The 144179-nt window shown below is 32.1% G+C and overlaps 3 protein-coding genes, 1 long non-coding RNA gene and 1 pseudogene across 7 annotated transcripts; 1 reads left to right on the forward strand and 4 right to left on the reverse strand.

Moving 5' to 3' along the window:
• Positions 1–1608: 1608 nt before the first annotated feature.
• On the reverse strand, positions 1609–20571 carry LOC143063316 (origin recognition complex subunit 4-like). Of its 2 annotated transcripts, none has more exons than XM_076235385.1 (13): positions 20418–20571; positions 18042–18206; positions 16562–16652; positions 14876–14951; positions 12959–13044; positions 12402–12450; positions 11432–11580; positions 10367–10540; positions 7646–7732; positions 5075–5183; positions 4060–4155; positions 2730–2794; positions 1609–2062 (listed from the first exon to the last, which is right to left on the reverse strand). In XM_076235385.1, the coding sequence occupies exons 2-13, from the start codon at positions 18188–18190 to the stop codon at positions 1880–1882; spliced, it is 1314 nt and encodes a 437-aa protein (XP_076091500.1). In that variant the 5' UTR covers positions 18191–18206; positions 20418–20571; the 3' UTR covers positions 1609–1879. The 2 variants fall into 2 exon arrangements, with proteins under 2 accessions (XP_076091500.1, XP_076091501.1); XM_076235386.1 differs by having other exon boundaries at positions 20446–20497.
• Positions 20522–77275, forward strand: LOC143063317 (protein LZIC-like). 2 transcript variants are annotated; one of them, XM_076235388.1, is made up of 6 exons: positions 20522–20644; positions 22976–23157; positions 24797–24932; positions 74625–74723; positions 75319–75496; positions 76485–77275. In XM_076235388.1, the coding sequence occupies exons 2-6, from the start codon at positions 23057–23059 to the stop codon at positions 76541–76543; spliced, it is 573 nt and encodes a 190-aa protein (XP_076091503.1). In that variant the 5' UTR covers positions 20522–20644; positions 22976–23056; the 3' UTR covers positions 76544–77275. The 2 variants fall into 2 exon arrangements, with proteins under 2 accessions (XP_076091503.1, XP_076091502.1); XM_076235387.1 differs by lacking the exons at positions 74625–74723; positions 75319–75496; positions 76485–77275 and adding exons at positions 26223–26321; positions 26896–27073; positions 28153–29900 and having other exon boundaries at positions 20523–20644.
• On the reverse strand, positions 49212–67046 carry LOC143061932 (uncharacterized; annotated as a pseudogene).
• Positions 77276–87297: 10022 nt separating the features above from the next.
• Positions 87298–103457, reverse strand: LOC143063319 (angiotensin-converting enzyme-like). Of its 2 annotated transcripts, none has more exons than XM_076235389.1 (12): positions 103281–103457; positions 95364–95509; positions 94617–94738; positions 93828–93982; positions 93313–93545; positions 92855–93064; positions 91824–92109; positions 90282–90520; positions 89007–89151; positions 88438–88536; positions 87913–88035; positions 87298–87497 (listed from the first exon to the last, which is right to left on the reverse strand). In XM_076235389.1, exons 2-12 carry the CDS (start codon positions 95497–95499, stop codon positions 87311–87313), a joined length of 1935 nt encoding a protein of 644 aa, XP_076091504.1. In that variant the 5' UTR covers positions 95500–95509; positions 103281–103457; the 3' UTR covers positions 87298–87310. The 2 variants fall into 2 exon arrangements, with proteins under 2 accessions (XP_076091504.1, XP_076091505.1); XM_076235390.1 differs by lacking the exon at positions 103281–103457 and adding an exon at positions 97336–97434.
• Positions 103458–118879: 15422 nt separating this feature from the next.
• LOC143062193 (uncharacterized) lies at positions 118880–127290 on the reverse strand. Its single transcript, XR_012974600.1, has 3 exons — positions 126995–127290; positions 123997–124043; positions 118880–118966 (listed from the first exon to the last, which is right to left on the reverse strand). It is a non-coding gene; the product is annotated as an uncharacterized LOC143062193 (long non-coding RNA).
• Positions 127291–144179: the final 16889 nt, after the last annotated feature.

Consider the following 144179-nt stretch of genomic DNA (forward strand, 5'->3'; position numbering starts at 1 on the left):
GGAAGACCGAGTCACCGGACACATTTTTTTAACTAGATACCCAAAAGATGATTGTGGCCAAGTTTGGATTAATTTGGCTCAGTAGTTTCAGAGAAGAAGATTTTTTTAAAAGATTACTAAGATTTACGAAACATGGTTAAAAATTGACTATAAAGGGCAATAACTCCTAAAGGGGTCAACTGACCATTTCGGTCATGTTGACTTGTTTGTAAATCTTACTTTGCTGAACATTATTGCTGTTTACAGTTTATCTCTATCTATAATAATGTTGAAGATAATAACCAAAAACAGCAAAATTTCCTTAAAATTACCAATTCAGGGGCAGCAACCCAACAACAGGTTGTCCGATTCATCTGAAAATTTCAGGGCAGATAGATCTTGACCTGATTAACAATTTTACCTCATGTCAGATTTGCTCTAAATGCTTTGGTTTTTGAGTTACAAGCAAAAAACTGCATTTTACCCCTATGTTCTATTTTTAGCCATGGCGGCCATCTTGGTTGGTTGGCGGGGTCACCGGACACATTTTTTAAACTAGATACCCCAATGATGATTGTGGCCAAGTTTGGTTTAATTTGGCCCAGTAGTTTCAGAGGAGAAGATTTTTGTAAAAGTTAACGACGCTGGACGCAGGACGATGATGGACAACGCCGGATGCCGGACGCAAAGTGATGGGAAAAGCTCACTTGGCCCTTCGGGCCAGGTGAGCTAAAAATGGACATATATTCATCTGTTTGAGTACAATTGGTATCCAAATCTAGGTTTTGATATTTCTGTGACAATTTAGCTAGTATCCTTGTTTAGCTTGGCAATGTTATATGTGAAAACTTGTCATTTTTCTCTTCCCCTGTATCAACCTGCATAGCAGGACTTCTCAGCCACATGAAAATCACTGAGGAAAAGTATCAAGTTTACTTACATTCATTGTAAAACTAATCAAGTGAAGGGAAATACAAAAGAAGTTAAGCACAATAAGCAGTTAATCAGATTTTCTGATGGGAATTGTTTTCGGGGGCACCTGATTTCACTTCAAGTTTTTGATGAGTTTGTGTTGTTTTTTTATTTATTCTGACTTGTTGTTGTGAATGCTCCTTGGTTTTATGAGTCTTTGTTTTCCCTTGGTTTTAACCGTTATTGTTATTCCATGTATAAAAATCATAAAAAAATACACACTCAACACCAGAAACATTCACATTGTGGTTCGAGCTGACATTTTACAATATAAATGTGTATAAACTTATTTAACAAGATGATGTTTGTTTTGGTATGCTGACTTTAATATGATGATATCTCCTGTAGAAATTAAAACAATGTCTCATTTACTTTTTAAAGACCAAACAGATGATTTGTCCTGCAATGTAGAAATTAAAACAATGTCTCATTTACTTTTTAAAGACGAAACAGATGATTTGTCCTGTAATGTAGAAATTAAAACAATGTCTCATTTATTTTATCAAAGATGAAACAGATGATTTGATCAACAATGAAAGCTCAAAACTTGTTAAAGGCGAATAAGAGGCCTAAAACGCAAACCAACATTTCTAAAAAAAAAAAAAAATAGTTGACCAAAATAATTTCAAGGAATGCAAGAAATTAGAAAAAAGTAAAACCAACTGAATGGATTTATTATTACAAAAATAAATATAACATTATTTGGTGAACATTTCTATAATATAATGTTTTCTGATGCATTGTCATTCATAGATGATGAACACATTTTTATATCAAGTTTTGATATTCAAATACAATGTCCCATAAAATTTGTCTCACATATATTTTAAGAACAAGCTCTATGTATTCAAATATTATTTGTATAAATCTCATTTTATGTTTTGTGCACGATTCTTCTTTCCATATCTTTTCCTACTGAATAACATAATCATATGACTGATGTAGATGCCCACTGTTTGACCTCAGTAGGGCATTGTGGGTATTTTTGTAATGCATCTGTGATCTGTGATGGATGAATGAGAAGTGACATCAGTCTATACTCTTTTTGAATACGAGTTCCTGAACCATCAGTTGACTTTACAAGTTCTAATGCTAATAAATGTTCAAATGCCTGCAAGAAAAATCAAAAGTTAATAACAGGAATATCTGTGTTCATTGGCAAGATATATGCCCAACATGTTAAAAGATTATTAAAGGTTTCCTGAAACCTAGGTTCTTGCCAGCTATTGTTGCTATCAGAGTAAATGTGAAATATTGACGACTAAAACTGATGTCCTTTATAGGTCAAATTACATAAAATATAAATGGGGACACAGAAGATGCCCGTGCTTGCTAACGTTTTAAAGAGACAAATCTCAAGAAGAGTAAAAGTGACACTACCCAAATTTGTACTGGATTTGAGTTTGATGGTGATAAGCATTGTATATAAGATTCATATCATTTGGTCGAGGTAAACTTGAGAAAGAAAACAAAAACGAAATTTCAGCAATTTTTCCATTTGTAAAGGGACATAACTCTAGAAAAGTAAAAGAGATGCTACCCAAATTCAAACTTGATCTGTATTTTGAGGTGATAAGCATTTTGATAAGGTTCTCTACATTTGGTTGAGAAAAAAGAAAAGTTGAGAGTGGCAACCAATTTTGGGCCATTCATAAGGATATACTGATGGACTAGGGTAAAACTTAGTCCCATCTGCTTTATGTTTTAATCAATTCTAACCACTGATATTCTACATTTGTAAATCTTCTAATTATTATGTTATAACTATTTTCACTCACCTTTAGTACCACTGCCTTTTCATACATCTGCATTGAAGATCTTTTCTGAGCAAACTTTGCATACTCTAAAGTATTGATATCAATTATATTCTTACTAGATTTAATTGCAATAATTCTTTAAGAAAGAAGAAGATATAATAAGGCTATATAAAGATGTTAATGTGGAAAAATATGTTTCACATTATAAAGGTTAATTTCACATACACTACATCTTATTGACTGCACAAGTCACATTATCACACAGAAAGTGTCATAGCTGCTGACCTCTTGGAATGACTAAAAGATGACGTCACATGTCATCCCAAAATTTGTGTAAAAATTTAGTGGCATGCTTTTTTTGTCAGAAAAATCATCCAATCAATTTCTAAATGCATTTAACTAAATACTATATACTTTAATTGTCATATTCAACAGCTGCCAGTTTGGTTACATAAAAACCAATAACATCAGATATTTCCTCTCATCAATCCAACTTCTTGACTCATATAAATATTTGTAAAAATTAAACATTGAAATGTCTTTTTATAGTTGTTTATGTTAGATAGGGTGTCTTCCTCCATCTTGGATTTTGAAATACCAGGAAACAAGGTCTAGATCTTTGATAGAATGTGCAAATTTTGAGTGTAGAAGGTAATTCATGTGTAAGAATTTTCATTTCAATATAGAATATGAGATGTTTTATCATCTTTCAAGTTGTATTTTAAAAGGAACAGAAATTTTTGTTTTGTTCAATTTTTTTTCAAACTTTGCCACATAAGGGGAGGCAACTCAAATGTAACGGCAGATAATTCAGATAAAGGTACTTTTACAATAGAATGTGTTAGGAATTTCTCTATTTTATTATGTAGCAAGAAAACGAGTCTGGTGACCTCATTTTTTCTTTTTCTTATCTGAAAGCATACTATTAAAGCTATCTTTTCATATTTTATCTCAAAATTCTATGGTACAGTTTTCGTTTTATGACAGAAAATTGGGTTTTCCATGCATAATCTATACAAAACTGTCAATTTTGAACAACCTTTAGCATGAAAATAAGCCCTGTGACCAATTCTTTTTTATAATTATTATTTTTAAAAGCATGATATAAACTACATTTTGGCAAATTTAAAAAAAAATCTATGGATTATAATTTAGACACCCCATCTACCTTAAGCAGATATTGTATTTTACACAGATTTCTTCCTTTCCTCTGTGTTTTGGTGCTTCTGTAATTTAGTAATTGGTATTTCTTTGACAATTAAATCTTCATTTACTTCTATATATACAAAATTTTTAGTTCCAAAAAAGGTTGATAATAAAATATCTAGACTTGTTTTTAAACATAACATACCACTGTAAACCATCTCAAAATTGAAAGGTTCCCCATCATAAATATCTGTCAGATGTTTCATAGCAATAATCAAACACAACTCAAGTATAGATATTCCTGTAAAACAAAAAACAAATAGTACAGCATGTATAAGACTAGAGTGGTAATATAGTGATCATAGCAATTAAGATATCATTTTTTTTAAATCCAATTTTTCCACTTATCAAGTACATGTACCAATACTCTGGAATGGTAGAAATCAGATAAGAGAAATCATCTTAACCTGTATTCAATGGTGTAAAACATTATATAACAAGAATGTGTCCCCAGTACATGGATGCCCCACTTGCACTATAATTTTCTGTGTTCAGTGTACCGTGAAATTGGGGTAAAAGCTTTAATTTGTCATTAAAATTAAAAAGATCATATCTTAGGGAACATGTGTACTCATGTTTCATGTTGATTAGACTTCAACTTCATCAAAAACTACCTCCACCAAAATATGTCTTAGTCTAGAAAAACTAAGCAAAAATTACAATTCATTGGGTATTGAAATCTCAGTGTATCACAATGTAACTTATCACTGCCTTTTATATTCTCTGGTGCAACATAACATGTACCACTAGTAAAGCAAAGCCTTAACACTTGTAAACATTTAGTTTTTGTTTGTGTTCCATTATCTTTAGTTTTCTATAAGAGTTGTCTTTTATAGAAAAAAACAACAGTGAACTCATATTTGATATGACTTGTGATTTACCTAGATGAATTAGAATTAATTCTTAGTTCTCATGAGGTTTGCTCAATCTGTAGTTTTTGTGTAAACTTTCTATTTTTCATTGTTTTTATTTCTCTATTAACAATGGTATTGTCTTCTCCAGTTCAACAATTGAAATTTTGAATCCCAACATAAAATATATCCTGCGAAAAGTACTTTAAAATTATATGATAAAATGTTGCTATGTAAGGAACACCAATTTATAATGAAGTTCAAGTAAATGTTTTTTATGTTCTATGTTGAGGTAATAAATTTCTATACCATGTAACATTGCTGATTTGCTGTCTGTCGATGTAACTTTCATTGCTTCTACAAAATCACTGGGTGTTGGGAAAGGGCGAGTCTCATTCAGTTGACAAACAACATACATCTGAAACAAATAGTTATCTCATTAAGTAACAGTTGTTAAAATATCTCTCGTATCCTTAATCAAATTCAATGATTGTGTCTTATTCATCAGACAGAAGATAAAATGAAATTTTATTGTTTATAAATATGAACTGTTTTATAACTTTTCTGCATAAATGTGATTCTTCCAGCAGGAGTAAAAATTATCCACTTTTCAGACCCACTTCTGTTCCTCCTATTTTAATTTCTAATTCTTCTGCTTTTTGAAAATTTCAACCTTGAAACATTTTTCAGTACACATTTATGTTCTTGTGGAAAAAAAATCCTCGAACTCTTTCACGATAGTAGTGCAATACAAATGCGATCCTTACGTTAAATTACCAAGGCAGTTGGAAAGCAAGACCTTAGAAACGACCTTTGTTGCTACTTTCTTAAGACAACAATGGGACTGAAATTAAAACCTGCCATTCTGAAATTGCGTTAATTTCGCGGAAAAATAAAATGGTGCCAATTTGTAAATTTTTCTTTTTTCTGTTTCTTACTTGCCATAAGGGTCAAAAATAGATTTCTTTCGATTTTTTAAGCATAGTTTTTATTATAATATTTATACAAAAAAAACATGTCAAATTGGCTGTCTTTCAAAGTTAACAATAACATAACGCCGTTGTCTCCTTGATCGTCATTTATAAATCATGCGAAATTGTGAAACAGATAAACAAAGATTATTATATACTATATAAAATCCATAATACATACCTGAAAGTTAAAAAAAGTCAACTTTAATACATCTGAAAACAATGTACACACATTTAGTGTGTTTGTTTGAAAAGGAATGGCGAGTTCAGCTGTGAATATTTGACTGGATTAATAATTCTCTTTAAGTCAGTGAAATGTTTGACTTAACTATTTAACTAAGGAAATCTTATACTGTCTTTGCACAACCTTAACCACTTTGTCAGAAATTTCGACACATCAAAGTGGCACATTTGTGTATTACAGCGTATTAAGTGGCACAAATTTGACATATCATAGTCCAAGTTATGTTACATAACATAATTAAAATTCAGCATAGCTTCCTGAGAAGTTAAGAAAGAAAATTACGATTTTAATTTCTTGTGACCACATTTTTTGGTCAACAACTGGACTTTAAAGACACATTTTAAGAGAAAAAATGATTTTAATCCTTAATTGAGTTGATAAATATATTCAAGAATTTTCACTTAAAAGCAAATTGGTTTTTAATTCATGCAAAAAACGGGCTTCACTTTTTTTGGGAAAAAAAATGCCCTTATATGGTAATCACATGACATCCATTGTTGCTTTAAGAAATGGTGTCCCCCCCCCCCCATGACCAAGAGGAATGAACAATGTATCTTAACACCAACCAACAGGAAGTCATTTCATAAAATACAAGAACGGACTGGAATATATCTAACTTATTTTATTCTAATTTACCACATCTAAAGGAATTGTTATTTTTAAAAACATTATAGTTGCTGGACAATTTGGAGGGGTTGGACAGGGTTAAGGGAACCTGGGAATGAGGGGGAGGAAAGAAATGAGATCAAACTTCATTGTGTTTTAAATCTTAAATATGAAAAATATAATTTGGTCATCTGGGTTTAAAACATTTCAAATCTTATAAAAATCACTGATGAAAATTAGAACTGTGGTCTATAGAACTGCAAATGGATTGTATTGTTAACTAAATGTTGGCCATGTTTCCTTCCAATTGGCTTTGTTGGCTCAGAGATGTTTGAAAAAAGTTTACAATGACGGACGGACAAAGGACAGGAAAATTGGGAAAAACGTAGGGTATTTGCCATTGCCAATAGGAATGGTGTCTGAATACTGGACCCTGTGGAATGCTAGAAAAATCCCTGGAGGGGTATACGATCTCAATAGTAATATGGCTTTAAAATGACCATACTGATAGTTAAAAAGGTCTGCAAAGTTAATTTTTATTTTCTTTCAAATTGAATGTTCGTTGGGCCTAGCTAGTAACCAAAACGAAAGTCTGAATGCAAAAGTGGAAGCTCGCAGACCACGGAACACCGCTAATTTGAACCTATGAATATTATTTTCAATAGAATTTGACATCGTCTGCCATTCCCATGTACTTGTCATTAAGGGGAGGTAACTCTTGCACTTCCGGAACTGGTACCATAGGTAGGATACAACATTGCGCCTACCACTGCGTAAGTCGCGGGAACAGTTATGTTTCTCTTATATCACGATAAGAGCAGGAGACAAAACAATCGGTTATATAAGTCCTTGCTAAAACAAATAATAATAAATAACAAAAAATAACACAATGAAACCGACATTCGAAAAAAGGAAGATCAACAACCAACAATACTTATTTTCCCTAAACGCTTCAACACATCCACAACCAACAGGAGTTTTTATAATTGCCGTCCGACCCTGGTACATTCTTTTTAATGGAATAGCCCTCAGCTTTTTAAGTAATAATACTACACTTACCAAAATGTGATGTAACGCTCTAATATCTTTATTGAAGTGGAATTGTTGCTGTAGTACATCTCTGACTGTGCCGTCTTTACTCAATTTCTAAAACAAAACAATTTTATCATGTTTATCTGTATAGAACTTGGGTTTTTCAAACTTTGATTATCATTGTTAAAGAAAGATAATCCAGGAAAGAAGAAATATCAATCTATAGCACTGGAGTGTTGGACATTTAACAGCAAATGTTAATTCTACAAGCTATGTATTAAAATGGCCTTTCGTTTTTTCAGGAATACTTTATAATTACCAGTAAAGCTATGAATAGCATGTGAACATTCAAAATCAACAATTTGAAAGTAAGACAGTCTCAATTGGCAAATTGTTCAAAATTGTTATATTCAATATGATTAATAGATGTTGAACATATGCATTGAGACTGCAACCAAACAATAAGAACAACTATAAGACACTCAAATGGCCAATCTGTAGTCTCTAACAATATACTGTTTTTACAATATGTCAAAATCTATTTTTGTCCCAAGTCAAACAAAGAAATAATTTGTCAACATTTAGTGGTTTTTGAACTGTTCAATAAAATGCCCATTATTATTTTACATTATGCAAATAACAATCACATAAAATTTCAAACAAATATATAAGTGATGTCCCCTAAATAAAGAATTGCAACTTACTTCTACTTGCTTATTCTACTCGTTGATGAAGGAGTAATCCCACCTGAATAATGAACTTACTTCTACTTACTTATTCTACTGGTTGATGAAGGAGTGGTCCTCCCTGAATAAAGAACTTACTTGTATTTATTTATTCTACTCCTTGATGAAGGAGTAATCACCCCTGAATAAAGAACTTACTTCTTATTTATTCTACTCGTTGATGAAGGAGTAATCCCCCCTGAATAAAGAACTTACTTCTACTTGTTTATTCTACTCTTTGATGAAGGAGTGGTCCCCCCCTGAACCAAGAACTTACTTCTACTTGTTTCTTCTACTCATTGATGAAGGAGTAATCCCCACTGAATAAAGAACTTACTTCTACTTGTTTATTCTACTCGTTTATGAAGGAGTGATCCCCACTGAATAAAGAACTTACTTCTACTTATTTATTCTACTCGTTGATGAAGGAGTAATCACCCCTGAATAAAGAACTTACTTCTTATTTATTCTACTCGTTGATGAAGGAGTAATCCCCCCTGAATAAAGAACTTACTTCTACTTATTTATTCTACTCTTTGATGAAGGAGTAATCCCCACTGAATAAAGAACTTACTTCTACTTGTTGATGAAGGAGTGGTCCTCCCTGAATAAAGAACTTACTTCTACTTGTTTATTCTACTCGTTGATGAAAGAGTAATCCCCCCTGAATAAAGAACTTACTTCTTATTTATTCTACTCTTTGATGAAGGAGTAATCCCCACTGAATAAAGAACTTACTTCTACTTGTTGATGAAGGAGTGGTCCTCCCTGAATAAAGAACTTACTTCTACTTATTTATTCTACTCTTTGATGAAGGAGTAATCCCCACTGAATAAAGAACTTACTTCTACTTGTTGATGAAGGAGTGGTCCTCCCTGAATAAAGAACTTACTTCTACTTGTTTATTCTACTCGTTGATGAAAGAGTAATCCCCACTGAATAAAGAACTTACTTCTACTTATTTATTCTACTCGTTGATGAAGGAGTGATCCCCCTGAATAAAGAACTTACTTCTACTTATTTATTCTACTCGTTGATGAAGGAGTAATCTTCCCTGAATAAAGAACTTACTTCTACTTATTTATTCTACTCGTTGATGAAGGAGTAATCACCCCTGAATAAAGAACTTACTTCTACTTATTTATTCTACTCGTTGATGAAGGAGTAATCACCCCTGAATAAAGAACTTACTTCTTATTTATTCTACTCGTTGATGAAGGAGTAATCCCCACTGAATAAAGAACTTACTTCTACTTATTTATTCTACTCATTGATGAAGGAGTAATCACCCCTGAATAAAGAACTTACTTCTTATTTATTCTACTCGTTGATGAAGGAGTAATCACCCCTGAATAAAGAACTTACTTCTTATTTATTCTACTCGTTGATGAAGGAGTAATCCTCCCTGAATAAAGAACTTACTTCTACTTATTTATTCTACTCGTTGATGAAAGAGTAATCACCCCTGAATAAAGAACTTACCTCTTATTTATTCTACTCGTTGATGAAGGAGTAATCCCCACTGAATAAAGAACTTACTTCTACTTATTTATTCTACTCGTTGATGAAGGAGTGGTTCTCCCTGAATAAAGAACTTACTTGTATTTATTTATTCTACTCCTTGATGAAGGAGTAATCACCCCTGAATAAAGAACTTACTTCTTATTTATTCTACTCGTTGATGAAGGAGTAATCCCCCCTGAATAAAGAACTTACTTCTACTTGTTTATTCTACTCTTTGATGAAGGAGTGGTCCCCCCCTGAACCAAGAACTTACTTCTACTTGTTTCTTCTACTCATTGATGAAGGAGTAATCCCCACTGAATAAAGAACTTACTTCTACTTGTTTATTCTACTCGTTTATGAAGGAGTGATCCCCATGAATAAAGAAATTACTTCTACTTGTTTATTCTACTCGTTGATGAAGGAGTGGTGAGTGGTCCTCCCTGAATAAAGAACTTACTTCTACTTGTTTATTCTACTCTTTGATAAAGGAGTGATGTCCCCTTTACAGATAACTTACTTCAACTTGTTTATTCCATTCTTTGATGAAATCACATCTCACAGGTTTTGATTCTATTTTTAAGTAAGACATACAGATGTCACAAAAATTCTCATAACTATAGTTGTTTAGGAAATACACTTGGCGATGTGAAAACCGTGACTTGACTCTCTTCTCAAGTAGTTCTATAACATCCTGTAAAATCAGAGAGAAGATTTACAAATAATTGTCATATAGAAGTGACACATTCTATTTTACGTACAAAATGTACTGGACGAATCAGACATATATGTTTAATGTACAGTATTTGTGATGTTGTATTAAATACATTTCTTTCAGTTGATTTTTTTTATAGATTTTTTTCAGTATATGGCAGATAATCCATGAACAAGAGTTTATATATTTTAATTCCAAAAAAAAATCCATAAAACAACAAATCTTAAATTAAGACATCAATTTCTTTTATAAATATGACTGCAATTTTTATTTCAAAAGTATTAAGTGTTTTAAACAAGACATCTGTTAAAGGCCAAAACTATATTATCAGATTCTACTCATCCTAGCAAAGTGTAGACATTTTCATTATAAATTAAATCCAATTTTTTATCCCTAGTCTCATTCCGATATTACAGGTTAAAATCTTGTCAATGATATTTTTATGCCCAATGTGATTTGATATTGAATGACATACAATTAATATTTCTTCTTCCTCTTCAAAGCGTAGAGAAAAACATTTTTTTTTTTCATATGTCATAACCAACCAAAATTCTTTCATATTCATATTTGAAAAGAAAATAAGTGTGTGTCACATTCACATTTCCTACTGCTCTAGATGTGACACTTAATGAGTTACTGTTAATTCAGAAATTATTGCGCATTTATTAATATTGTCATTTTGTCATTTTAGACTAAAATGCGATTTTAATTCTTGCAATATTCAGAAAAATATATAAAAAAACTCAAAATGCGAAATTTTAATAATTGCATGCGATAACCCTGTTGCATTTTACGCAATAATAAAATCATCGCAATAATTTCTGAATTTACAGTAGTTATCGTTCAGAAATTAAACATAAGTATACTTACAAGTCTACATGTAACACCCACTACACATATTGGTGCTTGATCAGATTGGGCAATATCAAACAGATTATATAGCAATGTCTGGTTTTTATGGTGGGCAAACATATCAAATTCTTCTAGGATAAACAAGATTGGCTTAGAACTCTGACTTCCTATAAAACACATTGAGCAAAATTCACTGAGAAATTAGTCATTTATCATGAGGTATGTATAATTTTTGTTTCAGGTACAGAGAAACATTTGTACTTTCTAAGTTTTTTTCTACTTTTTGTAAGTTGGAGATCTAACTTCTATAAACCCTTAAATGTTCACTTTTTAGTTGCTTTTTGTTTTTAGATTATTATATTAGTGTGAGATCCTATATTTTCTTCTATTCATATATTTTAAAACACAAAAAATCTCATGAGAAATAGTCATGATTGTGTCAGTATAACTCACCATCAATTCTAGTTTTAAGATATTTTGTGAATAAAGCAACAGTAAATTAAGTTATACAGCCATAGCAGTTTATCAACACAATCTTGTTCTTTTATAATAATATGGTGTACCTTATCGGCGTAAGTGTGAAGTGTTTTATCTAGTTAGGATACATTATTGTTTAGTGGCCAGCTGAAGCCCACCTCTGGGTACGTGATTTTCTCCCCAGGTTGAATACCCACTGTTGGCCTTAGACTGATTTCTGATTTTTGGGTCGAGTTGTTCTCTCTATGACAAATTCCCCGTTTCTATTCTCAATTTCATTATAACTTACTAACAGGTATAATATATTGCTCATTAATTAGTTTTTTGAATAGTTTTTAATGTTAGTCTTTTGTCTTTTACTTTTGGCCATAGTGGTGTCAATTTTGACTTCTACTTGGCAATTTCTTTATTTCTTAGTACTAGTAATCTCTCATTCTTATGAGTTTTAACATTTGTTTGCTCCTCTTGATATGGATAATACTTTGTCTGTCTGCTTTTGAAATTTTCTTACCACATTTCAATGCATCCAACAAGAACTGTAAAGTCTCTGCAAATGAACCCTGTAAAAGTATATCAATTGAAGCAGAATGTAAGAAAAATGTGCAAATTCTGTGATATTTTTAGAACAGATTTACGTATATCTTACTTGTTTTCTTTACCTTCCAAAGTAAGTCTATGAAGATAGTCAGTACATACAATGAGATATTTACCTCGGTTGCAACAAGACTTATACGTTGACCATTACTTGTTAACTTTTTATACATTGTGACTTGGATGGAGTTTTGTCTAATTGGCACTCATACCACATCTTCTTATTTATATTGAGACATTAAGGGGTCAGCAAGTGGCATAAGAAGAAGTCACAGGTAATTTTCAATGATACTAGTAATAAAGTAAATAATTGACAATGGGACTGTATCTAACAAACAGGAAGTAGATCACTTTCAACTTACCATTTTATCCATCAATCCTCGGAAAACTTAATACAAAAGGAATTATAAATAGTTTACATTATATTATTCTACAATTTTAATTCTTATGGAACAAATATAATTTTTAACCACTTACAAAAACTTTATCACCCAGTGTGTTCTCAAGCTGTAACTGACGTGTGATTTCTTTTAATGCAATTTTATCATCTGTTTGTAGAAGTCCTATATAAGAATAAACATAGAACATTTCAATGCATTTTGCACATCATCTGTATCATTAGGTTTCTTAGTAATTTTGACTTTTTGTAATAGAATAAAAATGTTCAGAGCTCCTGATATAATCCACGCACAGTAGAAAGTATAACAGTAAACTCCTTACAGATAATTCTGAGCTGTTTACAGCAATATATAATTTCAGTTACCCTTTGAAATTTTTATTGATTTATTGTTGTTGGCTTAATGTTCAGAGGCAAATATTTTATTGATGTTTAGGAAGAGAACAAATTAACATCAAACCCAACAGGAAGGTCCTGCAATAGGGGGTAGATTGGCTGGATTTTTTTTAGTGACAATTGAAAAACTAGAGGCTCTCAAGAGCCTGTGTCGCTCACCTGTTACTGTATTTACTGATGTCAGCCATCTTGATTGGCAGGCAGGGTCATTAGACACTTTTTTTAAAATAGATACCCTTGTAATGATTGTGGCCAAGTTTGGTTAAATTTGGCCCATAGTTTTAGAAAAGAAGATTTTTGTACAAGTTACAAAAATGACAAAAAGTTGTTCAATATTGACTATAAAGGACAATAACTCCTTAAGGAGTTCTCTGACAATTTTGGTCATGTTGACTTATTTGTAGATCTTACTTTGCTGAACATTATTGCTTTTTACAGTTTATCTCTATCTATAATAAAATTCAAGATAATAACCAAAAACTGCAAAATTTCCTTAAAATTACCAATTCAGGGCCAGCAACCCAACAACCAGTTGTCCGATCCATCTGAAAATTTCAGGGCAGATAGATCTTGACCTGAGAAACAATTAAACTTTGTCAGATTTGTTCTAAATGCTTTGGTTTTTGAGTTATTAAGTCAAAAACAGCATTTTACCCTTATGTTCTATTTTTAGCCGTGGCGGCCATCTTGGTTGGATGGCCGGGTCACCGGACACATTTTTTAAACTAGATACCCCAAAGATGATTGTTGCCATGTTTGGTTAAATTTGGCCCAGTAGTTTCAGAGGAGAAGATTTTTCTAAAAGATTACTAAGATTTACGAAAAATGGTTAAAAATTGACTATAAAGGGCAATAACTCCTAAAGGGGTCAACTAACCATTTCAGTCATGTTGACTTATTTGTAAATCTTACTTTGCTGAACATTATTGCTGTTTACAGTTTATCTCTATCTATAATAATATTCAAGATAATAACCAAAAACAGCAAAATTTCCTTAAAATTACCAATTCAGGGGCAGCAACCCAACAACGGGTTGTCCGATTCATCTGAAAATTTCAGGGCAGACAGATCTTCACCTGATAATCAATTTTACCCCATGTCAGATTTGCTCTAAATGCATTTTTTAAACTAGATACCCCAAGGATGATTGTGGTCAAGTTTGGTTAAATTTGGCCCAGTAGTTTCAGAGGAGAAGATTTTTGTAAAAGTTTACGGACGACGGACGCAAAGTGATGAGAAAAGCTCACTTGACCTTTCACGTCAGGTGAGCTAATGAGGGCACATTGGACAGGGGAAGATATTTAGTCTAGCAAAAGGTCTACTACAGACCCCTAGTAGAGTTGTCACAAGGATTTTAACTTGCAGAGAGTGTGGCATTCTCTTTACATGATGCATATGTCCTTTTGTAATAAGTTTGAAATTATTTAGACCCTTAATGATCTAGTGATTGGTAGACACATTTTTACTGTTAAAGGCCCTATGTATACCTCTCTCTCTATATATAAATATTCTTGTTTTTCTTGTATTGTGATGTTGCTGGCTTATCAAAATATTTACTAAATCTTCTCTCAGACATTATATTTCTATAAAATTACTGTTACCATTCAACTTGACTTGTAGTAAATTCTCTCGGACATTGTCATCCTCAATCAGTTCATTGTAAATACTGTTCAATGTCTATAAATAGAATAAATAAATATCATTCTCTGTACATATTTGTGTTTCAAGTTTATACAATAGTATTACACAAATGCAAAGATTGAGCATATATTTTTTTTATAATACTTTAAACAAGAATGTGTACCCAGTACATGAATGCCCAAACCACACTATCATTTTCTATGTTCAGTTGACTGTGAAAATGAGGTAAAATCTCTAATATGCTATTAAAATTAGAGAGATCATATCATAAAGAACATGTGTACTAAGTTTATAGGTGATTGAACTTCATCTTCATCAAAAACTACCTCAACCAAAAACTTAAACCTAAAGTGTGACATATGGACGAACGGACGAATGAATAAACGGACGGAGGAAGGAATGGACGGACAAACGAACAGACGCACAGACCAGAAAACATAATGCCCATAAATGGGGCATAATAAAAAGTCTTTTGAAGGTTACCAGTCCAATTGAAGTTATAAGTACAATTCACTGTTTTAGATTCTAATGCATTCTGTGTAATATTTTCAAAAGTGTACACAAAATGTAATGATTGAATTGAAATTCAACCTATGATCTCACTTTGTTTTCATTTTGGTGTACAAACATTGAAATTACCCATAGTCCTTTAGATTCTAAAACGGCTAATTCAAATGCTCATCCAAAGAGTAAAATTAAGTTATACATTTACAAATCAATAAATTAATACCAAATTTACCATCTTTTTACAATATTAAGATACCAGATCTGCTTACACTGGTGTACTAAAATCAAAGTGCTTGTAAGCACTGAAGTTAAAGATTGCTTCAATTTATCAGTGGGAAGTAAAATTAAGTATGGCTTTGGTTGAACATATGGTTGATTAAACAGCAATTCTAGACAAAGGAAGATAACTCCAATTTAATAGATGGGTTTAACAATGACTTCATTTATATTTTTAGAACACGTATTAGATTCCTCCAACTTTCAAAAGTTATGTAATTTTCTTGACAAGTGTATCATCATTTTATGCCTTTGAAAATCTGAGCATATATTACATCGATAAATTTCTGGAAATGTTCATGGATAAGGTGTATAGAATGTTTTGATCACTATATTTTGTGCATCAAAAAGGAAGTGATCAGCCTTGGAAGATTTAGATATCAAGTCAGTCCCGTAAGGTTTTGAATGCATATTACGCAATCTTTACCAAAAAAAAAAATCAACTACCATGATGTATTAACATAAAGGTAACTTTACACTTTCAACAGCAGTAATATCCTATTATACCAGTATATCCAACATGTGAACTCCAGAAATATTGATTATCTATCTTACATCTTTCAATTTTAAAGAAAACAACCTTTCTTTTAAACACTTTTATAATCATTCATTTATTCCTATTATTCAATATCGAGAAACAGCGGTGGTCAGCAGATTTAATATTCCCAGTAATATAAAATATAAAATGTGTTTGAATTGTCAATGAGATACATATTTACCAGAGACAAACAAGTGTGGATGTTAAATAATACCGGGCACTGCAGATTAAAATCTAATTTTTTTTTAAATATGAACTACTGGTTATCCCTTAAAAAGATCCATTTTTTTTTATTAAGAGTGTATATACAACTTTCAGACCTTACCATGGTTTTCCCACTTCCTCTAGGTCCTATCACCAGTACAGAGTTACTCTCACCAGTGGAAGCAGTTCTTTTGACTAAATCAAGCAATTGCCTGTAAAATAAGACCAATCATAATAGGTGCAAATAAGCTTACATAATAAATTCTTATATCGAGTTCTTGACACTTACCAATTTTTTCTCAAAACAATTTTTTGAAAATGTATCCAGCTTGGTCAGTTACACTTTTCAAGTCCACCTGTTCCTTTTAGGATGGATGTATACTTATATATACTAGATATCATTGAGATGGGAGCCATCTCTGTGGGCCCCGCTGTGAATAATGTCCATTAAAAAATTGTATCTTTACCATAGGACATGGGTTTGTCAACTGAAATCAAAGTTTTTGACCTTGACCTTTGACCTATGAAGTTGTAAATAAATTATGACACACCCTTTGGTGTTGGTTTGTATACATGTCAAGTATAAACTTTGAAATGATAACGGTTCTCAAGATATAGAGCGGACACGATCTTTACCATAGGACATGGGGTTGTCAACTGATACCAAAGTTTTTGACCTTTAACTTTGCCCTAGGCAGTCGTTCATAAATTATGACACACCCTCTGGTGTTGGTTCATATACATGTCAAGTATAAACTTTGAAATCATAATGGTTCTCAAGATATAGAGCGGACAAGATCTTCACCACAGGACACAGGGTTGTCAACTGAAACCAAAGTTTTTTTTACCTTGACCTTTGACCTAGAAAGTTGTACATACATCATGACACGCCCTCTGGTGGTGGTTAATAAACATGTAAAGTATAAAGTATGAAATCATAATGGTTCTCTAGATATGGAGCGGACACAAAGTTAAAGTGTTACGGACGGACGGACGGACAGACTGATCACTATAGGGCGACCCGCCTTTGACCTAGGAAGTTGTACATACATCATGACACGTCCTCTGGTGGTGATTAATAAACATGTAACGTATCAAGTATGAAATCATAATGGTTCTCTAGATTCGGACGGACGGACGGACGGACGGACGGACAGACTGATCACTATAGGGCGACCCGCCTAAAGGCGGAGCCCAAATAATTAGATGCAAATTCAGGACAACAACATGTTTATGCAGAATAAATATTAACATTGCTTTATGCTAAACAGAGACAGGAAGCCAGTTTTTAAATGCTAGTTCACAATGTGACAATACCCAATACCTTACTCAGAATTTTTTCAAACTCTAAGCTGACCAGTCTTTGCTCTTACTAATTTCCTTATTGAGGCTAACTTGACACTGGGAAGCAGTAAATACCAAATTGAGTCTTTGATTTGACTCTGTAAATGACAAAATGACCAAACCCACAACTTCCTGCACTAAAGCAAGCATTCTACCAAGAGACAACTATGGCAGTTCTTGTTCATTAGACCATCACTGGACTTAATGATGTAAAACTGTAATTTCTCCTTTGTAAATCAATTAAAAACAATGATTACCCTCTTTCTTTTTCATATCCATGTAATGATGGTGAAGGAGCATTCTGACTAAACCTTAGTCTTAGTTCATCCTGGATATTCTGAATACTAGTTGCTTCCCCTGCGTCTGTCTCTTTAGAACTTTTGCTTTTTCTTTTACTACTTTTCATTATTTAATGTTTAAATCTGAAAAAAAAATTAACAACTAAGCATGAAGTCTAGTTTAAGAGGAAGGAATACAGCCATTTATGTCCATGTTTTACAATGAACCTTAATCAGCCTAATACCTGATGAATGAATGTATGAATGCCAGTTTTCAAATGCTAATTTTCAGCTTACAGTACGCCCAGAGAGTTTGTAATCCCAAACTCCATACATCGAAATTATTCCTTGTGAGATACCAGGAAACGCCGACATCCCTCCCTAAATTCTCAGAGAAATTTGGGAGTATTCCCTCCGACTTCCGTGTAAATTCACTACCTTTTGTTTATTGTATTGGCGACATCTCTCCCAGTCTGGTGTGAAGCAGTGTCACACCAGGTAATTAATTGCCCTAATTCTTCTGATCTACGCCAGCACGCGACAGTCAAGGTATGTGAGATTTCTAATGTAATTAAACAATTGTATTTCCTGCCTAATGATAACAAGGTGGTATATCTGATTGCTTGATACAAATAAAAGATTAAAAAGAAAAAATTATTGTTAATTCTTTCAATTACAATGTACATTTAAAAAAAAATAGTTTTATTAAAAACATCTTCGTTTTTTTTTGTCAGTAAATAAATATTTGATTTACAAAAGAGGTATAATTGGGTAAAAATAAATGGAGACTAACGCTGAATAAATGTGTGCAGTTTAAAGAAAATTAAACATCTCAAATTAAAGTTAAGTATACAAGTAAAAAAGAAAATATTATTCACTATTCCTTATGCTAGTATAAGTCTACACCATTTTCATTTTATGATTACATAACAGCTTGAAACAAATAAAGATTTAAAAGCAAAATGTTGTTAATTCTTTCAATTGCATTAAAGTTTTATAAAAAAAAAAGCTATACTTGATTTTAACCCTGTTTTTTTTATCGGTAAATCACATTACTTACGAAAAAGAGACATACTTGCGTAAAATTAAACGGAAACTAACACTGAATATAAAATGTGAGCAGCTTCAAGAAAATTACGTGTCTCAAAACTTGTATAGTAAAAAATGTGTTGCACACTGTTAAATAACCTGCTACGCGCGTTATTCAGTGTGCACCAAATTTTTTATGTTATTTCTTCATAGACAGAAAAAATATTACAGTCATTCCTTAAATAAATTAAAGGACCAAAAACTCATCATAGATACCAGAAATGAAATTTTGTATTTGCGCCAGTCTCGCATGTCTTTTCCCAAAAATCCTTACCTTGTGTCTCTGAAATTTTATCTCAATCCGCCAAGGGTGAAGAGAACGGCAGTGGATCATAACCCTTGGCTAGCGAAGATGCATTACTTTAGGATAAATAATACATTTCAGCTACAACAGGAATATTTCTATAGCTACATCAAATCGTCGTCGCATAATATTCATTTACGCACAATGAACGTAAACTTGTGTTGTATTTAGGACAGTGATCTTCAAATATTTTTAAAGCAATTAATTGCCGTGGGAAGACGATGCACATCTCAGTGATCAACAGTGCGTGGTTAAACTTTAAACTTGACTTCGCTCACAATATTGAATGCTAAAAATAGTGACATCAATTATGACCACAAGATTTTTATTTGGCAGGAAATATCATCATGTAACAGTAAACTCTGGTGACCTTTCTAAATGATCTTGGGAAAATTCATTCAGGATTTAAATTTGCTTTGAAATGATTAACATTTGTGTGCGTTAAGATTGAGGCTCTAGAAGGTCCTTTTACAATTGATTAACTGGAATCTAAAATATAATCCTTTTCTAAATAAACGAACACCAGCCTTTTATTTTTAGGTTTCTCAGTGAACACAGAACGTAAATGTGGACATTATTTATACGTCCATGATCATAACCTTTATTTAAGGAAAAATCTAATATGATTTGTTAAAATCAACAGTTTTTTTAAATCTTTTAAAAGAAAGTTTACATTTTATTGTAATATAGTTGCAAATTGTAATCCAGGGAACAAATCGTAATTATTTTTACAATGCAGTGATCTATCATATGATAATATGCATCTTCTTTATAATAGACAGGTATATTTCGGGTAATCAATATTTTTGTTATTTTTACTTTTCATGAGAAATTATACATCATCCACACATACCTGACAGCTCTCTTGTCTGTATGAGTTTTTTTTTCATCTCTTGTTGCCATTTTCAGTGCTTATAATCATTGAATTTTAGTTATACATATATACGAACAAATTTACATACATGGAATTAGCAAATGATGCAAAATTACGTTTGTTTTGATCTGCAGATCTGTGACATGTGGAAATTTCCCGCTGTTATTTCAGAAAACAGCCTCCAACAGAGGAGAACTACACACCAATTGTTATCTCCCTTACAAAATTGGGCTGAACTATGGACCGTTGATGTGATTATTGATGTAGATGTTTTATGAAGCTTTTTCAGTCGGAGATATCGTTACCTTTAAACACGTAAGATATCAAAGAATGTCCGTCTTTTTCTAACTTGTTTTGTCTCAAAATTACAGTAGTGAACATATACAAGGATTTCTAGCTATAAAAATCCTTGACATATTAATATTATAAATAAATAAATAAAAGGTTTATCACAACAAATTCAAGAAATGAACATAAATTGCTGTATTTGCGCCCCCCCCCCCCCCCCACCGAGATTTGCGCTTCAAAACTACTCTGCAGTACAGACTAATACAAATAATTTTGACGCGTAGAAAGGCTATTTTAACTGTTTAATATTTTTCTGTGACACCTTCCTATAGCTATGACACAGGAACATATATATATTGACAGGACTTGACCAGTTGACACTACCTAATTGCTAGTCCAAATAATAATGACGTCAGGCAAGGCTATTTTTAAAAAAAAATTCTACATAGGAAGGCGTCCCAAAATTTTTTTAAAAAGCGCCTTGCCGGACGTCATAATTATTTTAACTACCTAATTGCAGCTGATTCCATCATTTGGGTATATAAATAGTTAATTAAGATACGATACGGAATGGGATTTGTGTTGAAAACTTAGTCACTATTATCCTAACAATTTCTGATGCATGTATACGTAATAATAATAAAATATCTTTTAAACTAGGTGTAACAGTGATGCCAGTGTATCGAAATTGTAATCTGCCACTTTAAATTTGTTATAATTGGCTTTGCATTCATTTTATCACAGAAAGGTATAGAATGCAAATTAGGTAAAAAAAAAAAAAAATGGTGCAAATTGGATTCACAAATTCCAGAACCATCATAAAACACATCACATCAAGTAAATCACTCATATTTTGGTCATTTTTCAAATGTTTTACATGACAAAATATGTCAACTGTATGATAAAACTTGTATTTATTAACGATTAGAATATTATGTGGTTAATCTATTTGTTATCAGGTCATTCCGTCCCCAAACCTATCCAGCCCCAAATCTATCTGTCCCAAGTCAATCCAGCCCAAAGTCAATTCGGCCCACATTAAAATATGAATAAACAATATTGACTTTCAAGGATTTTGTTACAAATTTTAACAGTATAAATGGAATTTGCAAAAAGTATTGATGATGGATGACAACAGGTATTAAACTTGTGAAATATTGGCGGAGTACCAGTCAAAGAATTAGTATAAATATCGGCAAATCAAACAACATTTCTCAATTTGAGAAGTTTAAGAACTTAAAAAAAAAACAAAGTTTGTATGTATCAGCTTGGGGATCATCTAAAGAAAATATTTGTCAAAGGCCTTTTTTTTACCGTACACCTTTTACATTATAATAAAATTCATAAACATTTATGAATTACAATTAACAATGATTAATATATATCTTTAATTTTATTCCTTATAAATATATATTTGTATTGGGGCGGGATCGATTTTGAATATGGGCCGGATCGACATGAAAGCATCTATTTAACAATTCCGGTAGTTTTTCAGTCAGACGCTTCTGAAATTCATAAATCTTGCTGTCTTGTAAAGTCCGAAATTTTATTAATTTTATACTGAAAAGTCTATCATATTCATTTCCTGTTAGATATACTATTCCCAGTTTGACGTCATAAAGTAGGAAGGCATCACAGAAAAAAAATTAAATTAACCTTTCAAGAATGCAAGACATTATAATAATTATGTGCATTTAGTACAGACTAACCTGTGTAGTTGGAAAAGTGTTGAGGCCTGGGATCCACTAGATATATAAAAGTTAAATGAATTTTATGTTTCAGAAAGATGAAATCTTTTTGGATTTTGATGGGCATTTTTGTTTTCCTTTCTGCAAAAGGTGTAAAAATAAACAAACACCCGATTTGCATTTGATACTGTTCACTCAATTAAACCGTTTAACTCACCTATAGTTGTGTTGATATCTATTGTCTTTTCATTGCCCAGGTCAATCATGGATAATCAAAGTAATACAAGAGAGGAAGCATCTCAGAGATGTATCATACCTTAGAAAAAAAACAAGTTTGTTATCCTCTGATTTGTTCTTAATCTTCTGATTTATACATTTGTAAACCTAACTTTATGAGTGTTTATGCATATATACGTGTGTAACTTTGCAGCTAAGTAAATTGTCATGCTTGTACATATATAGTCTTGGTTAAAAGGCAATTCATGTTTCAGTATTTTTTCAACTTTAAACAGTATCAGTTTCTCCATGAAAAGCAGAATGACCAGACAATATTTAAAATTGAACAGAGCAATTAATTAATGAAAGTTATTACTAATCATCATAATTTTATAAATGTTTCAAATTTTTTTTATTTGCTTTGACAAATAAACTGAGGTTTCATATGTTACAGGTTTTCTATCCAGAACAGAGGAATATATGAAAAGAAAAGAATTGTTTACTAGTATAAGTTTCTGTAAAAATCTAAAAAGGAATGGCTTCACGAGGTGCTCAAGAAAATACAAAATTACGTCAAAATTTAGAAGAACAGCTTGATAGATTAGTTCAGCAGTTAGCTGATTTAGAGGAATGCAGGTATGGTTACATATGTTATAGGAGATGTGTGTTTAGATCAATGAGGCTCTATCCAGGCACACAAATCAATAGCTACCACATGCACATACATGTACATGTATGAAAAAGTCTTCAAGACAGTTGACCAAAATACTTATAAGAAATTAGATACACCAAACATGCTAAACCTATCAAAATTTAAACTTCAAAACAATAACCATTTGCAGGTAATGAAAAAGTTAGCATGATGTGTATGTAGTAGATAAAGGATTTTTCAATCCATCAACACTATCACAAGTAAATAAATTGGAATCCTATGTCAAAAAGTCATTAGAACTGAGGACAGGGGACACAGGACTATTAACTGTAATTAGATGAGTGTGTATACAACATGTTTATCTATACTTGTATATATGTGAATTTCAGTTAAATTTAAATTGAGAAAGGAAATGGGGAATGTGTCAAAGCGACAACAACCCGACCATAGAGCAGACAACAGCCGAAGGCCACCAATGGGTCTTCAATGTAGTGAGAATTCCCACACCCGTAGGTGTCCTTCAGCTGGCCCCTAAAAATATGTATACTAGTACAGGGATAATGGACATCATACTCAACTCCGAATTATACACAAGAAACTAAAATTAAAAATCATACAAGACTAATAAAGGCCAGAGGCTCCTGACTTGGGACAGGCGCAAAATTGCGGCTGTGTTAAACATAATTATGAGATCTCAACCCTCCCCCTATACCTCTAGCCAATGTAGAAAAGTAAACACATAACAATACGCACATTAAAATTCAGTTCAAGAGAAGTCCGAGTCTGATGTCAAAAGATGTAACAAAAGAAAATAAATAAAATGACAATAATACATAAATAACAACAGACTACTAGCAGTTAACTGACATGCCAGCTCCAGACCTCAATTAAACTGATTATGTCTTCATCATATGAATATCAGGCACAATCCCTCCTGTTAGGGGTTTGATATCATACTATCATAAAATATATGAGAAGAACATAACCTGTGTCATGCCAATAACTGTTTTTAAAAAAAAAAAATAAATAAATGTGTTTAGTTCCGATGCAAAGACCCTATAAGTGAATCAATATTAAAGCCAAAATATGCAATCTTTAATGACCTGACAACAGTATCGTAACTATATCCCTTCTTAATAAGTCTGTTTAAAGGTTTTGTAAGCTTTTGAGGTGAATACTGACATTTTTGTGCTTTGTAAAGAATATTACCATAAAAGATTGGATGTGAAATACCTGAACGTATAAGATGTCTGCATGTTGAGTTATATTTACAAATTATTTCCTTATACCGGTGATAAAATTTAGTAAATGTTTTGACCAGTTTGTGATATCGAAAACCCTGGTGTAATAATTTTTTTGTAAATTGTCTACTTACATGACTTATTTGTATTTGTCCCAAACTTATTGTTTGTAGTTTATATGGCAATGAATATTAAAATTATATTGAATAGAATTGTAAAATGCAGAAAAAGGCTATTCATAAGAAAAGTAGTGAAAAAAAATCTATCATCAATTTTAGTGATTTGTTTGATCATTTCTAATTGCAAGATTTAATTTTTGCAACGAGTTATTGAATTATGGTTATATAAGATTATTATTTAATAAACTGATAATGATTTACAGAGAAGATTTAGAAGATGAAGAATACGAAGAAACAAAGAATGAAACAATTGACCAGTTAAAAGAATTTAAAGATTCATTAGACAAAATGACCAAAGGCAATGTCAGCCTTGTAGATGAACTAAATGGCATGCAGTTAGTAAGTAATTGTGAATTTAGGTTGATATTGTAATTTTATTGCTTTAATAGTAACCAAAGGAAACCACTGAAGTACAGGCATCTGGCTACAGACAATGCACAGAGAAAACGAATGTAGGACAGAAAGTCACAGGACAAAAAGTCACAGACAAAAAGTCACAGGACAAAAAGTCACAATTCATTTTTTCTGATTATTTTCTTAAAATAAAAAAACGCTTATTTCTACAAAAATATTTGTATTTTTTCTTGAACTATAAGATATAAACCAGCTTTGTAAACAAAATTTATCAAAAAAATATCAAAGATGATCAAATAGTTGTTAAAAAAACAAAATGTCAAAGTGGCTAGGCACTTAAATGGGTTCATGGTGCCCAGAAATCTTTCTTTTGCATGATTGAAATTAAACAAATCTTCATTTTTCAAGTATAATGACACATTTCCTAAACTTTAAAATGAATATATTTATTAAAAAGTAAATATTTCAAGATATTTCTCTTATATATTCAAACAATAGTCAACAGATTGTTTGTGACTTTTTGTCCTGTGACTTTTTGTCCTATCAAATTTGTGACTTTATGTTCTGTGACTTTTTGTCCTGTGACTTTCTGTCCGTTTACCGAGAAAACAACAGCCTCTGTGGTCGTGTGGTAGCCGAATTTGAAGATTTTACCCCCCGCCGTGTCAAACCAGTCTTAAAAATGTTCCTTCATTAAGGTTGTTTGGGATTCGTTCTTTGTGTAATTCTCATTACTAAAATGAATAAATTTATGTGATTTTATTTGATGATAACAAGCACCAATACAAAAAACTCTTTGCTTGTTTTAGATTTTGAAAACTATTCATTATGTACAAGGGGAGATAACTCAGGTAAAATCCAGTAAATTCAACTTTTTCTCTATGTTGAAAGAAAAGAAGTTTGATGACCCCATTTCCCTTTTTACTTTATCAAAGCTTTTTGCAAGAGCTATCTTTTTATTACTTGTATAAAAATTTCTTTTATTTAGTGTTTTCTTCTAATTTAAATGTGAATATTTTTTACATGAGTATGTGATTTTTACACAATCTGTATTTAGATAAAACTTACTATACTTCGTTCAATAATATTTTTGAAAAGTACATGCTATATAAACTTCCTTTTTTTTCATAAGACCTGAGTTTTTTTAAATCGATAATGGAATAAAACTCTTGGGCGAAGTAAAACTATATTTATAGAGAAAAACTTTTAAAAATAAAAATAAAAGAATGAGTTGACATATTCATTATTATTGAATTACTTTGTGTTTCATTGTAGGCAATTCAGGCAGCTATAAGTCAAGCTTTTAAAACTCCAGAAGTTATTCGTCTGTTTGCTAAAAAACAACCTGGACAACTGCGGCAAAGATTATCAGAGGTAGGTCATGGCAAATTTATGTGTTAAAATTTTTTTAAGCAAATTGGGAACTTTTATCAGTGTCGAAAAATTCTGACACTTTAATTTTTTTTCTCCAAATGAAATTTTAATACTTGAAGAGGTCAGCACTAACATCAAACGCCACATGAATTTGACACATAGCTCACACATGCAATGGAGAAATTTTATGTTTTGGACTAAACAAATATTAAATTCATATGAGAGAGTTTTAAATTTTCTTGCTTTAAATTGTACTTTCAATCGTTTGTTTGAACTCATTCCTTTCTAAATGTTTGCATCAGTAACCTAATGAAATAGAATGTATATGATGGTATTCTGCATTATAAGCTTTCTCATGCCTACATTTCTTGAAGGATATTTACAGGTATGAAAAAATAACAAAAACAAAATTATTGTAGTTATTGTCCTGGAACAAATTAAATCAGCAGGGGACGTTGGGATGCTGTTCTTTTATTTTTTTTTTTAATTAAAACAGGAAAGCTATATAGAAATAAATATAAAAGACCATATTTGTTAATCAAACTTTTATTTATTTATCTACTTTTAATTTAAGATTAAAAGAGATGAAAAAATTGGTAAATTACAAAGTGCAATGGCCACAGCTCAGTGTGTGGAGATATTAACAGCTTTAAAGAAACTGGGAGAAAGTTTGAGTCCTGAAGAGGAAATGTATCTACAGAATAATTCTAGTGCTAGTCTTAAACAGTTTGAACAAGTATCAGGTGACTTAGGTAAGTTACTTTAAGTTCTGTATGACTGGAACGATGTAAAGATAAGGAGATGTGGTATGCTTGCCAATTAGATAACTAGCCATAAGAAAACAAATGAAAAAAAATGTCTTTTATTTTTTTTTACATTTATATTATAACATTTAAAAACGAAACTTAGTATAGATTGAGTTAAATGAAAATAATTTTGAAATTTGTGTTATACATGTACCCCATGCAAACAACATTTAGGAGTGTATAGGAATGTGTATACTATGCAACTTAGATTAACCAGCTTGAAATGCTGATGCATTATGGCATGGTGAAGTGTCATATTTAAGTGTTGGGTCACCTTGTCTTTGACCTTAAACCTATGAAAGTAAAACATTGTCTGATTTGCATGATTTGTGGTGCATTACTTTTGTACTGTAGCACTTAGAGTGACAAAACAATGCTACTCAGAAGCTCTGTACTGACCTTGTCTTTGACACCTATAATGGTAAAACATTGCCAATTTTTTTTTCAATTTAGTGGATACCAATTTTCATGTTTTTTGCAAAATTGGATACTTTATTCCATGGATTTGTCACTTTATTCCATGGATTTGTCTTTATTCCATGGATTTGTCACTTTATTCCATGGATTTGTCACTTTATTCCATGGATTTGTCTTTATTCCATGGATTTGTCAATGCATACAAGTCTATATTAGTTTTCCCTTTGTTGAACATTGAAATTCATAGTAAATCTATACCAAAACCATGAAATCATTGAAACAACATAAATTGAACCAATTTTTCTGCATTAGATCAACATTTTGACACTCAATGTCTCTTCAGTGATGCTCAAGGCCAAAATGTTTGAAAATCCAAAGCTTATTAAAAAGCTGAAGAGCTATTTTCCAGAAAGGAAAAAAAAGTAATGCCAAAGACGGACAAGGAATCACAGCTTTGCACAAGGGAAACATATTCCTTAATTTTAAATAATTTCCAAAATTTTGTTTTAAACAGCAAATTGAAAATTAAAAATATTTACCCAATTCAATGAATAATAAACAAAGATATAACATGAAAGAATGTCATGAACTGTTTGTTTTATTTTCAGCTGCTGGAGACAAAGTTTTGGATGTAGCAGGTTCACAAGTTAAAGATGCAGACAGATAACACATTTTAATCAAAGATTGCATATATACATTGGTTGTTAGGATGGGAATTTATTATACTGTGTATTCATGAAATTTTCTTCTAGGTATCCATTTCTTTTAGATAAGTAAACATTGTATTTTAGTGGATGCTTGAATTCACTATTATAACAAGTTTTACATACAAGCCTATTTAAAGAAAATTTTGTTGCACACTTAAACTTCTAATTTACTGATAACTGTAGCTAGGAAATTCATATTTAAATAAGAACACCAAGAATACTGTAAATTCAGAAATTTTGCATTGTTTTTTCAATACGAAAATTAGGACCAAAAAGGTAGCATAAAAATGAAAACTAGCATTTAAATCATGATAGCAGTATTTGTATGCAGCATTTTGTGTATTTAGATCAATTGATGCCACATTTTGTGTATTTAGATCAATTGATGCCACATTTTGTGTATTTAGATCAATTGATGCCACATTTTGTGTATTTAGATCAATTGATGCCACATTTTCTGTATTTAAATCAATTGCTGCCACATTTTTAGCTCACCTGGCCCAAAGGGCCAAGTGAGCTTTTCTCAGCACTTGGCGTCCGGCGTCCGTCGTCCGTCGTCTGTCGTCCGTCGTCTGGCGTCGTTAACTTTTACAAAAATCTTCTCCTCTGAAACTACTGGGCCAAATTTAACCAAACTTGGCCACAATCATCATTGGGGTATCTAGTTTAAAAAATGTGTCTGGTGACCCGGTCAACCAACCAAGATGGCCGCCATGGCTAAAAATAGAACATAGGGGTAAAATGCAGTTTTTGGCTTATAACTCAAAAACCAAAGCATTTAGAGCAAATCTGACAGGGGTAAAATTGTTCATCAGGTCAAGATCTATCTGCCCTGAAATTTTCAGATGAATCGGACAACCCGTTGTTGGGTTGCTGCCCCTGAATTGGTAATTTTAAGGAAATTTTACTGTTTTTGGTTATTATCTTGAATATTATTATAGATAGAGATAAACTGTAAACAGCAATAATGTTCAGCAAAGTAAGATTTACAAATAAGTCAACCTGACCCAAATGGTCAGTTGACCCCTTTAGGAGTTATTGCCCTTTATAGTCAATTTTTAACCATTTTTCGTAAATCTTAGTTATCTTTTAGAAAAATCTTCTCCTCTGAAACTACTGGGCCAAATTAAACCAAACTTGGCCACAATCATCATTGGGGTATCTAGTTTAAAAAATGTGTCCGGTGACCCGGCCAACTAACCAAGATGGCCACCACGGCTAAAAATAGAACATAGGGGTAAAATGCAGTTTTTGGCTTATAACTCAAAAACTAAAGCATTTAGAGCAAATCTGACATGGGGGTAAAATTGTTTATAGGGTCAAGATCTATCTGCCCTGAAATTTTCAGATGAATCGGACAACCTGATGTTGGGTTGCTGCCCCTGAATTGGTAATTTTAAGGAAATTTTGCTGTTCTTGGTTATTATCTTGAACATTATTATAGATAGAGATAAACTGTAAACAGCAATAATGTTAAGCAAAGTAAGATTAACAAATAAGTCTACATGACCGAAATGGTCAGTTGACCCCTTTAGGAGTTATTGCCCTTTATAGTCAATTTTTAACCATTTTTCGTAAATCTTAGTAATCTTTTAGAAAAATCTTCTCCTCTGAAACTACTTGGCCAAATTTAACCAAACTTGGCCATAATCATCATTGGGGTATGTTGTTTAAAAAATGTGTCCGGTGACCCGGCCAACCAACCGAGATGGCCGCCATTGCTAAAAATAGAACATAGGGGTAAAATGCAGTTTTTGGCTTATAACTCAAAAACCAAAGCATTTAGAGCAAATCTGACGGGGTAAAATTGTTCATCAGGTCAAGATCTATCTGCCCTGAAATTTTCAGATGGATCGGACATTCCGTTGTTGGGTTGCTGCCTCTGAAATGGTAGTTTTAAGGAAATGTCGCTGTTTTTGGTTATTATCTTGAATATTATGATAGATAGAGATAAACTGTAAACAGCAATAATATTCAGCAAAGTAAGATCTACAAATAAGTCAACATAACTAAAATGGTCAGTTGACCACTTTAGGAGTTATTGCCCTTTATAGTCAATTTTTAACCATTTTTCGTAAATCTTAGTAATCTTTTAGAAAAATCTTCTCCTCTGAAACTACTGGGCCAAATTTAACCAAACTTAGCCATAATCATCATTGGGGTATCTAGTTAAAAAAATGTATCCGGTAACTCGGCCAACAAACCAAGATGGCCGCCATGGCTAAAAATAGAACATGGGGGTAAAATGCAGTTTTTGGCTTATAACTCAAAAACCAAAGCATGAAGAGTAAATCTGACAGGAAGTAAAATTGTTGATCAGGTCACGATCTATCTGCCCTGCAATTTTTAGATGAATCGGATAATCGGTTGTTAGGTTGCTGCCCCTGAATTGGTAATTTTGAGGAAATTTTGCTGTTTTTTTTTTATTGTCTTGAATATTATTATAGATAGAGATAAACTGTAAACAGCAATAATGTACAGCAAAGTAAGAACTAAAAATAAGTCTTTATGACCAAAATAGTCAATTGACCCCCTAAGGAGTTATTGCCCTTCACAGTCAATTTTTAACAATTTTCTTTAAATTTGAAGATTTTCAATAACTTTTTCCACAGAAAGTACTGTTATAGATAGAGATAATTGTAAGCAGCAAGAATGTTTAGTAAAGTAAGATCTACAAACACATCACCATCACCAAAACACAATTTTGTCATGAATCCATCTGTGTCCATTGTTTAATATTCACATAGACCAAGGTGAGCGACACAGGCTCTTTAGAGCCTCTAGTTTGTATTTAGATCAATTGATGCCACATTTTGTGTATTTAGATCAATTGATGCCACATTTTCTGTATTTAAATCAATTGCTGCCACATTTTTTGTTCACTCTTAATAAATACAAGAATAGATGCACAAGATAATTTCTTAATTTTCAGTTACAATGGATCCACAGTAAAACTGTTTTTAGGCCTTGATACAATTTTGGTTGAATTATGTTTAAGTTTTGAAACAATGTGAATAAAGTTTTTGTGTTCATTTCTACTTGTTGTGGTGTAAACAATGAACTTGTAGGTGGACAATAAATGTGTTTTCTTCTTTTAAATTGGAAAAAGTTCAAAATTAAAAAAACAAAACAATTGAAGTTCAGGATTTTTATGCAACTATAGCACTGCTGATTTGTAACCAGATACCTTGCATTGGTTGTTTTTGTTTTATATCGTTAAATATATGTTATAGTCGCCGTCAGCTGAAATTCGTAGCGGTTATCGGTAAAAATAATCTAAACTATCAATCGCGTTCACTCGAGATATAGTTTTTCACATTCCATTCATAAATCGCAAAAAGAAAACCCACTACTGACCTACCTTTTAAGTGATCACACTGTAATAATCCTGACCTTCACATTTTCCAGAATATTTTCCATTGTAATTCCGCCATCTTCGTTTCTATGAGGATCATTTGTTTACATATGACATTCGTCCTGTACGCAGTTTCTTGAAATGTTCCTTTCATTGATGTGATAAGGTTTCCCGCGCTTTATGCAAATTTTATGAAATTGAACTCCACGGAAACACTTCCGGTAAAAACAATGGCTGATTCCACCATTCAAAATCGTCTATGAAAAAGTGAAGGTCAGGATTATTACAGTGCGATCACTTAAAAGGTAGGTCAGTTGTGGTTTTTTTTTTTTGCGATTTATGAATGGAATGTGAAAAACTATATCTCGAGTGAACGCGATTGATAGTTTAGATTATTTTTACTGATAACCGCTACGAATTTCAGCGGACGGCGACTATAGTTTACCGGTAAATTTTAACTGCATAATAGCAGCTTTACTTTTGTGTATATGTATTATTCCTTCTTATACTATATTCATAATTTTAATTGATTATTAAAATATAATGAAACAGGTCAATTGTTAATTGGTTTCCCTCTGGTATTTACTGTTGATTTGTATGCTAAATTACCTCATATGCTGTAGGATGTTTGGTAATTCATGATAACATAATCTTTATTACTATACAAACAAAGGTTATTATAAAAAAGTTATGTGATACCACAAACTGTTGCAATATATATATATAAAAAATGCATTTATAAAGCTACATATTGTACATTTCATATTTTATTATCCATCTTAGATAATTGGGACATTATGTGCAATGATATGTGTGTCAATCTATTTTCCAATTCATATCCGGTTAAAGTTTTGGTGTAATGTAGTTTACCATGAAGTTGTGGTCAAATCAATTTCAAGTTAGTGCATATGTTCATTATGATAAAAAAAATGTACCGACAAAGATATTGGACTCCAAGAAAACTAAAAAATAGGAAGGTAAACATGACAAATAAAGGGAACAGAAGTATACTGCTTTTCAATAGTCATAATTCGGATAAGTGAAAACATATCCAGGTAATAAACTAAATTGAAGGAAACACATCAACTATAAGAGGGAAACAATAGAACAACAGAAATGCTAAACTGCAACAAAAACGAAGGCATAAATTAAAACAAACTATTTGATAACATTTGCCATTTTCCTGAGTTGATACAGGACATTTTTTCTTAAAATGGTGGGTTGAACGTTGTATATGGCTAGCCAAATCTCCTGTTATATGGCAATGTTAAAAATTTAGACGCTCTATAGTCCTTATCAACAATGTCCCTTGAATTGTGAAAAAAAATGTAGCAAATGTTGAAAACAAATTATTTGATAAATTGATAAATTAAATAGAGTTGCAAGATGAAATAGTATGTTCAAATGTTATAAATTAATATTAGATGGTTAAGTAATAAGAACAAGAATGAGAAGCTGAACAAACCTGTTTTTTTTTCTTGAGGATAAATGATTGTTTTTTTTTAATATTATATTTTGTTGTCCTGTCATATGATTTTGGACGAGCCTACAAGATATACATATTTTGGTCAACATATTATTTTGTACAAAATTATTAAGGCGATGTGCTTTGATTTGTGGTTTCAGACAAATATAGAAAATCGTCTGTGTATAAAACTTTGAAATTATTTAAGCTTTTATTGACCCAATCCTATATCAAGATTGACAAAATGTATGCATATCCGTCTATTGACATACATACATTTTGATACAATAGTTGTTATCCATTCGTTTGATGTGTTTGAGCTTTAGATTTTGCCATTTGATTAGGGACTTGCCGTTTTGAATTTCTCACAGAGTTCAGTATTTTTGTGATTTTACTTTTATTAAGGATCGGATTGGAAAAGGAACAAAAGACAAGATTGCTGAGCTTTTTCCTCTTCTGTTCTAAAGCATGTTAAACAGATTTCATATAAACAAATTATTAGCTAGAATAAATGTGAACACTTGACCAATCAATCAATCACTCTGATGGGCATTACGATGACACATTATAACTGAGTGCTGTCTAACTAAGTTCTTAAATACTTACTTGAAATCTTGGACTATTTATTTATCATTTTAATCATTGTTATGATATATCACAATTTGAAGAAATTATAAAGATTGTATTTGTTTTTGGAAAGATTAGAACTTGTTCTAAATCTTTACTAAGGCACCGGCCTCCCTAGCAACACGACAGGTTAGCTACTGTTACTTAATGTATTCACACTGAAATATAGTTCCCTATGGTTCTCGTGTATGTGCACATAGTACACATACAAACTGAAAGAAATTAGTATACTATTGGAGAAGTTCATTTAAGAATGTAGGTCATTAAGGTGTGTTGATGTGCAGGCTTTTTTGTCGAGCCTTCGACTTTAGTCAAAAAAGCGAGAACATAGCGATTCTCCATTCCGTCGGCGTCGGTGGCGTCCACAAATATTCACTCTGTGGTTAAAGTTTTTGAAATTTTAATAACTTTTTTGAAATATCCTGGATTTTTACCAAACTTGGACAGAAGCTTGTTTATGTTCATAAGATAGTATCCAGGAGTAAATTTTGTAAAAATAAAATTCCTTTTTTTCTGTATTATTACTTATAAATGGACTTAGTTTTTCGTCCAGGAACCAAAACGTTCACTCTGTGGTTAAAGTCTTAAAAATTTTAATAACTTTCTTAACTATCCTTGAATTGTAAGAAACTTGGCCAGAAGCTTCTTTATGATTAGAAGATAGTATCCAGAAGTAAATTTTCTCCATATTTGACTTATAAATGGACTTAGTTTTTAAGCAGTCTGCAGTTAAAGTATTTAAAACATTTTTAAGATACTTAAACTAGCCTGGATTTTTACCAAACTTGGACAGAAGCTTCTGACAATCAAAAGATAGTTTTGAGAGGAATAATTTTATTGATTTTTTTCATCATTTTTGTTGAGTGTGTTATTTACAGCAAAAGTAGGCGAGACATTGGGTTTTGCGGAGCCCTTACAAATTTTTAAAAACATTTTGATTAGGTAATTGGGTATTGATACAATACTAATATGATTGACAACTGTCATTATCACTAAACAATCAGAGACAAGGTAGACCTTTAATTACAATGCCCCACCTCCTAAACTGTCAATCAAATTGACCACATTAGTTATCAACCTCAGTTTTGTATATTGCAGGGTCTGTATAATTATGTAAGACTTAATATACAAATATTTGACCTTATAATTGAATACACAAATGTATATATAAGATGTTTGATATATATAAGGATGATATATTTATTTATTACCAATTACTTTTGATCTGCATTACATAAAGTGATTCTGTAAATTATATCTGAAAGATAAATGATTAATGGATTAACAAGATCTTCAAAAAAAAAAAAAATGAAATATGAATATAAATATGAATATATAAAAGGTATTCAAGTAAGGCCTATATATTACTTGATAAATTTCCAATAATCATCTGTAATTAATCAACAATTTCGATTAGTTCACTTTTTTTTTATAAGGAATAGGCTTGAAACAGTTTTAAAATTTTAAAACTTTTGATTTATATGACAAACCATTGTTTATCAGTTTATTCCCCATCAATCATTATGTCTTTTTAGTCATTTGAATTTTTATTAGAAGTGACTATATAGTTTTGCAATCAAGAAAGAATCCACATTTCAATAAAATAAGTTTTTTTAATTTGTTTACATTGAAAAAGTACATTTTCAATGCCCTGTGGTGAAAAATACTTTAAAAAATGATCAAAAGGCACTCTGCAACTTTTAATCTTCAATGTCATATAACCTCTGTTTCAACTTACAAAATGCCCCAATACAACATTTTTAGATTATTTATGTTGACACTGTAAAGTTTTTAGCTGTTGGTCTAGATTTTATGTCTTATAAGGATAATTGGTAACATTTACTAGAAGAATTTTTGATTTGCAATTTTTTGTTTTTTTGAAACATCTTCATAACAGGCAACAATATTTCGATAAAATATAAACTGCAGTTTAGATAAAATTGTGCAAATTTAGAGACACATATTATTTAATGTGAGCTCATTTTATCCTCATACTGGAAAACATATTTCCTTCTAAAGACCTGTTGTTAATGCAATTTTCAGCAATAGTGCTTTATTAATGTTCAGTTTTCCCCACCATACCGTAATATGAAATAATTCAAACTACTCTTCTAATCTTTTCATGAGTGATTTCCATCACTTTGATTATGCACCATTTATGGGCATTATGTTTTCTGGTCTGTGCGTCCGTTCGTTTGTCGATCCGTTCGTCCGTCTGTTTGTCCCGCTTCAGATTAAAGTTTTCAGGTTAAAGTTTTAGGTCATGGTCTTTTTTGATGCAGTTGAAGTACAATCAACTTGACACTTAGTACACATGTTCCGTATGATACGATCTATCTAATTTTACCACATTTTCACGGTCCACTTAACATAGAAAATGATAGTGTGGATGGGTCATCCGTGTACTATGGACATATTCTTGTTTTTATCTGTTCAACAGTCCTGCTGCAGCAAGAGTATGTACGCATGAAACCATGTGTGAGAAATGTACATACTCCTGTATTCAATCATATTGACCTAATTCTATAGATAGCTGCTTAAGTAAAATTCTTTCAATTTTACCTACTAAAGTAATGTTCATGATGAAAGATATAATGCATAACAACCTTGAATCTAAGTCTGGAAAGTCTGACAATGTAAAACCTTATCATATATGATTGATATCTTATATGATTGATTGCAATGCTTTTTAGTCTACATTGTTAATTGGGGTTCACTTTCATGTATTATAAGGGATAACCTGAATAATTGCAATGATGTTTAATTATGTAGAAACAAAATTAAGAAGGAATAATAAACAATAGGTTAATCAATTTTTTTTTTGAAATAATTCCTTTGTGTCCGAAATATTAATTTAATGTTACGTGCGAGCATTATATTTTTTGATATCTTTATACTGAGTGTTAGCCAGGTATAAAACATTTACAGGTATAATGTCTATTCATTTTAAAACATTATCAGCATGACACCAAAAAATTATTCTACCGGTATTTTAAATGAAATTAACAAAAATACCGAATTCTAAGGTATTGGTATCAAATGTCAAAATCCCTCATCAAATGGCAAAATCAAAAGATCAAAGTATCATATTCTTAACTTGGTATAGGAATTTTCTAATGTAGAAAATTGTGGATTAAACTGTTTGATAGCTAGCTAAACCTCTTACTCGTATGATAATCACATAATATTCCATTATATTGACAACAAAGTGTGAACAAAAATAAACCGGCATGGTAGTCAAAAAATTGGGGTACAGCAGTCATCATTTTGATCTATTTTATCACTATAAAAATAAAGTCATATGTAAACGAAGAATTTTTATTTTCATTCGAGGACGGCTATTAAGACACATTTGAAACTCAGTCATTTTGATTTGATGAAACAAAAAGGTTCTTAAACATTAGATGCTGACTTTCGAAAAGATTTTAATGAATTTGATGGTGAGCAACATCTACATAAATGTTTAATCTGAAATCACTCAAAATATGGCAGGTTGCAGATTCAATTATTATGTCAAGCATATACATGTTTAGACAAATATTTTTTTGAATTTAAACAGCAAGATAAGCATTGGGTTATATTTATTTGTATAGTATAATCAAACGGGTTTCAATCCAGTTTATAATACAAGCAGAAGTAACATAAACAAAATATGTTAACATGAGTAAGAGATTCTTTTACACGAACGATTCTTTTTATCTAATTTGGAATTTTAAATTTAGACATTTCTTGTTGGTCTCGAAAATTTTACTTTGGGGACATCCAAACTTACACACTGAAGATAATTTCATAGCAATACTTGATTTTTTTATCGAATCATATTTGCTGAGTTTGGAAGAATGGTATTTCCTCTGATTGGTGGTATTCCTATTAATACTTATTGTACATCCCCGATAGCCGATCTGTTTTCGCAACCACGAGACAGTAATTTTTGTGCATTTGTTCTTATGCTAGCGTGTTTATTAAGCTATGATGCCAGTTTGATTCTTGCTACTGTCATGAGGTTTAAACAAAATGTTTATTTGCTACAGTTACGGATGCAATGATACTATAAATCACATCTGAGACATCTATCACATGATACTATTTAGAACCATTTGAAATATAAAGTGGCGGTCAATTTTTGAATTCACGTATTGCCATATTTTAAAATGACAAATACATTCAGTTCAGACTTATCCCTTCTATCAAACACCAACATGAAGTTAGTAGAAATTGCATGTTTCACAAGAAATAGTTTTATTCAGATGGAATATTACAACCCTTTTAACTTCTATTTTTGGCTCTGAATGTTCCTGATGAAGGTAAATCCAGAATAGCAATTTGGATGCATTGGATTTATATTGTGTTGGTTTTTTTTGTTGTTTTTTTTTACAAATTTGAAGACTGGAAGCAGCAAAAAAGTTTGCTTTCATTAATATATGGCACTGGCTACGGTCACACAATGTTGACTGCTGTACACCTATTTAGACATTTTTACCTATTGTGCCTGTTTGTTTTGTTCACATATCGTTGTCAATATCATTGAATTTGATGCGACTGTCGTACAAGTGAGAGGTTTTAGCTAGCTATAAAACCAGGTTTAATCCACCATTTTAAGTAAGAAAAAATATCTTTTACCAAGTCAGAAATTTGACAATTGTTGTGTATTCGTATGATGAGTTTGAGCTTTTGATTTTGCCATTTGATTACGGACTTTCCGTTTTGAATTTTCATAAGAGTTCAGTATTTTTTAAATTGAAATGTAACAATAATAATAAAAAAGTTGTTACATTGGAGATTATATAATTGCCGGAATGCAAGGTTGGGTACAGAACCGATTGATTACGAATGTAATAATACTATTTGAAAGTCAAACCACCCGATTGTACTTCAATAAGCTTCGACATTAGTTTCTTCATAAAAGCTATAGTTTCCTGTGTAATTTCCAGTTTATTGGCTCAAAAGAAGATTACTCTTTATTTTTGCTGCATTTCACCGACCAATATACTGGATCATACTGGAATTTCTTTGATACTGACAGTGTCATTTGAAAGTGGACCAATAATACTATTTTTATAGGAACTTCTGAAATTTTCTGCACATTTACGCTTTGAATTTATACGCCCGTCAAAATTTTGACGGGACGTATTATGGTATACAAATGTCCGGCGTCAGTCTGTCCGTCCGTCCGCCCGTTTGTCCGTCTATCCGTCTATCTGTCCGGCGTAAACATGTCGCACCGTAACTTGAGAACGACTTATCCAAATTTCATGACACTTAATATAATTGTTTCTTATGATGGTCAAAGGATCTGCATACTTTTTGGTGAAAATAAAATTAAAACCTTTTGAGTTACGGGACTTTGTAACTAAAACAGTTTTTTTTTTCTTCACATGTCACGCCGTTTCTCAAAAATGATGTATGATTATTGATAATAACTTTACAGACTTCTGAGTTAAATTAATTTCAAGATCTGTATGGTTTTTGGTGATGATTAAAAATTTTATTTTTGAGTTATTGAATATTTTGTAAAAAAGGGGGAGGGGTTTTTTACATGTCGCGCTGTATCTCAAAAACGATTTATGATTATTGCTAAAAAATTTACACATTTCTTTTTTTTTTTATTTTCTAAAGATCTGAATACTTTATTTTTTTTTTTTTTTTTTTTTTTTTTAGAGATATTGAGTTTTAAAAAAAGGGGGGTATCACATGTCGCGCCGTTTCTCAAAACAATTTATGATTATTGCTTAAAACTTTACACACTTCTTTGTTATATTAATCTAAAGATCTGTATACTGTTTGGTTTTGATTCAAAATTTTATTTTAGAGTACTTGAGTTTTTTTGTTATAAAAGGTTTTTTTCACATGTCGCGCTGTATCTCAGAAACTATTGATGATTATTGCAAACTTACACACAAGACGACGGGCGTATCATGCACTCATTAGATAAATTAGACTAATTAGATAAATTAGCTGTTGATTAATTCTCATACAATGCATGTTGAACTTCTTTAAAAAAAAAGTCCGACAAAATGTCAAAGCAGTTGTAAAATACTTTCCCTCAGTAACTCGATTTACAGTGAGTGAGTGAGTGCTCCAATCCAGTTTATCTAGTAAACAAAGAATTAAAGATACTATATAAATAAAAGATCTGATTCAATATGTAGTTTTGAAGCAACAGCAGTTTCTGATGTTCAAACACATAAATCAATTAAACGAATCAAAATCAAGGCAAAAATCAAAAATCATTTTTGTAAATGACTGTTAAATTAAAGAAATATCTAATTCTGTCGTGTTTCATCTGACGAGTAGTTCTTCTGCCGTGTATATGTGTATAAACCATACGATAAGACATAGGACATGCTTTTACTGAAAAGAAAAGTAAAATCACAAAAATATTGAACTAAGAGGGAAATTTACAACGGAAAGTCTCTAATCAACATGAAAGTTGACAATTGGAGAGGTGAATTCACCACTTTGTCATAGATTATATTCCAAAAGTCGTCCATCCGTGTTAATAAAGTGTAAGGATCAGATCTTTTCGTTTCGATAACTATACAGGCAAGAAAGGAGTCTACAATATTTGTGTTAGCTAACTTCTTAAAAACTTTATATTTAAGAAGATGGAAGACCTGGATGCTTCATACTTTGTATATGGATGCCTCATGTTACGAAGTTTCCGTCAGCCACATGTCCAATGTACTTGACCTCATTTTCATGGTTCAGTGACTTCTTGAAAAAAAATTAAAAAAAATATTTTTTGTTATGTTAAATTCTCTTATTATACGTAATAGGATAACTATTTTTGGTATGTGTATACCTTGCAAGGTCCTCATGCCCGTCAGACAGTTTTCACTTAATCTCGACCTCATTTCATGGATCAGTGAACAAGGTTAAGTTTGGTGGTCAAGTCCATATCTCAGATACAATAGGTCTAGTATATTCGGTGTATGGAAGCACTGTAAGGTGTACATGTCCAACTGACATGTGTCATCTGACCTTGACCTCATTTTCATGGTTCAGTGGTTATAGTTAAATTTTTGTGTTTTGGTCTGTTTTTTCGTATACTGTATGCAATAGGTCTACTATATTTGGTGTATAGAATGATTGTAAAGTGTACATGTCTAGCTGGATGGTGTCATCTGACCGTGACCACATTTTCATATTTCAGTGGTCAAAGTCAAGAATTGAGTTTTGGTCTTTTTTCTAATACTATATGCAATAGGTCAACTATACTTGTTGTATATAAATATTTTATGATCTATTATCAGTCGCGCAGGTTTTATTCGACTTTGACCTCATTTTCACGGTTAATTGTTCAGTGTTAAGTTTTGGTGTTTTGGTCTGTTTTTCTTAAACTATAAACAATAAATCAACTATATTTGTTGTATGGAAGAATTTTTAGCTGTGCATGTCTGCCTGGTATGGTTCATCTGACCTTGACCTCATTTTCATGGTTCATTGATCAATGTTTAGTTTTCTTGGTTAATGTTAAGTTTGTGTGACATTTGTAATAATTAAAGCTTTATATTGAGGACTATCAACATAATATCAACGATTAGTAAAGATGGCGAAACATTTCAGCGTGTGCACTCTTGTTAAAATTGAACCGATTTATGTGAACAGTATTTAAGGAATTATGGTCAAGCTAATGTTGTTACTCCCTCAGACAATGATTTGCTCAAGATGCATGTATTGCTGATCTATGTACGTTTCTTTCAGCATTAATGCTGGTATCATTTTCATTTTTAGTCATGGCGTTGTAAGTTTATTTTCGATTTATGAGTTTGGCTATCCTTTGGTATCTTTCGTCCCTCTTTTAAATGATACACCCTAACATTTTACTTAATATATTAACTTATACTGAGGTTGGGCAACTCTAAGCCAGACCAGTAGTCAGCTCCTGTGCTTTGACATGAATTATCATTGATATGGTAATTTATAAAATAATTGTTTACAAAACTTAGAATTTTTCGAAGTATTAAGGATGTTCTACTCTAGGCATTTATTACCTTAGCTGTATTTGACAAAACATTTTGGAATGTATTTTCCTAAATGCTCTTCAACGTCGTACACTATGTATTTATAATTTCATCTTTTTTTATTCAGGTGAAACCGATGAGTCTTTGGTAAATGAAACTCAAGTAATATGATGGACAAAATTATAAGCAGGGTATCTTTGCTAAGTTTTTTTTACAGATAGACTTTAAGTTGATGTGAATGTCCTTTAGCTTTGATGGAATCTTACCGTAATGTTATTTTTTTTTCTCATTTTCAAACTAAAATTAAAAGTCAACGACAGAAAATGTTATTGTTTAAATGCAATAGTATATTGGTTAAATCCCTACCGGAATTCCTATTAAAGACGATAGAAATAATCTAACAGCCATGCTACATGATAATATAAATGTTGTTTATCTCAACATTTACTGGTATTAAAGGCAACAGTAATATACCGCTGTTTAATTTATGATCCATGCATTACATGTACAGTAATCATTTTGTTGCAGAAGAGTTTAAAGCTTTCAAATATTTTCAAAGAGACAGTTTTTGAGCCAGTTTAAATTGAAATTTATCTCATTTGGTATCGCAAAAAAATCCTACACATGCAAAAATTAAATGACTTGTGCATATTTTCCAGTTTGTCTATCTACTAGTATACCTTTAAACCTATGTATAATTTTTTTTGACATTTTAAGGAATTTCTACCCTAGGAATTGTTTATATCGCTGTCAATATAGTGGAATTTGGAATTGTGATTGTAATACAAGCGAGGGATTTAGGTAGCTTTAAAACCAGGTTTAATCCACCATTTTCTACCTAAGACAATGTATGTACCAAGTCAGGAATATGACAGTTACTATCCATTCGTTTGATGCTTTTAAGCTTTTAATTTTGCCATTTGATTAGGGGCTTTCTTTCTTCGTCATTTTCCTCGGAGTTCAGTATTTTGGTGATTTTTCATTTGACCTAAGATATAAGTTGCAAAACATTGCGGAATTATGGTCTTTAAGTTCTCCAACCTCGTACTTTGTTTGGCCCTTTTTTTTTATTCCAGCATCGATGGTGAGCCTATGTAGACAAAACAGGGGTCTTGCGTATACAGTTTCAATCCCGGTATCTAGAAGGAGTTTATATATGTTTAAGCTAATGTATATAACACAGTGTCATTAACTTTGTTCCCTTCCTATTTTAACATCCTGATGTTCAAAAAGAACAAAAAAAAAAAGTAAAATCACAAAAATACTGAACTCCCAGGAAAATTTCAAACGGAAAGTCCCTTATTAAATTGCAGAACCACTCACTTATATTAGACATAAGTTTTTCAGTTTAGTAACATTTTCTCTTCAAGCTATACTTATGCTTGCTTTACAATGAGAAACGTTTTGTATATGTGGCGCTGGCGCAACTATCATTATTGTGTTACTTTAAAACTGTAGGACAATAGACAATGTATATATTTATTCAAAATTAATTTTGGCTCCTTCCCATCCAATAGTTTAACCCTTTTCTTGTAATTCCTTATCCAACCATTCTGTCAGTGGATTGAAATATTCTGTTATAGCATCGGCTCTTATATTCATGCTGCCAGTCAGAACTTTCATTGCTTCACGCCAGGGTCTACTGTGCCCTAACTTCAAAAATGATCTGAATCTGGTTTTATAGTGTTAAACCTATCACTTGTATGACATCAAAAGATTTAAAAATCAAAAATCTAATAAAAACTTTATTTAGATTTTTTTTTTAAAATTTATAACTACTAAGATATCCTGCACAAGGCACGGGCTTATCTGTCATAGTCCGCGAAAATACTTTATTTAGAATTTTTTGTAATTCTAAAAATTCTGTTTGATTATAGGTTTATGCTGAATTGAGACATATATATAGATTTTTAAAAAATCTTGCATCTTATTGGGGATATCAATCCAGGAAAGTGGAAGGATATCATGTTTACTGGAAGTGTTGCGGCCCAGTAAAAACAGCAAACAGAAAGTAGAAAAAAAATGTTTTGACTTCAGGGTTAAGTAACTTTTATTCTTCGTGGCAAGACCCACTTTTTTTCGATTAAATCACAATTTCACATTAGTGCATACATGATATGAACATGAAAAACATTCTATGTAGCATTTTATTTTTTTATTTTCAAAGATCAGCTGTTTTGCATGTAAGCCTATGGAGCAGTCAATTACAAGACTGCAACCTGAAGATAAAATTTACAATATCGGATCCGATTCCGGAAGGAGATAAGGGTAATTCCGGGTATTGGCGATCATTTACAAAAAAATCTAGGCAGGTGACAAAATACATCTTTGCATGGTAAATGAATATAAACAATAGAATTGAAAACCAAAATATATGTAAAAGAAAGACAAAGCAAAAATATTTTATACACACACTCAAAATTATTTTTTGAAATTTTTTTATGTCAAAATCCAATACAATGTGACAGCTGGGAACAGTATATCTAACAAATTATATATATAAGTATAAATTTTCTTTATCAGTGATAAATGATGATAATGCATGTGAGATGCTTTTAAAGTGTAAACATCTTACTGCAATTTTGAAGGGGTATTTTTTCTCAATTTTGAAGGGTCAATTAAAGTAGCTGGAAGTTTCTTACTTTACTTTCACAAATAATGCAACTATATTATATAATACCTGAATGTAAGCAAATCATATGATATATAGGTGACGTCCTCTAGGCCACTCTACCTCCTCCTGTCTGATAACTTGGAAACGGTCGAGATCCCCAGCCTTGAACCATAGATTCAAGTATAGGACAATATAATAAATAATATAAAATATAAAGGGAGTCCCTGGAGTCACAAACCCCTCCTGTTTGAGAACTTGGAAACGGTCGAGATCCCCACCCCTTAACCATATATATTCATGTTTGTGACAATATGAAAAATCAATTGAAATATAGGGAGAGTCGCTGGGGGTCACCCCACCCCTCCTGTTTTATAATTTAAAAAGGGTCGAGATCCCCACCCCTAAACCATATATATTCATGTATAGGACAATATAACAATTCAAATGAAATATATGGGGAGTCCCTGGGGTCACCGTACTCCCTCTTGTTTGAGAACTTGGAAATGGTCAAGATCCTCACCCCTAAACCTTTAATACTTATGTATGGGACAATATAACAAATCAAATGAAATATAGGGGAATTATCTGTGGTCACCCAACCTCTCCTGTTTTAGAACTTGGTAACGGTTGAGATCCCCACACCGAAACAATATATATTCATGTATGGGCCAATATAACTAATCATGAAATATAGGGGGAGTCCCTGGAGTCACCCTACACCCTCCTGTTTGAGAACTTGGAAACCGATGAGATCCCCACCCTTTAACCATATATATTCATGTATGTGACAATATAACAAATCAAATGAAATGTAGAGGAAGTCCCTAGGGTCACCCTACCCCTTCCTATTTTAGAACTTGAAAACCATCGAGATCCCCACTCCTTTACCATATATATTCATGTATGGGACAAAATAACAAATCATTTACATTTACTTTCGGCAGGTCAGTCAGACCTCACCTTTGATCCCTGTAGTAGTGAACATTTGTCTGATTCGTGTCTCATAACTTTTGTACTATAGAACACAAACTCAGTTTTCTTTCCAGGGAAACCAGTCCATTCATACTATTACATGTTCGTACTAAGTCAACTTGTACTACTAGCAGTCAACTAAAACCAACGTTAACTACCAAGTAGAACAACTGCAATCATTGCAAACTTGTACCATAAAAAAATATGCATTGATATATGCATTGCTTTTGAAACCTTGATAACATATGAATCATTTGCCTTAATAATTAATTCATTAGATAAACATAAATGCACTATGTATGAATGTTTAATGTTGAAGCAACATTGCCACAGTTTTCATAATTACGTTTGCCTTGGTTTGGGTTTTTGGTTAACTACCTTCAGCGCTTACAGCGCTTTCATTTTGTTTGAGGACTGCCCTCAATGGAGTTATAACATTTAAACTGTCACAACCTTTGGAAATTTAGAGTTGTGCCAGTTCACATCGAAAATAACTATTTTCATTTCGCATATCTTTGTAATCTTTGCGCCGTGTTTGGAAATATTAAAATTGTATCAGCGTCTGTGGTGTTCGCTTAAATTGTAAAAATTTCGAGATTTAGAAAAAGTTTCTCAGTTTAAATATTTTGACATGATTCATTTGACATCGTGCTATTATTGAAGAAGGATATCTGTTATCCGAAATATCTAATATTTGTTCATTTTATAGTTCTGTTATTTAATGGTGATGTTGTACCCTTTTTGACTTGTTATATATTATATTTTGTAGTGTACAGAATCATATTACATGATCCTTCGCCCTGTAAGATTGATCGTTGACTTTTTAATCAGTCATTTTATATAATCGTAAGGATAAACATCCCCCAACAGACTGTCTGGTTCAGTTGCTGAGTCTAGTGCTTGAAAACAACAATTTTGTATTCAACGACCATCACTACTTGCAGGTAGACGGTACCAGTATGGGAACCAAAATGGCACCTTCTTTTGCCAACATTTTCATGGGGAGTCTTGAAGAACGCACCCTTTCGAATGTACCATACAAACCCTTGTCTTGGCTCCTTTATATTGATGACAATCGACATCAAATGGAACGAAACTGCAGAACGTCTGCAAGAATTTCTCGATTTCTGTAACAACTTTCATCAATCGATAAAGTTCACATCTGAAGTTTCAAATGCGAAAATTGCGTTTTTCGACACCACCATAACTTTAGAAAACGAAGTCATGACAACCGACCTTCACACCAAAAAAACTGATAAACACCAATTTCTCTCTCCGAAGAGTTGTCACCCAAAACACTGCTCCCGGAGCATTCCGTACAGCCAAGCCATCAGGTTAAAACAGATTTTTTCATCGGAATCAAAATTAAACCATCGTTTGGGGCAACTCAGACAGCAACTTAAATCAAGAGATTATAAGAACAAAAATAATTCAGAAGCTTTCGGTAGAGCAAAAGAAAAAGACCGAACAAACCTACTTGAATACAAAGAAAAGACGGCCATGACAAATAAAATCCCGTTTGTTGTTAGCTTTCATCCTCACCTGACAAATCTTTCATCAATTGTCCACAAACACTGGCGTCTTATTGAAAATGATCCTTCCTTAAAAGAGATTTTTCCATCACCTCCCGTTATGGCTTACCGCAAACCCAAAAACCTCAAAGATATTCTAGTAACATCCAAAGTATCTAAACAGGAGATATCAACAATCGGATGTTATAAACCATGCGGAAGGGACAATTGCAAGTGCTGCAAAGTCGCCAACATCGAAACCCAATTCGTCAGCACAGTCACAAAGAAAAAATACAACATATTTATAACATCAAATTGCAAAACGCAAAATTGCATTGATGTTCTAACGTGTGGAACTTGCAAATTACAATATGTTGGTGAAACAGAAACACCATTTAACATCCGACTAAATAACCATCGGTCGTTTTATACAAAAGAAAGGAACTGCCCAATTACAAGACACCTTTTAAGAGCAGGACATGATTTTAAAAACGTCACATTTTAAATCATTGAGAAAAATCAAAATTGGGATACACAAGGAAGACAAAAAAGAGAGAGATTTTGGATGCACCAGTTACGAACTCTTGAACCTGATGGACTCAATGAGAGACACGAAAAAAGATTTAAAAGCAAATCAAAACCATAATTATCTTGAAATCATACAAATTAATTTAAAGAAATTCATACAATTAATCGAACATCTATAAATGTGTTAAACTTTTATTCCAACTTTATGTAGTTGTAGCTACAAACATATTTTGCAACATCAATCAATATGTTACACTTTTCTTTAAATCTTGTATAGATTGAGCTACAAAAATATTTGTTTGTCATGCATCCGATTTCACCTTGAGAGATGCACACACCTGATGAAGCTAATTTGTTTAGCGAAATATTGCGTATTTCTATTTAAAATCTAATAAAACTTTTAATGTATTAATTAGCGTGTTTAAGTTATATTCTTAGACATATATATATATATATGCCTTATATATCATGTACTGTAGTATGCCGCTAGATTAAAACTGACGAGGAAAGGTAACACACGGCTACTGAAAGCTTTATTTTTGTAGAGCCCAGGTGGTCGTGTGGTCTAGCGGGACGGCTGCAGTGCAGGCGATTTGGTGTCACGATATCACAGTAGCATGGGTTCGAATCCCGGCGAGGGAAGAACAACAATTTGCGAAAGCAAATTTACAGATCTAACATTGTTGGGTTGATGTTTAGACGAGTTGTATATATATTTATATATATATGAGTCTGAAAGATTGTGTAACAATACCGATAAATAGATGGAAAACAAAACACTAAAAAGTGTTGAATATCATTGCACAAAGATGGAAAAACTGAACACATGATATAAATTATACAATAATTGCAAATATTTCGGCTCAACAAATCTGGTTGGTAGATTCTTATAGACTCTATTTTTATATATATATATATACAACTCGTTTAAAACGTCTGAATAATAGTCAACGATTTTTCCAACGTGGGAGCTGGATCGTTACAAGTAACGATACATGTACACAATAAAATAAATTATATAAACGCCTAAAAGTGTACATAACAACACCAATGATATAAAAAGGAACTATAAATGTAATTATTTATAAATATTTCGGATAACAGATATCCTTCGTCAGTCAGATTCTGATGTTAAATGAATCATCTTTAAGTCTTCTTAGATAAAACTTTTACTAAATCTTGAAATTTATACAATAAAAAAGGCAAACCGAACATCAGTTAAGACGCTTGCACCATTCTAAAGATTTGTTGAATATGACCTAGGTTATATGACTAATTACATCAAAGAGTTCACATATATGCTTTAAATAAAAAAAATAATGTGCGATGTGAACTAGCACAATTTGAAAGCTTTAACGGTGTCGATATAATGATGTTACAAGAAAGATTGCGTCAATAAGAATTCCAAATAAACAGCACTGAACGGTCTAAATTTCTAAAAATTTCAGATTTGACAACTGTAGTGTAGTTACATTAGAGTCTGCGAGGTTTAAAACAAACGGCCGTTAAAATATAATAACAAATTTTGACTAAAGTAAAATAGTTGGACGTGGCTTGGTACTTATACATCCCTCAAAAAATTAAGCAATTTAAATTGTTATATTCAACAGATTTATTTTAGAGATGAGTAAGGTAAAAAAATAGAAACGGAGACTGTAATAATGTATATATATATATAACAAGTCTAAATTGAAAACTACGTTCAAACCCAGATTGCGTTGGATAAATTTTTTATATTTTTATATTGGTAATATCTCGGATTAGTCTAATCTTAATGGAGGGTAATAACCCAACCTTATAATGACTTCACGGTTCAGCTTACAATTAATACAATTGAGAATCGAAATGGGAAATGTGTCAAAGAGACAACAACCCGACCATAGAGCTAGTCAAAATATAACTTTTATCTACACACTCAACATATTTTGCTGTAACATCAATAAATTATATTATTATTAATCTATAATCGTTTGGATATGCCATAGAATAAAATAAAACAAAAATGTGTCCCCAGTACACGGATGCCCCACTCGCATTATCATTTTCTATGTTAAGTGGACCGTGAAATTGGGTTAGAAACTATAACTTGGCATTATAATTTGAAAGATTATACCACAAGTAACATTTGTACTAAATTTCAAGTTGATTGGACTTCTACTTCATCAAAAACTACTTTGACCAAAAACCTTTATCTGAAGCGGGACAGACGGACGAACGAAGGAAATAACGAACGAACGAACGGACGAACACACAGACCAGAACACATAATGCCCCTCTACTATCGTAGGTGAGGCATAACAATGGGGACAACCCTAATCGTTAACTTTTAATTGTTGAACTTTTGATCAAAGATTTTTGATTATAATTTATTTTTCACAAATGAATTGATACTTCTGGTTACAATCTTCATCAGCCCATTTATATTCATTTAGTTTATAGTATGATAAGCAGTCTTGGTTGTTGTTATTGTTCGGTTGTCTACTGCCCCAGTAGAATTTTGTAATCGGTTTTTCTGGACTTGTCGAGTTATGCCATGTCCACTGTCCTTCAATTAAATCATCTTTTCCTCCTATCCATACGGGTTGTGTACCTGCAATAAGTAAAATGGTCACAATTATAGTACTTTATATTGTTTATTGTCATCAATAATAACGGCAACATTCGATTGGTCAATTTTTATTTTTCATATGTAAATTGAAAACTGCTTATGCATCTGTATCTCTATTTTCTAATAATTTCAAAATACAAAACACAACATAGTCGCTCTGTTTGAGCGTTATTGATGCAATTCACAGTAGGATAGCTTTGTCTTTAAGTGGTCTTAACAATGATAATGTAAAACACAAGAAAGTTTCTTTGTCTTAACAATGATAATGTAAAACACAAGAAAGTCGATTTGTCTTCACAATGATAATGTAAAACACAAGAAAGTTTCTTTGTCTTAACAATGATAATGTAAAACACAAGAAAGTCGATTTGTCTTCACAATGATAATGTTGTAAAACACATGAAAGTCGCTTTGTCTTAACAATGATAATGTAAAACACAAGAAAGTCGCTTTGTCTTTACAATGATAATGTAAAACACAAGAAAGTCGCTTTGTCTTGAAAATGATAATATAAAACACAAGAAGGTCGCTTTGTGTTAACAATAACAATGTAAAACACAAGAAAGTCGCTTAGTGTTAACAATGATAATGTAAAACACAAGAAAGTCGCTTTGTCTTAACAATGATTATGTAAAACACAAAGAAAGTCGCTTTGTCTCAACAAGGATAATATAAAACACAAGAAAGTCGCTTTGTCTTAACAATGATAATGTAAAACACAAGAAAGTCGCTTTGTCTTATTATAACAATGATAATGTTGTAAAACACAAGAAAGTCGCTTTGTCTTAACAATGATAATGTAAAACACAAGAAAGTCGCTTTGTCTTAACAATGATTATGTAAAACACAAAGAAAGTCGCTTTGTCTCAACAATGATAATGTAAAACACAAGAAAGTCGCTTTGTCTTAACAATGATAATGTAAAACACAAGATAGTCGCTTTGTCTTATTATAACAATGATAATGTTGTAAAACACAAGAAAGTCGCTTTGTCTTAACAATGATAATGTAAAACACAAGAAAGTCGCTTTGTCTTAACAATGATTATGTAAAACACAAGAAAGTCGCTTTGTCTCAACAATGATAATGTAAAACACAAGAAAGTCGCTTTGTCTTAACAATGATAATGTAAAACACAAGAAAGTCGCTTTGTCTTATTATAACAATGATAATGTTGTAAAACACAAGAAAGTCACTTTTTCTTAACAATGATAATGTAAAACACAAGAAAGTCACTTTTTCTTAACAATAATAATGTAAAACACAAGAAAGTCGCTTTTTCTTAACAATGATAATGTACAACACAAGAAAGTCGCTTTGTCTTATTATAACAATGATAATGTTGTAAAACACAAGAAAGTCGCTTTGTCTTAACAATGATAATGTAAAACACAAGAAAGTCGGTTTGTCTTAACAATGATTATGTAAAACACAAGAAAGTCGCTTTGTCTCAAAAATGATAATGTAAAACACAAGAAAGTCGCTTTGTCTTAACAATGATAATGTAAAACACAAGAAAGTCGCTTTGTCTTATTATAACAATGATAATGTTGTAAAACACAAGAAAGTCGCTTTGTCTTAACAATGATAATGTAAAACACAAGAAAGTCGCTTTGTCTTAACAATGATTATGTAAAACACAAGAAAGTCGCTTTGTCTCAACAATGATAATGTAAAACACAAGAAAGTCGCTTTGTCTTAACAATGATAATGTAAAACACAAGAAAGTCGCTTTGTCTTATTATAACAATGATAATGTTGTAAAACACAAGAAAGTCACTTTTTCTTAACAATGATAATGTAAAACACAAGAAAGTCACTTTGTCTTAACAATAATAATGTAAAACACAAGAAAGTCGCTTTTTCTTAACAATGATAATGTACAACACAAGAAAGTCACTTTGTCTTAACAATGATAATGTAAAACACAAGAAAGTTTCTTTGTCTTAACAATAATAATGTAAACACAAGAAAGTCACTTTTTCTTAACAATGATAATGTAAAACACAAGAGAGTCACTTTTTCTTTACAATGATAATATAAAACACAAGAAAGTCACTTTGTCTTAACAATGATAATGTCAAACACAAGACAGTTGCTCTGTCTGCTAAGTATAAATGAAAACACAGCAGAGACGCTTTGTCTTGTATGTATCGATTTAAAAACAGCCACGCCGATATGTCTTAACAGTTTTGATGTAAAACACAATACAGTCGTCTTATTTTCTCAGTATAGATGACGGCCCAAACAGAGGTCTGTCTTAGAAGTATCGATGTAAAACACACCATTGCCGTTCTTACTTCACAGTATTGGTGTTAAACACAACATTGTCGTTCCGACTTCACAGTATTGGTGTAAAACACAGCATTGTCGTTCTGACTTCACAGTATTGGTGTAAAACACAACAGAACCGCCCTGTCTTAGCTTAAATTGAAGTAGATACAAGGAATGCAAGCAAAACAATAATTGAAGAAAGTTAAACAAAATTATGACTCAAAGAAACATACACAAAAAAGACAGTAAACAATCAACCAAAATCAACCATCAAAACTTAATATTGTACAACAGAAACCCATCAAAAACTACAAAATAGGAACATGATTCCTTCCGAAAACTGGATGTTACCATCTCTTGACCCTTTCTACTTCGGTAATTCTGTAGTTATCGTTTGTTTATGTGTTACATAAATAAGATTCAAATATTATTTCATTGTACAATATCGTTTAATGTTGATTTATCTGAATAAATAGTGTTTAAACTAAGATTCAAATAAGGCCGTTAGTTTTCTCGTTTGAGTTGTTTTACATTGTCATTTTGGGGACTTTTATAACTGACTATGTGGTATTGGCTTTGCTTAAGTTGACGGCCGTACGGTGACCTAAAGTTGTTGATTTCTGTGCCATTTGGGTCTCTTGTGGAGCGTTGTCTCATTGGCAATTAACCACATCTTCTTTTTTTATGTATATATATATATATGGGTTCGAATCCCGGCGAGGGAAGAACCAAAAATTTGCGAAAGCAAATTTACAGATCTAACATTGTTGGGTTGATGTTTAGACGAGTTGTATATACATTATGTACACAGCCATGTATCACCATCATTGATGGCGATCCGATGGATACATCTGTTGTAGAGTTGTATCTGACTCAGACGTACTTATAAATATAATTATTTTCTGTGACTGTATATTACATTAATTTGTAGGATCCTTTACTATAGATAATTTAGCTGATCTGTAACAATAACATCTTCATGCCTTATATATCATGTACTGTAGTACGCCGCTAGATTAAAGCTGACGAAGAAAGGTAACACACGGCCAGCGAAAGCTCTTTTTTTGAGAGCCCAGGTGGTCGTGTGGTCTAGCGGGACGGCTGCAGTGCAGGCGATTTGGTGTCACGATATCACAGTAGCATGGGTTCGAATCCCGGCGAGGGAAGAACCATAAATTTGCGAAAGCAAATTTACAGATCTAACATTGTTGGGTTGATATTTAGACGAGTTGTATATACATTATGTACACAGCCATGTATCACCATCATTGATGGCGATCCGATGGATACATCTGTTGTAGAGTTGTCATTGACTCAGACGTACTTATAAATATAATTATTTTCTGTGACTGTATATTACATTAATTTGTAGGATCCTTTACTATAGATAATTTAGCTGATCTGTAACAAAAACATCTTCATGCCTTATATATCATGTACTGTAGTACGCCACTAGATTAAAACTGACGAAGAAAGGTAACACACGGCCAGCGAAAGCTCTTTTTTTGAGAGCCCAGGTGGTCGTGTGGTCTAGCGGGACGGCTGCAGTGCAGGCGATTTGGTGTCACGATATCACAGTAGCATGGGTTCGAATCCCGGCGAGGGAAGAACCAAAAATTTGTGAAAGCAAATTTACAGATCTAACATTGTTGGGTTGATGTTTAGACGAGTTGTATATATATATATATACTTATGTTGAGATATGTTTAGAACCCATGTGTAGTGATAAGGCATCATACACAATACTGGATATCTTAATACTCTTAGACCCAGTTTTACTGAAAACACAACAGTGTCGCTCTGTTCCCTGTGTATCGATTTAAAACACAGCCACGCTGATAGGTCTTAGAAGTTTTGAAGTAAAACACAATACAGCCGTCCTATTTTCTCAGTATAGATGAAAACCCAACAGAGCCAGTCTTTTTTGTTACATATTGGTTTATTTTTATAGTGATTTTGATTATAACACAATGCTGACACTGTACTCTTTATTACATTTAACCTATTATGTATGTATGTTTTGTTCACACATAGTTGTCAATATAATGGAATTTGATGCGACTGTCATGCAAGTCAGAGGATTTCAAACCAGGTTTAACCCTCAATTTTCTACATAAAAAAATGTCTGTACCAAGTCAAGAATATGACATTTGTTATCCATTCATTTGATGTGTTTATGCTTTGGATTTTGCCATTTGATTAGGGACTTTCCTTTTTGAATTTTCCTCCCAGTTTAGTATTTTTGTGATTTCATTTTATAGAATAAAATTGAGAAAGGAAATGGTGAATATGTCATAGCGACAACCACCCGACCATAGAGCAAACAACAGCCGAAGGCAACCCATGGGTCTTCAATGTAGCGAGAATTCCCGCACCCGTAGGTGTCCTTCAGCTGGCCCCTAAAATATGCATAATAGTACAGTGATAATGGACGTCATACTGAACTCCGAATTATACACAAGAAACTAAAATTTAAAATCATACAAGACTAACAAAGGCCGGAGGCTCCTGACTTGGGACAGGCGCAAAATTGCGGCGGGGTTAAACATGTTTATGAGATCTCAACCCTCCCCCTATACCTCTAGCCAATGTAGAAAAGTAAAAGAATAACAATACGCACATTAAAATTCAGTTCAAGAGAAGTCCGAGTCTGATGTCAAAAGATGTAACAAAAGAAAATAAATAAAATGACAATAATACATAAATAACAACAGACTACTAGCAGTTAACTGACATGCCAGCTCCAGACCTCAATTAAACTGATTGAAAGATTATGTCTTCATCATATGAATATCAGGTACAATCCCTCCCGTTAGGGGTTTAGTATCATACTATCATAAAATATATGAGAAGAACATAACCCGTGTCATGCCAACAACTGTTTTTTTAGAAATAAATGTGTTTAGTTCCGATGCAAAGACCCTATCAGTGAATCAATGTTAAAGCCAAAATATGCAATCTTTAATGACCTGACAACAGTATTGTAACTATATCCCCTTTTAATAAGTCTATTTAAAGGTTTTGTTAGTTTCTGAGGAGAATACTGACATTTTTGTGCTTTATAAAGAATATTTCCATAAAATTTTGGATGTGAAATACCTAAACGTATAAGATGTCTGCATGTTGAGTTATATTTACGAATTATTTCCTTATACCGGTGATAAAATTTAGTAAATGTTTTTACCAGTTTGTGATATCGAAAACCCTGGTGTAATAATTTTTCAGTAATACATAAATTTCTCTCGCTAAAATCTAATACATGTAGAACACAATATTGTCGTTATGACTTAACAGTATTAGTGTAAAACACAATAGAGCCGTTCTGCCTTAACCTAAAAGGGAATCAGATACATAGAATGCAAGTAAAACAATAATTAAAGAAAGTCAAACAAATTATGACTTAAAGAATCAAAGACGAAGAGACAGTAAAAATTCAATCAATTATCAATGGGAACAAACTGTGCCTCTTTACTTGCCGATTTGTTTCTTTATTATAATGAGGCTGACTTCATTACTATGTACCATTATTTCAACATCTTGATGCATTTAATAAACTAAAACACATTCTAAACCCCATCTCTGAACTTGTTTTTCATATTGGAGTCTTTTTTTAAGCAGTCTTTAGAACTAAGAGGGTCAGACCCATGTCAGACAAGGTTATGATTGTGGTTTCTACATAAATTTATAATTGAACTTTTAAAATATGTTCTATTATATTGTATTGTATTTCATTATATTGCATTGTATTTAAAACGTATAATTGTTTGTTTGTATTGCTTGACCCCAAAGCTGGGGTCACACATTCACGATTTTTACTGCCGTCCTTGACAGGACCATTCCCGATTAAAATTTATCAAAAGTCTGATCAAGATCTTATGAATCGTGGATGTAAATTCAAACTTTAAAAATTTAATCACGACAACAATCAGATATTGTTCAGGAAGCGTCGATATTCAACCGTTTCCAAGCGAATTTATCCCGATAATCCCGTTCTAAATCCGCTTCTAATCCGATTTTTATCTTTCGCCAGGTAAAATTCGACCGAGTCTGTCATGACTGCGTCCCGATTCTACCGAATGTAATCCGACAGAGATCAGATAGTGACAAGACAGTGAACCGACGCTGACGGAAGTTATCCGTTCGAACAAATTTCTCCAGATCATTCCCGTTCCACAGGACACCGTCCCGAATACACAGAACATTGTTAGGAATTCGATCAGATACAGCAGAATCTGTCACGACATAGGCACGATTGTAATACGACTAGACAAAATCGGCTGAGTTTCCCCGAATGTTACGGGACGCACCTAACTGTCGGGGTGCTTTGCCGAACTATTCGGACCCTTCCCGACCAGTAGGAATCTGTTACGAACTAAAACGACTGCGTTCAGACAATAATAGGACATTCCAGATAATTGAGGATACTAATCCGACTTTTTCACTTTTCGTGTCGTATCGCTGTCTGATCTCAAACGGGAGTAATAATCGGCAATGTGTGAACCCCGCATTATAGGTGTAATTTTGCAATAAAGATTATATTACTATAGTATTAAAGTGGAAGAGCCGACAAATCTGGATAAAGAATCAATTTCATATTGAAGCAATTCCAGATGAATAATATAGTAAGCTATTATTCTTCAGAGAAATATTCAATTTATCATACAGTAATTCATTGATCAGCATTTATTAATTAATTTGTGTTTGTGATTTTATACTTACGATCGGTCATATTCAGCATGTACTCATTCTCCGAAGTGCTTGAAACCGTTGCCAGTCTTCCACCCCATATATCACACAAGTCCTGTCAAATAAATTGATACATAGAATATACAATCCCAAAGTTAATCAGAATATATTACTTTACTCGATATTTTACAGTTTACGAATAATGATAATCAACTGACCAGTGATTGAGTACATTGAGTCTCTGATTGAAAGAAGACAAGAGCAACGTAATTCATCGCTGATTGTAAGAGTGGTACAGTGAACAAGTATCTGAATCTTGGGCTATGGTAGAAAGTTGTCTCGTTGCAAATCATATCGTTTTTTACTCAACCAGTCTGAATTGATCTGAAATTTACTTGATAATACTCGACTGTAGTCTGAATCATACTTAACAGTCTGAACTTGTACTCGACTTTTATTTGACCAATAATAAACCATTGAATTTGCGTCTGAACCATACTCGACCTAGTCTGAACCATTCAATTAAATTATTATATAAGATAATTTAATTTAACTATCTCAATTTGATAAATCTGAGACTCATTTAAGAATTTAAAAATCTGTTTTCATATATATATATATATATATATATATATAAAATTGAGAATGGAAATGGGGAATGTGCCAAAGAGACAACAACCCGACCATAGAACAACAGCAGAAGGTCACCAACAGGTCTTCAATGTAGCGAGAAATTCCCGCACCCAGAGGCGTCCCTAAACAAATATATACTAGTTCAGTGATAATGAACGCCATACTAATTTTCAAATTGTACACAAGAAACTAAAATAAAAATAAGACAAGACTAACAAAGGCCAGAGGGACAGGCGCAAAAATGCGGCGGAGCTAAACATGTTTGTGAGGTCTAAACCCTCCCCCTATACCTCTAGCCAATATATACTTAGAAACGGGTAAAATGAAATAATTTAAAGATGGCAAAAAATTTCATGTGAACGCCAATATGACTTGTAAGACAACAAATCTTATTTACTGTGTCACATGTCCTGGTTGTAACGAAAATTATATTGGACTGACCGGGAATAGCCTCTGTGAACGGTTGCGAGTTCACAAAGAACAAATAAAACACCCACAATACAGAAATTCGCCAATTAGTGCTCATCTTGATACTTGTGGTAAAAAGCATTTTCAAATAATGCCTATTTTTAAATGTAGAGGGGGTGAAGCATATAGAAAAGAGATGGAACGTTATTTCATAACAACGTTCCGATCGAAATTAAATCCAGAGAACTTTTAATTACAAACAATGGCGGAACGTCATAAAAACCTCCTAAACGACGTCGCCTATAGCGACACTACATCAGTTTACTGAAGAGTCCCAATGGAAGGATAAAATCGATAGAATGGAACTGTTAACTTTTTACTTATTTTATTATTTTATTTAATGAATATATATATATATCTGCACATGTGAACATTATTTTTTACGCCTATATATATATATATATATATATACAACTCGTCTAAACATCAACCCAACAATGTTAGATCTGTAAATTTGCTTTCGCAAATTTTTTGTTCTTCCCTCGCCGGGATTCGAACCCATGCTACTGTAACAGTTCCATTCGATCGATTCTTCCTGTGTTTTTCGTCATGGCAGTTATAAATAATTTATTTTAGCAGTTAAATTTAAAAAAAGTAGGTTATTTGGTCGAGTATGGTTAAGACTAAAAACAATTGGTCGAGAATGTGTTCAACCGGGTTCAGACTGGTCGAGTAATAGTTCAGACTATTTTCAATGGTAAAAATCAGTACAGTCGAGTACAAATGGTGGACTTCGACTGATTTCTCCTCTTTGGTTGGGTGATTGTCTCTATGCTACATTCTACATTTCTAGTTTAATTCAAACATAACCAATGTACATTTTGTTGCACACTATTTCCATTTTGACAATCATATTTCACAGTAATTTATGATTAATTCAAGGATTTTCTTGGTGTTTAACAATATTGGAGGTAATATCTTCTTAAGCTTACATCTCACCTGAGCATCAATCCAGGTTTTATGTACTGTAAAGATTCTTTTCGTCACTGAAATCAAAATTATAACGCAAATAATGACATTAATAAATATTAACACAATAAAAAAAAAATACGCATTGGGAAGCAACCAATTATAAAGATGTTTATTTATGAATGCAATCCTGGTATACTTATCGATCCTTTGAATAAACATATTATAAAAGGTTACCAATTTAAAACTGCATTAGATAATAGAATATTATTTTTACTGGTATAAAAATTGATTTTGTAATCAGTAAATTAAAAGCAAATTAAATATTGATGTTAAACACATAAACACATTCTTGGAACTACAATATGTCGATACCTGTATCTTGGCATTGCACAATGTCATGCTTTTCTCTGACTGTTTAAGACGTCTTTCAGTGGCGGATCCATGGGAAGGGTTCGGGGGTGGGGTTGGAACCCCCCTTTTATTGGACGATCAATGCATTTGAATGGGGACATATAGTTGGAAATAAATAATTTATATTTATGTCCCAAATAGTCTAAAAGAATATTAAAAAAGAATAATCTAGTGTTGTGTTTTTAAAGTCCGTCAGTATATATCTGTATAACTATCATTCCAATGAATCAATGGAAACTAAAGCTACCACTTTATTTTTTGATTCGTTTTTTTTTAATGTTTTTGTATCAGTAACTGTTACCATTGACCTATTTATTCCAATAGATGTAGACTACTTCACTTCTATCATAATTTCCATTTGTTTAAAGTGTCTTCCAATCAAGCAATGGACATTAAGGTTATTATCCGGAAACCATTTTTCTATAAAGGTTTTTTTTTATCAATGTTTTAAAACTTTTTAACGTATTATGTGTCTATTTGAATAAGATAATTAACGTATTTAACGTTGTCATCACTATTGCTTTGTTTCCCAGGAATAAGTAGTGTTCAGTATACTGAAGTAGATAGTTAACTGCACTTTGATAAACATTCAAAGACATATTGATGCCACTGGAAAATACCTTAATAATGTACTATAGACAAAATATGATTTCAATTTGTTGAATCTGCTAATACCATGCTGTTTTATACCCCCTTCCCAACCCCCGGGCTTTACATATCCTTGAATGATTAAACGTTTACTGAGGAGAGGAATTTTTATAGACTTTTGGTATAATATATTTTTAAATGATCTGAAAAGCCGGTGTTCTGTCTTCCTTTATACATCTTAAGGTTAAACTGTCATTTTACGGTTCGATATAAAGATTGTGAGAATAATCAATGCTACGGTGCAAGTTTAAATCAAATGTCATTTTATTATATAGCTTTTCAGTACTCTTCATTTAGATGACAAACCACCCGATCCAATTTAATTCTATGCTAGAAAGTTGAATCAGAATTTTTGCTTTTTGATCTAGTTGTTATCTCTTTGTCATGTTTCCTATTTCCATACTTAATTTCATTTGATCAGAATATACATGATTTTTTGAAAAAAAACTAAGGCTTTTCTACTTCAGGCATAGATTACCGTAGTTGTATTTTGCACAACTTTTAGGAATTTTGGTCCTCAATGCTCTTCAACTTCGTACTTCATTTAGCCTTTTAAACTTTTTTGGATTCGTGCGTCACTGATGAGTCTTTTGAAGACTGGCGTATATACTAAATTTAGTCCTGGTATCTATGATGAGTTTATTTTCCTATTTAACATAATGCAAAATATTTAGAGATATGAGAAAATGATAAAAATGATAAAAATGCTGGAATGTATAAGGAGTTTGAATTGGTGGTCTGATCTAAAGAAAACCACTTTATTTAATATATGTCAAACACTGCATTAAACAGGAAAATAGTAAATTTTGATTATCTTAAATCAGAAATAGAATAGATAAATAATAATTGAATTATGTTTACTTAAATTATCCTATTCTCTTTATTCATTTAGCCTTTTTAACTTTTTTGGATTCGTGCGTTACTGATGAGTCTTTTGAAGACTGGCGTATATACTAAATTTAGTCCTGGTATCTATGATGCGTTTATTTTCCTATTTAACATAATGCAAAATATTTAGAGATATGAGAAAATGATAAAAATGCTGGAATGTATAAGGAGTTTGAATTGGTGGTCTGATCTAAAGAAAACCATTTTATTTAATATATGTCAAACACTGCATTAAACAGGAAAATAGTAAATTTTGATTATCTTAAATCAGAAATAGAATAGATATATAATAATTGAATTATGTCTACTTAAATTATCCTATTATCTTTACTCACACAGTTTTATTCGAAGTACTACCCATCCATTTTCTGTCTCTGTCGGATCATAACAATTATCATTATCCACGAGGTAACATTCTCTAACAGACTCAAGAAAACTAGCTGCACAACAATTTCCGTTCGAGAGACAAGTTAATGCACAATGAGAAAAGTTCTTCAAAACAATTTTGTTTGATGGTAGAGATGAAAACTTGGTATTTTGCACAACCTCGTAAGTTTGCTCTCGTATTTCGCATGCATTGAAAACAATTTTTAAGTTTAATATTTGATAAATCAACCATATCGATGCTTGCATTGTCCAAATGCCACCTTGGAACATATAGCTTTAGAACAATAACAGCCTGGTATGTAAGAGCAAAATAATATAAAAAAACAAGTATTGAATATATGTGAAATGTATCGTTAAATGATAATTTCTTCCAATCAAATACCAGTACCATAGTTCAGTGCGCATGACTCGCATATCTTATCCTTTTCATTATTTATTAAACAATGAATATTGTTTCTAAGTAATGGAAAAAGTAAACAAAACATAGTGTTTCATCTTCAGAAATAAATACCAATTGATAGGGGAGACGATTTCAAACATAAGCATTCACATCTGAATGGAATTGGTACAGCAAAGTTGGGTATATAACGTTAAAAACTATTATGAATATTTTCTACTTATTTGGGAAAATGAAATCACTCATATTTCGGGTGCATATATATTAAAAACTTCCGGTTTTCGTTTGATTAGAACTACGTGTATCTCGAAATAATTCTCTGGTCCAGCTGACTTCGAGATAACGAGTCGAATATAAGATCCAACCATACAAATGCATTCTATTAGACTATGTGATCATTTTTACGGTAACATTGTATATACGATTCATTTCAATCGGTAAATATCGGAAATATGAAACTCACTTTACTCCTAAAAACGTACCACGTTTCTTTAAATTTTTATAAACAAATATGACTTGTTTTTTTAGGGGGTGGGGACTACGGTCAGACATAGATCTGTGCGACATTGTGTCAACATTTATATCCCTCAAACTATTTAGCGACTTCAGATTAAATATAATTCTGCACTTAACTTTGGAGTCTCTCAGACATTTTAAAACGTCCGTATTTTCCCTAAAAATGTTTTTGTGTAATGTCTATGTCATGTATATTCTTCCTTTTATTTGTACTGTAGTCCTGTCATGTAATGTTGTCATATCAGTGTTATATTTAACATTATTATAAAAGCGCGATGTTTTGCAAGCCACACAACCAGGTTTCAACTCACCATCTTTTTAAATGTCCTGTACAATGTCAGGAAAATGACAGTTGTTATCTTATAGTTTGTGTCTGTGTGTTTCGTGTCATCTGGCTTTTTGTTGCACTAAATGTTTCTGCTGTGTCGTTGTTTTCCTCTTATAGTTGATATGTATGTCCCTCAATTTTAGTTTGTAACCCGGATTTGTTTTCTCTCAGTTGACTTTCGAACAGCTGTATACTACTGTCGCCTTTATTTGATATAATGGTGATAATTTCACCCTTGGTATCCTCATACTGTCATCTACTGAATTTCATCCTAAACTACATTACCAAAACCAAAAGGCTGTGATACACCGTTTTTTTTTCAGCGCAAACTATTAGAGTCTGTTGTAAAGGACATATGTAAAATAGGGATTAAGCGCTCTACAGTTCAATCTGTTTTGAGTATAATGGACTGAAGGAAAATTTACGGAATAAGCTAGTTATAAGACTTTTTAATTAGTAATGGAAAGTCGATCACTTTTTGTGCTGACATGAACTTTTATTGATATGGTTATATTTATAAATTAACTGTTTACAAAATTTAGAATTTTTGAAATACTAAGGCTTTTCTACTTCAGGCATAGATTACCTTATTTCGATTTGGCAAAAACTTTTAGGAATTTTGGTCCTCAATGCTCTTCAACTTCGTACTTTATTTGGCCTTTTTAACTTTTTTTGGATTCGAGCGGTTTTTACAAAATTTAGTCCTGGTATCTATGATGAGTTTATTCACAAGAATATGTCAGACTTTAAAGTTTTTGTAATGTCTTGAATTAGTTGATTTTGTTCATTGATACTTTTGATAATTTTCCTGTGTAAAATCAGATTCATACGATTAAAGATTTAAAAACACGAAGATCATTATTTAAATAATTAGTAACTTCTTATTATCTGTTTCAAAATCTGTCATAAAAACTAAAATAAGTTGAATAGTTATCGGAGGTTCCAGGATTATAATTGTATACATCAGACGCGCATTTAATCTTTATTAGACTCATGAGTGACGCTCAGATCAAAATATTTAGAAAGCCAAATTAACAAGTATAAAGTTGAAGAGCATTGATAACCCAAATTTCCCAAAAAGGGGTTCCAAATACAGATAAGGTTACAATGTATCGCCAATTACTATAAACCTTGCTTTGGTGTTTTTTTTTCCAAACAGAGGTCTGTTTTATGATATATGTCTTTAAACTTCTGAATGCATATTCATGTTGTATAAAGAAAAGATTTATGTTTTATATTCATTGGACGGTGTGAGGTTAAAAGAGAACGATGGTCGAAAAACGCATCTGGTGCAGTGAAATTTGTACCGTTAATGTTGTTGAAACAAATACTTTATACGTATAATAATTGTCCACTGTGTTTTTGTTTTCTTTCATGCTATATACTTTTATCCAGTATTCAGTATAAAGCAAGTCAACAATGTAGTTGGCAATCTAATTAGAGTTAAATCTCCACTCGCTCATTTTTTATGATTGGTCGCGGCAACTAAGAATACAAAATGATCGAGTAAAGATTTGCTCCAAAAAGATTGTATTATTGATGTTTTTATACATATATTTACTTTGACTACCAAGAATACTTTTACACATATCAGTCCTTTATTCTTCTTGGACATATGGAAGAAAAGTACAACTCCTATATAGTCAGGATATCGTGTCGCACATGAATTGTAACTGCTTCAATTGTGGCATTGCTCAAACCATTAATACATTTTCTTGTTCATTTAAGAATAATCAAAATTGTCACATTCGGAAGACTAGTCATAGTTCTGACACTATGAATATATACTGATATATAACGTAATCTAATTTAATGAGCACAAGATCATATTTTTGGGTTAAATTAAAGGTCACACGAAAATGGATCAATGAGGTAGAATTTTTCACTTGCAAATGAATATTTCATCAGCAATGTTTTTTTGCATATTTTGACAAAAATGAACCAAATTAGGTGCCAAAACCTAATTATTATTTCATCATTGCTCTTATAGTAATTAACCAAACAAAATCATAATATATATTTTTTTCATATAATGTAGCTCGTGTTCCTTTACATTAGCATATGCAAAATTCGAACCTACAGTCTAACATATATTTATATTTGCGTCAGCTTTTACCAGGCTGGTCACTTCTTATTCTTTTCGAAATATCATTTTTTGGATTAAAATGTGCTGTTAAAACATTTGATTTTGAAATTCATTTAAGATGAAGGATTATATCTCATTAATACAAGGCTTTGGTTTTTTTTTGTCTAGACCTAGATTGTTTACTGCCGTAAAATATTCAGTTTGTCAACCTTGTCAATAACAGCCGGCTACCAATGTAGTCCAGATCTATATACAATATTGTAGGTCCTTTTAGGTTTGATCAACTCAGAAACCGTTGTATAAGCTTTTGTTTATGTCATGTTTGGACATGAATGACTTATGAGTATACATTTATTGTCGATCTAGGCATCTGGAGACGGTTTTACAAAAATGGATGTCATACTAAACTCAGAAACATAGCGGAAGACACTAAGCAAAATGATACATAAATAAACTAAGAACTACTAGCATTTACTGACTCGCACAGTGTATATGATTATTCGTTTGCTGTTTACCAGATATTCAACGATTGTTTTGTATCCATTAGATATTTTATCATTAATATTAGCTTTGATAATACATTATATAAATAACACATAGCTGAGAGGGTGATAGAGCAGATTGTAACCCCGAGAAAACATTGTCAACTGAGGCGAAGCCGAGGTTGACAATGTTTTTCAAGGGGTTACAATCTGTCTATCACCCTCTCAGCTATGTGTTATTTAATTTATTATACTGAATGTTCTGTTATTTTTATCTGAAAAAATATTGCAACTTTAAATCATGTTGTATTGGCATTTGTGTATAAGATAATAGAAATAAAGATATTGTCTCATGTGCGCATCTACCCCATTTTTTTATGTCACATAATGGAGAAAATAAAACAAGAAAACAGAAATATTTTCATCAATTCTTTAACAAGAGAAAAAAACAAATGTTATAAACATTTTGTATATAACTATACATGAAACAATTCAACAATAAATAAATTTAACTGTCTGTCGGATCAAATTTAACAGTTACTGAAAATGACTGTTTTGTTGGTGAAACAATTAAATTTGGAAAATCATTTGTAAATGTTGAAATTGACCACACTGTTAGTAATATTAGGACATAAATTCATTGTGTGTGTGTTCCACCATGGCTGAACATTGTTCATCGACAGTTGAACATTTGAAGAAACAGCTAGATGTGGTGAGTTTTCTTTGTTTTGGTTATCAGATACACAAACATTTTGCGGCGCAACCGTAATATCCATAGGCGTGACAGGGATCTCTTCCAATGTGGTTTCATATGAAAATAACGCTTCAATTTCAGCTGCACTGAGCCCAAGTAATGGCTGTGCTTCAGGTGTAATTACAGTTATATTGTGATCACCTTTAGCATTTTCAGACTGAAGTTCATGATTAATATTGTCACTTTGATTAGTTTGAAGAATACTATTTAAACTGTCAGACATCTCACGTTGCTTGTATTCGCTTAGTCTCTTAGAATAGCTACGGATAGAGGCTTCACTTCGATGTCCACTGGCTCGCATTATGTGCCTAGCTTCTATGCCGGATTCATCCATTGCAGTAATGGAAGTTGCGCGTATAGAGTGGTTCGTGTACCTTCTAGAAAGTTTAGCCTTTTCAGAAATTTCTGGCATCATTACTGATAAACTGTTTTTCCCCATGGGAGCTTTACAATACCATATTGTGTCAGTTATATCAAAGGAATCCTTTGTGCGCTGCCAAAAATCATTGAGAGCTGGGTGAAGTTTTTCCAGATACAATTTAAATGATAATACTGGACACAGAGGATCACCTTCTCTTGCGTACATCCTTGCTTCACCGACGGTATCATCAGGGGAAGCTTCATCACGATGATTTTTATCGTATTCATCTATTTGTTGATGCACATACTCTCTTCCACTTGAATCTGTTTTAATAGCAAATGTGTTTTTTGTCATGGATCTCAAGTTTTCTTGGCCTCTCCTGCACAAATAGAACATTATGTCAAACCATACCTTCTTTTGTAATCCATAAGGTGTTGTCGTATTGATTGCAATACTATTAGTGTTATAAAGCTTTTGTAAGTCCTCTTTAGAGTTCAGTAGAGGCATACCCTTTTTTCTTTAAGTTTACAACGACAGCCTTGAAGACATCCTTTGAACCTGCGAATTGAGCATCCTTTGTAATGTCTATGGAACAATGTTCTTTCAAATATTTTGTTAAGCCATACCTATAATTAGTGAGGGTAGACTTTTTTAAGTGATTCCCGTCAGTTTTTCGTAACGAAGCAAAAAACAGTCTCAGTTTTTCATTCAATTTTGGTTTATCAAACGTTTCAAATTCATTGTCTTCTCCTAGGAAACCACGGAAACTCTTAAGACTATGTGTAATGCATCTTTTTGTTGACTTTGAGTCTTTTAATTCAAGTAAATCGGTTATATCATCCTCTGAAACTTCAGCAAACATGTCGCCTGTTGTTTTTGATTAAAATCGGTGTCATTTAGGATCTTACATGTCTTTGCTTATCTTCGTTACTTTCAAGCGTACATGTGACAGTTTTACAATCTGGTAACCAATTGAAGAAACCAGTTGAGGCTCTGCACGAGAGGGTAACATTCAAAAAAATTGTCACCCGCTCAGCTATGTGATAGAGTAAAATGACACACTCGTTTAAGCCAATCAAAATCTGGCATTTTTACATGAAGTATAATAATAGGTTTTATATTACTTTGATGAGATATTTTTAAAATATTGTTACCTTTGATATGTGATTGACAAAGAGGAATGCACTTATATGTATTTTGATTACAGTAACTCGTCATATTTTAGAAAATTAAAATCGAATAGTACTAAATATATGATTACTAGGTCCTTTTGAAAGGCTTCACTGGGTGGAATGATAAATGTAAAGCTACTGTGGATTCATTATTATTCGTTGGATACCAATTTTCGTGGTTTTCGTGGATACAGGTGAACCAAGAATCTAAATGTTCGACGAATAATAAATTTTCTACCAGGTTGTATGCACACTTTGGCAAAACCACGAAATTATATCTCCACGAAAAGGCAAGTTTTCTGCAATCCACGAAAATTGGTACCCACGAAAATAAATGAATCCACAGTATTGTAAACAATTTTAGACGGTCTTCTTATTGAAATGGAGAAGTAAAATGAGTGTTTTCAGTTATTGTTCAGATTGCCATTAACGACCATTTGTACAGGGTTACATTTTATATTTCATGTGACCCATAACAGGACTAAAAAATAAGTTTTTTTCAGAATTAATTAACATGGAACTTCAGGGGAACTTAAATAAATTTAGAAACCGTGCAATTCTTAATTATAAGTTGATTGCAAGGCATTTTGCACCATCAGACATGACTTGCTCTCAAGTCTTGCATTACTGACCACGAACCGATATGGACCAAGGACCAATATGTAATTCTGCTGACAAATAAGGTCAATTAAATAAAACCTGTCTTAATTGATGGAGGAAAATCAATTGTGAAATTGCATTTTCTACCGGAAGTAGTGAAAATGAAAACAAAAAAAATGAAGGATGTTTGATCCTCTAGTTTTTGAATTTTTGACAGACATTATGAATACTTTGGTTAATCCATTTAGTGACACTAAAATGTTCCAGCTATCCCCTTACTATTCTTTTCACAATTTAATTACATATAGTTTAAAAAGCCATATTTAAGAATCGTATAAAATCTTCGTTTTTTTAATAGGTTTTGAAAGAAAAAAGGTACTAACGCAAGCAGAATCATTCCCCACCATATTTTTTATGGCTTATATTTCGGTCTTTCAAAAAGCCTGATTTATTGAAACAGAGTAGCAAACATTCACATTATGACGTTTGCACTTAATTATATAAAGAGGTAACTATTCTTCCATAAATAAAGACAACATTAGTATAACGCTGTTCGAAATTCATAAATCGATTGAGAAAAAAAAAAGCAAAAAAATTTTTCTGTGTTAAGTGATACTTAGATGAATAAATTATTTATCACCAATCAGAAATGCGATGATTTTACAGTTTTACCGTTTATACTTGAAATTATTTAACTACGTTTAAGGAACATTGGAATTGATATGCATTACTACCAAGGATCGAAACAAAGCTTAGTCCTGTTATTTGCACGGTAAAAACCAGAGGCGTAAACGTAGTTTGAATTAGGACCAAGTATTTTCAAACTGATTAAGAACATATTCACACATCTGAGTGACATTCCAAATTGACCCTTAATATGATTTCATTTTAAAGTGTTACCATAGTTAACGAAAGAGATGTAAAGAATCGAAATTCCCATTTCAACAAGTGGAATGAAATATCACTGATATAAAGTTTTTGTCAGGAAAATTAGAAATAAATAATTTTACTATGGTGTGTATTAATTTATATTCCAAAAGAGGGACAAAAGAAACCAAAGGGACAGTCAAACCTATAAATCGAAAATAAACGGACAACGCTAGGCTTAAATGAAAAAGACAGACACACAATAGTACACATGACACTTTGATATTCATTTTTTTTTATCCAACTCAATCATAGGTTTCAACGTTGTTTTCAAGTGAGACTTATTTAATATGTCATAATATATATTGGACAATTTTTAAGACTCAAAGTTAATCTAATTCTATTCACTGGTTTTCCTAAAACTAATTGGACAAACAGCAGTACTCATGATAAATTTACTTTTGAATATTTTGGGGTGCAAAGTGAAATTGCTTCTGCGATTGTACACTTCGTTAGTTAAAAATTGAAGAGTACACTACAATTATTTACTCTAAACGGAAAATAATTCATATGTTGCATTGGAAGCTTTAAAGGGACACTAGCTGTCAAATATATGTTCACCAATTTGACTCAAATCTCATATTTGAATTAATCATGTAAAACAGTTATCCAAATTATAAAAAAGTATAAAATAACAATAATACCATTATAATGGTGATAGCGGCTTTGAGCTCGATGAATCTGCATTTAATAATGAAGTCGATGTTTCGCCGTTTAATGAACCTATTTTCTGAGAGGATTTTTTATAGGCCTTGTATTAGAAAGACTGTGTTTTTGCAATAAAATTGAAAATAGAAATGGGGAATGTGTCAAAGAGACAACAACCCGACCATAGAGCAGACAACAAATGAAGGGCACCAATTGGTCTTCAATGCAGCGAGACACTCCCGCACCTGGAGAAGTCCTTCATCTAGCCCATAAACAAATATGTATACCAGTTCAGTGATAATGGACGTCATGCTAAACTTTGAATTATACACAAGAGCTAAAATTAAAACCATACTAGACTAACAAAGGCCAGAGGCGCCTGACTGGGTCGATGCAACTGCTGGTGGACGTTTCGTCCCCGAGCGGTATCAACAGCCTAGTAGTCAACACTTCAGTGTTGACATGAATATCAATAATGTGGTCATTTTTTTTTTATAAATTTCCTGTTTACAAAACTTTGAATTTTTCAAAAAAACTAAGAATTTTCGTATCCCAGGCATAGATTACCGTAGCCGATTTTGGCACAAATTTTTGGAATTTTGGATCCTCTAGGCTCTTCAACTTTGTACTTGCTTGGCTTTATAAATATTTGATATGAGCATCACTGATGAGTCTTATGTAGACGAAACGCGCGTCTGGCGTACTAAATAATCATCCTGATACCTTTGAAAACTATTGGGACAGGCGCAAGAAATGCGGCGGGGTTAAACATGTTGTTTGAGATATCAACCTCCCCCTAGCAAATGTAGAAAAAAAATATACACACAACAGTTCGCACAGTAACCTTGGTTGAGAAGAAAACACTTCTTTCTTGAATGCATTTTTTTGGGTACCATTAGTCATATTTTCTTTTTCAAAATGCTCTTAATATATTGACATCAACAACCTTAATATGGATGAAAAATTTATACAAATCATGAACTGTTTCAATACCCAACACTATTTTGTTTGCAAATTTTCATAATATACAACTTATTTAGAATATATAACTGTTCTTAACCGCAACTATTTTCAACAGTAGACATTTTTAATTACGTGACGTGATTCTGTAACTATGCATCCCTGCATATTCTTATTTTTGAATTTTGATAATGTGCCTGTCTTTATGACTTTTTGGGTTTCTTTGATACAAAGACACGACTCTGTACTTATACATCCCGCCATTGTGTTCAGTTATTGTTCTATATTTACGAATGCTGTGCCTATATGCCTTTTTGTGTTTCTTTGATACCTTTTTTTAAAGACGAAATTCACAATGCAACAAGACTGACAAGAGAAACTTATAATTTAGATTCTGCAGAGGTTATGCCTCAAATAACTATTGACTTAAGACTATTTATACTTTGAACGACAAAATTATTATAGTTTAACCTATGTGACGTTTACATGCTTATCAACTGATGTATATCAAACGCGATTCTACGTCAGAGTTAATGTTAACCTAACCATATGCCTGCCAGGGTAAGGATTCGGTCCCAGTACTTAAAATATTTCAATCCTTAATGGATGGATTTAACATAAATAAATTAAATCGTATAATATAAAGCAATAATTGAGGATGTTACATTTGATACATGCCTTTTTGAGCTTCTGTGTTACATAATTGTTTGTTTATTATAGTGATAAAGATTATAACACAATGTTGACTGCTGTACCCCTATTTTTGACATGTTTACCTATTTTGTCTGTTTGTTTTGTTTTCGCATCGTTGTCATTATAAGGGAACTTGATGCGACTGTCATACAAGTGAGAGGTTTAGCTAGCTTTAAAACCTGGTTCAGTCCCCCATTTTCTACATAAGCAAATGCCTGTTCTAAGTCAGGAACATGACAGTTATTATCCATTCGACTGATGTGTTAAAGCTTTTGATATTGCCATTTCATTTGGGACTTTCCGTTTTGAATTTTCCTCGGAGTTCAGTATTTTTGTGATTTTACTTTATATGTCTAGATTTATTTAAACCATAACCAAGATATATATTTAGATTTTTTCCTTTTTATTCTTATAAATTTCTATTGTGTTCAGAATTTTACTGATATGAGATAAAAACAATGTTATTAGCAAAATGGTAGGTACAATGAATAGCGTCTGGCTAGGATGTTTTATGAAAATCAATTTGTGACACTTTCATAAATAAGTTTATTCTTGTATATTGAATTATTAATTCCTTGACAGGAAATTACCTAAGCAAAATACATCACAATCCATGCATTATTGAAATCCTTCAATACTATGAATTCTAAATTTTGCATTTTGTTGAATTTAATTGCAATTAAATTGGGTTTGATGTAAACACTCTTTGTCAAATTTCAATAGATGTAGGCTATAAATAATGAATGCAATCCATTTGTTGTCCAATGGGAATTGTTAATGGATCAACAGCACAAAAATATTACTTATGCTAATTGACAATCAAAACGGAAGACTGGTTCACGGTTAAAAAATCAAATAATGTCACAAAAAACCTGTAGAGACCAAAACACCAAAAAATTAGGTTTCAGTTAAACATGAATGGATGTTGTAGTTTTACTGGAAGTGACGTTGTTGTGCATTTAACCTACCATAGATACCAGGCTTCAAATTGTGTATATAAAGTTAATCCCTTGCTTCAAAGCTCTTAAACAGTCCGGCAGCAGCTATGCTTCTTTTAAATATGTAGGACTCAAATCTATAGTGGGTTCCAAATCTATGGCAGATTTCTAATCTATGGTAAATGAAGGGCTTCCTTTTTTAAATTTTTTCAAATTTCGAATTTAATGAAAAGTTTCAAGAAGAAATCTTCAATTGCACAGTATTGTGCAATAGATTTGTTAGATCTTTGATCACATTAATTTTGTGACAAAAACCTATCCAAATTCAGACAGAATCAAGCTTGAATATTGTGACCAAAATTGCCCTAACTGTTCAGGGTTCAACCACTGGGGTCGTATAAAGCTGCGCCCTGCAGAGCACCTGGTTTCTTTGTGTTATTCTCATTTCTAAAATGAATAAATTTATGTGATTTTATTTGATGATAACAAGTACCAATACAAAAAACTGTTTGCTTGTTTTAGATTTTGAAAACTATTTATTATGTAGAAGTGGAGATAACTCAGGTAAAATCCAGTAAATTCATCTTTTTCTCTATGTTGCAAGAAAAGAAGTTTGATGACCTCATTTCCCTATTTACTTTATCAAAGCTTTTTGAAAGAGCTATCTTTTTATTACTCATAAAAAAAAAGTTTTTTCTTCTAATTTAAAAGTGAATATTTTTGGGGTAAGACGGCTTCAAGCCGTCAATTCCCTAATGGGGTTGGCCAGAGTATCATTCCCTCACGTCAATCATTTTTTTTTGATAGTTTGGAAACCTCCTCAAAATGTCATACTGAAATTGATGACAAGGAGAACAGATTGACTTTAAATACATTTTTTACACATTTCCCTTCTGTTTCTCATGAAATTATCGTATATTGAGTTTTCCCTTACACTATATACGTTTCTTTTACAGTCCGGAAAAATCAGTATTACGAAATATTCTAAATATATCTAACCTAGTGACGTCATTGTTGGAATGCCACACTACACAGGGATATCCTTTATTCATTATAAAAATCATTCACAGTATTTGTATACTATTTTAAAATCCGTATTTGTTAAATATAAACCTAATGATGTTTGCTGTAGTGTAGATGATTCACACACCAACATGCAATGCTTTAATCTGAGGCTATACTCAGATAATATGTAGGTCAACTTTCGCGGTAAACAATGTCAATGGGGATACATGAGATTGGGGAGAGAAACGGCAGTTTTCATTGTTTCTGTAAAGTTCTGTTTTTAGAATCTTCCTCCAATTCAGGAGCACCTCAATTGATGAGTAATTTTACACTGAAATCAAAGTAAATGTTTCTGAACATTTAAAATGTGATATTTAGTATATGATAAGTAGTCTTCTATATAAAAAAAATGTGTACCAACATAATTATTGAAATGGTTAAAAAAATAATAAAAAAAAAAAATGTTGCTTTTTGTAGTTTATACCTATTGAGATTGGGGAGAGCAACTACAGTTTTCATTTTTTCTGTAAAGTTATGTTTTTAGAATCTTTCTCCAATTAAGGAGCACCTCAATTGATGAGTAATTACCCACTAAAATGAAAGTTAATGTATATGAACACTAAAAATGTCACATTAAGTAAATATATGATAAGTAGTCATCAATTAAAAAATAATTTTGAGTACCAACATAATTATTGTAGTGGTCATTTTTTTAAATTTTTTTTTTTAAATATTGCTTTTTGTGGTTTAAAGCTATTTATTCATGAATTTTACAGATATATCAAAATGTGGGATCTGGAAACAAACTTCACACAGCTTATATCAATCATATTTTATCTTATAAGTACATGTATCCCTGTGATGAGAGTTGTAACTGGGAACTTTATCAATGGAAAATTAAAACTGAATAGATTTTTCAGTCCTCACTTTCTTGAGAATACGGTCACAAAAAATTGAGAATGGTCTTAGCCTGCCGTTCAGTTGTACATAATTAAAATTCTATAATATATTGTAGTAGTTGTTAAATTCAATTGAATTTTATATAATTAACTCCCAACTTTAATCAAATCTTTTGATTTAGAAGGTGTAGATCTCATTGGTCCAAATTGTCTCTATGATGAATTCTTGACTAAGGAAATGAAATAACAATAAACAACAATTAGTTTCATTATTGTCCGCCTTTCTGTATGTTCTGGCTGTTCTTTTACTCATTCTTTGTATGCAGACTGTCAAAAGATACCCCCCTAAAAATTGAAACAAAGGCCGTTTTTTTCCCTCAGAGCTCTTCAGCTCTTTGATTGACATGAGTATGTGATTTTTACACAATCTGTATTTAGATAAAACTTACTATACTACATTTAATAATATTTTTGAAAAGTACATGCTATAAAAACTTCCTTTTTTTTCATAATACCTGGTTTTTTTTAAATTGATAATGGAATAAAACTCTTGGGCGAAGTAAAACTATATTTATAGAGAAAAACTTTTAAAAATGAAAATAAAAGAATGAGTTGACATATTCATTATTATTGAATTACTTTGTGTTTCATTGTAGGCAATACAGGCAGCTATAAGTCAAGCTTTTAAAACTCCAGAAGTTATTCGTCTGTTTGCTAAAAAACAACCTGGACAACTGCGGCAAAGATTATTAGAGGTAGGTCATGGCAAATTTATGTGTTTATTTTTTTTTAAAACAAATTGGGAACTTTTATCAGTGTCGAAAAATTCTGACACTTTAATTTGTTTTCTCCAAATGAAATTTTAATACTTGAAGAGGTCAGCACTTATATCAAACGCCACTTAAATTTGACACATAACTCACACATGCAATGGAGAAATTTCATGTTTCGAACAAAACTGAAACAATTCCAAATATTAAATTCATATGAGAGAGTTTTAAATTTTCTTGCTTTGCGCTTTCAATCGTTTGTTTCAACTCGTTCCTTTCTAAATGTTTGCATCAGTAACCTAATGAAATAGAATGTATATCATGGTATTCTGCATTATAAGCAATCTCATGCCTACATTTCTTGAAGGATATTTACAGGTATGAAAAAATAAAAAAAACCCAAATTATTGTAGTTATTGTCCTGGAACAAATTAAATATGTGCATATGTGCATCAGCAGGGGACGTTGGGATGCTGTTCTTTTATTTTTTATAATTAAAACAGGAAAGCTATATAGAAATAAATATATAAGAACATATTTATTAATCAAACTTATATTTATTTATCTACTTTAATTTTAGATAAAAAGAGATGAAAAAATTGGTAAATTACAAAGTGCAATGGCCACAGCTCAGTGTGTGGAGATATTAACAGCTTTAAAGAAACTGGGAGAAAGTTTGAGTCCTGAAGAGGAAATGTATCTACAGAATAATTCTAGTGCTAGTCTTAAACAGTTTGAACAAGTATCAGGTGACTTAGGTAAGTTACTATTAGTTCTGTATGACTGGAATGATGTAAAGATAAGGAGATGTGGTATGCTTGCCAATTAGATAACTAGCCATAAGAAAACAAATGAAAGGGATGCATTGTCTTTTATTTTTTTAACATTTATATTAAAACATTTGAAAAATGAAACTTGGTATAGTATAGATTGAGTTACATGAAAATAATTTTGAAATTTGTATTATACCCTATGCAAACAATATTTGGGAGTTATAGGAATCTGTATACCATGCAACTTAGATTAACCAGCTTGAAATGCTGATGCATTATGGCATGGTGATGTGTCATACTTAAGTGTTGGATCACCTTGTCTTTGACCTTAAACCTATGAAAGTAAAACATTGTCTGATTTGCATGATTTGTGTATGGTGCATTACTTTTGTACTGTAGCCCTTAGAGTGACAAAACTGTGTTACTCAGAAGCTCTGTACTGACCTTGTCTTTGACCCCTATAATGGTAAAACATTGCCAATTTTTTTTTCTCATTTTAGTGGATATACCAATTTTCATGTTTTTTGCAAAATTGGATACTTTATTCCATGGATTTGTCAATGTATACAAGTCTATATTAGTTTTCCCTTTGTTGAACATTAAAATTCATAGTTCATCTATACAAAATAATCATGAAATCCTAGAATCAACGTAAATGGTACCAATTTGTCTGCATTATATAAACAGTTTGACACTCAATGTCTCTTCAGTGATGCTCAAGGCCAAAACGTTTGAAAATCCAAAGCTTATTAAACAGCTGAAGAGCTATTTTCCAGAAAGAAATAAAATAAAGCCAAAGACAGACAAGGAATCAAAGCTTTGCACAAGGGAAACATATTCCTTAATTTTAAATAATTTCCAAAATTTTGTTTTAAACAGCAAATTGAAAATTAAAAATATGTACCCAATTCAATGAATAATAAACAAAGATATAATACGAAAGAATGTCATGAACTGTTTGTTTTATTTTCAGCTGCTGGAGACAAAGTTTTGGATGTAGCAGGTTCACAAGTTAAAGATGCAGACAGATAACACATTTTAAATTATGGACAAAGACTACATATATACATTGGTTGTTAGGATGGGAATTTATTATACTGTGTATTCATGAAATTTTCTTCTAGGTATCAATTTCTTTTAGATTAGTAAACATTGTATTTTAGTGGATGCTTAAATTCACTATTATAACAAGTTTTACATACAACATGTACAAGCCTATTTAACAAAAATTTTGTAGCACACTTAAACTTCTAATTTACTGATAACTGTAGCTTGGAAATTCATAAGAACACCAGGAATACTGTAAATTCAGAAATTTTGCATTGTTTTTTTTCAATACGAAAATTAGGACCAAAAAGGTATCATAAAAATGTAAAACTAGCATTTTTAAAAAATGATGATAGCATTGTTTGTATGCAGGATTTTCTGTATTTTAATTTAGATCAATTGATGCCACATTTTCTGTATTTAGATCAATTGATGCCACATTTTCTATATTTAGATCAATTGATGCCACATTTTCTGTATTTAGAAAAATTAAAAAAACAAAACAATTGAAGTTCAGGATTTTTATGCGACTATGGCACTGCTGATTTGTAACCAGATACCTTGCATTGGTTGTTATTGTTTTATATCTTTAGATATATGTTAGTTTACCGGTAAATTTTTACTGCATAATAGCAGCTTTACCTTTCTGTATATGTATTATTCCTTCTTAAACTATATTCATAATTTTAATTTTTTATTAAAATATAATGAAACAGGTCAATTGTTAATTGGTTTCCCTCTGGTATTTACTGTTGATTTGTATTACCTCATATGCTGTAGGATGTTTTGTAATTTATGATAACATAATCTTTATTATTGCATAGAAATATAATATTTCCCACAGAAAGTAACCAAAAGTTAGCGTGCAATAAATTCCAATATTGCACTAGTGCAATAAATCTTTAAAACTAATGACGTCATCAACGACAAAATCTTATTTTAAACCAATTTTTACTTTCAAATATTATATTGCTATACAATAAAAGGGTTATTGCATGAATATTGGGGAATATTGTCCCCAATGTTCATGCAATAACCCTATATTACTATACAAACAAAGGTTATTACAAAAAAGTTATGTGATACCACAAACTGTTGTAATATATATATATATAAAAAAATAGCATTTAAAGTTTTGGTGTAATGTAGTTTACCATGAAGTTGTGGTCAAATCAATTTCAAGTTAGTGCATATGTTCATTATGATAAAAAAAAAATGTACCGACAAAGATGTTGGACTCCAAGGAAACTAAAAAATAGGAAGGTAAACATGACAAATAAAGGGAACAGAAGTTTACAGCTTTTCAATAGTCATCAATCGAATGAGTGAAAACATATCCAGGTAACAAACTAAATTGAAGGAAACACATCAACTATAAGAGGGAAACAATAGAACAACAGAAATACTAAACTGCAACAAAAACAAAGGCATAAGTTAAAACAAACTATTTGATAACATTTGTCATTTTCCTGATTTGATACAGTACATTTTTTAAAAAAATGGTGGGTTGAACGTTGTATATGGCTGGCCAAACCTCCTGTTATATGGCAATATTAAAAATTTAGACGTTCTATTCAACAAAGGAAATGACTAGAAAAAAACAGTCATATTCGTGACTTGGATGATGTGAACTGATAAAAACTTGTGCACATAAAAGTTTTGACCATGATTTGGCTGTTAACTGATCAGGTTTTAGTTTTGATTTAAGGTGGTATGGGAGTCTAAATTAAAAATGATAGAATTTGTTCATACTTTGCCAAAACGTAGTATCTATTGATATATGTTCAAAAAAATCATAAAATTGATAGGTCACCGTGCATTTTCTCAAGCTACACATTTTGTATGGATTATACAGGAAAAATCAACATTATGTGATTAGAAACTAAACTAAATGATAAAATTGTAAAATAAAATATGAGAAGATAGCTTTTCTAAAATGCTTTGAAAATATCAAAAGAAAAGATAGGGTCACGGTGCGTTCTTTTCGGCCAAAATACGGAATAGCAAAATTCCATGAAGATTCCCTCAGAAATCGCACTATTTCAGAGTTACCTCCCCTTAAAATGCCAATTTAAACAATATAAAAATTCAAGAAGAACTAATCAACACTTGAACAAATATTAAATATTCATAAGTTATAATCTTATAAATTTGTTCTTATAAATGCAAATTCACATTAGTTATCTGCATTCCTGCATCAAATTTTGTTTACTTGATTGAAAATCTGGACCTTAGATTCTCTGTTTTTTACAATCCAAGATGGCGAAAGACACCAATACCACCTTAAGACAGTTTCGGTAACTTAAAATTGTGGTCACATCTACTTGAAAATAAGTACACAACTGTATTATGTGTAGATTGCATCAAAATATAGATATGAAACTAGACTTTGGAGTTGACAGTACATGAAAATGTGAAAGTTTGTCCTATAGTCCTCATCAACAATGTCCCTTGAATTGTGAAAAAAAAAATGTTGCAAATAGTTGAAAACAAATTATTTGATAAATTGATAAATTAAATAGAGTTGCAAGATAAAATAGTATGTTCAAAGGTTATAAATTAATATTAGATGGTAAAGTAATAAGAACAAGAATGAGAAGCTGAACAAACCTGTTTGTTTTTTTCTTCAGGATAAATGATTGTTTTTTAATATTATATTTTGTTGTCCTGTCATATGTTTTTGGACGAGCCTACAAGACATACATATTTTGGTCAACATATTATTTTGTATAAAATTATTAAGGAGATGTGGTTTGATTTGTGGTTTCAGACAAATATAGAAAATCGTCTGTATATAAAACATTGAAATTATTTAAGCTTTTATTGACCCAATCCTATATCAAGATTGACAAAATGCATGCATATCCGTCTATTGACAACCATACATTTTGATATGATAGTTGTTATCCATTCGTTTGATGTGTTTAAGCTTTTGATTTTGCCATTTGATTAGGGACTTTCCGTTTTGAATTTCTCACAGAGTTCAGTATTTTTTGTGATTTTACTTATTATTATTAAGGATCGGATTGGAAAAGGAACAAAAGACAAGATTGTTGAGCTTTTTCCTCTTCTGTTTTAAATCATGTTAAACAGATTTCATATAAACAAATTATTAGCTAGGATAAATGTGAACACTTGATCAATCAATCAATCATTCTGATGGGCATTACGATGATACATTATAACTGAGTGCTGTCTAACTAAGTTCTTAAATACTTACTTGAAATCTTGGAGTATTTATTTATCATTTTAATCATTGGTACGATATATCACAATTTGAATAAATTATATAGATTGTATTTGTTTTTATGCACCATTTATGGGCATTATGTTTTCTGGTGTGTGTGTCCGTTCGATTGTCAATCCGTGCGTCCGTCTGTCTGTCCCGCTTTAGATTAAAGTTTTCAGGTTAAAGTTTTTGGTCGAGGTCGTTTTTGATGAAGATGAAGTCCAATCAACTTGAAACTTAGTACACATGTTCCGTATGATATGATCTATTTAATTTTAATGTCAAATTAGAGATTTTACCACATTTTCACGGTCCACTGATCATAGAAAATGATAGTGTGAATGGGGGATCCGTGTACTATGGAGACATTCTTGTTTGTATCTGTTCAACAATCCTGCTGCAGCAAGAGTATGTACGTATGAAACCATGTGTGAGAAATGCACATACTCCTGTATTCAATCACATTGACCTAATTCTATAGATAGCTGCTTAAGTAAAATTCTTTTATTTTTACCTACTAAAGTAATGTTCATGATGAAAGATATAATGCATAACAACCTTGAATCTAAGTCTGGAAAGTCTGACAATGTAAAACCTTATCATATATGATTGATATCTTATATGATTGATTGCAATGCTTTTTAGTCTACATTGTTAATTGGGGTTCACTTTCATGTATTATAAGGGATAACCTGAATAATTGCAATGATGTTTAATTATGTAGAAACAAAATTAAGAAGGAATAATAAACAATAGGTTAATCAAATTTTTTTTGTTACGTGCGAGCATTATATTTTTTGATATCTTTATACTGAGTGTTAGCCAGGTATAAGACATTGACAGGTATAATGTCTATTCATTTTAAAACATTATCAGCATGACACCAAAAAATTATTCTACCGGTATTTTAAATGAAATTAACAAAAATACCGAATTCTAAAGTATTGTTATCAAATGTCAAAATCCCTCATCAAATGGCAAAATCAAAAGATCAAACTATAGGAAAACAAGTGTCATATTCTTAACTTGGTATAGGAATTTTCTAATGTAGAAAATTGTGGATGAAACCTGTTTTATAGCTAGCTAAACCTCTTACTCGTATGATAGTCACATAACATTCCATTATATTGACAACAAAGTGTGAACGAAAATAAACCGGCATGGTAGTAAAAAAATTGGGGTACAGCAGTCATCATTTTGATCTATTTTATCACTAAAAAAATAAAGTCATATGTCAACGAAGAATTTTTATTTTCATTCGAGGACGGCTATTAAGACACATTTGAAACTCGGTCATTTTGATTTGATGAAACAAAAACGTCTTAAACATTAAATGCTTACTTTCGAAAAGATTTTGATGAATTTGATGGTGAGCAACATCTACATAAATATTTAATCTGGAATCACTCAAAATATAGCAGGTTGCAGATTCAATTATTATGTCAAGCATATACATGTTTAGACAAATATTTTTAGGAATTTAAACAGCAAGAATAGCATTGAATTATATTTGTTTGTACAGTATACTCAAACGGGTTTCAATCCAGTTTATAATACAAACAGAAGTAACATAAACAAAGTATGTTAACATTAGTAAGAGATTCTTTTACAAGGACGATTCTATTTATGTAATTTGGAATTTCAAATTTAGACATTTCTTGTTGGTCTCGAAAATTTTACTTTGGGGACATCCAAACTTACATTGTGAAGATAATTTCATAGAAGTACTTGATTTTTTTATCGAATCATATTTGCTGAGTTTGGTTGAATGGTATTTCCGCTGATTGGTGGTATTCCTGTTAATACTTATTGTACATCCCCGATAGCCGATCTGTTTTCGCAACCACGAGACGGTAATTTGTGTGTATTTGTTCTTATGCTAGCGTATTTATTAAGCTATGATGCAAGTTTGATTCTTGCTACTGTCATAAGGTTTAAGCAAAATGTTTATTTGCTTCAGTTACGGATGCAATGATACCATAAATCACATCTGAGACATCTATCACATGATACTATTTAGAACCATTTGAAATATAAAGTGGCGGTCAATTTTTGAATTCACGTATTCCTGTTTATATATTTTAAAATGACAAATACATTCAGTTCAGACTTATCCCTTCTATCAAACACCAACAGGAAGTTAATAGAAATTGCATGTTTCACAAGAAATAGTTTTATTCAGATAGAATATTACAACCCTTTTAACTTCTATTTTTGACTCTGAATTTTCCTGATGAAGGTAAATCCAGAATAGCAATTTGGACTCATTGGATTTATATATTGTGTTGTTGCGACTGTCACACAAGTGAGAGGTTTTAGCTAGCTATAAAACCAGGTTTAATCCACCATTTTCTAAGTAAGAAAATGTTTTTACCAAGTCAGAAATATGACAATTGTTGTGCATTCGAATGATGAGTTTGAGCTTTTGACTTTGCCATTTAATTACGGACTTTCCGTTTTGAATTTTCCTCAGAGTTCAGTATTTTCTAAATTGAAATGTAACAATAATAATAAAAAAGTTGTTACATTTGAGATTATATAATTGCCGGAATGCAAGGTTGGGTACAGAACCGATTAATTACGAATGTAACAATACTATTTGAAAGTCGAACCTTCCGTTGTACTTCAATAAGCTTCGACATTAGTTTCTTCATTAAAAGTTATAGCTTCCTGTGTAATTTCCAGTTCATTGGCTCTTTATTTTTGCTGTATTTCACCGAGCAATATACTGGATCATACTGGGATTTCTTTGATACTGACAATGTCAGTTGAAAGTGGACCAATACTACTATTTCTACAGGAACTTCTGAAATTTTCAGCACATTTACGCTTTGAATTTTATACGCCCGTCAAAATTTTGACGGGTCGTATTATGGTATACAAATGTCCGGCGTCCGTCTGTCCGTCTATCCGTCGGTCTGTCCGGCGTAAACATGTCGCACCATAACTTGAGAACGACTTACCCAAATTTCATGACACTTAATATAATTGTTTCTTTTGATGGTCAAATGATCTGTATACTTTTTGGTGAAAATAAGATTAAACCTTTTGAGTTACGGGACTTTGTAACTAAAAAACAGTTTTTTTTCTTCACATGTCGCGCTGTTTCTCAAAAATGATTTATGCTCATTGACTAAAACTTTACACACTTCTAAGTTAAATTAATTTTAAGATCTGTATGCTTTTTGGTGATGATTAAACATTTTATTTTTGAGTTATTGAATATTTTGTAAAAAAGTGGGAGGGTTTTTTTACATGTCGCGCTGTATCTCAAAAACGATTTATGATTATTCCTAAAACATTTACAAATTTCTTTTTTTTTATTCATCTAAAGATCTGTATACTTTTTGGTTTTGATTAAACAAAATATTTTAGATATATTGAGTTTAAAAAAAAAGGGGAGGGGGGTATCACATGTCGCGCCGTATCTCAAAACAATTTATGATTATTGCTTAAAACTTTACACACTTCTTCGTAATATCAATTTAAAGATCTGTATACTTTTAGGTTTTGATTCAAAATTTTATTTTAGAGTACTTGAGTTTTTTTGTTATAAAAGGTTTTTTTTCACATGTCGCGCTGTATCTCATAAACTATTGATGATTATTGCATAAAACTTACACACAAGACGACGGACGTATCGTGCACTCATGGTGCAGCTGTTTATTAATTATCATACAATGCATGTTGAACTTCTTTAAAAAAAAAAGTCAGACAAAAAGTCAAAGTTGTAAAATACTTTAATTTCACTTTCACATTTTTTGATAATTTCCTATCCCTCAGTAACTCGATTTACAGTGAGTGAGTGAGTGCTCCCATCCAGTTTATCTAGTAAACAAAGAATTAAACGGATACTATAAGAATAAAAGGTCTGATTCAATATGTTGTTTTGAAGCAACAGCAGTTTCTGATGTTCAAACACATAAATCAATTAAACGAATGCAAAATCAAGGTAAAAATCAAAAATCAGCTTTTGTAAATGACTGTTAAATTAAAGAAATATCTAATTCTGTCGTGTTTCATCTGATACGATAAGACATAGGACATGCTTCTACTGAAAAGTAAAATCACAAGAATATTGAACATGTTAAACTAAGAGGGAAATTTACAACGGAAAGTCTCTAATCAAAATGAAAGTTGACAGTTGGAGAGGTGAATTCACCACTTTGTCATAGATTATATTCAAAGGTCGTCCATCCGTGTTAATAAAGTGTAAAGATCAAGATATGTAACAGATCTTTCGTTTTGATAACTAGACAGGCAAGACCAGAGTCTACAATATTTGTGTCTGTCAGTTGGCATTATCTTTTACATAATTTATTAAAATTTCAAATTCGATTGAACCGATTTATGTGAACAATAAATAAGGAATTATGATCAAGCTAATGTTGTTACTCCCTCAGACAACGATTTGATTAAAGGCATGCATTGTTGATCCATGTACGTTTTTTCAGCATTAATGCTGGTATCATTTAAATGATACACCCTTACTTTTAACATTTTACTTAATATATTAAGTTATACTAAGTTGAGAAACTCTAAGCCAGACCAGTAGTCAGCTCCTGTGCTTTGACATGAATTATCATTGATATGGTAGTTTATAAAATAATTGTTTACAAAACTTAGAATTTTTCGAAGTACTATGGATGTTCTACCCTAGGCATTTATTACCTTAGCTGTATTTGGCAAAACATTGTTTTGTCCTAAATGCTATTCAACGTCGTACGCTATATATTTGTAATTTTATCTTTTTTTATTCATGTGAAACCGATGAGTCTTTGGTAAATAAAACTCAAGTAATATGATGAACAAAATTATACGCAGGGTATCTTTGCTAAGTTTTTTTTTACAGATAGACTTAACGTTGATGTGAATGTCCTTTTAGGTTTGATGGAATCTTACCGTAATGTTATTATTTTTATTCTCATTTTCAAACTAAAATTAAAAGGCAAAGACAGGAAATGTTATTGTTCAAATGTACTAGTATTTTGGTTAATTCCCTACCGGAATTCCCATTAAAGACGATGGAAATAATTTAACAGCCATGCTACATGATACTATAAATGTTGTTTATCTCAACATTTACTGGAATTAAAGGCAACAGTACTATACCGCTGTTTAATTTATGATCCATGCATTACATGTACAATAATCATTTTGTTGCAGAGGACTTTAGAGCTCTCAAATATTTTCAAATAGGTAGATTTGGAGCCAACTTCAAAGCGTTTAGAATGTAATTACTATGAAATTTCGTATTGAAATGAGCTCCTCATGATTCACCAAATTTATCTCATTTGGTACCCCGAAAAAAACCTACACATGCAAAAATTAAACGACTTGTGCATAGTTTCCAGTTTGTCTATGTATACCTTTAACTTAAACTATTTACCGGATTTGTTATCACATAAGCAACACGACGGGTGCCGCATGTGGAGCAGGATCTGCTTACCCTTCCGGAGCACCTGAGATCACCCCTAGCTTTTTGGTGGGGTTCGTGTTGTTTATTCTTTAGTTTTCTATGTTGTGTCGTGGGGGCTGTTGTTTGTTTGTCTTTTTCATTTTTAGCCATGACGTTGTCAGTTTGTTTTAGATTTATGAGTTTGACTGTCCCTTTGGTATCTTTCGTCCCTCTTTTAAACCTATGTATGGAATTTATTTACATTCTAAGGAATTTCTACCCCAGGAATTGTTTATATCGATGTCAATATAATGGAATTTGGAATTGCGACTGTAATACAAGCGGGAGGTTTAGGTAGCTTTAAAACCAGGTTTAATCCACCCTTTTGTTCCTAAGAAAATGTCTGTACCAATTCAGGAATATGACAGTTGTTATCCATTCGTTTGATGTGTTTGAGCTTTTGATTTGGGGCTTTCCTTTTTTATAATTTTCCTCAGAGTTCAGTATTTTGGTGATTTTTGTCGAGCCTGCAACTTTTGTTGCAGAAGGGATAGTGATCCGGCGGCGGCGGCGGCTACGGCGGTGACGGCGGTGTTAGCTAACGTCTTAAAAGGTTTATATTTTAGAAGGTGAAAGACCTGGATGCTTCATACTTTGTATATACATGTAGATGCCTCATGTTACGAAGTTTCCGTCAGTCACATGTCCAATGTCCTTGACCTCATTTTCATGGTTCAGTGACCACTTGAAAAAAAAGTTCAGAATTTTTGTAATGTTGAATTCTCTCTTATTATAAGTAATAGGATAACTATATTTGGTATGTGCGTAGCTTGCAAGGTCCTCATGTCCGTCAGACAGTTTTCACTTGACCTCATTTCATGGATCGGTGAACAAGGTTAAGTTTTGGTGGTCAAGTCCATATCTCAGATACTATAAGCAATAGGGCTAGTATATTTGGTGTATGGAAGGACTGGAAGGTGTACATGTCCAACTGGCAGGTATCATCTGACCTTGACCTCATTTTCATGGTTCAGTGGTTATAGTTAAGTTTTTGTGTTTTGGTCTGTTTTTCTCATACTATATGCTATAGGTTTACTATATTTGTTGTATGGAATGATTGTAAGGTGTACATGTCTAGCGAGCAGATGTCATCTTGACCTTGACCTCATTTCCATGGTTCAGTGGTCAAAGTTAAGTTTTTAAGTTTTGGTCTTTTTATCTAATATTACATGCCAAAGGTCAACTATATTTGGTGTATGGAAATATATTATGATCTATTTGTCAGTCCCGCAGATTTATTTGACCATGACCTCAATTGCACGGTTCATTGCACAGAGTTAAGTTTTTGTGTTTTGGTCTATTTTTCTTAAACTATAAGTAATAGGTCAACTATATTTGTTGTATGGAAGCTTTGTTAGCTGTACATGTCTGCCTGGCATGGTTCATCTGACCTTGACCTCATTTTCATGTTTCATTGGTCTTTGTTTAGCTATCTTGGTTAATGTTAAGTTTATGTGACAGTTGTAATAAAGCTTTATACTTAGGACTATCAACATAACATCAATGATTAGTAAGGAAGGCGAGACATTTCAGTGTGTGCACTCTTGTTCATTTTATCTTAGATATAAGTTGCAAAACATTTTGGAATTTATGGTCTTTAAGCTCTCCAACCTCGTACTTTGTTTGACCTTTTTTTAAAAGAACTTTTTTATTTGAGCATCGATGAACAGCCTTTTGTAGACGAAACATGAGTATAACGTACATAATTTCAATACGGGTATCTGTAAGGAGTTAATATATATATGCTAAGCTTATGTATATAGCACAGTGCCATTAACTTTGTTCCTTTTTGTGTTTAAACATCTTGATGTTCAAAAAGAGCAAATGGGAAAAAGTAAAATCACAAAAATACTGAACTCCGAGAAAAATTCAAAACGGAAAGTCCCTAATCAAATGGCAAAACCTCTCACTTATATTAGACATCAGTTTTTCAGTTTAGTAACATCTTCTCCTCAAGCTATACCTATGCTTGCTTTACAATGAAAAACGTTTTACATCTGTGGCGCTGGAGCAACTATAATTATTGTGTTAAGTTCAAACTGTAAGACAATAGACAAATATATATTTATTCAAAATTAATGTTGGCGCCTTCCCATCCAACAGTTTGACCTTTTTCTTGCAATTCCTTATCCAACCATTCGGTCAGTGGGCGGAAATATTCTGTTATAGCATCAGCTTTAATATTCATGCTGCCAGTTAGAACTTTCATTGCTTCACGCCAGGGTTTACTTTGCCCCAACTCCAGGAATGATCTGAAAAGATTTACAAAAAAAATAAGTATATGAATCCGAAATTGCGAAGTTTGATAATTTAAGGGTAAGCTGATGCTTCTATTAAGTTAAAAATTTAGGAAACCTGAAAAACTTTCTTGGTGAGTTTTTTAACTGATAACATCGTTGTGTTTGTTGATTTTTTAACAGTAATTCGTTATTCTGGATGCAAATTTTATTCATTTTCTGTCTTCTATTTTTTTAAAATTTAAAATCAACACGTCTGTGATTGTTTGTATGTATTTCTTGCTAAAAAAATCGTCATTAAAACCCAAACATATCTAGAAAAAAACTCTGTCTAAATGTTGAAGCAAGTTTATAATTACAAATTAATATTCGTAAATTTGAAGAGTTTGAAAACAAGACATGGGAATTATCTATATTAGTTTATGTTTACCTTAATTTATCACCGGCTCCTTTGGATCGATAGTAATCACAGGTATGCAATGGACCCGTATGTCCGCTCGCCTTACAAAGGGATTCATAAAATTGAAACTGTACTATAAAACTGACAAAGTAACTAAAATATAAGAAACGTTCATAAAAAGACACATATAATTGTTATTTCAAAATTTGCTGTTATGAAATTTTCAAACCATTTCGTATTGAGGAATATATATTCTTCTTAAAAAGTTGTGATTTTTTTTGTCCAGATTTGATTACTTTGTATGATCCTTAGTTAGTTTTATCTGCTCTTCGACATTGCATCAGAATTTTGATTTTGATATTATTTTTTTTGGTTACTGTAGAGACATAACTATTGAAATGCGCATCTGGTGCAGTAAAATTGTTATCATTTATATATGTTATAATCGGAAAATAGTTGTTATCAAAAAGTTAATGACGTGAGTGTTATAGAAAAAATATTATATAGAAAGAAAAACCTAAATTAATGATATCTTTTAAAAACGAAATAAAGTACCATATATACGGCGAGTTGGATGGTATATGGAACTTTGCTCCAGGATCAAAATCTTCGCTGGTTCGTACAACAGGTGAAGACACTCCTTGGTATTCTAACCTACGAGTATTAAAACACAATATATAAAATATCGTTCAGCAAAATTAAACAATTTTCAAAATATAACAAAATATGTTGGTTGTATTTTAATGAAACAGGACCTAACATGTTGAGTGTCAATGAAAATATCACAAAACAAAAATTGAAAGAATGAGAAAAGTCACATAAGACAATACATGATGACCGTCAGGGACATTTTTGTGATATCAAAGTAGTTATATAGGCACTGTTTTGTACTGTATTTGTCCCTTTGTCAAACGAGACATTTTTTTTTAACAGATGCAGGTTAAGAAGATTGTGGCTACCCATCGACGACATTTGTTGCAACTTCAAGCTGTATTGATTTTTGTTTTTTTAAACCCTTCTGTATATCGTTTTGTATTTTTCAGAGTTGTTAGTTAATTTTTGAAAAAAAAACAAAGCAATTCCGGTACATTTTCTGTAAGTTATTAAGAGAGATTTTGTTTCACCTGAGTTTCCACCATTCTTTATTGTAATCACTCTCCTGAATCGTACCGTCGAATACCCGAAATCTCCAAAGGTCTATCAGATAACCATACGGTAAGAAGGCTATCTTAAACAATGCTTGCTTCATAAGCATGTTCAAATCTCTTTCTGAAAAAAAAAATGTGCACGTACAAAGTATTTGTATTGAACCGGATAGCTTTCTTTATGTATTTTCTTTAAAAGTACACGCTGGTATTTAAGTTGACGTTTCGCAACTGGTGTTCAACGCATAGCATTTTCGTCATCATATTAATGTGTAATTATAGCTTCTAAATATATATTTGTGAAATCTGTGATAACCGAACTGTAGTTTTGGATTGAAATTATATGGGAGCTTAAGAAAACGAAGAAAGAATTATATACTGAACGTTCCTATAGGAATAAAACAACATTACAAACAAATGGGGGAAAAAAAACCCAAACGATTCGTCATTTTGAACCCCGTAAGATTGATTTTATGGTTGTTATGTATGTGTTCAAGTCCGCCACATAAGCAAACATTGTTTATAATGTTTTAAAGCAAATTTACTGATCACAATAAAAACCATATAGTAACATAGAAAATATTTGATACATTTTAACCTGCCAAATCTTTTGGAAAAAAATTAACAACATTTTCGTTTTTAAGGTGTGTAGTATCAAATACATTTGTTTTGGAACATAAATACAACAGATACATGCAGTTGAACATTCTTGTCACGGTCCGACTGTTAGCTCTTAATTTTTCCTAAGTCATTAGACTACAAAAAGATTTTGTAAAACATGGGCTAAACTTTATTCATAGACCACTGAACTGTAATGTTTAATATCAGTATCACTAAGTTTACCTTTTAATTGCATAAACATTTCATCATCAGAGAAAACTGGAACTATTATACTAGTTAGTATTTAGTATAATAGTCCCAGCAGAAAAGGAGGACAGCAAAATATGTAGAAATATGAGAACCCCGGATGACTTTGTATTCTTATCAATGAACACATTATATAAAGGTGTCTGTAATTGAGGAGGTTGTTGTTTGTTTCTGCCTTGTTATGTTACGTTAATTATTTTGTTATAAATCAGGTCGTTTGTTTTCGTTTTTGAATTATTTCAAATTGTGTCATATCAGAACTTTTTTTATAGCTGATTTTACCGCTCAGTATTTCTTTCATCTGCGTAATCGGGACTCTGGTGAATAGTTGTCTTATTGGTAATCAACCCATCTCTCTCAGTGTCAAATTGTACAAACAACACTTACTTTTTTCTTCATCCAGATTGTTTGTATGATCTTCAGGAATGAGTCCAACAGCTTTTAGATGTTTGTTAGTATTTACAGATAATGATATAGTATCACCAATGGCCTCATGGAATGCTTGGTTAGCACCGTCTCTGAAATCGACTGGTTGGTTTCTATATTCCATGAAGTATTGTATATGGCCCATCTCGTGATGAATAGTTTCAAAGTAGGTAGAATCGACCACAGTACACATTTTGATCCTACCAACATTGAAATATAATTACCATGATTTTCAATAAAATATTAGGAACATACTGTTCCCAGATAAAATGAATTATGATTTTCAAAATGTTTCTCGTCTATTTCCTTAAAAGAAAATTATGACAACATTCCGAACAGTAAACGAGATTCATAAACAGAATCATTTGATGCTTAAAACTTGTACGAATTAAAACAATATGTTCATTAATAAAATTAACGGTACCAATTTTCTTGCACCAGATGCGCATTTCGACAATACATGTCTCTTCAGTGATGCTCGTGGCCAAAATATTTGAAATCCAAAGCTTATATAAAAGATGAAGAGCTATAATCCAAAAGGTCCAAAAAGTATAGCCAAATCCGTGTAATATATATAAAGCTTTTATATCCGAAAAATACCAATTCCAGAAAAACTATGAAAGAAAATGTTTGAAATCATAATTGCTATTTTCACGAACGAGTAACACACAAAACTCGCATCATCTTTATCATATATATATAATAGCCCTTTCAACACCCCAATTTAATCAAAGATTTTTAGCAGTAAAGACAATAACTGGCGACAGCATTTTCTTTTTGACAACATTTTCGAAACATTGATATATATACAGTCATAGGACAAAAGTGAGTTCCCACTCCAAAAATGTTCTATCATTTCAACCAAAATCTATATTAATCAAAAAAAAATTACGAAGTAATTTCATGCGCGATTTTTAAAAATTGTTACCATAAGATGTAGAAATGTCTGAAGTTTTTATTGTTTATTTGGCCATATTTTCATGAGGTTTGTTGTCCTCATCTAATGTGTTAAACACAAATGCAAATTTTAAGGATTTTTATTTGGTTAGAACTTAGAATACATAGCAAACTTTTCAAGAAATATTTTACTTTCTGTTCACCTTCGTCAGAATATTAAAATGAGCATGAATAAAAGCATGGAAAAAATCACAATAAAACTTTAAACATTTCTACATCTTTTGGTATATAGAATAAAGGACTTTTTGTTTTTGATACTGACTTGATCACAGTAAAATAAATGAAATATTGGTATTGTGTTCCTTGAGTTCCTATATTTTACTAGACTACTCAAAGTCTCACGACAACGAGACCCTAAGAAGGAAGTAATTTCTGTGTTCTGCGCAAATTCAGGAATTACGAAAAGCGACAAAATAAAATTGAACGATTTTGAGTTCATTCATACAATGAAAATTTTCCCGAATTTTTTATTTTTTTATTTTTTTTTTAATTTTTCTACCGTAATTGGGGACTTCGTCCCCATATAAATCAGTCATGTAACTATACCTGAAGTCATCATATTGTTCGTCTGTTTCGTCAGTAAAGAAATCGGTTGCTGAAGCATGGCACTGGATTTTTTTATTTTCAGGTCGAACCAGAACTGACTTTTCCCAAAAGGTTTTTGTCATTGGCTTCAAACCAAGAGACATGTAAAATTCTTCCGCCATGGTGAATAGTTTATGTACATCATAGTTTTGTTTCGCCATTTCGTTAGTGACGTCAGCTTCTGATACATCCGGGAAAGGTTTGACGATTTCATAGACACCTTGCCACTCTTGTGCCCACATATTTCCTGTATAAAAATTGATATTGATTACTTCTCTTGTATGCTCAGTTTGGTTTGTACATCTTTATGTGCTTAACCTTTAAGCTGTTTAGGAATCATAACTTTAGACAGATGAAAATGTCTTCAGGAAAAAAGTAAAATGGTAGCCATGACAGATTTTCAGAAGAATATCAAAAGTTCACATCATAATTAGTGCGAGTACAAAGTTAATCATAAGTTGTTGCGACCATAACCCTAATGTTAAACAGTCTTTACCAAAAAAATGTAACCCGAGTTTTATATTCAGTTAACCGTTAAATCGAGGTCTAAATTGAGACACACAATTTAATTAAAAGCTTACATCTTTAAATACTGAACATGAGTAAAAAAAATTATTTGATGTGACTTCAAATTATGGTTATCTAACTTAAAGACTAAAATAATTTTACCCGATAAGTGTCAAACGAGCTAAATTTCGAACGGTGAGACGCACAGTAAACGTAAAGCCCCACTCTTATTGTATAACGTGTGCCGTGTAAAGCTATTCCTGATATCAAGAGAGCATAAGGGTAAAATGGGACTGAACAGATAAACGAAAAATTATTAAATTATTGATATCTAATAATCAAAACGTTTATCCCTGAATATACTTACATGACATTTGAATCATATGCTCAGAAAAACTCTTAAAATATGTATATCTTTGAAAGGAAAAAAGGGTAAGGAATTTTACTCGCATACATAGTACTAATATAACATTTCATCTTATTACCAAGTAGATGTGCTGGTATTGTTCCGTCAGTTGGAAACTTATAGTTTGGATAGTGCTTTGTGTAGTAATCTTTAAGTCTCATTCTTACAAAAGCATGGAGCTTTTTGTACAGAGGTGAAACTTCTTTCCATAATGTTTCGCACATTTGAAGTAACTCAGGTGTATCATCAAACTGACTCTTTCTCCAAGCGTCACCATAATCGGAAAATTCTAAAAAAAATAACAAATTAGAAAATGATTTCTTTCGATTTCTCATTTTATTAGTATATATTTTTAAAGAGAGTACTTTTCTGTAAACGACTTATCTCGAAAGATGTATAATTGAAAATAAATGTGTTGGTAATAGAGATAAAACATTTTTCACACAAATCCAGAATTTTTTACTATATCAAAAGCTTTAATTGTTTTATTGCTATTTGATATTTCCTATTTGAGGACTATTGCTGGTTTATCCCTACCATTTTCTACTGCTCCTAAGTTCAATAATTTGACCATTTCTGCATATAAAGTCTTCATCTGTTTGCCTGTCTCGTTTCGCCATCCTTTCCATGCCCAATTCAATACATCCGGGTCTCTCTCCTCTTGCATTAGTTTTGTAAGTTCTGGTTCCATGTTATAAACTTTGCCGTCTTTTTGAAGGGTACCAGCAGCATAAATGTTTTCAAGTGCAGATCGAGTTTTCTCCAACTGCCTTAAAAAGATGAATAGAATAAGAAGTAAGTATCTAAAAGTTAAATGTAGTACCCTCTCCAATATCGGAATGTTCTTTGTGGTTTAACCAAAGCAGTGGCGTTTAAGAGACTTCACGCATCGATAAAAAATGTCAAAAGAATCGACTGGCTACGCTCGGCATCAATTTATCATTTTGAACCGTAACACCCCTTTTCCTTTGACCTCTTGTTTGACGATATGATTGTTTTTTCTTGGTAACCCACCCACGTGATATATGAGAAGATTCTATCAACACACTTACTCTAAAACGTTTTTATCAGTTGGATCAGAAAACTGTGCCATCAACCGGAGCCTCCGTCTCGTATCTTTTCTCAAGTAGTGCAGTTTTTGTTGTTCTCTAGCCTTAAATGCTATTTCTTTCATGGATCTAGATGCTTTAATAGACATCTGAACATGCTGTTAAATAAAAAAGAAGTATTATTCCGCTAAAGCTTCAGTTGTTGACAATGAAACATTAAAATTAATATCTATCTCTTATCTGTCAGTTTCGCTGATTTCATTCATATTCTCACATTTGGTTTTTAACATTCTAAACCTTATATCTAAATTACACAAACAGTCAGAAATAAACGATTTTTAATCTATGGATTCGTTAAAATGTGTCAGCATTTCGTGAGAATCTTAGACTTGACGTCATTTAATTAACTAGCGAGATGACATCCAAAGACTACCAATGTTCACATCACCTAATTTAAACACAATACAAGTAAAAGCTTTTTTCTAAAAAGCTAGCTGTCTCATAGCTGATTTAAGTGGAAAATGTTGTTTCTTTGTTGTTTGATTCGTATGGAATAGCATTGATTCGTGTTGCAGAGTATTTAGTTTTCGGCTTTTATTTTCTCTTTGGTCGGGTTGTTGTCTCTTTATTATATTATCCATTTCCATGCTAAATTTAACATTATAAAACGAGGGTTTGCATTTACTATCACGATTGTTTAATAGTGAATTACTGCAAAGTTTTCGAAAATATATATTCCCGTTCACTTTTGCTTTTCAACAGTATACACTAACACAAAATAACATTGTTTACCTTAGTTTCTGTTTCATTTGTCATATTTGTTTCAAAGTCCCATTCAGCATTAGCATACTCATTGTTTAAGCGTCTCATTTCCTCGTCGATCGAACTGAACCATTCTTGCACAAGATTTTCATCTAAAAGTACAGTTATAATTTGAAAATAGTCAAAATACAGTCATATTAATTATTATAAGTCGCTTACGCTATACAAATAAGAAAATATGGTATGATTGCCAATGAGCCAACTCTCCACAAGAGACCATAAGACTCAGAAATTAACAACAATAGCCATCCGTACGACCTTCAACAATGATCAAAACCAATACCGCATAATCAGCTATAAAAGAGCCCGAAAAGACAAATGCTTAATAATTAAAACGAGAAAACGAATAGGCTTATTTATGTACAAAATACTGAACGAACAACAAATATGATACATAGTTTAACAATGAAATTAAAAGTTGAATTGATTCAATAACATTAAAGGGAGAATAATTGTTGTTAAAATCTTAACTTTTGTTTCAATTTTGACCCAAAAAAAACCCCCATCTTTAAACATTTCTATATTCAATGCTAATATCTGATTAATCAGTACGACCATACTTTGATGAAAGAAAAGAATATACAATTGTTTAAACCTCATAGAAGTTCATATTCTGATGTCGAGTCATTATTAGGTTCGTCTATCATAGCAAGGTTGGAAAATCAACACTTTCATAACCAGTACTTTGATTAATGGAGAGCATATGTTTACACTAACCTCTTTGAAATTCATTTTCTAATTCTCTCAAGGCATTTCTGAGTCCGTCTAACTTAGCTTCGGCCTGTATGATTAACCCTCTGTTAAGTGATGACACCAATGTAACGCTCCATAATAAACACACGACTAATTTCATCCGTCACAAGCTACAAAATAGTTCACAAATTTGTCACATTCAACTTAATCGCAAAAACTACCATATGTCATGGTTCCAAAATTGTTTTAAGTTCATTTCATTTCGTCAGTATACCGAAAGCCAAGATTATACAGAAAATGTACAGTGACAACACATATCATGCAAACAGTACGACGGTACTTTGAAATAGAAAGCGTAGAGTTTGTAAAATTTTTTAGCTTTGCCCGGGGAGGGGGATAATTCGTTTTATGGAATTAGCCCCCCCTTCTATTTAATAACACGGCTTGTAACTTTGACAAGTTAGGATAAAAAAAAGATGCCAGATATCCACGATCAATCAATATCATTGGTACCTGTAGACGAGTTTAACAGCTTGAATAAACTTAAAATTTGGTACGAGGTTGCAAAAACTTCACCTGATTTTCTATATGTTGTATGCAAAGGAATACTGTCAAGCACGCGTGGATTTACTGATTTACAGACAGGTAAAATAAATTACTTCTTGGTAAAAAAGTTATCGTATAAAAAAACGTTAATATAAATATAAAAAATAGAGCTTTCATAGGTATTTCAAATATAAAATGTTACTATAAAATTATTCTTGTAGAAATTAGTTAAACCATTTTTGTTGTTGTGAAAAACCGTACAAATACTGCCGCATTCTTTTAGATTTATGTACCCTTTTGTAGTTTCAATGCTAAACATATGGACATTTTTTAGGAAGTCCAAAACCTTTCCCCTTGTACTTCAGCACCAATAGATAGAGGATTATTGCATGCAGTGCTAGCAATGCTTCCTAAAACAAGTTTATTAATTAAGATATTGGTTGAAACAAATATAAAAATGGACCAATGCACCTTTTAGGGTGCACTCGATTTTAGTGACTTAGCACGCTGTAAATATTGAAAGGTTATGGAACTCCGTTTTGCGATATTTGATTTAAAACAATCATTCTTCGAGATTGCTCACAGGAAACATAGTTTTAAATTGGAATCTATAAAATAACATCAATTTCAATAATTTTCATAGCATAATAATTAGATCCATGTGCTACGAAAGTCGGATTTTTCACAAATACAAATATAGCTCTGATCCATACAGACAGTAATAAAAACGTGGATGACTTTATTTGCATGTCGACTTTCTCGATAAAGTACAAATTAAGTAAAATGAAATGCAAGGGTGAACCAAAATGGAAAAAAAATCTCTGGTCAGGACCCCTTCTGAAATAAGAACGTCCAAAAAAAAAAAACAACAAAAAAACAACGATAGTGGGATGCATAAATAGAGTCACGTCAAATTTCATCACAGTCGCTTGAATATAACAGTATTTGTTTATTTATTTTTTCATATATGACATATATATATATATCACTAAAATTCAAGCGACTGTGATTTCATCGACCACTGAAAAGACGCACGATACTGTAGCACGAAGACAGAAGACAAATAGATAGTTCAAAGCAAATAAAAAGGTACACAGCTTCGGCATCTAGAAACTAACTCTAGTTACTCGACCCCCCCCCCCTTTTGGATCCGCGCCTGATCAATTTCTTCCTACTTTCTGTTTTGAAATATACTATTTTTAGACACTAACGCGACCGTGAAAGAGAGCACCCTTTTGCTTCCTGAACGCAAGTTTCCATTTATCAGTTACGATAACCATTGTAACACTCGCAGTTGAAATCTTACGTTTCTTGTATTTAAAAAAAAAAAAAAAATTTTGAAAGCAAATTGTACGGATTTTTGTAAAACGATGTCCTGGGAAACACGTAACAAGCTGTATATGGCCAAAATGTGCAAAAGGACAAAGAATTACAGCAAAATCAAACCTACCTTTCTGATATTCTTTATGATAATTTTACCTGGTATATAAAATGCACATTCACTCCGCGTATGTTTAAATAGACTGACGTACTGGTGACGTCATTTGAGATTATTTCAGTACACCATTAACATTAGCAAGACATATTATTTTAGAGTTTTACGCGACTGTCATTCATGTTAGAGGTTCGGCTAGCTATTCATAAAAGCAGATTTAATCCACTATTCTCTAAATAAGAAAATACCTGTATCAAGTCAGGAATACACCTTATCGCTATCTGTTCTCTTGATTACCAAAAAGTTTCCCGTAAAATGTTGACGTCACAAAGGAAAAAAATGATGGGTGTGTGACATCAATAGTTCTTTGAAAGTGTCGCAGAATCCGGGGACATTGTCATCGCAGATTCTCAAATAGCTGACAAAACTAAAGAGAAGATATATATAAAGCCAATAGCGGACAAGGAAACAGACGAAACAGAGCTATTCATAAACGAGAAACGTTTATAGGAAACAACCATTTACCTTAAATAAAAATGGTGGGGTACTCTGATGCCCAATTTATAAGAAAAAAATATTGCGGTCAAGCAGATGACGAAAAATTTGTTCTGATCAAGATCTTCACCATTCCTCAAGCCTCGGTCACACCTTACCGGATAGCTCGAATGGACGCCTAACGGATAACTTTTTTTCAATCCGTTCATGTCCGTTAGACGTCTGTTCTTATCCGTTAGACGTCCGTCCATATCCGTTACATGTCCGTTAAGCGTACGTTTTATCCGTCGACGTCCGTTCTATCCGGTGGAAAATTTTGAGCATGTTCAAAACTTTGAACGGACGTCCAACGGATGAAATGTTCGTTGAACGTCCGTTAGGCGTCCGTTTTGTACAGTACTCGTCCGTTTCGTTTCCGTTTTGTAGTTACGTGTCCGTTATACATCCGTTGGAGGTCTGGAGGATAAATTCACCAACGGACGTCTACCGGACGTTTAACGGATAAAACGGATGTTGAAAGTACGAGAAACGGACTTCTACCGGACGTATAACGGATAAAACGGATGATGAACGGATCTGAAAAGGATTTTTTCGTTTTATCCGGTACGCTTCCGTTAGGTGTCCATTTTATGCGGTACTCGTCCGTTGGATGTACGTTCGATATCCGTTCTGTCCGGTACGTTTCCGTTTTTCGTACATTGCATATCCGTTGTCCGTTATGCATTCGTTACACGTCCGTTTTATTCGGTCAGTACATCAACGGACTCTCAACGGATAACAATTTTGTCAACGAACAACTCATCCGTTAGGCGTCCGTTCGTGCTATCCGGTAAGGTGTGACCGAGGCTTTAGGAATCTATAATATTGTTAAATTTGAAAAAAATAAATTTGATTGATATAGCGTTGTAAACAATCTGCGTGAAAAAATTTCCGACTCACGCAAAAATTTATCATTCACAACCGCCTTGAATGCAATGGTTGCTCCCTCACAAAACTAGTTTGTTTTGCTCACACTCTGTTTACAATATTATGACATGTTATCCAACTGTGATAAAAGTGAGAGGTTTAGCAAGCTATAAAGCCAGGTTTAATTCACCAGTTTCTTTAAATTAGTAAATGTCTGTACCAATTAAGTCAGGCCGGAATATTACAGTTATTTTCCCTTTCTTTGATGTGTTTGAGCTTTATACTTTGCCATTTGAAAAGGGGGTATTTCTGTTTTGAATATTCATGGGAGTTAGCTATTTATGTTATTTATGTTATTTATGTTATTTAACTGTGTATATATATGCGAATGCGATAGCTTTATAAATAAGATACAAACAGATATTTATAGTATTTTGAAATAATTGTTGGTTTGTTGTTGTCTCGACCAAATAATATTAATATAAAATGTATTACAATCAGGAGAAGATTTTTTTAATTTAAAACACGAATTGGATTGCTACTGGAAGGTCACAATATTTACGCCACTTGTGACTCTCTCGCGACGTCCTGGGTTACTTAATTTGACATTAAGTCGATCTGTCGAGAAAATGGTGTGTGATCCAAGATTTTAAGAATAAATACGTCAGTCTGGTTCTTAAGCGCTGAAAATTGACATAAGTTGTTACTGATCTAAATATATACTAAAATAATATTGTGTTTATGTAGTCGCAACTTTACTGGACTGTCGCTGTCAAATTAAAACCGATCGAATGTTGCTAATTGTAATCAGATTTAAACTCTACAAAGAAAGGACGCTGCTATATTGTATCAGTGAAGCAAGATGGCTGATTGATTAGCGGTTATTGCCTAGTTCGCAGCCGCCAGTTTTTTTTATTAACGGAGGAACAAGAGTACCACAAAAAAAAAAAAAAAACCAACCCAAACCCACCGACCATCGGCAGGGAAATAGACAAACCTGTGGAATTAAGAATCAAAACACACCTGCCACGCTCGGGTTGAAAATCAAAACCACTGAATTGACAGGCTAATGTAAAATTGATGAATAACTTAGACCATTCGGCTACCGATTCCCTGAAGAAGTCAGGAAGATAGCAACCCAAAACCTAAAAGCAATATAGAGGTTATACGTTAACAATATAAGTAACTATCCCATGCGGTAAGCTTAAAGCCGCTGATCCGCAATGATGATCATATTCGACCTGTATGGATTTTCTTCTGTGGTCTTAGTTTCTTGGTTTCCCACTAATATATAAAAAAGAAGATGTGGTATGATTGCCAATGAGACAATTATCCAGAAAAGACCAAAGTGACACAGACATTAACAACGATAGGTCACCGTACGGCCTTCACCAATGAGCAAAGCCCATACCGCATAGTCAGCTATAAAAGGCCCCGATAAGACAATGCAAAACAATTCAAACGAGAAAACTAACGGCCTTATTCATGTAAAAAAAAAATGAACGAAAAACAAATATGTAACACACGAACAAACGACAACCACTGAATTACAGGCTCCTGACTTGGGACAGGCACATACATATATAATATGGCAGGGTTAAACATGTAAGCAGGATCCCAACCCTCATCCTAACCTGGGACAGTGGTACATGTATAACAGCACAACATAAGAACGAACTATAAAAATCAGTTGAAAAAGGCTTAACTCATCAGATGGACAAAAATACAAGTGGACGTGGCCCGGTACTTATACATCCCCACACAAAAAGACACAATGAACAGATCTGAGAGTACTCGCAGTAAACCCGTTATTGCAAATTTAACAAGTATTATATTGTTGCAATTTTAAACTTTTCCATGTAGCAAAATTCTAGCAGCGCGTGTATACGGAGTAGTTATCTCCCATTTGACACGATATTACAGGGCTTGTATTTGCTATAATGATTTTCTTGATAGAGGGTTGCTGCTCACAATAACGCAATCAAACCAAGAGTTCCAAGTGGTGAAGTTGGAATTATCCCTTCGTCAATTTTGCGGACGACCGTACGAGTTGGTTGATCGTTATGGAACATCTGTTTCACAAATCACGATGGACATGTTCCAATTGGTATAACTACAACCCCGCCCCCTTTAGCAAATTTGACCTTCCTAATAAAACTTTTAATAGGATTTGTAGTAACACCACGAGCAGCACGACGGAGAAAGATATATACTAAAGATATATACACATATGGAACAGGATCGGCTTATCTTCCTTTTTTGGGTGGGGTACGTGTTTTAAATGAGTCTTTTAATTAGTTTTTCAATGTTGTGTTTTGTGTTCTGTTGTTGATAAATTGTCTATTGGTCTTTTTGTTCTTTAGACATGGCATTATCAATTTATTTTTGGCATATATATGAGTTTGAATGTCCTTTTGGTACCTTTCGCCTCTCTTTTTGAACTAGTATCGGTAACAGTGATAAATATGCATTTCATGTTCATCGATTGAACTGTGTTTCATGCACAAAAAAAACTTGTTACGTGGAATAATACAGAAACTGTAATTTTTCGTTTGGGCTATCATAAACATTCTGAAATAATTCATTTTGCAGATTTCGCGGCAATAAGGAAAACAATAATTTTAAATTTTTACCATGACACTGAATGTACGCACATACATTAAACTAAATATTTAACATACACATATTTTAATCTTATCAAAATAAATCTAAATCGTCATTATTGTTTGCTTTAAAAAAAATCTTTTAAAAACTTGCAACTTCATTTTCTTCATTTTTCCTTGAAACATATGATTTTGAAAATGTTGGCTAACGTCAAGCGTATTTATTTATAATCTAAATAGCATACATGTATAGGTACCCTGAAAACGCAATATTTTTTAATGTCCCCTAGATATAGTGTACAGATTACAGTGGCGGATCCAGAAACTTTCATAAGTGGGGGCCCACTGACTAACCTAAGAGGGGGCCCGCTCCAGTCATGCTTCAATGATTCCCTATATAAGCAACCAATTTTTTTTCCCAAAAGGGGGGGGGGGGGGTCAGGGCCCCCTGCCCCCCCCCCCCTAAATCCGCCTCTGGATTATTGATTGATTTATATTTGTCGAGTACGTTTGCTGTATTATTTTCTTAACAGAAAATTAGATATTTTGACTTTAGTCAAACAAAAAAACAATTAATCCTTTTCATAAATGTTATTTCCCCTTAAAGCTAAATCCTATTTAAAATAACCATATAATTTGTTACCCTTAATTTTTCATTTTCATTGTTACATGTACGATAAAAAGGTTCTAATTGTTTCATTTTTTTTTAATAAAATAGATATTTTTATTCAGTAAAGGAGGCACGGTTCTAAAAGAATATTTTATGAAACGGAAATAATACATGTACCAGCTGTTGCCAAACATGTGACTGATATATATCTCACAAAACAAGATATTGATCTTGTCATACATTTGTATCCATTTATATGTTATTTCACAATAGAAATTATTTTTTGGTTTGACAACATACACGTTTTATGTACATGTTTCATCAATAAATGTGTATCTGCATCCACGTGGTACAAGGAAAATAAGAACAGTGTTTTCGTTTTAATCTTTCATAAGTTTGATAAGTTCATCTGTTACATAATTTATGTATGATAGTAAATTTGAATGTTTGTTGTTTTGTGGTAAAATTCACAAATATATATATTTTTTTTAATTGTTGTAAAACATGATAGCGTAAAATGATGTTGTTTTATCATTTCCTTGAAATAATTACGTAGTATATAAATAAATTATTTTTACCGAGGGCATTTTTGTGTCACGATATGTGAATATAAACTTTTATTGAAGTTAATCATCAAATTGTTGGAATTCTAATCATTGTGATTGAAATAAACAAAACGATTTGGTAAGATATCAAATGAGATAACATGTTGGTCCGGGGGCCGGACTCCCTGCTGACTAATGTTATCAATGTTCAGATTTAGCCACAATGGGTAATAAAGCTTCAGCAATTACCAAATGGACGTGATATTCTTCCTTAGGCTGCTTATTATGGAAGGACAATATTTGAATCGGTCCATGAACTTATGCCTATCATGAACTTCAACAAAATTGTATAAACAATACGGCGAGTGGTTTATAAGATTATTATTACTATTTGTATGGCTTTTGAACTACATGCATGTGATAGCAATCTCGTTACAACCAGATGCAGATTCAGGATTGTGAAAAAGGGGGCGGGGGACATGGCAAAGTTCGGAGTAGGCCATATGAAACGTATATGTATTAAACATACATGTATATGGAGCTGTGTAAGGGGGCTGTCCCTTACATCTTAAATCCTCCCCTACCAAACATCCAAATCTTGATTCAAAGAGTTGAAATCTTCCAGATATTACATTCAATGGTTAAAAGTAAAACTATGTGACACGTACAATGTATTTGTAAATACTATTTAAAAAGACCTTTTAAATAACTACGATAACAACGATTCACGATATAATAGTCACAATTATAGTTAATGATAAGATAAATACTGTTTCTATACTTTTGTCTACATAAACTTACTGATATATATATGTATATCTGTGAACCGTCTTATCTTTGTACATGTACAAGTTTGTTTATCCTCGACTTGTTTACGTCATGGTTCCTGTTCACTTACTCGTTAAATTTTTGAACAAAATGTTTTAAAATTTCCATTTAAAAGAGGTATATTTCGTTGAACTCAAACTACTGAACTGTGAAATATAAATGTCACGAACGACAACTCCTTTCCTCAAGCCATTAAAATTAAACACTTTTATACAGACTAGAGATACTGTTTTGTAATGTTTTTATTTTCTTATTTCTCTTATTTTGTTTTTGTTTTCATGAAATTTTATATATATATAATGACATCGAGGCAAGATTTAAGCTGACTGTAAAGGACACTATTAAAACAGGCTACTAAGACTACAAAAAAGTGCCAGAGAAAAATGTTGGGAGCTTAAAAATTACAAATAAAATTAAATTAGATTACATGATGTCTTTTGTGTCGGATATAACGACCGATAATATGCCGCTTCGAATTACAATTAATAATAAAGGGTTAAAAAGTTTTAAAAAAATATAAACATATGTATATGGTAAAAGTCTATAAATAATTCATTGATAAATTTTGTTAACAGTAAACATTTCGTACACATGCCGTAAGCAGGACATATGTATATGTAACATATCTAGTAAAGGGCAACGGCTGCTTTTTAATTATAATATCTGTCCTATCTAAAGTTTAATCATAACGGGATAAACAATATCCAAATGGTGTCACGTTCTCAGCATTGCTCCCGCTATTTCTAAATAAAACCATCGATTCGTAGTATTGCTTGACTTCATAAATTCTTAGGGGATGTCCGTAATTTTTTTCAGTGTTATTCATTCTGTATTGCATTTTCCCGATTCGATACTCTTTTTACGTGTAACCAAATTCCGGTAGAAAGTCATGATTACAGAAAAAAGGTTGAACATAATGTATGTTTCAGCTTAGATTCACTGAGGGGACGACCATTTGATATTCTGTGGTTCTGTCGTGGGGATGGGGGGGGGGGGGGGGAGGAGGATTTGTTTTTTTTTTTATCGGATATTTATTTTTGTAAACTAAGAGGACAGATTATTCATTTTCTGCACCATTGAAGCAAGATTTTTCATTTTCATTAAAGCAAGGGACTGATTATTCATTTTCACAACTATATTTATGATATTCACAATAGATATAGGAAGATGTGGTGTGAGTGCCAATGAGACAACTCTCCATACAAATAACAATTTAAAAAGTAAACCATTATAGGTTAAAGTACGGCCTTCAACACGGAGCCTTAGCTCACACCGAACAACAAGCTATAAAGGGCCCCAAAATTACTAGTGTAAAACCATTCAAACGGGAAAACCAACGGTCTAATCTATATAAACAAAACGAGAAACGAGAAACACGTATATATTACATAAACAAACGACAACTACTGTACATCAGATTCCTGACTTAGGACAGGTGCAAACATTTGCAGCGGGATTAAACGTTTTAATGGATCCAAACCTTCTCCCTTTTTCTGAAACAATAGCATAACATCACAACAAAGAAAAACATACGATAAAATATCAATTGGCAGACTTAACTCAATCAAAAAACGTATGATTAAACAATGAACGAATAAATTTGATCTGCGATATCTGAATACAAATGCACAGTTAATTAAATATTAGAGACAAACATTCATGACCAAAAAGCTAACAAACAAATTCAAAAACAGGACATGACTGAGAAATATTTAACCAATCAATGTTCACTTTAGAAAAAAACCGGTTTTTTATAATCTTGAAGTTTATACAAATGTTGTAAGAATAAGTGAAGATATTACAAATAATCAAAGCTGGTGTACAGACAAGATCCGTATAAATAAAAAATGACAAAAAAGCATTATAAACAGTATCAACAGGTCGAATTAACAAGAAAATACGATTTGAGAGTACTCGCAGTTACTGACAGCTAGTTAAAAGCCAAAACCAATTAATAATAAAAAATAATGCATCAGAGACTAAAATCGACTAAAACACATCACAGGGATTTAGTATTTTAACGTCATTAATAGTCAAAGAAGACATGACTTGTGCAATGCCAAAAATAAATGTATCGACAGGTAGTAGTATAGTGAAGAGCGACTTCTATAGAAATAAAAGTTAACGTGTCTGTGTCTCTATACATCTCGCCTCAAAAGATAATGAAATTTAGTTATGTTTTAATTTGCTAATGACAATATCAATATTAGTGCCAATGTGAACTATATTCAGAGATCTTATTACAATATCGGTACGATAACCCTTACTTATAAGTTTGTTTAAAGGTTCGATGAGTTTACAAGGATCACATAGTGATTTCCTCGCTTTAAGTATACAAGCATACAATTTCTAAATGATTTGTTAATTATAAATAATACATGTATAGTCAAGTCAAGTCGTTATGTACCATTAAATCAGAATTAATCCTCCTCCTCTGCTGAAATGATTAATCTTTTATTTTCCCAACTGCATAATTTATACATGTATTGCATAGCAAATTTTTTTGGAAGGGTTTTGGAGCAACTGGAGGCCCAAGAAGCTATAGAACAAATGATGCTAAATCATGCTATCTGGGTGTTCTGAAGACCCTTTCATAATTTGAAAATGCAAGTTATAATAATTTTTTGACAATATTTTGGTCTCAAAGCAAAATGTATAAATTCATTGTAAGACTTAAGTTTCTAGGGACAACATCAAAAGACCAATGTGCATGGTAATGCAAAAATTGAATTCACATAGTTAAGTCTGTTGCTACTGGTTTTTTTTAAACTCATGATCAAGTTCAAAACAAAATTACTAGATTACAAAAGGAATGCAACACTAACAAAATACTGAAGGCCAATCAATGAACAAAAGACAAATAAATATATAAGAAAAATTGATCCCAAAAAATCAGGGCTATGTCTGAGGGAAAACAGAACTTGCTTCTTGCAAGGCAATCGTCGTGAACACAATTTAATATGGAGACAAGCGTTTGGTTTTGAAGTTTCCTACATGAGGCATTTTCCTAAATGTAGTAACGGCCCTGTTAAAATAAAAGTGAGGTAAGGTTTCCTGAGACAATATACCTCAAGTTAGACATTTCAAGTATATTTAAATAATATTTATACTCTTAATTATTATTAAAAAATTGAGAAGTGTTTCCCGATTTTTTTTGGGGGAAAAGATGAATTTAAGAAGAATCTGGTGCCATCTCATACTTTTGATTAGACCTGCTAATTTATTTATTTTCAATACATTGCAAGTCAGGTAAGTTATTTTTAAACTACCACAGTACAAACCATAATTTATTTTTGTTATTATCAAGGCTGAGTTATTTATTTTCAAAATCATCCTGCCCCCCCCCCCCCCCACGAATATCAAATGGTCGTCCCCTTACTGTACTTAAAACAGCCGTAAGATGTGTAAGTCGGAATAGTATTCATATCTTTTTATTTATTGGAAAAGCCCCCAAACACACGCTTTTTTTTCATACACGCACATTGTCAAAACAGGATATTGTTCAAAATGTAAAGTTTATTTTGTATTTGTTTAAAATCCTTTCTGTTTTGAAAATGTAGAAACCGACATGACCTGACTCAAACTAGCAAACAATTGTAGCATACTGTTCGGAGGTATAAATGAAAACCCACTACAATATGATGTTACACAATCACTTTATATCGAACTAGAACGAAAAAGAGTAGGCAAACAATGTGATGTCCAGTGCAAATAATATTCTTCATCTAAAACGAAACCTCGACAATAAACAAAAGGAATACCATACTACACAAATAAAGAATACAATCATCCGAATACAATACATGTGTTCTTTATCTCTATATTTAAATCCATATAAGCTTTCAATAGGTAACTGAATTATGTTGATCCTATGGTAAACACATTGATATCGTTTAGAAAAAAAGACTTCACTATGTAATATGGGCTTTGCTCATTGTTGAAGGCTGTACGGTGACCTGTAGCTATTAATTTCTGTGTATTTTGGTCTCTTGTGGAGAGTTGTTTCATTGGAAATCATACCACATCTTCTTTTTTTTTTATATTCAGAATGGTTTATGCTAAAATTGTAAATTATAAGAATAATCAATTTCATTTAAAAAACCCAAATTTATAGTTTTCTTTGTCTTTCTTGTACCTGATATGTACATTTATTCTTGTTTATTCATTAAATATAATTGTGATTCCGTTGAGTTGGGTCTCATTTTGGGGGGGGGGGGGGGGAGTGTAGGGGGCGGGGTGAGGGGTGTTCTTATCCGAATCTAGCTTATTGTTTTATCAGAATCCCACATCCCGCTTATCATTGCAATAAACAAAGGTTGTAATTTAACGTTTTACGTTTGAGATCCACCTGGATTTCAAAATGATATGGTAGAAAAGGACATTTGAACGTAAATAAAAAAATGCACATACATTGTAGGGATATTTGAACGAAGATAAAAAATGCACATAGGGTAATTGGCCGCCGACACTATAGAATATTTTAGCGCCAGAATATAAACCTGAATTTACAAAAAGGACATTTGAGGGAAATTACATATGCTATTTTTAAAACAGTAAGAATATAAATAAGTAAACTTTTAAAATAAATATATTCTAGACTATATGATTTTACACCCGAGTAAGTTAGTAGTAGTCACACACACATATATATATAGTAACAACAACATCTTCATGCCTTATATATCATGTACTGTATTACGACGCTAGATTAAAACTGACGAGGAAAGGTAACACCCGGCCACCGAAAGCTTTATTTTTATAAAGCCCAGGTGGTCGTGTGGTCTAGCGCACCGGATACAGTGCAGGCAATTTGGTGTCACGATATCTCAGAAGCATGGGTTCTATTCCCGGTGAGGGAAGAACAAAAAATTTACGACAGCAAATTTACGGATCTAACATTGTTGGGTTGATGTTTAGACGAGTTGTATATATATATATAAGTACGTCTGAGTCAGTGACAACTCTACAACAGATGTATCATTCGGATCGCCATAAAAATGATGGTTCATCAATACATGGCTGTGTAAATAATGTATATACAACTCGTCTAAACATCAACCCAACAATGTTAGATCTGTAAATTTGCTTTCGCAAATTTTTTGTTATATATATATATATAAACAAGTCTAAATTGAAAATTACAAACCTATGATTCTGTTGGATAAAACCGCAATTTTTATATTTTTATATTGGTTATATGTCGGACTAGTCTAATCTTAAAGGAGGGTTATATACCTAACCTTATAATAATGACTTCATGGTTCAGCTTACAATTAATACAATTGAGAATGGAAATGGGGAATGTGTCAAAGAGACAACAACCCGAACATAGAGCTAGTCAAAGATAAAACTTTTATCTACACACTCAACCTATTTTGCTGTAATATCAATAAATTATATTATTATTAATCTATAATCGTTTGGCTATGCCATAGAATAGAATAAAACAAGAATGTGTCCCCAGTACACGGATGCATCACTCGCATTATCATTTTCTATGTTCAGTGGACCGTGAAGTTGGGTTAAAAACTCTAACTTGGCATTATAATTTGAAAGATCATATCACAAGGAACATTTATACTAAATTTCAAGTTGTTTGGACTTCTACTTCTTCAAAATCTACATTGACCAAAAACCTTTTATCTGAAGCGGGAAAAACGGACGAACGAACGGACGAACGCACAGTCCAGAACACATAATGCCCCTATACTATCGTAGGTGGGGCATAATAATGGGGACAACCCTAATCGTTAACTTTTAATTGTTTAACTTTTGTTTCTGAACATTTTTTAGGGGGTTGGGATGTGGGGTGACTAAGGTATTCGTTAAACAAAGATTTTAGATAATAATTTATTTTTCACACATGAATTGATACTCCATGTTACAATCTTCATCAGCCCATTTATATTCAACAGCATTTAGTTTATAGTATGCTAAGCAGTCTTGATTGTTGTAATTGTTCGGTTGGCTACTGCCCCAGTAGAATTTTGTAATCAGGTTTTCTAGATTTGTCGAGTTATGCCATGTCCACTGTCCTTCAATTAAATCATCTTTTCCACCTATCCATACGGGTTGTGTACCTGCAATAAGTAAAATGGTCACAATTATAATACTTTATATTGTTTATGGTCTGCAATAATGACGGCAACATTCGATTTGTCTTAAGAGGGGGGCAAGGGGGGTCCCAATAACAGCAAAACAGCAAATTGATTTGGCTTATAACAGATAACAAGGAATTAAAATGGACAAAAACAGATAACAGTAAATGAAATTTGTTAAAATAAGTAGGGTCCTTGACAAATCCAGTATTTCTTATTACAGGTATAATCCTTTGTAAGGAATTCCATTTTCTATGAACATGTTTTTAAAATTCTGTATCTAGAATCCAGTCATTCATATCTGTTTACTATTCAATATATTTGTATACTCTCGTTTACGAGACGTATTATGGAATACTGTTGTCTGTCTGTCGTCAACTTGACATGTCGAACATTAACTACAATACTCTTTAACCTATTTGCATAAAACTTTGGGAAATTGTCTATATCTATTAACTTGAGCTCCCCTTCGTTTTTTATAAATTTCAGATTTTAATTTTCTGAGTAACTGGGTTTTTTTTCAATAAAAATGGTGGTGTTTTTTTCAGTTTCTGATAATATCTCAAAAATCCTTTCACAAATTTGCAAGGAATTTTAGTGAATTGTTTATATCTATTAACAAAAGCTCGCTTTCAATTTTTATATATTTTAGATTTTAAGTTTCCGAGATAAGGGGTTTTATTAATTAAAAGGGGGGATTTTCCAGTTTTCGGACATTAACACTAAAACCTTTTCAGCAGTTATCATGAAACTTTGCTGAATTGTTTATAGCTATTGTTGTAAGCGCCCTTTCTATTTTCATTAATTTTTGTCAGATATTCCTGGCCATATGTTTTCCTTTAATAAGATAATTCTAAATACAAGTCATGTTCCAAAAAAATGGAATTTATTACAAAGGATAATCAAAATATATACTGGAATTGTCCTGGACCTTACTTCTGTGATGGGTATATGTTAATAGAATCCTTCTCTTACGGGACCAACATATTAGTAGTGGTAGACCCCAATGTACAATGATTTTCAATTTCTATCGAAAAATTGCTCTAAAAAAAGGGCTAACATTCCAATTTTCAATAACAGTTAACAGCAAATACATTATCACAATAACAGACAACAAAAAAACTAAAAGCCTAATAAGAGCTAACAAAGAATAAGACAATTACAGCTTACAGCAAATAAATTTTAAGAATAACAGATAACAAAGAATTAAATTGCTCCATAACAGCATAACAGTTAAACCCCTTGCCCCCTCTCTTAACATTGATCATGTAAAACACAAGAAAGTCGCTTTGTTTTAACAATGATAATGTAAAACACAAGAAAGTCGCTTTATCTTAACAATGATAATGTTAAACACAAGAAAGTCACTTTGTCTTAACAATGATAATGTAAAACACAAGAAAGTCGCTTTGTCTTATTATAACAATGATAATGTAAAACACAAGAAAGTCGCTTTGTCTTAACAATGATAATGTAAAACACAAGAAAGTCGCTTTGTCTTGAAAATGATAATGTTAAACACAAAAAAGTCGCTTTGTCTTAACAATGATAATGTTAAACACAAGAAAGTCGCTTTGTCTTAACAATGATAATGTAAAACACAAGAAAGTCACTTTGTCTTAACAATGATAATGTAAAACCCAAGAAAGTCGCTTTGTCTTAACAATGATAATGTATAACACAAGAAAGTCGCTTTGTCTTATTATAACAATGATAATGTAAAACACAAGAAAGTCACTTTGTCTTAACAATGATAATTTAAAACACAAGAAAGTCGCTTTGTCTTAACAATGATAATGTAAAACACAAGAAAGTCGCTTTGTCTTGAAAATGATAATGTAAAACACAAGAAAGTCGCTTTGTCTTAACAATGATAATGTGAAACACAAGAAAGTCAATTTGTCTCAACAATGATAATGTGAAACACAAGAAAGTCTCTTTGTCTTATTATAACAATGATAATGTAAAACCCAAGAAAGTCGCTTTGTCTTAACAATGATAATGTAAAACACAAGAAAGTCGCTTTGCCTTAACAATGATAATGTAAAACACAAGAAAGTCGCTTTGCCTTAACAATGATAATGTAAAACACAAGAAAGTCGATTTGTCTAAACAATGATAATGTAAAACACAAGAAAGTCGCTTTGTCTTAACAATGATAATGTAAAACACAAGAAAGTCGCTTTATCTTAACAATGATAATGTAAAACACAAGAAAGTCGCTTTGTCTTAACAATGATAATGTAAAACACAAGAAAGTCGCTTTGTCTTAATAATGATAATGTTAAACACAAGAAAGTCGCTTTGTCTTAACAATAATAATGTAAAACACAAGAAAGTCTCTTTGTCTTAACAATGATAATGTAAAACACAAGAAAGTCGCTTTGCCTCAACAATGATAATGTAAAACACAAGAAAGTCGCTTTGTCTTAACAATGATAATGTATAACACAAGAAAGTCGCTTTGGCTTATTATAACAATGATAATGTAAAACACAAGAAAGTCACTTTGTCTTAACAATGATAATGTAAAACACAAGAAAGTCGCTTTGTCTTAACAATGATAATGTAAAACACAAGAAAGTCGGTTTGTCTTAATAATGATAATGTTAAACACAAGAAAGTCGCTTTGTCTTAACAATGATAATGTAAAACACAAGAAAGTCGCTTTGTCTTAACAATGATAATGTAAAACACAAGAAAGTCGCTTTGTCTTAGCAATGATAATATAAAACACAAGAAAGTCGCTTTGTCTTAATAATGATAATGTAAAACACAAGAAAGTCGCTTTGTCTTAACAATGATAATGTAAAACACAAGAAAGTCGCTTTATCTTAACAATGATAATGTAAAACACAAGAAAGTCGCTTTGTCTTAACAATGATAATGTAAAACACAAGAAAGTCGCTTTGTCTTAACAATGATAATGTAAAACACAAGAAATTCGCTTTGTCTTAACAATGATAATGTAAAACACAAGAAAGTCGCTTTGTTTTAACAATGATAATGTGAAACACAAGAAAGTCGCTTTATCTTAACAATGATAATGTAAAACACAAGAAAGTCACTTTGTCTTAACAATGATAATGTAAAACCCAAGAAAGTCGCTTTCTCTTAACAATGATAATGTATAACACAAGAAAGTCGCTTTGTCTTATTATAACAATGATAATGTAAAACACAAGAAAGTCACTTTGTCTTAACAATGATAATTTAAAACACAAGAAAGTCGATTTGTCTTAACAATGATAATGTAAAACATAAGAAAGTCGCTTTGTCTTGAAAATGATAATGTAAAACACAAGAAAGTCGCTTTGTCTTAACAATGATAATGTGAAACACAAGAAAGTCAATTTGTCTCACCAATGATAATGTGAAACACAAGAAAGTCTCTTTGTCTTATTATAACAATAATAATGTAAAACCCAAGAAAGTCGCTTTGTCTTAACAATGATAATGTAAAACACAAGAAAGTCGCTTTGCCTTAACAATGATAATGTAAAACACAAGAAAGTCGCTTTGCCTTAACAATGATAATGTAAAACACAAGAAAGTCGATTTGTCTAAACAATGATAATGTAAAACACAAGAAAGTCGCTTTGTCTTAACAATGATAATGTAAAACACAAGAAAGTCGCTTTATCTTAACAATGATAATGTAAAACACAAGAAAGTCGCTTTGTCTTAACAATGATAATGTAAAACACAAGAAAGTCGCTTTGTCTTAATAATGATAATGTTAAACACAAGAAAGTCGCTTTGTCTTAACAATGATAATGTAAAACACAAGAAAGTCTCTTTGTCTTAACAATAATAATGTAAAACACAAGAAAGTCGCTTTGCCTCAACAATGATAATGTAAAACACAAGAAAGTCGCTTTGTCTTAACAATGATAATGTATAACACAAGAAAGTCGCTTTGGCTTATTATAACAATGATAATGTAAAACACAAGAAAGTCACTTTGTCTTAACAATGATAATGTAAAACACAAGAAAGTCGCTTTGTCTTAACAATGATAATGTAAAACACAAGAAAGTCGCTTTGTCTTAATAATGATAATGTTAAACACAAGAAAGTCGCTTTGTCTTAACAATGATAATGTAAAACACAAGAAAGTCGCTTTGTCTTAACAATGATAATGTAAAACACAAGAAAGTCGCTTTGTCTTAGCAATGATAATATAAAACACAAGAAAGTCGCTTTGTCTTAATAATGATAATGTAAAACACAAGAAAGTCGCTTTGTCTTAACAATGATAATGCAAAACACAAGAAAGTCGCTTTATCTTAACAATGATAATGTAAAACACAAGAAAGTCGCTTTGTCTTAACAATGATAATGTAAAACACAAGAAAGTCGCTTTGTCTTAACAATGATAATGTAAAACACAAGAAAGTCGCTTTGTCTTAACAATGATAATGTTAAACACAAGAAAGTCGCTTTGTCTTAACAATGATAATGTGAAACACAAGAAAGTCGCTTTATCTTAACAATGATAATGTAAAACACAAGAAATTCGCTTTGTCTTAACAATGATAATGTAAAACACAAGAAAGTCGCTTTGTCTTAACAATGATAATGTAAAACACAAGAAAGTCGCTTTATTTTAACAATGATAATGTAAAACACAAGAAAGTCGCTTTGTCTTATTATAACAATGATAATGTAAAACAGAAGAAAGTCGCTTTGTCTTAACAATGATAATGTAAAACACAAGAAAGTCGATTCGTCTTAACAATGATAATGTAAAACACAAGAAAGTCGCTTCGTCTTATTATAACAATGATAATGTAAAACACAAGAAAGTCGCTTTGTCTTAACAATGATAATGTAAAACACAAGAAAGTCGATTCGTCTTAGCAATGATAATGTAAAACACAAGAAAGTCGCTTTGTCTTAACAATGATAATGTAAAACACAAGAAAGTTGCTTTGTCTTAACAATGATAATGTAAAACACAAGAAAGTCGCTTTGTCTTATTATAACAATGATAATGTACAACCCAAGAAAGTCGCTTTGTCTTAACAATGATAATGTAAAACACAAGAAAGTCGATTCGTCTTAACAATGATAATGTAAAACACAAGAAAGTCGCTTTGTCTTAACAATGATAATGTAAAACACAAGAAAGTCGCTTTGTCTTAACAATGATAATGTAAAACACAAGAAAGTCGCTTTGTCTTGAAAATGATAATGTAAAACACAAGAAAGTCGCTTTGTCTTAACAATGATAATGTAAAACACAAGAAAGTCGCTTTGTCTTATTATAACAATGATAATGTAAAACACAAGAAAGTCACTTTGTCTTAACAATGATAATGTAAAACACAAGAAAGTCGCTTTGTCTTAACAATGATAATGTAAAACACAAGAAAGTCGCTTTGCCTCAACAATGATAATGTAAAACACAAGAAAGTCGCTTTGTCTTAACAATGATAATGTATAACACAAGAAAGTCGCTTTGGCTTATTATAACAATGATAATGTAAAACACAAGAAAGTCACTTTGTCTTAACAATGATAATGTAAAACACAAGAAAGTCGCTTTGTCTTAACAATGATAATGTAAAACACAAGAAAGTCGCTTTGTCTTAATAATGATAATGTTAAACACAAGAAAGTCGCTTTGTCTTAACAATGATAATGTAAAACACAAGAAAGTCGCTTTGTCTTAACAATGATAATGTAAAACACAAGAAAGTCGCTCTGTCTTAACAATGATAATATAAAACACAAGAAAGTCGCTTTGTCTTAATAATGATAATGTAAAACACAAGAAAGTCGCTTTGTCTTAACAATGATAATGTAAAACACAAGAAAGTCGCTTTATCTTAACAATGATAATGTAAAACACAAGAAAGTCGCTTTGTCTTAACAATGATAATGTAAAACACAAGAAAGTCGCTTTGTCTTAACAATGATAATGTAAAACACAAGAAAGTCGCTTTGTCTTAACAATGATAATGTAAAACACAAGAAAGTCGCTTTGTCTTAACAATGATAATGTGAAACACAAGAAAGTCGCTTTATCTTAACAATGATAATGTAAAACACAAGAAATTCGCTTTGTCTTAACAATGATAATGTAAAACACAAGAAAGTCGCTTTGTCTTAACAATGATAATGTAAAACACAAGAAAGTCGCTTTATTTTAACAATGATAATGTAAAACACAAGAAAGTCGCTTTGTCTTATTATAACAATGATAATGTAAAACAGAAGAAAGTCGCTTTGTCTTAACAATGATAATGTAAAACACAAGAAAGTCGCTTTGTCTTATTATAACAATGATAATGTAAAACACAAGAAAGTCGCTTCGTCTTATTATAACAATGATAATGTAAAACACAAGAAAGTCGATTTGTCTTAACAATGATAATGTAAAACATAAGAAAGTCGCTTTGTCTTGAAAATGATAATGTAAAACACAAGAAAGTCGCTTTGTCTTAACAATGATAATGTGAAACACAAGAAAGTCAATTTGTCTCACCAATGATAATGTGAAACACAAGAAAGTCTCTTTGTCTTAACAATGATAATGTAAAACACAAGAAAGTTGCTTTGTCTTAACAATGATAATGTAAAACACAAGAAAGTCGCTTTGTCTTATTATAACAATGATAATGTACAACCCAAGAAAGTCGCTTTGTCTTAACAATGATAATGTAAAACACAAGAAAGTCGATTCGTCTTAACAATGATAATGTAAAACACAAGAAAGTCGCTTTGTCTTAACAATGATAATGTAAAACACAAGAAAGTCGCTTTGTCTTAACAATGATAATGTAAAACACAAGAAAGTCGCTTTGTCTTGAAAATGATAATGTAAAACACAAGAAAGTCGCTTTGTCTTAACAATGATAATGTAAAACACAAGAAAGTCGCTTTGTCTTATTATAACAATGATAATGTAAAACACAAGAAAGTCACTTTGTCTTAACAATGATAATGTAAAACACAAGAAAGTCGCTTTGTCTTATTATAACAATGATAATGTAAAACCCAAGAAAGTCGCTTTGTCTGAACAATGATAATGTAAAACACAAGAAAGTCGCTTTGTCTTAACAATGATAATGTAAAACACAAGAAAGTCGCTTTGTCTTAACAATGATAATGTAAAACACAAGAAAGTCGCTTTGCAGTATTGGTGTAAAACACAACATTGTCGTTATGACTTCACAGTATTGATGTAAAACACAGCATTGTCGTTCCGACTTCACAGTATTGTTGTAAAACACAGCATTGTCGTTACGACTTCACAGTATTGGTGTAAAACACAACTTTGTCGTTCTGATTTCACAGTATTGGTGTAAAACACAGTATTGTCGTTCTGACTTCACAGTATTGGTGTAAAACACAGCATTGTCGTTCTGACTTCACAGTATTGATGTAAAACACAGCATTGTCGTTCTGACTTTACAGTATTGGTGTAAAACACAACATTGTCGTTATGACTTCACAGTATTGGTGTAAAACACAACATTGTCGTTATGACTTCACAGTAAAGACAGGGCGGTTTGTTGTGTTTTAAAGACAGAGCGGTTCTGTTGTGTTTTAAAGACAGGGCGGTTCTGTTGTGTTTTACACCAATACTGTGAAGTCAGAACACTCTTAGCTTAAAATGAAGTAGATACAAGGAATGCAAGCAAAACAATAATTGAAGAAAGTTAAACAAAATTATGACTCAAAGAAACATACACAAAGAGACAGTGAAAAATCAACCAAAATCAACCATCAAAACTTAATATTGTACAACAGAAATCCATCAAAAACTACAAAATAGGAACATGATTCCTTCCGAAAACTGGATGTTACCATCTCTTGACCCTTGCTACTTCGGTAATTCGGTGGTTGTCGTTTGTTAGTGTGTTACACAAATAAGATTCAAATAAGGCCGTTAGTTTTCTCGTTTGAGTTGTTTTACATTGTCATTTCGGGGCCTTTTATAGCTGACTATGCGGTATGGGCTTTGCTTAAGTTGAAGGCCGTACGGTGACCTTAAGTTGTTAATTTCTGTGCCATTTGGATCTCGTGTGGAGCGTTGTCTCATTGGCAATTAACCACATCTTCTTTTTTTTCATATATATTCATACTTCTGTTGAGATATGTTTAGAACACATGTATAGTGATAAGGCATCACATACAATAGGGAATTTCTTAATACTCTTAGACCCAGTATTAATGAAAACGCAACAGAGTCGCTCTGTTCCCTGTGTATCGATTTAAAACACAGCCACGCTGATTTGTCTTAGCAGTTTTGAGGTAAAACACAATACAGCCGTCCTATTTTCTCAGTATAGATGAAAACCCAACAGAGCCAGTTTGTCTTTTTTGTTACATATTTGTTTAGAAATTTTGATTATAACACAATGTTGACACTGTACTTTTTATTACATTTTAACCTATTATGTATGTATGTTTTTTTCACACATATTTGTCAATATAATACATGATGTGACTGTCATGCAAGTCAGAGGATTTCAAAGCAGGTTTAACCCTCAATTTTCTTTTCATAAGAAAATGTCTGTACCAAGTCAGGAATATGACATTTGTTATCCATTCGTTTGATGTGTTTAAGCTTTGGATTTTGCTATTTGATTAGGGACTTTCCTTTTTGAATTTTCCTCGCAGTTTAGTATTTTTGTGATTTTATTTTATAGAAGTATTGATGTAAAACACAACATTGTCGTTATGACTTAACAGTATTGGTGTAAAACACAATAGAGCCGTTCTATCTTAACCTAAAAGGGAATCAGATACATGGAATGCAAGTAAAACAATAATTGAAGAAAGTCAAACAAGTTATGACTTAAAGAATCAAAGACGAAGAGACAGTAAACATTCAATCAATTATCAACCATTTAAACTAAATATTGATCAACATAAGTATCTCAAAGACTACAAATAAACTGGGTTTTGCAATCACGTGACCCAGAAGGGAGACGTCACCCGCCGTGCTACTTCTGTTCTGATAGGTTGAGGACACCCGTGGTAGTGACAAGGCATCCAACACAATAGTGGATTGTTTTGTTTTTAGGCTTATCTAAAATACTATGTACCATCATTTCAACATCTTGATGCATTTAATAAACTAAAACACATTCTAAACCCTATCCCTGAACTTGTTTGTCATATTGGAGTCGTTATTAAGCAGTCTTTAGAACTAAGGGGGTCAGACCCATGTCAGACAAGGTTATGATTGTGTTTTTTACATAAATTTATAATTGAACTTTTAAAATATGTTCTATTATATTGTATTGTATTTCATTATATTGCATTGTATTTAAAATGTATAATTGTTTGTTTGTATTGTGGAAGAGCCGATCAATCTTGATAAACAATCAATTTCATTTTGAAGCAATTCCAGATGAATAATATAGTAAGCTATTATTCTCCAGAGAAATATTCAATTTATCATACGGTAATTTATTGATCAGCATTTGTTAATTAATTTGTGTTTGTGATTTTATACGTACGATCGGTCATATCCAGCATGTACTCATTCTCCGATTGGCTTGAAACCGTGGCCAGTCTTCCACCCCATGAATCACAATAGTCCTGTCAAATAAATTTATACATAGAATATACAATCCCAAGGTTAATTAGAATACATTACTTTACTCGATAATTTACAGTTTACGAATAATGATAATCAAATGCCCAGTGATGTATATTGAGTCTCCGATTGAAAGAAGACAAGAGCAACGTAATTCATCGCTGATTGTAATAGTGGTACAGTAAACAAGTATCTGAATCTTGGACTATGGTAGAAAGTTGTCTCGTTGCAAATCATACCGTATCTCCTTATTTTGATGCATTCACTACAAACCAGTAAAAGTCTGAAATGGCCTATATCTGTACTCGACTGTACTGATTTTTACTCGACCAGTCTGAATTGGTCTGAAATTTATTTGATATTACTCGACTGTTGTCTGAATCATACTTAACAGCATGAACTTGTACTCGACCTTTACTCGACCAATAATTAACCATTGAATTTGCGTCTGAACCATACTCGACCTAGTCTGAACCATTCAATTAAATTATTATATAAGATAATTTGATTTAACTATCTCTATTTGATAATTCTGAGACTCATTTAAGAATTTAAAAGTCTGTTTTCATATATACACATATTCCCATACGTTTCGGCCAATACAGCCTTCTTCATTGGAATAAATTACAACATTGAAACAACAATAACATATGCTTGGATTGCTTGGATATCCAAGCAATGTAATTGTTGTTTCAATGTTGTAATTTATTTCAATGAAGAAGGCCGTAATGGCCGAAACGTATGGGAATTTGCGTTATAGTTTTTATTATACAATCATTCAGAGACTTTATATATATATATATATATATATATTACAACATTGAAATATATATATATTACGGATTACAAATGTGTCGAGGTTTGTGATTGGATAACAACACAGAGATGTCAGTATATATTCAGGGTACTGCCGGGGTATATACGACGTTTTTATTCCCAATTGGAACCTCAAAAACGTCATCATAACACCGGTTACTATGTGACGTAGTCAAACGCTATCAGACTGTCAGAGGCTCACAGAGGGAAAATAATGACGTGCTTCAGTCAATAATACATTTTTGATACAAAATCACGCATTTTACACTTTTAATACTTAAATTTAATGTTAAAAGTGTTATTATAAATTATTACATACACGATAAAATTATGTTCACAGCAAATTAGAAAATCCTTCACGTATGCCGAACATATCAGGTTGGGTTTTTCAATATATATGTGTTGTCAACAAATACCTGCACTGGAAAATAACATTAAGTCAGGGGTAATCCGTAATATATGTGTAATTCAGGTCTCAGAAAGGGTATATACTGTGACATTCCCGGCTTAGAGTTTATATCCCCTGCATCTATCTAGGTGAAATAGGATGCATTACAAAAATATCTTTCTAGCTTGAGCTACACAAAATTCGTGTAAAAGTTTAACATATTGATTGATGGTCTATGTAAAACATATTTTTGCCGTTTATTGTACATAACAATTTTAAAATCTAAACAAATAGTTGTTTTAGTTAAATAGAATGAAATTCATGATTTATTCCTTTGGTTTAGGGTAGAACTGTTTTTCATCCCTCTCATTTACAGTGATTGTATGCTTCTAAAAATAGATTAGCATCTTGCAATTATACTGAAGAGATGAGTAGATGATCATTTCTGTACACTAAAAATAAATACTTCGTGTATTGTATCAGAGATCCTTGTTTAATTCCTACACGAAGGTAACACCTCCCGAAACGAAAGCTTATTTTTTATAAGCTAGAGTTAGAGGAGGGGATAAGGTCTCTGCACAATGCTAGGCGGTGTTGTCGTAGAAGTTAGAAAATAAAGTACAGGTTGTAGCCCCGGCGCCGGAGAGGACGTTACGAATCAAATCTACTCTAACATCGTTAGGTTGATTTTCTAGGCACTTTATATATATATATATATATATATATATATACAACTCGTCTAAACATCAACCCAACAATGTTAGATCTGTAAATTTGCTTTCGCAAATTTTTTGTTCTTCCCCGCCGGGATTCGAACCCATGCTACTGTGATATCGTGACACCAAATCGCCTGCACTGCAGCCGTCCCGCTAGAACACACGACCACTTTGGCTAGTCGTGTGGTCTAGCGGGACGGCTGCAGTGCAGGCGATTTGGTAGTTGCCAAATAAAATTAATCACAAGATGTAACAAAATGGATCTTAATATAAATTTAATACTAAACAGAAAACAATTAACCTGTGGCCACGATGTTATGCCACAAACATAAGGTGTCAATATGTTTTTTTTGTACACCAGATCCGGATTTCGTCAATAAATGTCTCTTCAGTGATGTTAGGGATCGAAACGGTATTTTGAAGGCCATATAAAAAGTACTCTCATTTTTAGATAGACTCTTGAATTTAAAGAGTCAATATAGGATGAATAGATCATATAAACCGGAGGGAGAATATGATACAAGCCCAAACGAAAAAATATATACGAATCTAAATTGAAAACTACGTTTAAACCTATGATTGCGTTGGATAAAAACCGCAATTTTTATACGTGTGCATGTAAAACAAATTTCGTTGAAGAAGGGTATAAATACAGCACAAACAACATTTTCCAAAAGACCAAAAAAGTGAAAAAGTATAAAAACAAAACGCTTTTGACTAACAAGTCGAACAACTGATGTTCTTTAACCTGCTGACTGCCATTGGCGATTGCCAAATAAAATTGATCACATTCAAGATGTAACAAAATGGATCTTAATATAAATTAATACTAAACAGAAAACAATTAACTTGTGGCCACGATGTTATGCCACAAACATAAGGTGTCAATATTTTTTTTGTACACCAGATCCGGATTTCGACAATAAATATCTCATCAGTGATGTTAGGGATCGAAACGGTATTTGGAAGGCCATATAAAAAGTACCCTCATTTTTAGAAAAAGTACCCTCATATTTAGATAGACTCTTGAATTTTAAGAGTCAATAAAGGATGAACGGATCATTTAAACCGGGGGGAGAATATGATACAAGCCCAAACGAAAAAATATATACGAGTCTAATTTGAAAACTACGTTCAAACCTATGATTGCGTTGGATAAAAACCGCAATTTTTATACGTGTGCATGTAAAACAAATTTCGCCGTAAAAGGGTTTATATACAGCACAAACAACATTTTCCAAAAGACCAAAAAAGTGAAAAAGTATATTTAAACAAAACGCATTTAACTAACAGGTCAAACAACTGATGTTCTTTAACCCTGCTGACTGCCATTGGCGATTGCCAAATAAAATTGATCACAAGATGTAACAAAATGGATCTTAATAACAATTTAATACTAAACAGAAAACAATTAACTTGTGGCCACGATGTTATGCCACACACATAAGGTGTCAATATTTTTTTTTGTACACCAGATCCGGATTTCGACAATAAATATCTCATCAGTGATGTTAGGGATCGAAACGGTATTTGGAAGGCCATATAAAAAGTACCCTCATTTTCAGAAAAAGTACCCTCATTTTTAGATAGACTCTTGAATTTAAAGAGTCAATATAGGATGAACGGATCTTATAAACCGGAGGAAGAAAGATGATATGCCACAAAAATAAGGTGTCAATATTTTTTAGTACACCAGATCCGGATTTCGACAATAAATGTCTCTTCAGTGATGTTAGGCATCCGAACGGTATTTGGAAGGCCATATAATTTACCCTCATTTTTAGATAGACTCTTGAATTTTAAGAGTCAATAAAGGATGAACGGATCATATTAACCGGAGGGAAAATATGATAGAAGCTCAAACGAAAAAAATATAAACAAGTCTAAATTGAAAACTACGTTCAAACCTATGATTGCGTTGGATAAAAACCGCAATTTTTATACGTGTGCATGTAAAACAAATGTCGTTGTAGAAGGGTCTAAATACAGCACAAACAACATTTTCCAAAAGACCAAAAAAGTGAAAAAGTATATTTAAACAAAACGCATTTGACTAACAGGTCGAACAACTGATGTTCTTAAACCCTGCTGACTGCCATTGGCGATTGCCAAATAAAATTGATCACAAGATGTAACAAAATGGATCTTAATATAAATTTAATACTAAACAGAAAACAATTAACTTGTGGCCACGATGCTATGCCACAAAAATAAGGTGTCAATATTTTTTTTTGTACACCAGATCCGGATTTCGTCAATAAATGTCTCTTCAGTGATGTTAGGGATCGAAACGGTATTTTGAAGGCCATAACATTTACCCTCATTTTTAGATAGACTCTTGAATTTTAAGAGTCAATAAAGGATGAACGGATCATATTAACTGGAGGAAAAATATGATACAAGCCCAAACGAATAAAATATAAACAAGTCTAAATTGAAAACTACGTTCAAACTTACGATATATATATAAAGAAGATGTGATATGATGGCCAATTCGATAACTCTATACAAGAGACCAACATTACACAGAAATTAACAACTATAAGTCACCATACGGACTTCAACAATGAGGAAAGCCCATATCGCATAGTCATATCTTTATTTTATTGTGGTTTTTGTCATGGCAGTTATTAAGAAATTTATTTTAGCAGTTAAATTTAAAAAAAGTAGGTTATTTGGTCGAGTATGGTTCAGACTAAAAACAATTGGTCGAGAATGTGTTCAACCGGGTTCAGACTGGTCGAGTAATAGTTCAGACTATTTTTAATGGCAAAGATGAGGGTCAAGTACTAATCAGTACAGTAGAGTAAGGTTAAGACTGGGGTAGAAGAATGTCGAGTAAAATTCAGACCAATTCAGACTGGTCGAGTAAAAATCAGTACAGTCGAGTACAAATGGTGGACTTCGGCTGATCTCTGCTCTTTGGTTGGGTGGTTGTCTCTATGCTACATTGTCCATTTCTAGTTTAATTTAAACATAACCGATGTACATTTCGCTGCACACTATGCCCATTTTGACAATCATATTTCACAGTAATTTATGATTAATTCAAGGATTTTCTTGGTGGGTTTAACAATATTGGAGGTAATATCTTCTTACGCTTACATCTCACCTGAGCATCAATCCAGGTTTTAGGTACTGTAAAGATATTTTTCGTCACTGAAATCAAAATTATAACGCAAATAATGACGTTTATAAATATTATTTCCATCTATAATTTCATGCGAACTCGCTTAATTGTACGTAGTGTACACTGATTGCAATTATGAAAATCATTAAAATGTAATTTTCAAAACTCAGACAAGGTTGATCTTAGATGGATTTCGCTATTCATTTTTGATTCAATCAAACCACATAGGGCACAGGACGTTTGCGCTCTTTTACCTGTAAAACGATAGGACATTTGCGCTTTAAATTTTGATTCACCTGTATTAAATTGACCGGACATTTGCGCTTTTTACCGATATAGTTGTCTACCTGTAATTTTGATTAATACGTAAATAATTTCAACTTACAGACTAGTAAAGGAAAAAATGTATATGTCATGATGGATTTTTATATCATTTTGATCAAACCCTTAAAAGTGAAGACCTTTCATGGAGATGTACCTTGAAAAGATGTAACGCTAGAATTAAAACGGACAATGGGACTACTAATAGTTTGAGTCATAAAAAATGTTGTTGAGGATTCTTTGCATGCATCCTAAGGATTTAGTCTGTATCAAAGTTTATGTACAGAGTAAGAAGAAAAACACAAACGAATTTACCTAAGTCAAGAGAAGATGTTCACTCTTTTTGAAGGTTATCCCTTACAGACCTCAATATCCAAAATCTCTGCCTGGTCAAACCTGCCGGTCTCTAAACCAGATAAAAGAGGAGGGAAGTCGTCAACACCAAACATTGCAAAAGCGCAAATGTCCTATGTAAAAAGCGCAAAATGTTCTTTTTTAAAAAGCACAAATGTCCTATAAATTGAAGCGCAAGTGTCCAAAATAAAAAGCGCAAATGTCATAAGAAAAAGCGCCAACGTCCCGAGCGGGCCACACAGCTGTTGATAATTTAATGTATTGTGGTTTTGCATCCTTTGCTCTCAAATTAATAAATTTGTAAATATGATCGTTCCTCATCAAGATAATAATACAAAAAAACAACGCATTGGAAAGCAACCAATTATAAAGATGTCCATTATGAATGCAATCCTGGTAAACTTATCGATCCTTTGAATAAACATATTTTAAAAGGTTACCAATTTAAAACTGCAATTAGATTATTGAATATTGTTTTTATTGGTATAAAAATTGATTTTGTAATCAGTAAATTAAAAGCAAATTAAATATTGTTGTTAAACACATATACACATTCATGGAACTACAATGTGTCGATACCTGTATCTTGGCATTGCACAAGGTCATGTTTTCTCTGACTGTTTAAGACGTCTTTACCCAAAATTCATGGGATTTTGGATGTATACTGAGTTATAATTTAGTCTAAGATGCATTTTATTTTATAAGTTTTTAGTGGCTTTGAACTAGCTGTCAGTAATTGCGAGTACTCTCAGATCAGTACTTAGTGTCTATATGTTCTTGGGACACACAAGTTCCCGGCCACGTCCACTCTGTGTTTTTGTTAGATATATTTCTATTTGTATCCATCTTATGAGTGAAGATTTTTTCAACTGATCATATAGTTCGTTCTTATGTTGAACTGATACACAACTGTCCCAGGTTTCAGGGGTAGGAATGGGGTGGGGTTAGATCCCGCTAACACGTTTAACCCCGTCAAATTGGACTTTCACACATCCATGATTCATTAGGAGAAGATCACTGTTTTAGACATTAAAAGTGATCAATTATTCAACTTTCCAACTGCAAACTTGAATAAAAATGAATAATTTATATTTATTTCCCAAACATTCTGAAAAGGAATATTAAAAAAGAATAATCTAGTGTTGTGTTTTGAAAGTCCGTCAGTATCTGTATAACTGTCATTCCAATGAATCAATGGAAACTAAAGCTACAACTTAATTTTTTTCTCCGTTTTTTAAAAAAAAATTTTTGTATCAGTAACTGTTACCATTAACCTATTTATTCGAATAGATATAGACTACTTCACTTCCATTACAATTTCTATTTGTATAATTTTTTTTCCAATCAATGCAAGTAATGGACATTAAGTTTATTATCCAGAAACAATTTTTCTATGAAGTTTTTTTTAACAATGTTTTAAAACTGTTTAACGTATTATGTGTCTACTTGTATAAGATAATTAACGTATTTAACGTTGGCATCGATATTACCTTGGTTCACAGGAATAAGTAGTGTACTTTTCAGTATACTGAAGTGGATAGTTAACTGCACATTGCTAAACAAACAAAGAAATATTAATGCCACTGAAAAATACCTTAATAATGTAATATAGACAAAATATTATTTCAATTTGTTGAATCTGCTAATTACCGTGTTTTTTTTTTATACCCCCTTCCCTAAACCCCGGGCTTTACATATCCTTGAATGATTAAACGTTTACTGAGGAGAGGGTTTTTATAGACTATTGGTATAATATATTTTTTAAATGATCTGAAAAAGCCGGTGCTCTGTCTTCCTTTATACATCATAAGGAAAAACTGCCATTTTACGGTTCGATATAAAGATTGTGAGAATAATTAATGCTACGGTGCAAGTTTAAATCAAATGAGTGTGTCATTTTATTATATAGCTTTTCAGTACTTTTCCTTTAGATGGCAGACCACCACACCACCCGATCCAATTTAATTCTATGCTAGAAAGTTGAATCATAATTTTTGCTTTTTGATCTAGTTGTTATCTCTTTGTCATGATTCCTATTTCCATACTTAATTTCGTTTGATTAGAATATACATGATTTTCCTATTTAACATAATGCAAATTATTTAGAGATATGAGAAAATGATAAAAATGGTCGAATGTATAAGGAGTTTGAATTGGTGGTCTGATTATTGTTGATCTAAAGAAAACCATTTTTTTTAATATATGTCAAACACTGCATAAAACAGGAAAATAGTAAATCAGAAATAGAATAGATAAATAATAATTTAATTATGTCTACTTAAATTATCCTATTATCTTTACTCACACAATTTTATTCGAAGTACTACCCATCCATTTTCTGTCTCTGTCGGATCATAACAATTATCATTATCCACAAGGTAACATTCTCTAACAGACTCACGAAAACTAGCGGCACAACAATTTCCGTTCGAGAGACAAGTTAATGCACAATGAGAAAAGTTCTTCAAAACAATTTTGTTTGATGATAGAGATGAAAACTTGGTATTTTGCACAACCTCGTAAGTTTGCTCTCGTATTTCGCATGCATTGAAAACAATTTTTAAGTTTAATATTTGATAAATCAACCAAATCGATTTTTGCATTGTCCAATGCCACCTTGAAACATATAGCTTTAGAACAATAACAGCCTGGTATGTAAGAGCAAAATAATATAAAGAAACAAGTATCGGATATATTGCCTTAATTCTGAAATGTACCGTTAAATGATAATTTCTTCCAATCAAATACCATTACCATGATCAGTGCGCAAGACTCGCATACCTTATCTTTTTCATTATTTGTTAAACAATTGAAATAGTTTCTAAGTAATGGAAGAAGTAAACAAAACATAGTGTTTCATCTTCAAAAATAAATACCAATTGATAGGAGAGACGATTTCAAACATAAGCAAGATAAAAGTTCATTGAATGGTCAATCATTTCTATTGCAATTAGAATCATCAATACATAAGATCTTAAAATACATCGTTAACAATAGTAGGTTTATCATTAATCAAATGGAACCAATATTTCATCTTTCTATTTTTAGAAACACATCGACAGGTCTCCGAGTTCTTCACATCTGAACGGAATTTGTACAGCAAAGTTGAGGGGTAAAATGCAGTTTTTGGCTTTTAACTCAAAAACCAAAGCATTTAGAGCAAATTTGACAGAGTAAAATTGTTTATCAGGTATAGATCTATCTGCCCTAAAATTTTCAGATGAATCGGACAACCCGTTGTTGGGTTGTTGCCCCTAAATTGGTAATTTTAAGGACATTTCACGGTTTTTGGTTATTATCTTGAATATTATTATAGATAGAGATAAACTGTTAACAGCAATAATGTTCAGCAAAGTAAAATTTACAAAATTGACCGAAATAGTCAGTTATCCCCTTTTGGAGTTATTGCCCTTTATAGTCAATTTTTAACCATTTTTCGTAAATCTTAGTAATCTTTAACAAAAATCTTCTTCTCTGAAACTACTGGTCCAAATTAATCCAGACTTGGCCACAATAATCATTTGGGTATCTAGTTTAAAAGCTGTGTGACGTGACCCTGCCATCCAATAAAGATGGCCGACATGGCTAAAAATAGAACATAGGGGTAAAATGTAGATTTTGGCTTATAACTCTAAAACCAAAGCATTTAGAGCAAATCTTACATGGGGGCAAAATAATCTATTAGGTGATGATCTATCTGCCCTGAAATTTGCAGACAAATCGGACAACCTGTTGTTGGGTTGCTGCCCCTGAATTAGTAATTTTAAGGAAATTTTGTAGTGTTTGCTTATTATCTTGAATATTATTATAGATAGAGATAAACTGTAAACAGCAATAATGTTCAGCAAAGTAAGATCTACAAATAAGTCAACATGACTAAAATTGTCAATTGACCCATTAAGGAGTTATTGCCCTTTATAGTCAATTTTTAACCATTTTTCTAAAATTTTAGTATTTCTTTTAAAAAATCTTCTCCTGAAACTACTGTGACAAATTTAACCAAACTTGGCCACAATCATCATTTGGGTATCTTGTTTAAAAAATGTGTGGCGTGACCCTGCCAACCAACGAAAATGGCCGACATGGCTAAAAATAGTACATAGGGGCTAAATGTAGATTTTGGCTTATATCTCTGAAACCAGAGCATTTAGAGCAAATCTGACAGGGGATAAATCGTTTATCAGGTCAAGATCTATCTGACCTGAAATTTTCAGACGAAACAGACAACCTGGAGTTGGGTTGATGCCCCAGAATTAGTAATTATAAGGAAATTTTGCAGTTTTTGGTTATTATCTGAGTATTATAATAGATAGAGATAAACTGTAAACAGCAATACAGTTCAGCAAAGTACGACCTACAAATAAGTCAACATGACCAAAATTGTCAGTTTACCCCTTAAGGAGTTATTGCCCTTTATAGTCATTTTTTAACAATTTTCATAAATTTTTGTAAAGGAGTAGGTCCGGTAAGGACAGATTTTGGCCTCAAATTTCAGGTTCATCTGAAGAAAGATTTTGACCACTTTTTAAACACTTAAGTGTCTATTTTTTTTTATTCAATTAGTTTATGTGAAAGATTTTAACTGATTTAATCATAAAAACGACCCGATTTAAGCTCAAATATGAAAAATCTACAAATATGCCGAAAAATGTCACTTTTCAGATGGTTTTTGTCAAAAATGAAAGTGGCCGCATCCGTGTTCATCCTCAACAATTATATATGTTATGTATTAATTATCATCAAATACATCTAACATTTCAATATTATGGATGAACACGAATGCGGCCACTTTCGTTTTACATGGAAACCGTCTAAACTTTAACTAAAATGCTAGAATTGTGAAGATTTCAGTAATTTAGCATGACTTAATGGTGCTAGTACCCGATATATGTGCATTATATTGTTAAAAAAACAGCCCATATCTATGTAGCAGTAACATTTTACTGTCCAATAAATAACTTATAGTTTACATTTTAACAATTTTTTAAAACTGCTATATTTTGGGGCCAAAAAGGGGTCTAACTGAACCTACTCCTTTTTGTAAATTTTTTAGGATATGTTTTCCATTGTAATTACTGGGCCAAGTTCATTATAGATAGAGATAATTGTAGCAAGAAGAATGTCCAGTAACACATCATGATCACAAAAACACAATTTTGTCATGAATTTATCTGTGTCCATTGTTTAATATGCACATAGACCAAGGTGAGCGACACAGGCTCTTGAGAGCCTCTAGTTATCAATAATAAAAACATTGCAATAACTTCTGAATTTACAGTCTATGTTTTCACACAAAAATTATATTGTTTTTCAATTTACACATGTATCCCACTATTGAAATCATGGTATATGTGATAATTATCATGTTCTCGCAACATCTTGACACTTTATGAAAAATTAAGAACAATTGTCAAGTTTCATTAAAATTATAAAGGGTATTAATGTTTTCAATCTATTGGTCAGTTGGTCTGACAATTTATCAGTCTGTCATCCCTTTGTTGTCACTTTTTTTGTTGGTTCTTCACTCTGGCTTGTACAATACCCAAAACAAACATAAGATTGTGGTCCATTTTTTATGAGGCAGGCTCAATCTTCACGATGAACTGTTAAATCTACAGGCCCAGAGCTCAATTTTTGAAAATTTTTAGTTAGATTCTGTTGGCCTGTTGATATGATTTTTACAGACCCAAAAGCAATTTCACTTGCCTGGGCTGCCACTCAGCGTGAAGACTGCTGCAGCTTGTAATACTCATCTTTGAAAAACATGTTTTCATGGGAAGCATAGGGTATTTTATGTGACCTTACTGACTCAAAGATATTTTAAAACTTGTCTCATTGGTAGCCATATTCTCTATCTTTAGTGTACAATGAACTGTATTACAGTGACAGATTTGGAATGGGCAAAACATGTCAAGTGGTAAAAAAAACCTACAGTAGAGTTTCCAGCACATGTACTTTATCTGTTTAACATGTTTAATTTGTCTAAAAGGAAAATATTTTTGAGCATTTACATTAATAATACATTCTAATGCAATTTTTATGTAACAATTTTTTTCATGAAGTTGACGTCTAATCCACAGATGACCAGGCGTAACTAAGGAGGGACCCCCCATTTTGTATTGATTGAATCAACAAATGTTCGAATACTGCTACAGTATATAATGGAAAATAAAACAACACCTCAAATTCGCCGTTTTAATGTAATTTTATCTGAATTTGAATCGTACAGGTAACATAATATCCTCCAGTTTGTAAGTTTTCATTTGTATGATGTCACGTTTACCTATGACGTCTTTGCGCCAAAATCATTTATAAAGTTTCACGGATTTTTTAGCTCACCTGGCCCGGGGTCCTCTGAGACGACTGGGCCAAATTAAACCAAACTTGGCCACAATCATTATTGGGGTATCTAGCTTAAAAAATGTGTCCGGTGACCCGGCCAACCAACCAAGATGGCCGCCATGGCTAAAAATAGAACATACGGGTAAAAGGCAGTTTTTGGCTTATAACTCAAAAACCAAAGTATTTAGAGCAAATCTGACATGGGGGTAAAATTTGTTTATCAGGTCAAGATCTATCTGCCCTGAAATTTTCAGATGAATCAGACAACCCGTTGTTTGGTTGCTGCCCCTGAATTGGTAATTTTAAGGAATTTTTGCTGTTTTTGGTTATTGTCTTGAATATTATTATAGATAGAGATAAACTGTAGGCTGGAATAATGTTCAGCAAAGTAGGATTTACAAACAAGTCATAATGACCGAAATGGTTAGTTGACCCCTTTAAGAGTTATTGCCCTTTATAGTCAATTTTAACCATTTTTCGTAAATCTTAGTAATCTTTTACAAAAAGCTTCTCCTCTGAAACTACTGGGCCAAATAAATCCAAACTTGGCAACAATCATCTTTGGGGTATTTATTTTTAAAAATGTGTCAGGTGACCTGGCCAACTAACCAAGATGGCCGCCATGGCTAGAAATAGAACATAGGGGTAAAATGCAGTTTTTGGCTTAAAACTAAAAAACCAAAGCATTTAGAGCAAATCTGACATGGAGTAAAATTGTTTATCTGCTCTAAAATTTTCAGATGAATCGGACAACCTGTTGGTTGGGTTGCTGCCCCTGAATTGGTAATTTTAAGGAAATTTTGGTGTTTTTGTTATTATCTTGAATATTTTTATAGATAGAGATAAACTGTAAACGGCAATAATTTGCAGCAAAGTAAGACCTAAAATTAAGAGTTATTGTCCTTTATAGTCAATTTTTAACAATTTTCATAAAATTTGTAAATCTTACTAACATTTTCCACTAAAACTATTGAGCTAAGTTCATTATAGATAGAGATAATTGTAAGCAGCAAGAATGTTCAGTAAAGTAAGATGTACAAACACATCACCATCACCAAAACACAATTTTGTCATGAATCCATCTGCTTCCTATGTTTAATATTCACATACACCAAGGTGAGAAAGAGCCTCTAGGTTTTCTACACTTCAGTGTTTCAGTTGTTTCGTTGTTTCTCTCTTATAGTTTATGTATTTACCTTAGTTTTACTTTGTAACTATCTGCGGAACCGTAGCTCTTAGGTCCTTATGTTATTTTTTGACTATTTGCAGACCATTTAACCTGTTTTGTTTTCTCGCAATGGATTTATCACTTTCAAACAGCAGTTTACTACTGTTGCCTTTATTTGATATTATTGTTATAATTGTTTAGGACACATGTAAAATAGGGATTAAGCGCTTTACAGTTTAATCTGTTTTGAGTATAATGGACTGAAAAGAAAATTTACTGAAGCAGCTAGTTTTTGTCAATAATAAGACTTTAATTAGTAATGGAAAGTCGATCACAAGAATATGTCAGACTTTAAAGTTTTTGTAATGTCTTTAATTAGTTGATTTTGTTCATTGATAATTTTCCTGTGTAAAATCAGATACATACGATCAAAGATTTAAATACTCGAAGATTATAAGATAATTAGTATCTTCTTGTTATCTGTTTCAAAATTCTAAAAACTAAAACAAGTTGAATAATTATCGCAGGTTCCAGGTTTATAATTGTATATGTCGTGTACAAGTTGCGATTTTGTACAGGTTATAACATGTACAAAAATATTGTACATGTTATAATTTGTACAATGCAAAATTACAAGTTATAACATGTACAAAAGTACCTCATACATGTTATAACATGTACAAAATATTGCTTAAAAATGGTTTTGAATTGTACAAAATTTGAAAATAAAAAATATGTTTCTATTATTACATTAACCTTAATAATATTTTCATCATTTTTTTGTTATTGTCCATTTATGTTAGTTTGATACCTTTTTGATACAGATAATGACCAGTTAAATAGTTTTAATAATTACCTATAATACTTTAAAAAAAAAGGCTTTTGAAATACACATTTAGTCAATAAACCGGCATTATGCGGTATTCTCTGACCTGGTATTCGAACAGAAAAAGATCTAGAAGCTACATTTGAAGCCTCATAATGCCGGTTTATTGACTAAATGTGTATTTCAAAAGCCTTTTTTTGTTTTTAAAGTATTATAGGTAATTATTAAAACTATTTAACTGTATTCAATAATACAGATAGTGAAGACCCTTTTACCGAAACAGTCTGAGAACTTTACCGACACTGAAACTGACAAAACAATGTTAAAGACTGATATTATTACTGGCACAAATACCAAAACTGATGTTGAATTGAATGGTTATGATTCAGCCGACAAGAATGAACAAACCATTGGGTTAGAAACAGAAACAATGGTACTTGAATTAATTTAAGTGATGTTAACATGGCTAATGAAGAAAGTTTGACCATGACCACTGTGTATCATCGTCACCGGGAGTTGGGTACTAACGAAGCGGAAAGAAAAAATAAATTAACAAGTCTAGAATTTCTTTAATTTAGTTCATTTCTAGCGGTTTGGTGAGGGTATTGCTTCTGAAACGATTTACTAATATATAAAGCTTAACTTTTTAAACCAATACGTAGCAAATAAATACAAAATTTTGTGTTATACTCCAAAACGGCGCACTTCGTACCAGAATTTTTCGAGGTCCAACGTGCTCCGTCACATCCTGCTACTGTTCACATATTTACAGTACGGCAACTTGTTTCCAACTGTATGTCAACTTGATAGTTTTATTATATGTTTATGCCGTCCTTTTCAAGACTTATAACATTATTTTTTTGAAAAAGACCGCATATACATATTATAAAACTAAAAAGTTTAAATAATTTAATTATAAAAACAAATATAAATATAACTCGCCTAACAGCATTGTAGATCATAGTGAACGTATCATACACAAAGTTTTGAAGGTTTCAATCATATCCACTTATATTCTCCTTTATGATAGTGAAGGTAAGGCTAGTTTTTTTCAGTCTCTCTGGATAACTTGTGTCATTGAGACCTGGTAGTTGTTTTTTACCCTTCTGTGGACTCCTTTTATTTTATCAATATTGTTTATTTTGTATGGAGACCATACTGAACTAGCATAGTCCAAATGAGTTCTGATAATGGTTTTATACAATGCTATGAATGTCTCAGTACCCAAGTATTTGAAAGTTCATTTGCGAACTTCAAAAATGGAGTTGGCGTTATTCAAGTTTTCGCTCTTTAACCTTTGCTATTGTATGGTTTAGTAGACTGTGATTTGTTGAGTGGTCAGTGTTATTTGATTTCTTACATATTTTGATGTATTTACATTTTTCAGGGTGAAACGTAAGTAGCCATTTGTCAATTTTCTTCTTTTGCTTTTGATTATTGTCTTTTATATTTAATAAATTTCAATCTTGCATGTATATTCTGCTTTATTACAATTTTCAAATTTTGTACAGGTTAAAACCATTTTTAAGCAGTATTTTGTACATGTTACAACATGTACGAGGTACTTTTGTACATGTTATAACTTGTATTTTGGCATTGTACAGGTTATAACATGTACAATATTTTTGTACGTATCATAACCTGTACAAAATTGCAACTTGTACATGACATATACACCAGACGCGCGCTTAATCTTCATTAGACTCATGAGTGACGCTCAGATCAAAATATTTAGAGAGCCAAATTAACAAGTTTAAAGTTGAAAAGCATTGATTACCCAAATTTCCAAAAGGTGGTGCCAAATACGGCTGAGGTTAAAAGGGAATGATCGTCGAAAAACGCATCTGGTGCAGTGAAATTGGTACCGTTAATGTTGTTGAAACAAATACTTAAGATAATTGTCCACTACTGTGGTATTTGTTTGCCTGAACAACCGATTCTAAATTCATCTTAATAGTGCGGTGACAGAAGTGTAAAAAGTCGTCTAGATCGCGAGTTTAATCTCCCCAAATAACACACGGCTAAAAATGGTCTTAACTTAAAGACAAATATGTCTTCTTTAATTTTTGCCCTGTCGTCAGAATTTCGTACGGTCACTTTTTTCTAAAAAGTCGTTTTAATGACTGGTAGTATATTGGAGAGTTTCAACCCCCCTTTTTCAAAATGAAAAATTGTGTATGTTTGCATACATTTAATTGAAATAGTTTTTCCTGAAGCTATTTTTATATGTCAAAATATTCTGTTCAGTATTTATTTTCTTCTAATCTATAAAATTTGCGAAGTTTAGACTATTTAAAATTGAGGTAATTTTAATTGCAAATTCAGACACAAACTTTAGTTTCTTCTTCATAGTAGTAATAAAAATTATCCCATAATATTTTAAGCATATAGTATTTCATAAAACTAATAAGTGATAAAAATTTCGGAACCAAAATATGAAAAAACCTTAAGAAATCAATGGAAAAAGAATGGAGTAAAAATCTTCAATTTCAACACGGAACTTAATCACTTGCCTTCCGTCACATTTTGTGTATTAGTCAATAATTGACTCTAAATGGATATAAGAAAATTATTACCTTTTTCGCTATTATATACACATATTTTCAATTAAAGTGCACTGATATATACCACATACTTTGTTTGTATATGTTTATATTCTATGTTTTTTTGTCATAAAACATAAAATATACTTTGTCAGAAAAGTCTTATTGTAAAATCAAAATAATTGACGGATAGTTTCAGTAAATAATCCGTGATATGTCAAGTCCTTTGCAACTTGCTCCATTAAGTCCAAAGAAAAAACAAAGTCGTTAAATTTTATGCAGTGAATATGCCAAAAAAAAACTCGATTGAAATTTTGAGTCAATTAACCAGTATAGGGAAGTCGATTTTTGTATCTGCATTGAATAAAAGATTGGATGAGGTGAACATCAAGATGTTTCATGCAATAGCTGTTAATTTGAAGAACTCCGTACAGGAAGTTTATCATCGTTAATGCTACAAAACTTACACAAGTAAACATATCTGTTCCCCCCTTTAGAGCGAGGAAGCTTCTAATCTGATATTTAATGACGACATACAATTATCGGACTGTTGTCCCTCAGTTTCGGGTATTTGTACGCGTTCTAGAATGCAGTCGTTCAACTGGAGCGCTTGTATAAAAATTATATTGTTGCAACAAAACATTTTAGAAAGATCAAAAACAACTCAAGTTTGAATCAGATGAGCGTATTAAGAATGTTTTATCCATGTCAGATAAAGTTAAAGTTGAAATAGTTTCCTGTTCATCTTTTAAACTTCAAGCACTTTGTCATTTTGGTTGCATTACAAATTATTTGCTAAAAACGAAAAAAAAAAAAAAAAAAAAAATCCAAACCCGTGGAAGCAGATATCTCAGATCACGATACTGCTATTACTAATTTTTTTACTAATTTTATTTTGGCTATTGACCACGATTTAATGGTCATTCCTCATGACACCGTTACTTGATAAATATAGATCATTTCTTCCGGCTGATTCTTATTTAAAATATTCTACATGTAAAATGCAGTCTAAACTCATTGATTTCTATAGAAATTCAGTTGTCAAACAACTTCAACAAGTTCATGGCAAATATAACATAATATTTAGTGGCAAAATAACTACTTGAGATGCCATATCAGCTGCTAGTCAATTGTAATAGAAACAAATAACGGACATATATTTCATTCCGCTGCAAGTTTACTTAAAAAAGACATCGAAACTCTACAGAAGAATACCCAACTTCGGATGAATTGTCTCTTCCTTCTTCAATTAAGTCAATGCCTTCGTATTTATTGCAATTCATTTTATGGTTACTTAATTAAACTGCATACAACCAAGACTATTATGCTTCTTAAAGTAAAGTGCGACGCTATCTAATGTGTTGCCAACCATGACATTGAGCGAATTCAAGATAGTGTGTACGTCTCGTATAATGTTTCCCCAGCATCTTTGCAGACAAGCATATGGATGTCATCACACCTTCCTAAACCCCCTTTTAGACCTCTGTTAAATATTGGATGAATTGGTAGGGATGGTTTGAAGCTGGTATTGCTTTAGGAACAAATGTCTTCGGACTTCCTACAATAAATTGTCTGTACTTGTAAAGAAACACTCAATATAACATGTTTGCTTTGAGCAGATCCTTTCATGTGCAGACCTGTGGTCATGAGTGAAATGTGTAGAAATAATAAAACATGTCTTGTGACGGTTGATGAAAATGAAGATGATGGAGATGACGGTTGATTTGGTATAAAGCTTGTTGCACTGGTACACACGGTCCCAGCCCCGAGGTTAGGGGAGTGTTGGCGTGCCTTTAAAAAAGTTAAACCCCGCCACAATCTGTATGTGTCTGTTTCAAGTCACGAGACGGTAATGCAGTGTTTATCGTTTGTTTCTATACACTATATTTGTTTCTTTCTTATTTATTTTGTACATTAATCAGGCCGTTAGATTTTTTGTTTGTTTTAAATTATTCATTTCGGGAATTGATGACTATGCAGTATGAATTTTACTCATTATTGAAGCCCGTACGGGACCTATAATTGTTTTGTGTCTCATTTGGTCTTATTTGGAGTGTTGTCTCATTTGCAATCATATAACATCTTCTTTTTTTATATGGAATACTTTTGAAATTTGTGGTACGTTGCAAGGGAAAAAAGGGGGGATATAGGTATACAAAACCTATAATGTAATAGATATTAACCAGGGTTAAATACACAACAACAGATAATACGATGGAAGCAGTAATAATTGTGAAAAAAAAACCAAAAGCAACGAGTAGTCTATAAAAAACCTGAAGTATCCGCAAATTCAATTTGAGGTCATATTTGACTAGTGTTCTCTGGCTTTGGTTTGATACCTCACCCACTATGATAGTTTAAAAAATAATTTTAAAGTATTGTCCTGCATGACACTTGATTTTTACCTGAAATTTTAATTTTTCATTAGGTTAAGGTGCTCTAAACATTTTATAGGTTGAAAACTTGATTTTTGAAGTTTTGTTTATAAAACGTCTTTTTAGGAATTTTTTGGATAAAAAAAATCTCAATTATTAAGATTTATGTATAATAATAAACATTACTAAAGCCAAAACAGTATCATTTGTATTTAGGAAGAGTTTAGAAATAGAGAAAAATGTCAAAATTGAAACCCTCCCAAATTTTGACAGATTTTTACATATGACCTTTGACCTCAATTTAAAAAAAATGTGACCATATCAAGTCCTGACGACAGACATATTATTATAGTACACGATTTCATCTTTCCAATGATATATTATGTAGGTGTGTGTTCGGTGGGGAGATTAAATTCAAAAAAATCTGCCTTCAGTCACCGCACTATAAGGTCATTGGTTTTAAGGTAAAGAAGGATTTTCTCTTTTTAAAATAGTTAATTATGATTTGGTCTTTTTTGTTGTTAGCTGTTTATGTTCTACGTTTCTCTTTAAGCATGTTATATTTTGTCCTTGTTAAGGTTTTGTTTATTTCATTGTACTAATCTTGGATTGATAAGGATACAATAGACATATGGTCATGTGAGGGATGATGTAAAAAACACAGTTAATACCGCAGTCACACTAAGCCACGATCGCACTACGATCTGTTAAAAAAATGCAAATTTTGATGATCGTAGTACGTTTGTGTAGATCGCAGTAAGGTCGTATGACGGTCGTTGTGAGGTCTTCAAGATCGTGATGAGCGTGACCAACTTTGAACATGTTCAAAACAATCGTGGTGCGGTCGTGGCCAAATCAGGTCTCAGTAGAAGCGTAGTGAGAGCGCACTTAGGTCGTAGTAAGATCGCAAAGGTCGCTGTACCATCGTAGCGAAAGCGTGATTCTATTCGGAGAGACTTTGCTACGATCTTAAAGCGACGTTATGACGACCTCACTACGACCATTACGTTCTCACGCCGACCCAACTGCGCTTCCACTACGACTATACCACGTTTACACCACGCTGTTCAAGACCATAGTACGATTCTAGCACGCCCTTGCCGTCCTCATCACACTCTTCTCACGACCTGACTACGTTCATACTACGACCATCATTCTCATTGTCATTTTCTCGTAAAATATATTAAATCTCTCCAGGTTTTGTTTGTCTGTATGAAATTATACTTCTTGTCCATTTTCTCTAACGGCTTAACCATGCTTCCCGTTTTTATATAGATTAGACCGTTGGTTTTCCCGTTTGAATGGTTTTACACTAGTAATATAATTTTTGGGTCCCTTTATAGCTTGCTGTTCGGTGTGAACCAAGACTCCGTGTTGAAGGCCGTACCTTAACCTATAATGGTTAACTTTTAAAAATTGTTACTTGGATGGAGAGTTGTCTCATTGGCACTCATACCACATCTTTCTATATCTATTGACACATCTGTTTCATCTCTGCTATCGTTCGCTAAAATATCGTCATTTGAGCTTGATGGACCAGCAATAGGTTGTAATTAAGGTTGGATTGGACGGGTCGACATCTCTGCTTGGTCAGGATTCGTTAATATCAGATCCCCATGCCTCTACATCAACATAAAATTGAGAACGGAAATGGGGAATGTGTTAGAGAGACAACAACCCGACCAAAGAACAGACAACAGCAGAAGGCCACCAACAGGTCTTTAATGCAGCGAGAAATTCCCGCACCCGGAGACGTCCCCTACCACAACACCCACGTGTTCTTGTAGATTTTGGTGGCATGACTGTATTGTTTCCGAATTAATCAGAAATAAAAGTCAAGGAACTGGAACACGATGTTGACGTTTTTGCTGAGATCGTAGCAAGATCGCGGTATAAACGTAGTATAATCGTAGTAAGAACGTGCTATAATCGCTGTAGAAGCGTGGTAAGATCGTGTTGCAATCGGATAACTCGTGGTTTGGTCGTAGTGAGAACGTGATGAGCGTAGAATGATCTTGATAAGCGTAGTGAGATCGCAGAATAAGCGCGGTGAGAACGTGGTATAATCGTAGCGGGATCGTTGTAGAAGCGTAATGAGGACATAGTAGCATCGTGAAAGCAACGGAAATTTACATTTTCATGCCGCTCATACCGCAACCTCACCACGATCTAAATTTATTTTAGATCGCAGTGAGCGCGGTGCATTTTTTTCACAGATCGTAGTGCGATCGTGGTCTAGTGGGACTGGGGTATTAGTCAGGACGGAATGGGAACGTTGCACTCTTTGTCTTGTTCAGGAAAAATGCCATGCAGTCTGCAAGCTTAATAACCCTTGCAAAAAACTCACTTATAAAAATCTGTAAGTGGAATGTTGCAAGGTCATATGACTGGCCCACATCAACCATAACCTCTTCTTTCAAGAGTCCAAATTTCGGTGCCCTTCATCCCGCTTTACCTAAGTGAATAGCCTGTCTATTGTATTAGTTGTTAGTTTGTTTTCAATGTTTTTGTCCTGAAAAATAATCAAAGAAAACCGACAGTACAAAGGCTAGAAAAACAAAACAAACAAATACATCCTTATCTTTTAACTGTGCTTTTGTTTTCTGTCATGCTATATAACTTCATTCAGTATTCAGTATAAAGCAAGTCAACAATGTAGTTGGCAATCTAATTAGAGTTAAATCTCCACTCGCTCATTTTTTTATGCTTGGTTGCGGCAACTAAGAATAAAAAATGATCGAGTAAATATTTGATCCAAAAAGATTGTATTGTTCATGTTTTTATACATATATTTACTTTGACTACGAAGAATATGTTTACACTTATCAGTCCTTTATTCTTCTTGGACATACGGAAAAAAGTACAACTGTTCTAAACTATCAGCTGTATAGTCAGAAAATCGTGCTACACATGAATTGTAACTGCTCCAATTGTTGCTCTGCTAAAACCATTAACAACTTTTTCCTGTTCATTTAAGAATAATCCATATTGCCACTTGATAGTTTCGGAAGGCTAGTCATAGTTCACTATGAATATATATATATTGATATATAACCTTAATCTAATTTAATGAATACAAGGTCATAATTTTTAAAATAGGCACCATTTCCATTCTCAATTTTACTGGAATGATTGTTTTGTGGATCGAATCAGTCAACAAAACGTTTCACATTTGTTTGACTTTCAACGTTGACATTCTTTTCCTTTCAATGGCCTACAACGATTTATATATGCGTAACCAATCTTTAGCTATTTGGTTAAATTGAAGGTCACATAAAACGGATCAATGACGAAGAATTTTTACTTGCAAGTGAATATTTCATCAGCAATGTTTCTTTGCATTTTTTGAAAAAGTTGAACCAAATTGGGTGCCATGAACGAATTATTGTTTCATCATTTCACTTATGTTAATAAACCAAACAAAATCAGGTTATATTTTTTTATATATTGTAGTTAGTGTCCCTTTACATTAACATATGTATACTTAGAACCTACAGTCTAACACATATATTGATATTTGTGTCAGCTTTTACACGGATGATCACTTCTTATTATTTTCGAAATATCATTTTTTGGATTGAAATTTGCTGTAAGAAAATTTGATTTTGAATTCATTTAAAATGAAGGATTATATCTCATTAATACAAAGCTTTGTTTATTTGTCCAGACCTAGATTGTTTACCGCCGTAAAATAATCAGTATATCAACCTTGTCAATAACAGCCGGGTACCAGTGTAGTCCAGATCCATATATCATACTTTAGGTTATTTTAGATTTGATCAGCTCAGAAACCTTTGTATAAGCTTTGGTTTATGTCATGTTTGGGCATGAATGACTTATAAATATATATTTATTGTCGATTTAGGTATCTGGAGACGGTTTCACAAAAAAATCTGACGAATAAGATTTTTCGTAAGTATAATGCAGTATATTTACGATACATCTTAGTCATAAGATATTTTGTGAAACCGACTCCAGTAAAATTTACGTCGACAAAGAACAGAAAAAGCCCAAGGCAACGAATGGATCTTCAAAACAACTAGAAAATCCTACAACCTTAAAAAATGTGTACTGATTCATTACAAATGGACATCATAATAACCTCAGAAACATATCTATTATCTAAAATTAACAAAATACACAAGACTTACAAATGCCAGAGGTTTCTGACTTAGAACAGGTGCTAAAATGCAGAGGGATTAAACATGTTTTGTGGGATATCAAATCTCCTCCTATACCTTAATCCAATGTAGAATAAATAAACACACAGCAATACGCACAGTAACACTCAGTTTGAGGGAAGTCCGATGTTAGAAAAAAGTAGCGGAAGACACTAAGCAAAATGATAATGATACATAAATAAACTAAGGACTACTAGCAGTTACTGACATGCTACAGTACATATGATTATTCGTTTTCTGTTTACCATATATTTAACGATTTTTTTGTATCCATTAGATATTTTATCATTAGCTTTGATAATACATTAGGTTTTATATTACATTTATGAGATATTTTAAAAGTATTTTTACTTTTGATATTTGATTGATAAAGAGGAATACACTTATATGTGTTTTAATTACAGTGACTCGTCATATTCTAGAAAATTAAAATCGAATAGTACTTAACTTAATTTCTAGGTAATTTAAAGAGGCTTCACTGGGTGGAATGATAAATGTAAAGCTGTTGTAAACAATGTTAGACGGTCGTCTTATAGAAATGGAATGGTAAAATGTGTGGTTTCAGTGATGGTTCAGATTACCGTTATTGACTGTCTGTACAGAGATATATTTTTATATTTCATGTGACCCATAACAGGACAAAAAAATAAGTTTTTTTCAAAATAATTAACATGGAACTTCAGGGGAACCTAAATCATTTTAGAAACTGTGCAATTCTTAATTATAAGTTGATTGCAAGGCATTTTGCTCCTTCAGACATGACTTGCTCTCAAATCTTACATAACTGACCACCGGCTTAAGCTGAAGGATCCGATATGGATCAAGGACCAATATGTATTTCTGCTATCAAATCAGGTCAATTAAATAAAACACGATTTAATTGACGGAGGGAAATCCATTGTGCAGGTACTTTTTTTACCGGAAGCAGTGAAAAAAAAGAAGGATTCAGGATGTTTGATCCTCTTGTTTTTGAATTTTTGTCAGATATTCTGAATACTCTTGTTAATATTGCATGTAGTGACACTAACCTTTCCCCTGCTATCCCCTACTATTCTTTTCATAATATTATAACATATAGTTTTGAAAGCCATATTTGAAAATTTTATAAAATCTTTGTAAATTTTTCGTTGATTTTGAAAGAAAAAAGGTACTTAAGTTAAATGCAAGGAGAATCATTCCCCGCCATATTTTCTATGGCTTATATTTCGGTCATGTAAAAAGCCTGATATATTTGAACAGAGTAGCAAACATCCGCAGTATAACGTTCGAAATTAATTATATAAAAGAGGTAATTATTATTCCATAAACCTTTCTGTGTTAAAAGTAAAATCACGAAAATACTGAACTTAGAGGAAAATCAATTCGGAAAGTCCATAAGTGATACTTAGGTGAATTAATTATTTATCACAAATCAGATATGTGACGATTTAACGGTTGAACTTATTTAAGGTACATTGAAATTTATATTCATTACCAAGGATTGAAACAAAGCTTAGCCAATTTATTTGCACGGTAAAAACCAGAGGCGTAGATCAAAATATGACCTAGTATTTTCGAACTAATTAAGAACACATTCACATATCTGAGTGACGTTTCAAATTTATCCTTTATATGATTTCATTTTAAAGTGTAACCGTAATTAAAGAAAGAGATGTTAATGATCGAAAATGCCATTTCAGCAAATGGAATGAAATATTATTGAGTAAAAGATTTGTTAGGAAAATTAAAAATAAGTAGTTTCACTATGGTGTGTCCGTATTAGGTAACCTTTAATTTATATTCCAAAAGAGGGACAAAAGATACCAAAGGGACAGTAAAACTCATAAATCGAAAATAAACTGACAGCGCCATGGCTAAAATGAAAAAGACAAACAGACAAACAATAGTACACATGACACTATGATATTCAATTTTTTTTTATCCAACGCAATCATAGGTTTGAACGTTGTTTTTAATGAAGACTTGTATAATATGTCATTATTTATATTGAATATTTTTTTATAACTCAAACTTAATCTAGTTCTATTCACTTGTTTTCCTAAAACTAATTTAACA

This window comes from Mytilus galloprovincialis, chromosome 2, assembly GCF_965363235.1.
Source record: "Mytilus galloprovincialis chromosome 2, xbMytGall1.hap1.1, whole genome shotgun sequence".
NCBI classification, from domain to species: Eukaryota; Metazoa; Mollusca; class Bivalvia; order Mytilida; family Mytilidae; genus Mytilus; species Mytilus galloprovincialis.

Excerpts from the sequence above, each read along its gene's own strand:
- LOC143063317 (XM_076235388.1), top strand. The coding sequence starts at position 23,057 with ATGGCTTCACGAGGTGCTCAAGAAAATACAAAATTACGTCAAAATTTA. Across the intron at positions 24,933-74,624 it reads AACTAAATGGCATGCAGTTA|GCAATACAGGCAGCTATAAG; the intron begins GTAAGTAATTGT and ends GTTTCATTGTAG. Across the intron at positions 74,724-75,318 it reads TGCGGCAAAGATTATTAGAG|ATAAAAAGAGATGAAAAAAT; the intron begins GTAGGTCATGGC and ends CTTTAATTTTAG.
- LOC143063316 (XM_076235385.1), bottom strand. The coding sequence starts at position 18,190 with ATGAAAAGTAGTAAAAGAAAAAGCAAAAGTTCTAAAGAGACAGACGCA. Across the intron at positions 16,653-18,041 it reads GGATATGAAAAAGAAAGAGG|GCAATTGCTTGATTTAGTCA; the intron begins GTAATCATTGTT and ends CTTATTTTACAG. Across the intron at positions 4,156-5,074 it reads CAAATCAGCAATGTTACATG|GAATATCTATACTTGAGTTG; the intron begins GTATAGAAATTT and ends TTTGTTTTACAG.
- LOC143063319 (XM_076235389.1), bottom strand. The coding sequence starts at position 95,499 with ATGAAATTAGTCGTGTGTTTATTATGGAGCGTTACATTGGTGTCATCA. Across the intron at positions 89,152-90,281 it reads CAATCTGGATGAAGAAAAAA|AAAGAGATTTGAACATGCTT; the intron begins GTAAGTGTTGTT and ends TTTTTTTTTCAG. Across the intron at positions 88,036-88,437 it reads TCCAACTCGCCGTATATATG|TTACTTTGTCAGTTTTATAG; the intron begins GTACTTTATTTC and ends CTTATATTTTAG.